Genomic DNA, 132,784 nt, shown 5'->3' on the forward strand with positions numbered 1-132,784 from the left:
CATGGAACACAAATATATATATTTTCTTTCTTTCTTCTTTGTTGGAGAAAATTGGCTTTTGGGTCTGACGGGTAATCTTAGCGCACTTTGGCCGCGTCCTTCGCAGCTTTGTAGGGGTGATTTAACCCAAACGAGCGGTACTTCAAATCACGCTTACACCATAATAACAGCCTTCAAGCGATATTACCCTTTATATGCCTGCTTTTATTGTGTAATACGGTTACTCGTGGCGGTCAATTTTATCGGGTCTTTTTTGGTGCAAATTCTGTAAAAATATACATTTTTAGTTCTATCATAAATTTTAAGTTTTTTTTGTTTTTTTTCCTGTTATTTTTTCCTTTCGGTCTCTCAACATATCTCCGTATTATGTTGGCTCAAAGACATTTTTACTAAACGATTTGCTGCTTGCACACAGGTGACCACACAACTTTAAGAAACTACATTTAGCAAGTCTTTGCCTGTCCTCCTTGTTTTTTTTTTTTTTGCTATTTTAAATAATAATTTCCCATTTAAAAAAAAACCTCTCAGCGTAAACTCTCAGTATTTTATTAAAGCAGAGAATTCTGGATGTCAGCAGTGCTTCCAGAAAGCCTCCTGCTATACGTTCCTTCCGCCTGCCATCTGTTTGAGTTCACATTTAGCACACATGGAAGCTTTTTGGGAATCCGCTTCCCACTAACCCCCCCCCCCACCCCCCCCCCCATCTATAATCCCAAGAAGGAGGAGAATGTCAAGAATTCAGCCATCATTGTCTGGAGAGCAGATCAAAGCGCTCCTCGAATCAACTCCAGAAGAGGAGAATTTAGTCCAAGACACACCTGGTCCTCTAATTGTCCCAGAAAGCAGTAGGAATCTAGATTCTAGAAGCCATCTGTTCAAGGGGCAAGTTAAGAACATTCATAATACTTGGAAATACCCCCAATTACTAGGATGGAGGTAAAGATTATCCTCTAGAGGTACTCGATGGCTGTATGATCCCGTAACATTCTATTTTAACTGTCCAAACATTCTACGGCCTCGTTACTAGATGATACATGTTAGCGTTTGTGTTAAACGTATCAGATGACCGACTGTCCTCATCTTCATTGTGTTGGGGCTTGTGTGACGTTTTAGGACTCGAGGTTCCTTGCTGTCTCTGTGTTCTTCGGTTCATCATTCTTTCGCTTGCTTTTGCCGCATGGATTCTGGAGAGAGTGTTTCATTTGAGAACTCCGGTTTTCTTTTTGGTCTGTAAAGTATATTTTCTATCTGGAGCTTCGTATGCTGTATGGATAGGATTTTTTTAGAGGGACCATATGCTCGGTTGGATGTTCTCCAAGAAACGGGCTGCTGATCTGAAGACTGAGGGGGATTGAGCCAGGGTTAAAGCCTAGCTTGGCTGAGCCACCAGGGCCCAGAACCGTCATTAGATCAGAACCATGAGTGGGTCTCTAGGACATGGACAAGGACCTGTCGCTCTAGAGCCAGTTTGTGATGAGTGTGGGCTCCAGAATGCAGGGCTGGGTCTGGTTTGTCTTCATATGTCCAACAATATAGTGTCACAATGTGAGATTTATAACCCCGGCGGATAATGCCTGCCTCCCCTCTGGGGCGTCCGCATGGCCCGCCGTTACCTGCATGCTTCATGCCTCCTTTATGGGGCGTCAGTGTTTGCTGCTGTTTATAAATAATATAAATAATGAATGTGTGATGTGCTCACGTGGAACGTATGTTCATATGGTACATGTGCCTGTGTTCCGTGCATGTATACACTACATATATATATATATTCCCTATGGAGCAGGGCTCTCTTCTCCATCAGTACCCGTACAGTATATCTTAATGTGTGTTCATTGTATCATTTATTGTCACTTTCAATGTTACTATTATTTTATACATGTATCGGGAATTGCTGGATGTTTATGAGGGGCCGTTAGGGACATTATTTATTTTTGTTTTTTATTTCACATATATCATAACATAATGTCCCTAACGGTCCCTCATAGGTACTGGGGTTTGTATATGTGTGTGTGTATTTATATATATAGGCAAATATTAGATGTGTATGTGTATATGGTATATAGGATGGGAATGGTGTTGTTTATGTATATAGGCAGATACTGGGTTTATATGTGGTATATACTGTATATAGGGTGGTACTGGGGTTGTATGTGTATATAGGCAGACATTAGAGGTATTTATGGTATATACAGGCAGTTACTTGGGTTGTATATGGTATGTATAGGCAGATACTGGGTTTATATATGGTATATACTGTATATAGGATGGCCCTGGGGTTGTATGTGTATATAGGCAGGCTCTGGGGGTGTTTGTGGTATATAGAGACAGGCACGGGGGGGGGGGGTATGTGGTAATTCTATATGTTCACTGGATAAGCAAAGCTCTGAGTGTGAGGATCTGCTGAGACTGGGAGTCTGAGTCTCCTTACTGGTGTAACTGGTGCCGGCCAGCCCCCGGTAGAAGCTTTTAGGGGGCATTTTATAAACCCAGGAAATAGCGAATGTGCTGAGGACTGCAGCAGAACTCCTGGCATCTCCGCGGGAGCCGGATATTTACCAGAATCGCCCGCAAAAAAAAAACCACTTAAATGTCCAATATTTAATGGGCTCTGCTGTCAGTACAAAGGGAAGAAAATGACTCAAGTGCTCGCAGACGAGCTTTATATCCCATTCCTTCTGGAACAGAACCAGTAACAGAGAGACTAACGGATAACATTAACCCCTCGTAAACCTCCGCCCGGCCCCGTCCAATGGTTAAACCTGAGTAGCCGGTTCCCTTAAAATGATAAATATTCTTTAAATTAGCATCATATAGGGTTTTTCATTGGACTTCATGTTTTGTACGCAGAACGCAACTATACGGTGACGGCAGATTTTAACCCTTAAATGGCCAGAGAGGGTGTTAAACTCTTTCTCTGTAACCCAATTTTAGTTTTTACGTATCGAGCAGCACCTGAATTACAACTCTCATTACTTTCAGCCAGATTTCTCCACTGCTAATTTGCTGGAATTTGCTGCGAATTGAATGATCTTTGCCGGCACAGACCTCATCACCGCTGTATGCCTTTGAGCAGGAAAGGGTTAACCGTTTTCCCTAATGGAGTATTCCTGTCCTGTATTACATTATGGCAGCCTGCGAGACGAGTTCTACGGAGATGATAAATGATCTGTTTTATCTAAACTATTAGTTCCGCTATTACTTACAGAAGGGATGAAACCAAAGGATATTTATTTGTCTGCCGATAATTTCTATCTGCCGGGAGCTCTCAGGCGCCGCTAGCGTCAGACATCCGAAAAGACAAACGCAGAATATCGTAAGGACTTTGAACGAAGCGCCATTGCATATAACCCAGTTTTATCTTATTTTGCCCCAATAAACTCCCTTTATCTGCAGACCTGGATGCGCCATTGTGATATTTTGGGGGACTTTTCCGGCTCAAACACCACACTGAGATGATGCTTTATGGCAATGCTAATGAAGTCCGTTCCTCCATAGACTTTTAATAGTCAGAAAGTCCAGCTGGGTTATTAAGACTGAGCCATTCTATTGTTCCCCTCATACAGTATGATAAGGAGTCGGGGTGTTTAGTAGATTGGGGCTCAGATAACAGAGCCAGAACTTCTACAAACGGCTAATATGCAGCTGCCTGAAAACATTATATTATAGAAAAAAACGGTTTAAAATAACACTCGGATTTTAATTTATTTAAAAAAAAAAAAGCATTATTGCATTTTTTGTTCTATATGCCAAAAAATGAAAACCTTAATATTTCCTTATATGGTTACATGTTTAAAATGTAAATATCCGGGATACTGCCATCTGTAGATGAATATGAATTTTCAAAACATGCATAAATCCCCAAAATCCCGGATATTCTGCGCATCCCATAACCACAAGTTGTATTAACCCTTTGTGTACCAGATGGGAGAGGGTGCACCGTGCTGTCCAAAGGACGTATTCACTAACCTGCGAGCTTGTAGTTTTTTTGGGGTGGGGGAATTGAAACATTCCTTGTCACATTTTGTATTAACCTTTTATGTGCCAAAGGGGGATGCTCCATACAGACTAAAGATCATAGTTCATTTTCTGGGAATTCTTTGGCAGCTTGTTACGGGAATTGCCCTAAACAGTTAAAAATCAAGAATACGGCAGCAGATTTTTTTCTATATATTAATACAGATTAAACGATAAACACATCAGAGTTGAAACGAATAAAAGCAAGTTACTTTAATGTTCATTGGGTTTATTCTGTAGATTACAACGCAATGTCTGGAAAACAAACACAGATCGGGTAAACATTTACAAACAAACTGTACTTTTTGTATAAAAATAAAAAAGATAAAGTGCATCAAAATAATCAGTATTTATGTTAAATGACTATTTTCCATTTTGATAGGCGATGTTATGTATGTGTACAGTACGCTGGGTGGCACTTGGGACAGATGATTCCCTGGGCTCGGAAGATATTCATGTTTTGGGTCACTATGGAGGCTTTAGAGGAAGATGCTGACAGAATGTTTCAAATGTTTCATTTCTCCTCGTTTGAACTTTCAAATGTTACAACAAGAGGCCATAAGCTAAGACCAGAGGGTCAGAGGCTTACATCCTGTACTGAGAGGTTGGAAGATACATGGAACAGCCTCCCAGCAGAAGTGGTAGAGGTTAATACAGTGAGTGGTTTTAAACATGCATGGGATCGGCCTATGGCTCCTGAATCTAAGATAAATGGGCGACTAGATGGGGGCCGAATGGGGCCAATCTACCGGCAAATTCTTTGTTTCTATTAGGTATAATTTTACGCCGGATCCCCCAGATTAGGTTCATCCTCGGGTTACTTATTTTCTTTCTGCCCTCACATTATTGCCATGTATGGAGGAAATGAAATAGGTGAGATTTCCAGCTCTGGCCACATGCAGTGAATAATGAGTTAGTTTATTGCTTGGCATGTAGCCCAGAGTGAATCACTTGCCAACAAGTGCCCCAGTCCAAAAAACCCCAACCCCCAATGTAACACTCTTATCAGACCAAGTTGCATTACAATGTTAAGTGTGCAGCATCAACACACATTGTGGACCAAAAGAAACAGTAATACTTTAGCAAGTCATAATGTTTGAATAACGAACGCATTGACCTCAGAATATCTGTTCTTAGACTACAGCTGAGAGCCATAGGGGTTCTAGACCTAAATCATCCTATAGGGTCAATAAGTGCAATCAGGGATCTACAGGATGATCCTAAATTGTTGCGCTCATCATAGAAAACAATGGGATGTTTGAGCTGCTTGCTCCATTTAATTAACCCTTGGTGCTTCTGGGGCATGACCTTCTTCAGCATCCCCAGAAGAGGTTAATGTGCATCAGAGGCATGAAAGCTCCACGCAGGGGAGGTTTACTGTGGCTCTTGTAGGGACAGATCTGAAATGTGCTTTCTATGCACTTTCCAAGAAGATTAGCTGCTGACAAGCAGATGATGGAGCTCAGAGAACAGGCATTCACTGTCTGTGTCCAGAGCAGGCTCCATAAATCACTGTTACAAGCTGCTTCTGGGTGAGGATGAGTTACTGATCTGGGCTCAGGGGTCAGCAACACTTAATTTCTAACTGTGCCCATTTATCAGGGATTTCCAGCCACCATAACCACATTCAGACAACCTCTGGCACTCCAGCTTCTGCGGACTCCGGGTCCTATCACCACTACCAGCCTCTCTGTAGGTCGGATCTGACTTATTGTCCACATCAGCTGGAGGTCCTTGACCATGGTAAGAGCTGAGAAGGTCCGATCCCTGCTTCATATAAAAACCTTGCTACTTTATATATAAATTATATTTATCGATTAACCCGTTAAGGACAAATGGCAACAACTGGGATTCCAAAGAACATGTCATGATGAGACATTGTATCAGCGAGTAGGATTTTCAGAGGTGGAATGGAGTCTGAGGTTAGTATTGGACCTTTATGGTTTCCAAGTTGTCTAATATATTTGACGGCTCCTTGGTGAATAACAAGCCATGTACTATTTTTCTAAATAATATGAGCTCACCTTTGAATTTGGGAGGAAAATTCATTTTAACATTTAATTCACAGCGTTGCAAATAAAAACAATTATTAGTGGAAGGTCATAACGTCTTAAAGCAAAAAAAATCTCATCTTAGATTCTGGATCTCGTGTATGTTTAAATTCCCTTACTGGATATTGGGCTCTACCACTTCTGCTGGAAGCACCCTCTCGGTAAAGCAAAACTTCCTTACATTGATAACTTTGATATTTGTATAAATACGATGAGCATCAAATACTAAACTACCATAACTTTCAAGATAGCCTCCCATGAGCCATTCCAACGAGCTTTGATGATAAGTCTGCCATGTTCCGGCATGAAACTCCTGACAGTTTTTAGATCAACACTGAGGAATCTTGCTTTTAACCCTTTATTGACAAAGCCCGTACATGTACGGGCTCAAAATGCATTGTTTTCAATGGGTTTAGGGACCGCCCATTGTCTTTAAGGGGTTAAAACAACATTGCCAGAGAATAATGGCATGATGGGGGTGGTATCGGAGGCCGGTGCGAACCGCATATGTATGTAAAATGAACAGACGTGTTCAGACATGTATCACCGCTGCAAAATATGTTAAAGGCTACCCCCATTAACACAGCGGTGCTGGACTCTGATTCCCATCATCCAGCCCAAAAGCCTTAAGGTTCCAGCTATGGCCCGAGCTCGGTGGATCACAATGGAAGCTGAAGTCTACAACATCTGGAACCGGTTGGCAAGACATGATGAAAATTAACCCTAAAGCAAACTTCCAACTTAAAAAAAAATATAAAAAATCCAGTGTTTTCCATAAATTTCAAAACATATCATATTTTTTTCTAGCAGTTACTATTAAATTAGCATTAAAGTTAGTATTAAGAAGCCAGACCAGCTTATTCACATGGTTGACCTATGACACATGTGCAAAATATATTAGAAATCTATTACAATGTACTTTTTCTCATAGATGCACCCACATTTAACCCTTCATCGATTCAGACCGTTCATCACACTACGCGCAAATCACTGGAAGTAAAGTCTGTGTTCTGTATCAAAATGATGGTTTGGTCACTTTAAGAGAGGTTTTTTTTTGGTCCTGAATTCAGGAATTTAAAATATATACCTTGAGTAGATATATGATGGAAAGAATATGTCTAAAAAGATCACTTATTGGAAGAATGTTCATGTGGGTAAAAAGCTAGACAGATTCCTTGCTTTTTGATCTTCTAGGATCTTAGATGATCAAAAAGTTCTAATTTAATGACATGGATGTTTTCAAGAGAGAGATTTGTTGCCCGATTAACCAATATTTAGTCATTTAACCCACAGCTTTTGTAGGGTCTAGAAAAGAGTCAGGCGTGGGCAACAAATCAGATGCAAAAATGTGAGTTCAATCCCTATCATACCAGGATAATGGGCTTTGTAGTCATACAATCACTCCGCTTGAAAAACCCCTGTTTGTTACAACATTCAGCGTTCCAGCATTCAATGTAAAACCCTAAACTGTATAAAACGGACTCAATTTTAGGTGGATTAGCTGCAAATCCTCTAGGAAGATTGGAGTATGAAAAAATAATGGGAATCATTTCAAAGGTAGAGGGAGCAGTTTAATCTAATATATGCTGCTCTTTGATGGAGAAATACTCAAGCCAGCGCCTTCTGCCAATTCTACTTCTGTAGAGAGCTCCCTGAGCAGAACACATCTTAAGTTCTTAGAGGGTTCAAAGCAGGGGTGCACAACTCTAGTCCTGAAGGGCCACAAACAGGCCATGGGTTTTGGATATCCCACTTGGATATGCCTGAGCACACGCATCTCAGTAAAAAATCAATTAAACTACATGTTTCCAGGTAAGGATAGAGAAAATTCCTGGCCTGTTTGTGGCCCTGGAGGATTGAAGTTGGGCCACCCTGGTTTAAAAGACAGACCAGCTGAATCCAGAAGAGTCTCTTATTGCGCACCAGGACAGCTCAAGACTTAAGACTCACTAAAGGTGCAATTAATTGATAGTCTGACAGTGGACCACAACCCATGGAAGATCTTCCAACTCAATTAGTACAGGGGTATAAAAGTTATATTACATTCTGGACTGGGTGTGGAACCATTGGCCAGTACTTCTTCTGATGGGGCAATCATAGCATTTAGTTTTTTTCTGGTTAATTACTCTGCTCTCTACAAGTCTATCAGCAGGCAGCCTCTACCCAGGAGTAACCCTCAGTTGTCAGTATAAATGAATGCCCTGGCCATAACCATGCTGGTCCAGCACTCCTGGCTAGACCTTCAACATTGGTCCCACCAGCTCTACATAACCTGCTTTTTTTCTCCTGAAGCTCCACAGAACCTTGCAGTGTCCCTTCCAGCTGTATTTGATAAGGTTGACCACCTTCTCAGTTGTATTTCTCTAATTTCTTTCTCTACAGCTCTTGTTGTCATATCAGTTTCCCTTCATATGTACAGATCCTAACAGTGGACATCTGGGAAGTCACAATCCAAACTTCCATTACCCTACCAATGTATTTACCTTCTTTTTCTAAATGTGTAGTACTAACCCTCTCCACCATCCATTCCCCAACCTCACTGTGGACCCACTGACCACTTCTGGGGTAGTCCTAAACTCATCTGTACCTGTCCTGGCAGCTCAGCGTGTGGCTGTACACAAGTCCAACTCTTTCCTGCAAGATTTGAGCCTCTGGCTCAGATAGGAGACCGAGCTCTTCGGCCAAGGGCTCCGATCGCAGGTACAATGCGTGTAGTTCTTTTGCAGCGCTCTGCTCCGCATTTAACTCCATCAACTTCCTGGTCACACCCCTGCGGAACATGCACACAGTGTCCAGCAACTGTTGGTTGTATTTATCCCATGTGTCCCTCAGCCGGTACCCGTGGACCAATCCAGCCTCGTTATCTAGCAGTACCAAGGTCCCATCTGGGGTGCGGTGCAAGTTATTGGTCCCCCTTAACATGACACGGGGGTCCCACTGGAGACTAAACATATTGCTCACCAGCCGGTCAAAGTTTGCAGTCAAATAGTCAAACACAATAAGGTCTCCCCACTGAGCCAGTTCCACCAGATCCTCGAGGTTTGAGTTTAATTCCCCACGCAGGGGGCGCAGGTGACCGTCCTCCGCTCGCAGGGCTGGGGGAGGTAGAACAGCACTCAGGTTTTGGACCCAGGGGGTGAGGGTAACTATAGACCCTGGAGCCCACCCTGTACTCCCCAACTCAGCTCGCACTGGAGCCCATTGCGGACTGTCCACCCGTGAAAGCACACACGGAGGAACCCCACGCACACCCAGCATGCGAGACAAGTAGAAAGACAGGACTTCTCCCAGGATCTGCTCCGAGTTGATTCCGTACCGCACGCAGACCCGACTCCCGTCAGAGAGGGTGGCCAAGCGATTAGTGCTGCGCCCGCAACCCCGCTCCAGGCTCACGATCCGCGCATTGCGGGCGCAGTCCTGCCAGTTCCACGCATCCTCCTCCGGGAAGGCACGAGGCAGCGCCCGCTCCACCACCCGGGGCCAGAAAATGCCCTGCTCCAGAGGGCTGGAGGAATCCGTCCTAGGGGGTCCCAGTCCGGGCGCGCTGAGGTTGAATTCCGCCTTCGGAGCTCCTCCGGCTGAGCGACCCTCAGCCACGGGTGGGCTTTGAGTGTTGAGTTGCCCCGGAGTGCGGGGTGTAGGGGCAGTAGGGCGCAATGCACGAGGCGATCTATGAGGAAGGTCCCCTGGATGCAGGGTGGGGTGATCTCCTCCCCACCCCCATAAAAAGCCCCCCACGAGGAGGAGAAGACCTGACGGGATCAGAGCAAGTGCAGCCCTCATCCTCCAGGAGCATGGAAAGCGCCCACTCCGCTGATCCTGCCCCGGGGGTAGTTATTTGTGTCCTGACGCTCAGTTCTGCAAATCCTCCATTGGGCTCGTAACGCGCTCCCTCTTTGTCCTGATGCTCAGTTCTACCCGATCTGCACGGGGCACACGGGGTGGATTCTTAACACCCCTCACTGGGCACATCCCAGGGGCAGAATGATCTGATGATGACCCACCTCCTGTGTTCCCCTGGGGGTATCTCTTTGGCTGCTCAGTCCTCACTGGTCAAATCCCAAGGGGTTTTTTGTGTTCTCCTAGAGACCAGTCCCCACTCCAGGGGTATCTGTAGTCCACTTGATGTCCACTTTTGCCACACAGCTGGGCACTTCTTCTCCCTGGATCTCTGTCCTCCACACCAGGGGTTAGCTTCTTGGTCACTCTCCGGGTCAGATCATTCCTAGAAAGTTGTGAGCAGCATCTTGGTATCCAGAGGAGCTTCTCATCTCTCCAGGTTCTCCAGCTCTCCACTTCCCACCCCAAACTTCTCCCTCCTCAGTGCATTTGGTGGAGATGCCTCCTTCCTTATCTCTGTTTCCTTGCAGCACTCCGATTTCTTCCCTCCCTGTCTCATTCTCCCTACCCCTCTCTCTCCCCTATCCTCTGTGAGAAGCTTTTTACATGGCATCCTCCAGATGAAGGAGAGAAAATTCCCACACCCCCCACTCATGACCCCACAGCTCCTCCTCTTAAAGAGACAGGCACAGAAATGCTATCCACACCAGCCTGATGAAAATTAGACCAGTGGCAATAACACGATCTTAGCCCCAAATGCTTTAAAATAGAATTTCCTTTCCAGAGATAATTCACTTTCATTGTGGAGCCCTTTTGGGGAGATCAGAGGCTGATCATGAAAGGGTTAATGCACTCTAGATTCAGATTAAGTGCAATGTTGTATTAATTATACATTCTGGCATCTCTATTGTTATTTAGTATCAGTTTATGCTGAAGTGATACATTTTGCACATCACTTTCTTTGTGGAAGGAAATAATTGATGTAAACTCATGTTAAACAATCCAATTTAAAGCACCGATTTATAAATAGGGTCACCATCTCAGAAAGGGTTAAAACAGAGGTCATGGAAGTCACAGCCATTTCTAAAAAGTCCCCATTCCTTGTATTTCCAAATTAAGACCCTCCTTGCATCTGACCAAAGCCCATGGATGGAGAAGAAATCAGGGCCGCCACCTACTGGCATATGCTGGAATTACAGCCCAGACATGATATGGTTCCTTTTGTTCGCAGAATGGGTCAGTGCCACCTTAAGATGGCATTTTAATTCTTAGAGTTCACCCTACACATGGAACAGGGTTAAGATTTATAGAAAAATACATAGCCACCTACAGGCAATTGATCCCTAGGTATTGAGGTAATTAAGGCTGCTATACATTAATTAGCTGGGATTCATATGATTAAAGAGGGTCTCTACTTTGCCAAAGGCTTGGGGGCATCCCATTCGATCTAAATGCATAATAATTCCTTTATAACTATAGCCCTGCAACTATTAGGTTATATTTGGTTAAAAAGGTAGATTCTAAAAAAGTATTCTAAAACAAATAATCTTTAATTAAGAAGCCATGATAGGATCAGCATCCTTCTGCCTTCAAAAGAATTCTTTATTGTAACAACATATTTTCATGACTACAAAACAGGAAATATTTTAGCATTTTGTTACAATAAAACAAAAAAGGATGAATATCATTGAGAACCTTGTCAGAGGGGTCCTGTCTTGAGGTCTGTGATGGGTCCCTAAATTTGTGATGGTGGCCCTGCATGTGATACATATGGCCAATATGGGAGCCTTATACAAAATGCTATGCTTCGGGGCTAATTCAGCCAGCTGTGTAATCCCCCCCAAAACTATTCTGTTGGGGTCTCCTTAACCCCATATTCTGTACTATTGACAGGTCACATGGTGTATGACTTGACATTAGTGTCCCCATTGCCATAGCAGCACCTGGTTTTCTAACCCCTTCCATTTTTTTTATTATAAGAAGGAAATAAAGAAAAGTTTTTCTTCATTTTCTGACTTTGACACGCTCCGGCGCCTGTATCATAATGTTTATAGGAGGCTCAGCATCTTTAATAGGCCTTTTCCTTTTAACTAATAAACCAAAATGAAATTAGTCTGAGATCTTACGAGTCCAACGTGGCACATATAATGTGATATTAAACATTATATCACTGTGCGTGCTCCACAAGCCACGTTTAACGATCATACAATGAAAGAAGATTACATTTACCCGTCCTGGGAATCCAGAATAATAACAGTACCCTAAATAACTCATTTTATCTCAAATCCGATGTAAAAATATGGAGAAATATCTAAAGTCGTGAGATCGTTGAAAAACCTAAAAACTTAGAACAGAAATAGGTGAACAAAAATGTTTTATTGCATGCTGCGAGAAATTAAATGGAAACCATCACCTTCACGGCATGGACTGGCCATCTAGGATGCTGGGCAAATGCCCGGTGGGCTGCTGACTCACTCAATCTGCTACAGTGGCAGATATAATTGATTTTTATAGCGCCATCATATTCCGCAGCGCTGTACACTGAGAAACCATAATACCCTCTCTCTAGGGTAGCCACAGGGTTATGAGGTTCTTTCAATAGGGATTGGGGCCATCTGAAGCAGAGATGCATTGTATCACTCAATTTTATCCATTTTGGGTCCCCCCATAATTTCTTTCTTTTATTTTTTTGAAAAGTGTTTATTTCTCACATTTGAGAAATTGTGTGCTGGATTTTTTTTCTTCTCATTAAGAAAAGAAGGACCTTTGATAGATCTGATTGATTTCTTTTTGAGCTTTTTCTGTAACACTGTACTGCCCCCTGGTGGTCGAAAGTGGAATTTCCACCTCTTAATAATGTTAATAACTGATGTAAAAATCACTTTTTATCATCAAAGCAAACCAAAGGTTGTTCTAGATCCACTTTTTCCCCCCTCTAGTGAGGGAGAGTACCCCGCTTATTAAAATTATGCTACAAATCCATGGCACTGATATTACTCTGTAAAATAATTAAAAAAGAAAAAATATGTTCATTATGATTAAATAAAAAAAAAAAAGGTCTGGAAGCACCAAACACACAAGGGATATACAAAATTACAAAACCATGGCTGAAAATTTAATATATTTAATATATTTTTATGACATTCCTCCAGTGGTGGGGAAGTGTAAAAATTCATAACACTGAATTATCTGGCTCAGTTTTCCATAAAATGCATTCCTTTCATTATGTTACAGAAGTGGTTCCTGGGTAAGATATTTAGCAAAGAAATCTTTAATACATTTTCTAAGTGCCTTTACGCAAGAAGAGAATCTTGAGTTTAAGATTGTGTTCAGACTGGAGAGCAGCAGAGTATTTAAGATAAATGCTCACATAATGGAGAGGGTGGTAGATAAGTGGAACTGCCTCCCAGCAGAAGTAATAGAGGCTAATACAGTGAAGGAATTTAAACATGCATGGGATAGGCATATGGCTCCTGAATCTGAGACGAGACCAACGACTGATTAAGGTTTGAGTCTTTACAGCAGGATAAATAGGCGACTAGACGGGGGCCGAATGGGGCCGATCTGCCATTAGATTCTATGTTGCCACGTTGCTATCTCACAGTAAATATTGCCATATGTCATCATCATCATGGGGGGGACAGATAATGGTTCATCTCATAGGAGAACCTTAGGGTTTGGTCCATAGCGTTTATTGGCTTCAGCTTGAATAATACACACAATGAGTGGCCATTGAAACAATGTTTAACCCCTTAAGGACAATGGACGGTCCCTAAACCCATTGAAAACAATGCATTTTGAGCCCGTACATGTAGCTCAAAGTATCGAGGAGGTGAAGAGTCCGTGCATCTTCATTAGCTCTGAATCCTTATGATACTTTTTAAACTCAATTTGTTTTTGTTACGTTGAAGGGCTCAGCGGACCCTGCATCGCTGGACAAGGGATTTATCATTTTCAGAGACAGAATTTGGGTGAATCTTTTGAAAATGATTAAATTGCATCATCATCTAAGGCACCTTTAGCCACAATAATAACACTAAAGACCATTGTGTGGGGGGGGGGCATAAGCAGGCAAGCAGTGGATGGTGGATGGCACTGGCTGGGACATTGGTGACGGATCTGGGGTAGAAAGGGTTAATATTCATGCAGGTTGACTTACTTTTTGCTGCATTAAATATAGCAGCTCCTGAAACTTTCAGAAAAAGCAAAGATACAGCAGGTTCTCGGACCATAATTCCTTAAAAATACAAAAAGACTTCAGCTCATCCATTAGTCATGGGGTTAAACCGAAGAAGTCACGTGGCCGGCTCGACCCTTCGGCACACGCTAACACCAACTGCTTGGAACAAAGAACTGGAACGCAGAATGGCGCAATATCTGGAGGATAAACTATTTAGGCTGCCATAGTTACGGGGGGAAAACACACAAACAAAAGAAAGTCACAGTTTGGTGAAAACAAAAATCCAAAGCAAACAAAGGAGTTGGAACGTTGGAATTATTAAAACTATTTATCGACTCTCTATGTCACCGGCCGAGCCGTATGTTTCTTTAGTCAAAACAACAGCGTTAGACGACCAATCAGATCATTGGATTGCCTCATAGTAACATTCTTATACTGTTAACAATAAATTAACACTTTGGGTGCCAGGTTGAGGCTCAGCTAATGGTTAGGTCCTATAGAATTCAGTGTGATAAAGATACACAGCGTTGGGACACGGCTACTCTCTAGTCCTTCAAGCGCTCATCACTGATGACCTGATTCAAATTTCTGCAACTTCAGGATCATCTTCTAGTTAACCCATTGCATTCCCTTAGATATTATTGTGATTGTACGTCCAGGGGCAGAAATATATAGCATGAGAACCTAACATATGGAGTCTGACTGGACATCGCATTTGTCACTTTGTACATAGGTTGTGGTTCGCTGTCCGTTTGGAGGTTTGGCCAGGTTTGGGCTTCCGTCAACCCAAGGAATAAAAACTAATGGCACCCAACACTGCAAACACATTGATATAATGGTATGGAGAGGGGGGATATATGGCTATTGGGGCTGGAGCAGAGCAGTGCATTGATGGATGTATGGATAACTCCCATTGAACCCATCCTCCATTTTTGACTCCAGGATCACCCCTTGATCTTCAGGTAAGTACCACATCTTCTTATGACCCTGTTTATATCATACGTTGGTCCAGACTGGAGTGATTAAGCTCATTCAATGGCACCCAAGAGCCTTTCAACACGGACTGGTCAACTATAGGGACAGATGCTAGCCAGTGGATCTCAATGGAGATCTCGAATTTTTCAAAAACATGTTTGTTGCTTTTGCTCTGTTTACCCTTGTTGTGTTGTTTATAGACAGAAGGGTGAGAAGGATGGATTTCTTGTCCCTCAGGGTAGAAGAGATGTAATCCAGGTCCTAAAACCAGCGTCTCTGTTGTAAATACTGCCCGATGTTTACCCTTACGTCTAGGAGTCACGAGGAACCCCCCGGGGGTGATCTAGAGGAATAAGTACCCAATTCTACCATTTATTAAACTGAGTTGCCATGTGAACCCCAGAAGGGAGAGATATACCTTTCGAAGGGTTAATGGTATTGATTGCTGCATACTCTATTGCTGCCTCATTAGACAAAAACATTCCTCGCTTTCTAGGAAATCCATATCTTCCCCTTTCAAGCAGCCCCCCTGAGACCCCAAACAAGAAGAGGACCGGTATCTCCGCGATGTCACGAGACTCATTAACCAAAAAATGTGTTTGTTTGTTTTCGAGTTGTTTGCTGAGTCCTTTTGTCCCGGCGTTCCTTGCCAAAATATTTGGAAACGTCTTTGGCACAGAAGAAATGCAGCGAATGCCGGAATGCTTTAGATAAGTCAGAGGTTTAACTCTCTTTCCTCCTCCTTCATGGATCATGGAGATCCTCGTCAGTAAAGTAATATGTAAAGAAAGATAAACTGAGTCCACGTGAATGAGTGTAAGCGCGAGTGAGGAGGATCCAACTCCGGCTTAAGATAAGCTGGCCAAAGTGCTTCTGTTGACACAAGACCAAAAACTGACCATCATGGAGTCCGCTTGATACCTTCATGGAGTCCTTAACTTGGGCTCTTGGCACTGGTGGCAGGCCTGGTCTTAGGACCAGCTATGACATCATACCCGCTTCTGGAATCAAAAGGGTTCTCTGGGACGTTGGTGCCAAGTGGCTCAAGTGGGTCCCTCACCTTGAGGCTCTGGGGCCAGCAGCCTCTCTTGCCCCATGGTAGACACTTCAGACCAGGGTGAATAATTAGTAAATAGGAGCAGCTCTGTGGCATTGTGATGAATGTGGAGCCACCATCTTGGAAGCCATTGGGATATACAGTAAAATATACGACACTTGACATTCAGGCTGCAGAACTGCAAACCCCCGACGTGTCCTCCTTCCATTGTGTATGAAGACCCCCAGCATCCATCTTCCCTTCAGACCTTCAAGCATTTAGTGATCACTCGTAGGTCTCCGTAATGCTCTCCAAGTCTATATGCTGTCTCAACAGAGCAGACAGATAGGCCGAGATCACGGGATTGTGGTTTCTAGAGACCATAAATCACGCTTCCCATCATAAAAGGACCGAGGAGGCTCCAGACGTGAGAAGAAACATCAGATAAGCAATCGGACGTTCGATTCAATTCCTTTTGACCTTGAATCTTATTCCATGCATTATTGAATAGCGTAGTTTATAAACCGCTTTACCGTTTAATTTACCTGCAGCCCAGCAACGCTTACTATTTTTTTTTTTACATGTTTTCAAGCAATCAATGCTCTTTTCTTCGGAGGGGAAGTATTTCTAGCCCAGAATGCTGCATAAAGAAATTTATTTCAAAATTAAAGCGGATGTCGAATACGTCATATGGCGCAATAAAAAGAGGGCGATTTAACCTTAAGTAATGTTGATTGAAGGCACAGGCTGACATTTCATGCGGCACTCACTATGGTATTTTCAAAGAAAAGCATTTGTTGAATATTGAAACTGTATTTTTTTCCCTTTTGAGGAAAAATCCCTTTTTCCTCCCCGATCCCATTCTTTCCTCGGCTGAAGCCACTCTTACCTGCCCTGTGCCCTCTCTCATCTCCCGATGCCCCTTTTGTTCTCCCCTGATGCCCCCCCAGTCTAAGTGCTCAGAATGTTTGCTGGGTATGAGGGGATCGCAGGGTTCTACAGCCCTAAAAGCCCCGATAATGTGTATAAAAACAGCAAAAATGGGTTTAAAACATTACGTTTAAATAAAATGCATTATTCTTCTTCTAAATGCTCACTCAGTTTGATAAATAACCATCAATAAGTCACCTCCATCAAATATCATAAACTCCTAGAAAAATGGCATATCTGGGGACCACTAAGGGACAAACAGATTTTTTGCCCCATGGCAGGACTGTTCCTCTTAAACAGGGACACTTGGGAGTTATTGTAAGCAACCAAAAGCCATTAACTTGGTAGGAACATGAAGCTCCATTGGGGTTGAACATTGCATCAGGTTAAGTGATTAACCCCAAATGTGGTTCCCCCCGGCACAAACATTCAAAGATTTAAGAATAAATTATTATTATTATTATTATTTTTATCAGTTAGGTTTTTTTTAAGTATTCCGCCAGCATGCATTGGGTTAAAAATTCATAGAAACTCTGCCTAACCTCTCCAAAAAATCTTGCTCGTAATAAATGGGACAGCGGATATTCTGACAGTCCGCAGACTCCGCTGGCTGGAAAAGAGAGGGGGAAAAAAAAGAAAATTCCCGAATTTCTGGAAATTTCCCCAAATCTGGCTTGTGCGCACAGAGGGCATCGATCTTCGTTTGAATGCCCTGCTCCGTGTCTAGCGAGGCACCAATTAGCTTCTATGTGATGAGCTCCCGTGATGGCGTCACTCATGAAGAATGTATGTTATTGCAAACACATGTACCGGGCAGGGAACAGTTCATTTTTCCAGACTACATGCCAGGTCGGGACGGGGGCTGCGGAGAATATTATTCAGCGTTAGACTCCCTGCTTGCTGACTCCTTTCCTGAAAGCTCTCTGGTCTCCTTGCAAGACACCGACGGGGTCCTCCAGCCATTAAATCCCACTTATCGGTGGCTGCGAAGCCCTTGATTGTCTTTTTTTTTTGCCCCCTTGCTTCGCTTTTTGCTTCGTGAATGATCTCAGATTTTACTCCACTTTCTGGTTTCGCCCGTCAGGACAATAAACACCCTTGTTTGTTCCCTGCAGCCCAGGAGGGGTTAAGTATTTTTGGGGTGACGTAGCCTGCGTTCCTTGAAGTCGTCACGTTTGTATATAGTGGTTTGGTTTTTGAAACCGGAGACGCAGACGGAGCGAGTCTGTCCGTGCCGAGTCAAGGAGGCTGACGACCCTCCAGGCTAAATTCAAGGCCCCCCGGCAGGGTCAGGGATTAAGGAATGGCTTTCTTGCTGTGGACCGGTGTGGCTCTTCCAGTTCTGCATCTGTTACAGATCTTCGCATACCCAAGAGTACCAAGTAAGTGCCCCCATTGGGGTAATTTGGAGAACTTTCTCCCTGCGACTCCTAATAAACTAACATTCCCAGCATCAGCAAACTAAGTACCCCCCCAGCTACTATTTGGGGGTTCATTCTTCAACACCCCATCTTTGTCCAGTTAATCCTGCTGTGTATAACACTTCATTTCTGAATTTTGTCTTTTTTTTTTTTTTTTTGGCTGGGAACACCTAATTGTCACGTGGCACATAAGCAGTCACTGATAGGTTGTTGCCATAGAAACTGAAAAATGACTTTGTATGTTGTGCTTATGTAAAAAAAAAACCTACAGAGAAGACGTCCGATCTTCTAAGGCTTACTGGCGTAACATAATATAATAATAGTTTAAAGAGTGGAACAGCACCCTAAAAAACCATGGTAGAAAGTTTGTTATCTTTTGGTACGTCTTAAGGCAGAAAGAGCACATTTACTGATTTCTGTGAACCTGCATTTTTTTGGATAGCTCATAACGCCTCCATTTTTAAAGTACCCGCTTTTAATGCATACAGAGAAACGTATTCACCCGCACCCCACCTCCCACTGCCGGTGCCGGCACGATACATTCCCAATCCTCTGCATATCATTCCCACGCTTACCAGTCCCTCTTACTGGGATTCATTCTTTAGGTTATGGGCAGCATTTAACAATTAGTGGGAAAAAAACCAAAACCTTTTACTTTTTTACCGTCTTGTTTTTTGTAAATAGCAACAAAGTTACAATCCAACGAAAATATTTGTGAAGGAATTCCGAGGCAGCTTCCAACTATATATATATATATTTATAGTGTGTGTGTATACTGTATATATGTATATATATATATATAGTGTGTGTGTGTGTGTATACTGTATATGTGTATATATACCGTATATATATATAGTGTGTGTGTGTATACTGTGTGCATATATATATATATACTGTGTGTGTATACTGTATATGTATATATTATATGTATATATATTTATAGTGTGTGTGTGTGTGTGTACTGTATATGTGTATATATATATATATATATTTATATATAGTGTGTGTGTGTATACTGTATATATATATATATATATATATATAGTGTGCGTGTGTATACTGTATATATATATATATATATATATAGTGTGCGTGTGTATACTGTATATATATATATATATATATATATATATATATATAGTGTGTGTGTGTGTGTGTGTGTATATATATATATATATAGTGTGTGTGTGTATACTGTATATATATATATATATATATAGTGTGTGTGTGTGTGTATACTGTATATATATATATATATATAGTGTGTGTGTGTATACTGTATATATATATATATATATATATATATATATACAGGGCCGGCCCTATAATGGGGCAGACTGGGGCAATTGCCCCAGGCAGCACTTTAGAAGGGGCGGCACTTTGCCGCCCCAAGCGCTTTTTTTTTTTTTTTTTTTTGAAGCGGAGGAGAGAGAGAGGGGCACCGGGTGGTTTTCGCTTACCCGCTCGGCGCCCCTCTCTCTCCTCTGCGGCGAGTCTCCCTGTTCGGTCCCGGTGCCGGCTTGTAATGCAGAGCGCCGGAAGTGACGTCAATTTCCGGCGCTCAGCATTACAAGCCGGCACCGTGGCAGAGCAGGGAGACTCGCCGCAGGACTGTTTAAAGGTAAGTACCGGGGGGGGATCGTAGATTATGGCGTCGGCGAAGTTTAAAATGCCGCCCCCCCCCGGCGTCGGCGGGGGGGGGGCGGCGTTTTAAACTTCGCCCCAGGCGGCGTTAAGTCTTCGGCCGGCCCTATATATATATATATATATATATATATATATATATATATATATATATATATATATATATATATATAGTGTGTGTGCATACTGTATATGTGTGTATATATATATATATAGTGTGTGTGTGTGTATACTGTGTGTATATATATATATCTATACTGTATGAATGTACCATATAGAGTGATGTCATCATGTATTAGATTTGCCATAAAGATGATGAAATAGTTTATCAGGGAATCTTTCGAATGTTTCTTACCCGACATGCACGGAGCGCTGGTGCCATATTTCGAAAACTCTTGAAATTTTCTGGCAAATTGTTGAATATGAAGCAATCATCAAGAAAATCAATGGAACCGTCTCGCTGATTGCTTCATATCTAGAATTGTTTATTATTATTATTATTTATTATTATTATTATTATTTTATTATTATTATTATTATTATTATTTATTATTATTAATTGTTTCATATTCCGTAGAGCTGTACAATGGGTAGACCGGACATAACAAGTAATATGTAACATAACAATTAGACAAGGGGTAAGGAGGGCCCCGGTCAAAGGAGCTTACGATCTAGAGGTTCATATCCAGAACTGTTCACGTGCGGAATCGTCTTCACAGAATACTCATCGCTGTCTCGTGTTTTCTGTGCAGAGTACACGGTCATAAATGAGAACTGTCCCGGAGCCGAGTGGAACATCATGTGTCGTGATTGCTGTGAATACGATCAGATTGAATGTGTTTGTCCAGGGGGCAATTATAAGGTGGGCTACACCATCCCCTGCTGCAGGAACGAAGACAACGAGTGTGACTCATGTCTCATACACCCAGGTAATAAGACCAAGATGTTATATGAACTTAGACTGAGTTAATATAATCTTAGTAAAGTGTGTTTGGGTAGGAAATCCCATTTTTCATTAAGAAAGCTTTATATACTATATAAATATTTTATATAAACACACAATTAACATTCAGAAACTGTTAGTAACACTTGAAACACTTCTCCTGTGTAAAGCTAGAAAGAGTTGTTTTACTGAGAGGGCAGTGGATAAGTGGAGCCGCCTCCCAGCAGAAGTGGTAGAGGCTAATACAGTGAGGGTATTAAACATGCATATGGCTCCCGAATCTAAGACGAGACCAACGACTGATTAAGGTTTGAGTCTTTACAGCAGGGGAATTGGGGCCGACTGGGGCCGATCTGCGGGGAAAATTCCATGTTTCTAGGTCTCTGTCTGTCAACTGCAGGATGCACGATCTTCGAAAACTGCAAGTCGTGTAACAACGGCTCCTGGGGAGGAACGCTGGATGACTTCTATGTGAAAGGAAGCTATTGCTCCGACTGCCGGATCGGCTGGTATGGAGGGGACTGTATGAGTAAGTAGATGGGGTATTTTTATATATTATTATTATTTATTTATACATTTATATAATTCCCAATACTATCGATAACCCGGGATCGACTCCAAGAATTCCCGATCGCTCTCCAAAACTCCTCTGCCGGACTCGCAAGATCCCCGCGAGGCTCAAACCTCAACTTTTTTCAAAGTTCCATATTAATGCGGACCTTAAAGCACCAAAGATATAAATTACACGGGGGGAACATATATAAAAACAATAAACATTTATGTGTAAGCATTTCAGTGGAATGAAAACTTTTACCCGTACATCTGATCTTTCACACGGATTCTGACCGTAGCTTGGCTTTTTCTGAATCATCATAAATCGAGCGGTTCGCTTTATTCCATTATTTTTCCCAAATACGTCATCTCTCGCGCGCAAAATGTATGTTTTTCTCCATAGAGACGAATTCTCAAATTGCACGGATCGCGCTGACATCATAGAACGCTTACCTGGCAGCTATTATTCTTTCACAAGTACCCGCCGCAGTCACAAACAGCTGCTAATGATCCACAGCTCCTATCATGCGTCCGGCTACTTGCAGACTACAATATCCATCATGCGCAACCACATGGCCGAGCATGATGGGAATTGTAGTGTACAGACGATTGATCCGATCGCCAGTGGCTGGGATACATCGATTTGCCTCCCGCGTGCCCCCACTTGCTTCAGGCTTCCAGAGATACTTGGCTGAGCATGATGGGAGTTGCAGTTTATGGCAGATTGGAGAATTCCTTTCGCTATACGGAAGACAGACTGGCTCTACCTTCAGGCTTTTTATTTTTTTTTTTTTTAAAAAAGGCAATTAATTAGCTTTATTTTGCCACCCTGATGGAGCAGACGGATTTTTTTAATTGCTTACATTCTAACAGCTAATTATTCTTGATCAGGCTGCCGTTTTTCTGCGCTCGGGACGCGCTGGCACGGGACGAGACGAGGCTTTGGAAGGTTCTTTGCCGCACTGGCCGTCTGCTCACCTTGGCAAACCGCAAACCGTTCAATAAATGGATCGTAGCCGTTTAACAGATCGCACAAAAGCACAAGAGTTTTGGATGCCACGCACACTCCAAAAAGTGCGAGCTAGCTCATTCTATCCCTCCAGAGATCCTGGTGGATTCACTTCAATGCCCCCATTCTTTTTCCTTTTTATTCATACTTTTCTTGTTAAAAAAACAATTTTCATTCCAACTAATGGTTTTTTTGGCTTCCTAATTCTGACAGTTCTTCATTTATTCACGGCTGCTTCCCGTACTTTCAGTATAGAGCATTCCAAGAAAGTTCAGAATGTTGGTTTTTTTTTTAATATTAGTTAAAAAAAAAAAGGACATTAACATTTTTGTAACCTTATCACACTTTGAAAGAATATCAGGCTATTTTGACCCACGGTCATTTATACCGGAAAAAAACGGCTCCACGGACAATCTAGCAACCTACTAAAGAATGTTACTGCAATTATTGGCTTAAAAAGAATAGAATGCTTTCCTTCCAGCTCTATATTAGAATGACAGAACAGGCAACAATTTGTGGTTTCAGTCCAATCCAGTTTGAGAAGCTGCCTCATACTCTACGGAGGCGTCTGGATGACAAAACCAATAAACTATTTTGTAAAGCCAGTCTCAGGTCAGACAGAGGGCGGCCGCACGTGCTCTTTTATGAGTGCATGTGTCTTGTTTTTGTGCATTTGTATTGATTAAATTAAATTAAATAGCAAGATCTGAGCACCGTTAAAGATTCTACTATATTAGAAGTCATAAATGTTGTAGTTCGCCCAAGATGGGTGCTGGTGACGCCCATCTGGAGATCACAGGTCTTCTCTGGGCTCCTCAGGGGCGGATCCGAGTTCCTAGGTATGATAATGTTACATAATAACAATATATTATGTACAAAAAAAATGCATGTTTAAACATGGATGGGATAGGCATACGGCTCCTGAATCTAAGACGAGACCAACGACTGATTAAAGTTTGGGTCTTTACAGCAGGAAACACGGGCGAACTAGAAGGGGACGAATGGGGGCCGATCTCCTGGCAGATTCTCTGTTTCTATAAAAGAATAATGAACCTTTTTTATGTTTTTGTACAAAGTGATGACATAAAGAAGTACGGACCCCATCATCTCTGTCATCTCCAGGGGGAACGTTCGATAAACGCAAAGGGACTGTTTAGCTGCCAGAGGTCTCCAGGGGGCGATGAAGAATGCGTTTTGACGAATCTATTTCTGTGTCGCTGTTATTTATAGCAAACCTTTCATGAACAGCCCCGTTAACCTCTCCCTCCTGGTCCCCCGAGGTACTAAGAAAGATATGGAACATCATCCGCCAATCAGGCAGCTCTCCTTTTTTTTTTTTATAATGTTGCCCCTGTTTCCATGGCAACAGCCAAAAAAAAAAAAACCCCATGAAAACAGCAACATCCTCATTTAATGAGGATGTGAACAGCAGGAGATAAGAGAAGAATGCGTGTGGAAATTCTTTATCTCCTTAGAGACTGGAAAAACAGCTGATTATTATTTTTTTTTGATATTTACTTTTTTATTGATGGCAAAGACACAAAATCTAATAAAATATATGAGATTTAATGAGATGGGACATTTTTTTAATGTATAATACATATTTTTAAGAATTTGGATCCCCCCCAAAAAATTTTTTTTAACCGCCATTGGACTGATTTAGGAAAAAATTCTGGGTTTTAATCAAAAAGATTTATCCTTGATCCATACATTTTGGAGAAAGCAGCCTGAAAATCTAAATCCTGATTATATTACGTAATACATGATAGATCGTATCAGCTACCCATCTTCCGACCCGTTCAATTAAACTTGGCCTCGAAACTCTCTTGTTCAGACTGGTTGCCTAGACCGCTCTGGCAGCTACGGGGTTAAGTAAGAAATCCGTACACAGTATGAACGCTGAAGAATTGTGACACGAGGGTGATGCGGGGGACATAAAAGCCTGCCACGCGAGTCACTAAAACGTACAAACACAGTCACTGCCTCGAGTTTAATTAGCTTTTCTTTTAGATGCGATTAGCCCAGGGAGACAAACATCAAAAGCCAACACAGAATACGGAGGTAGCCGGGAGAGCCATCCGGGCGACACCGTCACTCTCTTTAGGAAAATATATTATCCACCCTTTCTTGTTCAAGTTAAAGAACAGGGAATCCTCGGGACTGAACTCCCACCATTACTGTATACAGCGCTGGGGTTATATTACTGTATACAGTGCTGGGGGTTATATTACTGTATACAGCGCTGGGGGTTATATTACTGTATACAGCGCTGGGGGTTATATTACTGTATACAGCGCTGGGGGGTTATATTACTGTATACAGCGCTGGGGGTTATATTATTGTATACAGTGCTGGGGGTTATATTACTGTATACAGCGCTGGGGGTTATATTACTGTATACAGCGCTGGGGGTTATATTACTGTATACAGCGCTGGGGGGTTATATTACTGTATACAGCTCTGGGGGTTATATTACTGTATACAGCGCTGGGGGTTATATTACTGTATACAGCGCTGGGGGGTTATATTACTGTATACAGCTCTGGGGGTTATATTACTGTATACAGCGCTGGGGGTTATATTACTGTATACAGCGCTGGGGGGTTATATTACTGTATACAGCGCTGGGGGTTATATTACTGTATACAGCGCAGGGGGTTATATTACTGTATACAGCACTGGGGGTTATATTACTGTATACAGCGCTGGGGGTTATATTACTGTATACAGCACTGGGGGTTATATTACTGTATACAGCGCTGGGGGGTTATATTACTGTATACAGCGCTGGGGGGTTATATTACTGTATACAGTGCTGGGGGGTTATATTACTGTATACAGCGCTGGGGGTTATATTACTGTATACAGCCCTGGGGGTTGTTACTGTATACAGCACTGGGTGGTTGTATTACTGTATACAGTGCTGTGGGTTATATTACTGTATACAGTGCTGGGGTTATATTACTGTATACAGTGCTGGGGTTATATTACTGTATACAGCGCTGGAGGGGGTTATATTACCGTATACAGCGCTGGGGGTTATATTACTGTATACAGCGCTGGGGGTTATATTACTGTATACAGTGCTGGGGGTTATTACTGTATACAGTGCTGGGGTTATATTACTGTATACAGCGCTGGGGGTTATATTACTGTATACAGCACTGGGTGTTATATTACTGTATACAGCTCTGGGGGTTATTACTGTATACAGCTCTGGGGGTTATTACTGTATACAGTGCTGGGGGTTATATTACTGTATACAGCGCTGGGGGTTATATTACTGTATACAGCTCTGGGGGTTATATTACTGTATACAGCGCTGGGGGGTTATATTACTGTATACAGCGCTGGGGGGTTATATTACTGTATACAGCGCTGGGGGTATATTACTGTATACAGCGCTGGGGGTTATATTACTGTATACAGTGCTGGGGGGTTATATTACTGTATACAGCTCTGGGGGTTATTACTGTATACAGTGCTGGGGGTTATATTACTGTATACAGCGCTGGGGGTTATATTACTGTATACAGCTCTGGGGGTTATATTACTGTATACAGCGCTGGGGGTTATTACTGTATTCAGCACTTGGGTTACTGCAGTATACATTGCTGGAGGGGTTGTTACTGTATACAGCGGTGGGGGTTATTACTGTATACAGCGCTGGGGGTTATTACTGTATACAGCACTAGGGTTAGTGAAGTATACATTGGTGGAGGGGTTGTTACTGTGTACAGCTCTGGCGGGTTATTTCTGTATACAGCGTTGGGGGCGATTACTGTATACAGCGGTGGGGGTTATTACTGTACAAAGTGCTAAATGTTTATTACTGTATACAGCGGCGTCCAAAAGATATTAAAAAGTAGTATTTTCCACACTGTGAAGACCCCTACTGGGAAAAAAGATCCCATGGTTGTTTATGGCGTGTATGTTGCGGGTGAGGATGACGTTGTGATGTCAGCGCGTGGAAATTGACAGTTTTCCCCACTTTCAAAGTCGCACCTACTTCTCCCGTTATAAGGAAGATCAGAATATTATCTATTATATATATAATCACTGTGACACTTTTCTATACGTTTCATTGTTTCTCTTTAGGGTGCGGTGAGGTTATTCAGTCGCCCCGCGGGGAGATCATGCTGGAGAGTTACCCGTTCAACGCACACTGCGAGTGGAGCATCCAAGTAACCCCCGGATACACAGTGGAACTTAGGTACAAAAGGACCTCATTTTAAAAGAAAGACATATTTGCCAATAGCCTTGATTTGTTTAGAAAAGTCCTGTTGTCAGCACTAATGGTAACAACAAAATAGGGAATGTACATGCGCAATATGGGCAGTAGATGGGCTTACCGTCCATATAAATCATATACCTTCTTCTCCAAAAGCTTTGCACATGTCAAATAAAATAAAACTGAGCTTTTAAGACCTCTGAGGTCCATTTTTCAGATGCGAGCACTTAATAGGAGCGCATTTCTTAAAAGGCGACCTCCATTCTGTTTTTATTGTCCAGGAAACGATGAGTTAAATCTATGCAATGTGGTACAGAAAAGGTTAAGGCAGTAAAGCCGTGTAGGAGAGAGCAGGCGGAGAGCGAGTCCCAGGTCTGATTATCCTGCCGTTCAGAACAATTACTATGATTACCCGTTCCAATTTATACAATTGTTTCTGTAAGCTTTGAAATGAAATTTGACGTCGAAGCGCGTGAGATGCCTTCACCTGCTCGACGACGGGAAGGGACCTCCCGGAAAATGTGCAGCTACAACGCGGGGAGACCTCCGCCGTCTCACCTCATTATCACCTCATTAGCCGAAGCTATTTTATTCTCATTTACTTTAAATGTTATTTCACCAACCTTCTGTAATCCAGATGCACAGCAAGATGCTAATCAGTGAAATGCGTAGGGGGGAGGGGACCCCGTTACTTTCTATAGATATTATGACACCGCAGCGTTCAGCTACTGTGTTCCCAGCAATGTAGCTACTACTAGACTCCCCTCGCTCCACCACATGTTTCGTTGATGATGATGATGTAGTGGAACATTTATATTCTCGTGCTTCCCATACATGGTCCATCTCTGTTGAGACCCTGGGTGATTACCATAGAGGCTTAGATCTTCAGGGGGTTCGGCTTTCAAAGGCTGAAGACTTAAAGGAGGACAGTCCCTGCAGTTACCCTATTGGATGAGACAAACCAATCAAGAGACTGTCTGTGAGGCAATCTGGGCGCCAGAGTTTGTTGGTGATTTTGGGCCCTTTGGTTCACATTTGAATGATATCGAGGGCAGAGTGGGTTATGCTTCAAGTATCTTAGTCCTACTGTTCACAGCTGAAAGTAAGTGTGTGTGGACACCTCAGGGGAGGGTGTTCCTAAGAGCACAACATTTCATAGGCTGCTCTTATCTGTCATAACCACACCCCCTAGGAACCTTATAGTTGCAGCCTTGCTGTTAGCAACATATATTTCTGATATAACTAAGTCTATTGATGTAGTTTCTTATAGTTATGTAGTTTGACTGACACTGCGGGAGAGGTTGGTAACATAACTGAAACCGCAGAAGAAATATATATATAGACTGCTTGGTCCAGCGTATAGTTTGATGAGAGACGTGAATAGAGTGTTTCATTTTCTGGTAGAAGGATGTATCTTGAGTCACCCTGTTCCAGACGGATTCCATTCTTTTGTTTCTGGAACAGGTTTATATGAGTCAGTTGGGTGCATTTTAAGCTTTCTGTTTCCAAAATAGCTTAAGAATATTTTTTTTTGACCTTCGTAAAACCCAATTCTCTGGAAAGTGGATTTCTCAAGACAAAATAAGCTTTTACACCATCGTTTAAATGCTTGGCCCCGTTAGCGCTTGTGGCCTGGATCTGACGAAGGGTTAATTGGTTTCAAAAAGCAGTTGTGCTTAATTAAGGAGACGGCATCTCGTCGCTGAACTTACCTTGACTGCGTCTTTCTGCTCTTAATTAAACACCTCCTAAGCGGCTCTGCGCCGTGTTAATAATGACACATATGAATTATTAAACGTCCCCGGCTCGGTACGGAGTCATCCCTTAATATGTGGTACATCGGGATCAGATTAATAACACGCAGCGCTCGCAAAGACGCCGGGAGATGAGAAATGATACAGAGAGGCCAACGAAGGATCTTCGGGTCCTTCAAGAAGCTGCCGCCGAATCTCTCTTTTATTAAAATCGCAATATTAACCCCTTAAGGACAATGGGCGGTCCCTAAATCCATTGAAAACAATGCATTTTGAGCCCGTACATGTACGGGCTTTGTCATTAAGGGGTTAAGTTTGCTGCAATTTACGCTTATCCGTTTCCGTCATCCGCAGGGGTTCAGTCCCTCATAAAGCCGGATTTTGATTTCATGCCATTCACTTAACCCTTTAAACTCCCGCTGGTTAAATGGGAACTGTCATTGTCATCAACAACAACAACAAACAGCAACATTAATTACCAGTAGCGGAGAGATTAACAAAAATGGATACTTGTGGTGGGGTTTCCAATACGCATGTTTTTTAATTTGATATATAAACACTATTACATAGGTATATTGTAGGTATAGAAATGTAAAATGTAAGCTTTTGGTGGAAAGTGACGAACGCCCCCTTTAAGAAATAAGTATTATTATTATTATTATTTATTGTTTTATATAGCGTCATCAAATTCCGTAATATAGCGCACTTAGATGGACTTTAGATACAAGTCAACTGAAATGTCAGGAATTGGTGACAGCCTTTAACCCCAGTTCACCCATGTCAAGCTCACGTTAATTTCAGCAGAGACACGGTAGTTCAATTGAACATTATAGTTCAATTGAACGTGTGGAATGTGCATGATCTGAGTTGTTGAATTTTGTAATTCTACCTAAATTTTGGTGAAAAATTGAATGTTTCACCATTTGCTGCCTTCGAGGTTCGAGAGTTTGGTCTTAATGAAGACCAGTAGGTAGATATGGGTGACTCAATGGTTGTCTTTGGCTTATGCTGTTCAACTTCAAGACATATGGAAGGCAATTATATTCTGTAATTAAACAGTCTTGTAGACAGTCAGCTTTTGTAGAAAGTCAATGTGACTTAATTGAAACAATCTCACTAATGCATTTGCCGCTTTGATTTGGGACAGGTTTGCGATGCTGAGCATAGAGTTTGACTACATGTGTCAGTACGATTACTTGGAGGTCCGTGATGGGGATAACGTGGACGCCAAGGTGATCAAACGTTTCTGCGGAAATGAGAGACCTCTGCCTGTCCGCGGTTCTGGGAACGCTTTACATCTCCTCTTCCGATCGGATGGATCAAAGAACTTTGATGGATTCTATGCCACTTTTGAAGAACTCACAGGTGCCTCTGACCAAATGTCTCAAGGTATTAAGTAGCGAATACATTCTGGGGTATGTCATCCTGACTTCGAACACATGAATAGCAGAATCACAAATCCCAGAATGGTAAAGGAATGGGATCTTCTTCAATAAATTAGCGGAATAACGTTCCTTCTCAGACAACTGCATTCTTTGATCTGAAATGGAATTCATAATTAGGATTCCAATATTAACCAAAGTTGATGAAATGGGGATTCCGTCCATCTGAACATAGCACGATCCTTGTGGTTTTCTGGTGTCAGTAAATGTACTCTACATGATTTCTGATGCGTGAGCATTGGAAAACCAACTGGTTGGCTAACACGTGATTAGTAAATAGCGGTTAGTGGCTTAGTAAATATAGCACTATGGGAAATTATCTGGTTCCTGGGGTTCTAAAGCCTTGTGCTTCTGGCTGGATTGTGAAAATATAAGTTTGACTGTTTTGTGTGTTGCAGTGTGCTCGTCCTCTCCGTGTTATCATGACGGTACATGTATTATTGAGAAGGCTGGCTCCTATAAGTGCGCCTGTCTGGCTGGCTATACGGGAAAACACTGTGAAAATGGTGAGTTTCATACTCAATATATTGAGGTCACCCTATTATACCATGTGCTAGGTGATAGAAAAGCCATTTGTTCAGTTTGGCAGCCAATATTGGTGTCCAAACCATGAAAGATATACCAAGGACAGCTACACCTGTCCTCAACCCATTATTGACTCCTACAATGCTAGGATGAGGACAAATTCCAACTGGAGTGCTACAAAGTAACCTTTCCTTCCCTACCTGTTCCAAACTCAAACTCATCCATTTGAGTTTAATGAGCTGCATTCTCTCGATGAACAGGTTAATGAAAAACTTATTTCGTCGTAAACTGTAGGACTTTCCGCATATCAAACGATCCAAAAGGCCACATCTTGGAGACAAATGCAGTGTTCCAGCCATGTCCGCCATTACTAATGTAAATTCACAGCCCCTTATTGACTTTTTCATCTGTAACGTCCTGAGATTTACGTGTTGGGATTTGTGTTGTGTTGAGATGAAGGGACTGGGTCAGGTTTATTTTACCCGCTGATGGAATATCGGGACACAGTAATAATACAGCTGCCATCTCATGAGTTAACATCAGTAAACACGAAGGTATCCTTGACTGTACTGAAAGGTCAGATGAAGCATATCAGTCAAACGCGGTGAGCATCTGCATCCAGACAGATAGCAAGGTCTTCTCTTCCCCGCAGCTCAGGTCCCCGTAGGGCAGCCGAGCAACTTGTTTACACATCACAGGTGATTGACGGCAATAAAAACCCAGTGGTCTCCCCCAAATGAGACTGCGGAGGCTTTATAGTCAATGGGAGCGAGGAAGATAAGATACACGTCTATGGTGGGACGTCGGAGGGACGGGATAATAAAAAAAAATTAAAATGTATATTTGGAATTTATTTTATCTAAGGAAAGTAAAGAACTGTGTCTAGATTAGTATTCACAAAAATGATAACTTTTAATTGCAGGTATTTGATACCCAATCGTCCAATTGCTAGAATATTGCAAAAAATTGCTAATTTTCACACCTAGAATGTTTTTTGTTTCTCTTAGTACATATCCTGTGAATATCTCCATCCGCAGCCAGCAGAAGGCATTCGTTGCAATTTATTAGGACATTAAGAAACGTGTGTTTCATTATTAATGATCCGCGCACATAAACGTTTCACAGACATAATATTCATTCATTCTAAAATCCAGATGTTTTCTGTCACTCTCTTCCTTTTCTTGAAATAATTGAATTTTGGTTTCTTTTTTAACCCATTTGTGTGCTTTTTTCCCCCAACCCATAATTTATGGATTGCTTCGCTTAAGCCAATAGCTTTTTAATATTACCCGGTTCCTGCGGTTTGTAGACTCAAACCATCATTCATGAGCATACCATAGAATATTATTCATTCATTGACTTTGCATGGTATATGATGCAGAGCAATGTACAGGAGCTGAGAATGTTTGCTGGGTATGAGGGTCATCTGGCGCGGACTGGCCATATGGCACATCGGGCAAATGCCTGGTGGGCAAGGCCAGACCGGTGATCACAAGGAGGCCCTGGCACTTTAAGGACGACAGCTGGATATCCGCGGCCACGCGCTATATTTTTATGCTCATGTAGCATTATCAGCCACACTCTGCAGCACTCGATCTGCTACTTGCATTATCAGGGGGCTACTGGCCTTAAAGTGGCAGGGTCACCTCTTGATCGCTAGTTGGTATTACAGATCAAAAAATTCACAATAATATGTACAAAAAAAAAGTATTTTGTCAACAAGTGTTTTGTCAATTTTGCCTCTGAACATTACTTATGTTACTTATGTTTCTCCGTGTTAGTTTTGGAGGAGAGGACCTGTAAAGATCCAGGTTCTCCACTGAATGGTTACAGAAAGCTGCCCGAAGAGGTAGATCTGAGACATGGAAACCATTTAAAGATCGGCTCCATCGTCCGTTACTTTTGTAATAATTCTTATGCACTCAGCGGAAACCAAGAAAGAACCTGTTTGGAAGGAGGAAACTGGTCTGGGAAGCAGCCGATCTGTATTAAAGGTACGCCATTGGATTGTCATATTAAGACATCTGAACATTCCGACGATGGAATCCCCCCCAATCAATGTAAAATAGCATTGTGGGTGGGGCTTGGATTGAAAGGAACAAATAGAACAATAGAATCTGGGTGGAGTTATCTACTTAGCCACACCCATTTTTCTTTTAAATATTATGTGGTTAGTTATAACACATTGATGATATATATTTGGATATTTGCTTTATCACATGTGTTTTTGGTAAAATGTAACTTTTCGAGGATATGACATGTGATTCCATGTCCTATGTCATATCCTTGGTTTTAACGCTGTCACTCGAATGACCTCATAGACAAAGATAGTACGGAGTATAGAGTACTTAGAGTATTTAGATATTGTGTAACTAGGACAAACAAATTAAAATAAGACAACACTACCGCCTCTTGGTGATACCTATTTTACCGTTTTAAGTATGAGGTTCATTAGCTTATTAACAAGTATTTTTGTTTCTTTTTTACTGTTGGTTTTAACAAAAAAGCAGCTGGATGATCGTTATGGGTTCTACCGAGGAGGGCTGCCTATGCATTTTAATTAGTACTTTATTAGGTGCTTTTAAAAAGCCATTAGTTTTTAGCTATTAGAACCAAATGTGTGGTTGCTCGGTGGAACAGAACCTATTAAAATTGGCGTTAACTGATATTTCACCCCTTTAGGGCCAGAGGAATAAAAAGGTTGAATGATGGTGTGAAAATAAATACATTGTACACATTTATTATTCAATATATTAAGGGGAAAATAATATCTTGCTTCTAAAGGAGTATTTGAGCATAGAAGGGGTTAAACAGCTGCAGGCCCCGGTTTTCCGTCGCACACACCATTATCCGGATTACACATGTCCAGCAGGGTAAATTGGAAGTGGATATTCTCAGTATAATTCCATTTTCATTTCAAGTCAAATCCAATGAATAATCAGAAGAATACGTTTAAGGCTTTGCTATCTCCCCCTCCCTCTTTCGGTGTCAGGATTAGGGACATTGGGAGCCAATCAGAATGCTCCGAACCAGCAGATGATGTTGTTTTGCCCAATCCGAAATGTGAGTTCAGGAAATAACACAATTTGTTTCATTGTTACAGCTCTTGTTACAGTACGTGGCGTTAAAGTTGCTTCTAGGGGTCATATGAAGTGTGCTGTCATTTTGTGGTTTAACCCTTGTCAAGCTCACATTAACTTTAGCAGAGACATTGTAGTTCAATTGAACATTATAGTTCAATTGAACACTATAGTTCAATTGAACATGTGAAATGTGCCAGCCTAAACTGAGTGGTCCAGCAGAGAATCAACAGAATTCTGATGTTTCAACTTCAAAATGTTTTGTAAGCCAACCCAACAATGGCAATAAAAAGTTATATGCCTGATTGGTTCGATTTGTAGCCACAACATACTTTTTAATTACTTATTTTGTAAACAGCGCCTGACTTTTCTCTTAAAACCTAAATGATCCGTTATTTGTTTTTTTTTTTAGCTTGCAAGGAACCTAAGATCTCCGACTTGGTGCGTCAGAAAGTCCTTCCATCACTTGTCCAATCGCGGTGAGATTATCCCCTACTCATTTATAGCTCAATTGCCGCTGCTCCTTGCGATCTGTTCATGAAATATGGAACACATCATTATTTTATTCTTCTAAAAGGACGGTTTTTTTTTTCTCCAGAATAATCTGCCCTAATGTCAAACCTTTATCCGTTTTCTTTTTTAAGTCCTGTTTCTGAAGACGAGCTTGGCCCACGCGGTCTGATCTCTTGCCGTCTCCAATGGAACATCGGGCATCATTTGATCCTCTAAAGAAAAAGTTTTAGAATAGGAGATCAATGTGCTTTTGGCACAAGTCTGAGCTCCTCCTTTTTTTTTTTACAATGTTTTTACCCAAAATTCAAACAAATCCTAAAACTATATAGTATTTTCTACCAACAGCCTTCTTCTTATGTATGATTAAATCGGCAAATACATAAGTTGTTGGGCAACCATCTTTCTTTTTCTAGCAGCCTACAGAGGCGTTTGTTTGAAGCTATTGGTTTACGGGGTGATGGGTAAAAACGTTCACAGAAATTCTTAAATTAGCGGTAAATGTCACAGATACTTTAGGCGAAAAAACAGTTTTCGAGCGATTTCCGCTCATGCTGTGACGTTTCTGCCATCCTTTCAGATGTCACCATGAGGTCTTCCTGAATACTCCCCCCAGGAGAAAAGTTACGCTATTCGCCCAGCTTCCATTATTAGATAGAAATACAGTTGTTACGTTCCATTAGAATGTTATCAAAGTGCTTCCTCTTGTGACGTCTTCTGTAAAGACAATATGGGAAGCCGGCGTTATTGCCGGACACTTTTTTCTTTTGTCCTTTTGAGATTTGACCAAATTTGTCCCGTTTGTTTGTGCAGGGAGACCCCGCTTCACCAGTTATACTCATCCGCGTTCACCAAGGAAAAGAAAAATGACATATACCCCACGAAAAAGCCCGCTCTCCCTCCCGGGGAGCTGCCCCAGGGGTATCATCATTTACACACGCAGCTCCAGTATGACTGCATATCTCCATTCTACCGGCGCATCGGGAGCAGCAGGAGAACCTGTCTGAAGACGGGGAAGTGGAGCGGACGAGCCCCATCCTGCATCCCTAGTATGTCCCACTTTGACCCTTCCTACAGATATGATAAGTAGGACCCATCGTCCAAAGAGTTCCATTCAGTTGTTGTTTATGAAACTGGGGCTGGGTAACCCCATAGCTCCTTAGCCCTGTTTTTTATAAAATGTAATTCTGATGTCTACCTGTACTTGGCGTTTCTTACCCTGATGTTTTCTTACATAAAACTGTCATATTGACAATTTGATTGTTAAAGGCTGTCGGAAGGGTACGGACCTGGTGTATTGTATTCTAGGCAGTCAATTGTAGGTGTAGAGAAAAGAGGACGTTACCCCCCTACCCTAGAAATTATTTCACTGAAAAATTAGGAAAGATATAGAAATACCCATATGAAGATTGCTTTTTTATATGGGATAGGGTTTGGTAGTCTTTATACCCAACAGAACGTTATGGGTTCATTCGTTCGCCGATTTGGAATCAATCAGGGCGAAAAACAAAACCTACATTTGGAATGAGGTCACTAATTTTAAAAAAATATTTCTTTGTATTATCACTTTTTTCATCTTTGTAATTTTGATCCCAAAAATCCATTTGATTTAAAAAAAAATTAAATATATATATATATATATATATATATATATATATATAAATGTCATAAATAAATTTTATATATATATATATATATATAATTAAATGGGTCTTTGGATTCAAAAATTACAAAGCGATAATACCAAGAAATGTTTTTTTTTCAATAAAATTAATAAAATAAATAATATATATATATACACATTTTTGACATGGATTAATTGGTCCTTAATTTTCTCTGCTTTCGCAGTTTGCGGAAAACTGGAAAACTTCAGCATTTCCAAGGTAGCCGAGACGAGGTGGCCGTGGCAGGCAGCTCTTTACCGAAGATCTAACGGCGTAAGAGACGTCAATTTGAGGAAAGGCTCCTGGGTTCTGGTGTGCAGCGGCGCTCTGCTGAACGAGCGCACGGTGGGAATAGCAGCTCACTGCGTGACCGATCTGGGCAAGAGTTCAGTCATCAAGGTGTCCGACCTGAAAGTTGTGCTGGGAAAATTCTACCGAGACGAGGACCGCGAAGAAAAGAGCCAGCAGCATTTACGTGTTAGTAACCATGGCAACTGGGATTATGGATGAATAAGACCTGTGTAGCAGCTACCGTTCACATAGTGAGCCGCCTTATCCTCACAACCGCGTCCGGGGAATAATAGATTTTGTTGAGAACAAGAACCGTATGGTTTAAAATCACCAGGATTATTTAGAAAAACACACAAAAAATATGATTATTTAAAAAAAAAAAAAAAAAAAAAGAAAACCTCCAAAAAATCTATACATTTTTAGCTACAATGTTGTTCATATTATTTATGGCCTCAGCCCAACCTTCTCATCATTTTATTTACGTCCGTTATATGCTATGACGGGAACTTAGAATTGGGTAGTGTTAAAAAACAAACAATAATAAAAAACGATAGCTTTAGATAAACCGGGTGTAATAATTTAATAGAGTTCCTAAACGGAAATAAATAGCAAATGTATTGTTTTTTTAATTGTATCTTCTGTTTTCCACCTGCAATTAAAAAACTTTACACTTAATCTTATATTCAGCTTTGACTGGGGCTGAGGATACCATGGCTCCCAACTGTCTCGTTTTGCGCGGAACAGTCCCAATTTTGTCACTCTAGCCCACTTTCCCGCTGAGCTCTACCTCTGTCCCGATTTCATTCTGTGGTGTGGCCCCCCGGCTGGATATGCTGGACTGCATAAAGTGCGTCCCGTCATATTGAGCCGTCTATCACGCTTACGCCAGTAGGCAGCTGCTCGGCCTGGAAGTGCCAGGGCGGCCTCATCACCTCATAGTCCGGCCTTGTAGGCCCTTAGTAGGCCTTTAGTAGATTTATTTTGGTAAATAATATGCTTATATAAACTACCCGGCTTATCAGATTATCAATTTTTCTCGAATGTTTCGAGGTTATTAGTTATATTCGTTAAAAGGAGCCTTCAAGGTGTTCTTCTCACTTGATGTGTTTTTGTTGTATATATATATTAAATTTAATATAAAAATGATTGTTATAGAAGCAATTTTAAAAAGATATTTGTCTCAAAATCAATTTCAACTCTTAAAAAAAAAAAAACAACAACAACAAATACATCCGTCAAACGTTATTATTTCAGAAAACAGGAACAAAACAATATTGTTTCTGTTCTAATACGGTGGATATATTTAGCGAAAATGTTTATTAATCTGTTTGTTTCTTTCCTTTCTTGAGTTAGAGACTCATATAAAGAAAACGCAAGGAGAGGAGGAGAAGTTGAGAATGTTGACCTTCACTGGATGCTCCTCAAGCTTTTTTTCTCTTAAAAATTAAAAAAATATTAAAATTAAATTCAAATTTAAAAATATTAGCATGTGGCCAATGGATCGGCATTAACAAAAAACGAGTGAGATTGAGTTCCGTTCCTAAATTTGTGGTATTTTTCTCAGATTTCTGCGCTGATCGTGCACCCAAACTACGACCCGATCCTGTTGGATTCCGACGTTGCTGTCATCAAGTTGCTGGACAAGGCTAGAGTGAGCGATCACGTGCAACCCGTGTGTCTCACCTCCGATCTGGGGTCACCAACAACCAACAACGAAATAGTCATCAGCGGCTGGAGGATCCTAGTTGACCCAAAGGTTCCAGGGTACAAGAACGAGACGATTCGGGCTGGGGTAGTGGAGCCCGTGGACTCCATACAATGCGAGCAGCAGTATGAGGAGAATGGCATCTCCGTAAGCGTGACAGAGAGCATGTTCTGTGCCAAGCAAGCACCAGGAACGTCTTCCAGTATCTGCCCTTCAGAGACTGGTGGGATTGCCACCATGCTGCTGCCGAGCACGACATCACCTGAAGGGACCTGGCACCTTCTAGGACTGGTCAGCTGGGGCTATGACAAGACCTGCAGTCGGGAACTATATACTGGATACACAAAAGTGGTCGCTTTTAAGGAGTGGCTTGAAAAAAATTTGAAATAAACATGTGCCGTTAAAAGGTTTGGCGGACCTAATAATGGCCTCCGTTGGACATCATAAGACAAGCCGGGCTAATCGCAGGAGTAAATTGCTTTGATTTCCAAACTTTTTAAGGACAGATACTAGCAGAAATATCATTCATCTCAACATTTATATCTAGACTTATTGAGTATCTTCTCGGATATTCTAGTTATCGCGTACCATAAGAACATAGCAAAAAAAGCCTCTTCACCTCTGGTCCCAGATATGAGAATGATGGAACGCGGCATAACCTAAAAAACCTGTTCATCGGTGAATGATGTCTATAGGATGAGATACAGAGGAATTTTGGATCATGATTCCTCAATAGGTACTTTTGTAATGGTTTATGGGCGGCATTTGGTTTAGCAGATTTATAATTGTCAGGGCTGCGCTCTACCAAGTTGATGGATATGGGTTATGGTTCCCCTATAAGCCTGTCCTCCACACCTAGGAGATAAGAGTTGAGGGATTCTTGGAATAGCCTTTCAGCAGAGGTTATTATCTGAAACACTCTTGGATAAACCAACCAATTAAGCAAGTAGGATACTGGATGCTCAAAACCATAGGGAAGGATTGTTCCGGCCAAAGACAATGCAAACGTTGTTATATCCATTGGTTTTAAAGGACCACAGAGGAACGTAGCTTGTTCATTCCAAATGTTGTTTTTTTCTTGATAGGAAGAAGCAATCCTTCTCAGGTCACATTATACCAATATAGGTTTTATATAGCGATTAGAGGCAGGGAGATATATATATATATATATATATATATATATATATATATATATATATACAGAGGGTATGACGAACTTCATTACACCAAAATAAGTCAACATTTGCCATACTATAATACACTGCATTTTGCAACAATGAGATAGTAGCTTTGATTCACTTGACGGTATGTCCTGGGGCTACGATATTTAGAAAAAAATGAGCAGAATAATGGGTTTTAACGGCAGCGAGCCTGCTCTGCCTATAGAAATCGCAATTGGTCTCTGTGGGGTATTGTATATTAGTAACGAGTGTCATAATGGGGGAAAAAGGCTTTGTTTCATGAAGGAAACATCCATTCCATTTGGAACCCTGATGACAGGTTAATAAAAGCATCTACACATGCAATACAGCATTAGAACTCCTAAAGCTACCTTATTATTGCATTGTTAGGGGTTTCGGCTATCAAACATTGTGGATCTGCTATCGTTAATAAAAAAAAACCAAAAAAACAACAACAAATATAGAGGTGGCTGGAAAAAGTGGGGCTTTTATATAAATTTGATACTGTAGGGTTCTGTTGATCATTGTTGCTTTGAATGTTAGGTCTTTATCCAAAGAGATGTCTGTATACCTTTAATATTACAAAAAAAGAGTCTTTAAATGTACTCTTTATTCCAAGAAAGAATTCAGTGGTTTATTTATGAGATGTTTGGACCGAGCACGTTATTAATCACACTGCGGCAGAATCCTTTCTTCGAGGCTACAAAATTACTTCTTAACCACAAAACAAAAGGATCTGTAAATCGAAATAGATGTAGGGATTGATGGTCTTTGACGGGATAGTAAGACACTTATGATTGAAGTGCAATTAAATAAACAATGGATTGAGAGCAAACTTAAACTGGATGGACTTGTGTCTCTTTTTTCAATCTCAGTTACGATGTTACTTTGTATGCTACTATGTTACAATTGTAGAGTTCTACAGATATAAAGGGCCACTTGGCTACGCTAGCCCTTAGGTCTTTTGAGATTTCACAAGATTCATTAGAAAATGCCTAGAGCTCCATTGAACTTCTAAATAACATGTAGATCTTCAACCAATATTTGGGATCTTTAAGATCCCCCATTATACAAAGAAAAAGTACACTTATAATATAGTGCGTCATATAGTCGACATAGCAAAGCCGCCAGTGGATCTGCATGTGCATGTTCTTCTACCCAGCATAGTCATATAATTGCAACGGGAACACGGCTTAAATTTGGTTACAAAGGAGAAAAAAAGTTTGAAACTAAAATGATCTTGGATAGAACTTTTCCTGGCCAATGCGAAGTGATTGGTAGAGAGCGACTTATATCAATTAATTTATAGTATTTTAAACCTAGCCAGGGTGGTATGCAGGAAAATGTGACCGGTTTTATCCAGGAATTATTCCTGGGAAGGGTATAAATTAGAAATTAGATATTTCTGGATCCTATGTCAGCAGCCCTTGAAGAACCTGGTAAGTATATCCATATAGAGTGAGAATGTATAGCAGACTGTGTAGAAGAACATTAGAGAGGCTTTAGCTGACAGGAGGTTAGAAAAATGAATTGAGAAATGAAATAAGGTTCAGGGCTTTCTCTTGATTAATAACTTTCATTTATTTCTATATATAGCAAAGACAACAGAATTGTTGGCACACAAATTGCAATAATATATCACTGCAAATGTTGAATTAGAGAGGTTGCATGAACATGCCACTAGGTGGCAGTAGAGGTTCAGACATCAGATGGCCAATCACATTAGCAGGATCCCTTTTAATTAATAAATAGAATTGTCTATTTTTTTATTTTTTTATTTTACATTTTTTAACTGGATAAGCAGAACCCTCACATTTCTATTATCCTTTTATTATATATTCCATGTTCTTATCCCAGAGACTTAATGATTTTCTGTATATCCAATTTGTTCCCTCTTTAGATAAACCTCTATCAGTGTATTATAGAATACAAAGCAAATATAATCATCAAATCCTTCTTTCTCTAACACAGCTCCACAGTCCTAAGCATGATTGAAATTATTGTTAAATATTCAGTGTCATTAATAATTAGGTTCTCAATTTAAATTTTAAATAGTTCAAAACCCTTAAACACCCATTAAGGCCAAGACCTGGCATTATTAACAAAGTACAGGAGGGAAGTTTATCTCAAAGGAGAAGGTGGATGGAACAAAAGGCCATAATCTAAAACAGGGTCAGAGGCTTAGATGTAATGTAAGGAAGTTTTACTTTACAAAGAGGGTGGTGGATATGCGGAACAGCCTTCCAGCAGAAGGTTTGTAGGCTAATATAGTGAGGGTATTTAAACATGCATGGGGTAGGCATATGACTCCTGAATCTAAGACGAGACCAACGACTGATTAAGGGTTGAGTCTTTACAGTAGGAAAATTGGGCAGAACAGACGGGCCGACTGGTTGGGATCGGCTGTCAAATTCTGTTTCTACTACTGTTTAAAATTATATGGAAATACATTTATTAGCATTTACACAAGCCCTTTACAAAAAGGAATTATGCAAATATGGGACAGTTGGCAAGTATGTATTTATGCATTGCGGCCCAGCAATGAACTTTCATAGATTTGGGGCAATTAGTTACCATCATTTTCCAAGAAAGGGGATAGATTGTTTTCCATATGGAAGAAATAACATAATAACATTTGCATCACCGGTTGGGTAGTTACCAATAAGAAAACATTATGACTCCCCTTCATTCTGTATAAAACCTAAACAGCAATGTTTCATAATAGAAACCCTGAATAAAAGTAACAATGTTGCAGATAATGTGACGTCATAGACTGAAAACTGTCTAATTTATTTCACTGTCTTTGCTGCAAAAGTAAAAGAAAAAGCACAGTGCTAAAAAAAAATCAATGCTTTAAAATTGAAGAATATCTATTTACTATTATTGATCCCTTTCATATCTGAGTACATCACGGAACAGAAACTGCCTGTAGCAGATAATAAATCTGATCTGACTTGGGCTTGTAACACTGGCTGAGTGTAGTTAGAGTGGCATTCCCTGAATTGTGTTTTTTAGTAGATTTATTTAGAATTTCATAAATGTAACTATGCATCAGTGCAAAACAACCAAATATTCTGTGCATGATTGGATTCAATTTCAATTGGCTGAGAGTGATATGAGTTGTTACATGCCATTATTGACCGAGGGTGATGGGTGGTGTCGTTCTCAGGTAGACTGTGCTTGGTGGGATTCAACAGTAGCAGCAAGCACTAGGATGATGCCTATGCCTGCTCAGTGGTGAAAAATAAAACGATCCGGCAATTACTTGGTTAATTCAATTGGTCTATAAAGGATTATTTCCTCCATGCTCATCATAGATTTGGGATTAAATATTTACCCCCTCCCTGCCCCCATCTATCACTATATTATAATGCCTTGCTCACCTCTCCAGCACTCAAAGGGTTATAGACCTATAAATACACAGAAATCGCAGTCTTCTGCCCCCACCAGAGGTAACCCCCTGCAGCAAACAAAGAGCCCCAGCCCCCAACAAGCTGTTTATAACCCTCCTATCATATAACACAGAAAATCAAATTGAAATTCCAAGTTGGGAACATATTTAATTTTATTATGAGATCTAAGAGTTCATTCCAAATCAAAATAATGATTTCCCCTGAATTTACATGATTTTCCTATAGTAATTATTTCTGCCATAATCAGAGATACAATGAATCTAAGCTAAAGGGTTGTGCTAATGTGAGGTCTGACAACATATCTCGTTGTTGTTGGAATGGAAAGGGTTAAATGACAGCAGAGTGCAGAGGGTATTTGTCACCTTTTAGCAGGGATCTCCAGCTCAGATCCAGAGAGCTGTCTCTCCATTCCTATGCATGCTCTTAGCAGAAGACTGGGGGATTTAAAGGTGCAGCAGCCAGTGATGTCAGCTCTGCCTAAAATAGTGAGGGATAGACTGAAAATCCACAGCTAGAAACACTGAAAGCTTCCAATCCTGCCCCAGCCTACACACAGCTCAAAGAACAGGAGAAAGCAAAGGATCAAAGGGGATCCACTTCTCTTTCTGGCATCATCTAGAGCTCAGCCTTCACCAGGGGTGGCAGTGGACTCCTCAAGTCATTTCAGGTCTGGATTTCTGGAGAGACACTGATCTAGAAGCAGGTGCACACACACCAAAACCTTGTTCCCCTGACATTTTTTTTTTTTTGGAGGAGAAAAAAACCCAGGATTATTGGAGGAATCTTATGTCATCAGCAAAGAACTTACCTGACATCATCTAAAGTGGATCAAAGCTAGGACTTTGAACCTTGGACCAACATGACATCAACAGAAGGGTGAGAAATTCTTAGTTACATCAATTTTGTTACATCTTATGGACAATGTCTTCTTCTGTGGTTTACAGGTTATGATGTGAATGGTTCCTTTGGTGATACTTGATCTATACAATTGTGGTGGACTCAGTGGTCCACATTAAAGGAGAACACTATCTGTTACAGGCTTGGGACATACTCAGAATACAGAAATGGGTTAAGAAGCGTTCTGTAGAACAGTTGTTAGATTGGGTTGTATAGCCACAAACAAAAGACACAGACCCTTGATTTCTTGGTCTGGTTACTGAGAAACCTTATTGTGCTCCTGGATGGCTGTCAACTGCATTAATTAGACCCTTCATATGAGGTTTAATGCCAGGACTACTTGGAAGGAGTACAAGGCAACCCATTCTCCATCTTAATTCTTCCTTTTGTTTACCTCCCCCCCATGCTTTGACATCTAAGGAGGAAAAGGCTATGTCTTGGCTGCATTCAAACTAGATGAGAATTCAAATAATATAAGAACCTGAGCAATGTAATTGTTCATTATCTGCAAATCCACCAACAACGTAACTCAATAAATAATTATCCAAAGTGATTATTAACACACCTGCTAGTTTCTTTCTTTCTTAGGAATTACGAATGTTTGCAAAACAAAACATTTTCTGGTGCAAGAAGAAGAGTTTTAGGGTTTTTTCCTCCCCAGTGTTCATTCATAGTACAGATCTGGGATCTTTCCAAGGGGGGATAACACACACAGATTGAATTTGGATTATTATTACATTACTATTGCAATTACAATGATTCAATTATTTCCAACTGATAGGACAGGTCTCCCGGGATCTCCCTCTAACCATGGCGCAAGGGCCACACATGATATATGTTTTAGCATTATTTGATTAGGCTATCCGCTAATACGCCAATTCATATTGCATATTTATTCAATCACATCTCATTTTCATGTGTTTCGAGTCAGTCTAAGAGGTGGCAGGGAGATAAATTTTGCTGGGAATCTCTAACGTTTAAACAATTATAGAACCTAATCAAAGAGTTTAAAAAAAAATAAAAAAATATTTCACATTATTATATCAATTAGTGCAGTTTTTGCCCCATTAAGTGGTTCATCTAGACAATAAAATTATGATTACATTATTATGTTTATAAATATATATATATATATATATATATGTATATATGTAGATAGATATTTGATTACCTTTATTATTAATTTATTATTTCATAATTTATCATTATTAAAAATATATATGTGTAAATTGTATAATTTTATATGATAAAATGATTATAATGATAACTTATAAAATAATAGAAGATGTCCATCATGTTAATATTGAACAATAGATTTTTTATAAAAAAAATAATTTACATTTTTGTAAATAAAAAAAAGCAAAGCTCACAATTTGGGTGAAATTAAGTGCAAAGCAGGTTAAGATGTATGTGTATTCTTTACAAGTGTGTGTTGATGTCTTAAACCTTTACATTCTAGGCTTCGTTCGGTTCCTATGGTTAGGATACAGCCTTTCTGCAGTTGCTATGGTAACAGTCTAATGGTACTTCCATGTTCACTATTGTTATGGTTCTATATTGTAAGGTTGTTACTCTGGGGATTTCTGCCAAATTCAGTGTTCTTGCGGAAGGGGGTGAGGGGAACAAAGCTGATATTATTTGTTAATTCTGATAAAGATCGGCGGTTTATCTATAAACACGTTTTCAGAGCCCGTAAAAATCAGAACACCTTCCGTCTGATTCAGGGTGAACTCTGATCGATAATCCACTTGAAACAGCTAATTCCTAAATTACCGAAGCTTGCAATGTATCTAATAGCTACCGAGTGACAAGAAGGACATCTGAGACATCTGGCTAAGGAGGCCAGGTTCCCCGTAGCACAGCACAGAGCTCAATGTGTGTAGCCTTATGGTACAGCTTCTCAATTTAACACCAATTTTGGCCACTTTAGTGTCCATGGTCCCCTGTCATCTACTGATGTTCCTCACTGTCTGGTCCATGTAAGGGCAACATCATAGAGATATGTGCTGGAAAAGACACAGACCTTTGTGGCATCATCCTGAAGATCCTTCCCCAGTAAGGTTGGCGGGCCAACGTTGGAAGGGCCCATTGGGGTAGGGTGATGTAAGGCATAGGGCATCATGATACATTGATTAACCACTGTACCATGGATGTAATTCAGCCCTTGGTGGATGGAGCTTCTCATAAGGTGAACATCACCTGGACCACCTCCTAGGGTTATATCTATATGTTTAGTGCCCTCATCCAGTACAGTAATAGTTAGATAAAAAGTAATCATTGTGGTCTTGCTCTGTGTATATCATCATGAAATCATAGAATCACGTTTAATCGGCTTTTTATATATTTATTTATTGCTAAAATAGCACATAGATCTGCACCACGTTCTAGAAAATGTTACATTCCCCATCCCCCATTTTTTTCCACCTGCTCCACCTTAATAAATCACCCTCTGTTTATTTCCCTGGCAGGAATAAATTCATAGAATTCCGAGCTGTGCTTTAGCAGGTAGAATTCACAGGTATCTAATTTTAGTATGTCGGCCGTTGACAAGGCGCGCCACCGTTTCTTACCGCATATTATCCTTCCTCTTGGTTGATTTTGTGTTAATTAGAAGAAAAAAAAGTCAACCCTCTGACATGATGACAGCGGTGCCTAGTCCGACAAACCTACGATGGGGAGAAAGGGGATAGGGAATGGAATCTTATCCGCTGGAATAGAATGGGAATTAAACTCAGAATTTCCTTTATCTATAATTCAGCAAAACCAAAGAAGCCCATGTCAGGAGAGCTCCGTTCCTTACAGAGATCTGTGATATCTGAAAAGTTCCCGTAAATTAGAAACGTCATTTGGAAGCTCTATAGATATCGAGATATCCTGCGGACTTGTTATTTGCATTTCACACTACTGACTTTCCCTCCAGGCAGGAATGATGAATTGTAGCACCAGCCCATTTTGCATAAAAATATATCCATTGATAAAAAAAAAAACAGTCAAAAAAAGATGTATACGGTTAATGAGGAACCCTACAGAGAAACTGAGCCAAACCTATACACAAAAATAGACTTCTATTATCCATAACTAAATGTCTCCTTTATGTAAATTCAGATATTTTAAATGGCATTGACAGAAAATCTGGGGGAACTTAATTCTTCCTGCGATCTGTAGACTAGACAGGAAGAGTGCGATAAATTAATGTTTTTATTCAACAAAAAAGGCACTGTTCTGCTTCAGCTTACTTGAGATGAGCAACTCGTGTTAAGATCTCAGTGAGGTTCTTCCAACACAAGACACTAAATTGAGTTTTTTCTACTCGGAGGGTCATGTTGGACCTTCGCAGCGCATGATTAAGTTAGCAAGATGGAATTTTCTTGTATGTAAAATTTACGCCTCATTAAATCTGTGAGCAGCTGATGGAACCTTCATTGTTGATGTGGAGATAATGAAAACCGTAACGCTTGGACATTCTTCAGACATTTAGATGCCTCTTGCCGATGTGTTTGATGCCTGCGTTGGATTATTGTCCAAAATGGGTCCTAATTTGGCATAATGGCAGTACCTGGCTAATAGGGTAATGCTTGGGTTACTGTAAGACATTAATGGTCCGGGAATGGAATTAATGACAGGTATTGGATACAATCGTCTAGATTGTAAGCTCCTTTGAGCAGGGCCCTCCTCACCTGTTGTTTCTGTAAGTCAAATTATGTTATATACTACTTGTTATGTCCTGTCCACCCATTGTACAGCGCTACGGAATATGATGGAGCTATTTAAAACAATAAATAACAATTACAATAATAATAACATGGTTGCACGCCACACTCTTACACTTTACTGGAAGCCTCATTTCTGGTCTATCCAAAGGCACCGGGGGTCCACAATTTGAGCATAAAAGAAAAAGCACGGAATCCCAGACTAACCAATACATAAAGATTTTGTAACATTTACATGGGATTCATTACTTTTCTCCTTTTCCATGCTGTTTACCAATGATAACAATGAAGCCGAGTGGGGCAACCGCTCCAGGCAGCCCTTTTTTTTTTTTTAAAGCCGAGAAGAGAGAGAGAGAGGGGCGCCGAGTGGTTTTATCTTACCAAGTTGTCAGTACCCTCTTGGCGCCCCTCTCTCTCTCCTCTGCGAGCCCTCTAGCTCGGTCTCGGTGCCGGCTTGTAATGTTGAGCGCCGGAAGATGACGTCATTTCCGGCGCTCAGCATTACAAACCGGCACCGAGACTGAGCAGGGAGACTCACCGCAGGACTGCTGAAAGGTAAGTACGGGGGGGGGAGAGGAAGGGTAGATAATGGGGGACGGCAGGGAGAGGAAGGGTAGGTAATGGGGGGGGCATTTTAAACTTCGCCCCAGGCGGCATTTAGTCTTGGGCCGGCCCTGATAACCAGCTCCACAAATGATAGTCGACCTCATGTTGTAACTGTTTTCAAATATTCAGAGTTGCCCTCTGATGGTTCAAATACTTTCCAAGGAAGGAAAGATGCGCCATACATTGAGATGTGACTACGGTATTTAATATATGGATACAATGAGCGAATATAATTACAACGAGGCCAGCTGTGAGTCTGACAATGTCCGAGGTGAAGGGCACAATACATTAATAGGCGAAGCCAACGATCCCCCTAGTGTGAGGGCTAATGGGATGTTGTTTCTTCATGGGATAGGGTCATATATCACTTGGCTCAGAGATACGCTCATTTAGATCACTAGCCAACAAATGATGACCTTAGGGAGGGAAGCCGTGACCTAATAACTGTATCCCATCTCCTCTTCTGGAATGGCACTGCTTTTGTAATCAGTGTCTGTTGTTTCTCTCTCCATGTCATCCTCTTGTCCATATGTCTCCATTTGACTTTTCAGTTTCTGGGGTCAGTGGCCACTGGCCAGCTCCCTGGTGATGCTCGTGTATCGCCGATCATTAAGTATCTCTTGTTACATAGCCTCTTTGTGTCTACTGCGCATGTGTGTGGGAGAGAGCGCAGTATAAAACTCATTCACATGCATAATTAATGCCAGTCTTTATCAAATGCCTCCCCTATTGTAAAAGCAGATGGGATTAAACAACCAGCAAGGTGGTATCAACAATGGAAACATGGAGTACATCAAAGTAAAACTAAAATGCGAAGATGTCGTTGATTGCAGCCTTGAGTTCACAGAGTAACCGTAGACAAAATGACCGCGATATGAGGACAACCGTCTTCTAATGTCTTTGCAGATCTCCATGATAGATAAGTATCGTAGTGTTGGAGGTAGAATGTACATCTTCACCCAAGCCACCTTTAATTAATTCTAGCGTTTCAACCACCACCTTGGTGTGTTTCCCAACCCTATCCTTTTGAGACTTGTGCCAATGTCTTCGGGGTCAACAGCAGGCTGGTAGCAGAATTGGTAATTTTGTTGATGCCTAGAAATAACTTGACAAAACTCTGAACTGTGTTTATTCTCTGGTTATGTCAGCTCCTGTCTTACGTCACTGCCTTTCCAGACTGAGCCCCCGTCTGTACGTTCCCTTCTGCCGTGGTCTCTTGAGCTTTTTAACCTTCTGTCTGTGCTTGAGCCTTGTGGGTTCCAGTGACCGCCTTCTGTTACTCCTGTCTGTGATCTCTACAGTCTGCTTTCCTCCTATCTAGACATTCTAGATATATTATTCAGAATAAATAAGTATCGGTATCTCTCTCACTGGCTACTAACCAAAGAGATGGAGAGCCTCTTGGGGAGACTTGGGCTTCATTTTGAGTTGGGAGAAGATTGGTGTATTGTGAATAGACATGATGGCCATGAATATTTGGTTTGGACAGAACAGCTCCTGATGGCCAGTTTCAGATACCGGGGGCTTGTCAGGCTATGTAATTGACTTTATATTAATTTATACTGTCAGAGAGTCTTCACAAAGACACATCAGGGTCTGCAAGAGCAATGGCTCCAAGGGATTGACTCCCAGGGGGAGCAATGGAAAGACATCTCTGTCCGTCTAGACCTTGACCAATGTTTCACCATTACTAGGCGCATGCCTAGTGTTTCCAATGTACTCATTGCCCACTCCATGATGGAGACACAACTGGAATTGTTTGCTTGGGTAACCCTGCTCCAGAACATAGCCCTTCTCAAACTAACGTGAAGTTTATTGATGGCAGACCCCAGCAGGTAAACGCTAGTGGGTAATGTGGCGATTCCTAATAACCTGCCCTTCCTCTACTTCTGTAGTCCTATATTTGCTGAGGGTGGGGGAGTTATTGGCCTAAAGTCCCGGTCCTGAGGATCACACAGGACCCCCACCACACTTGTCATTCACGTGGCTCTAAAATGCATAATCCATTCAAAAAAATGAGAAACGCCCTCCAGGGGGCGCCATATGCTAATGTTTTTAACCTTGCCAATTGCCAGGTTCTGAAGCTTTTTCATTTTTCTCTTCTCTGACCATTCTGTTAAAAGGTTAATTATTTAAAAAATGGCTTTTTTATACCGATAAGAGCTATCATGCTCTTAGAACCCCATAGACAAGACACCGTATCTAAAAAAAAAACAAAAAAAACAATATTTGCTTGGTGTGATTTGTAACTTTGTTGCTGCTTTTACCTCTAGAATAAATGTAATCTTATTTTTGTAGCACTGCAATCACAACAGGGGTCTTAAAGATGAAATCTTTGCCTACAGGTATCAATAACCCTTCTATGGTAAATGCCCCATGGAAGTCTACATTCTATTCGATTGTTTAAAAATACCCTCTTACCCTAGGTTCACCCCACCTACACCATCTGCCCCCGCTTACATTCTGCTGGGTAATAACGGAAAAATATATTTATTATTTTTCCAATACATTTGTTAGATTTTTTTTATGACACTCCATATAGATGATGGTGTTTTATAATTTTTTTTTTCATAAAAATATTGTTTTATTTTATTTGTTTAACAGAAAGCTGCTTTCCACATTTTTTAGAAAATTGGCCTCTTGGAAGTTCTTTGAAAAGACAGAAATATACATTCAAAAAAGTAATGAATTTTAGGTTTTGAGAACTTTGAAATTTGAGAATTTTGGTATTTATAATATATTATGGTATTAATATATATATATATATATATATATATCAATAGATGTATTTATTATTGACATTTAGAAGGGTTAACATATGTAATTAACCAACATAGAAGGCGTACAACACCACAACCCATAAGGAACAAGGCTTTGTTCTGGGTTAAATTCCAAATGCTGCGCATGTCAGAGAGATTCATTTTTCAACTTTTTCTGTTAAAAAAAAAAAAACCCTTTTAATAAGCTGTAGAAGATGACAGAGACATGACAGCGCGGCAGTAACAAGACATTAGTCATGTACGCCGGAGCGGTCCCAGACGCGTTTCACTAACTCAGCAGATTTCAGGCAGTTTTTCAGGGATGATCTCCTCCGTGGACATGTCGAGAAGTGACACTTGGTTTCCATACAGCTGTGAGGACCAAACACATTTTGGATTTTTAACCATGGAATGGAATTCCTTAAAACGACCCTTCAGATAATAACACACTTTATAAATATTCCATAAATTTGGACCCTAATCCAGGGAAGCTATTAACATTTTTTTCCTAGAGAAAACTGAAATATTAATATTTCTTGTGATGTAATTACCCCGGTTACCTGGGTAACCAATTTCCAGCAATTGGAGCCTGGGGTGGATTTGTCTTTGATAAAGGAGAGCCCAGCCGTTAATAATTTGTTCTCACAGATAAATGTGTTTGGCCAAATAGACCTTTAGATTGCTTCTTTAACCTGATGACCTCGGAGATGCGATGGCTTTATTTTGAACGACAGAAGGGTCATAATTCACAGGAGGCTCCTACAGGAGAGTCGACGTTCTTGTTCGATATCTTAATCAGGACAATAAGTGGAGCTACAGTGGACGTTGCTAATGAATGTTGAGATCGACCAGGTGTCCGTTCAATGTTGATTGGGTTAGCCGACCGTTCCCACAGCTCTACTTCTTGCCTTGTCTTCGTTCTCCTGTCTTTCCAGTAGGCCTGGGACCTCTCTGTGCCAGTGCGGCCCTCCAAGTAAGCTGCTGTCACTACATAACATGACTATCAAGGATTTGGGTCACGTAATTTTGGTCCAAGTTCTGGAGAAATGTCCAGCCGTTGTGGACTAAAACTCCCATCTTGTTTCTGACCATTAGCAAGAAGGATGCAACCTTGAGTTAGGAAGATGCTCACAATCCCCCCCCCCATCATTTTGTCTTCCCCAATTATGTTAAATACAAAGAATTCCATGCAGAATTCCAATGGCTTTTCCTGATGGTCTACTGAGAAAAAAGATATTTTCATGACACGGACCCGTCCCTTGGTGGTTCTATGTATAACAACAACATAGGGCCACTACTTAGCAACACATCAGAGCCACTCAACAGAAATGTGAAATTATAGAAATCCAGCTAGAAAAGCAATGATTATCCATAAACAAGGGGGGGATGGTGTTAGGTGGTCCAGAATGTGTTATAAATATAATATGGAGTCACTAGTCACATACACATACATACTATCACCCTTCTGCCTTGCACCTTTTAGTAAGGAACTGTAAAAAAAAAATCTATATTAAATGGAAAGAAATATATAAAAAATATAGATATATATTGCAAAGAAACCTCAGGTTAGTTCCGCTGTAGAACTAAAAGACAAAAAGCAAAAAAAAAAAAAGCATTTTTGCCATTCCTGAGAAAAAAAATGATTGTAACGGGGTTAGGATATCACATATTTCCCATAGTAGGCTTCATTGTTCGGGTTGATTAGCAGCTTCAGGTGTATAATTCTCAGTTTAGCAAATAATTAATAGCCTGCGGTGAAAGATTAAGGGAAATCGGTTGCCAATAAATAAGTATATTTTCCACAGGGACGTTGATCAATCGATCCAGCTCAGCTGGGCTGTTCGCTCTGATGAGTTTGGAGACATTTTGATATCCACCCCGGGAGATAATTTACTTTACGATTACCCCTTAGTTGTTGTCTGTCTCCTGTTTATACTTTTTATTAAAGCAATTTAATTTTATTGAATTTTTTTTTATTTTTTTTTATTGAAACTATATTTTTTTGCGCTCTCACATTTTTTGAATTTTAGAAGGAAGTCACATCCCATAGAACATAAAAAATGTATTAATATATAACAACCACTTTTGGTGTTATTTTCTTCTTTTTTCTCAAAAAAAAAACCATCATGCTGTGGACCAAGCTGATTCGGCCATTAGTTTACTTTTTAAGTTGACCGTATTTTTTGAAGTGAAGTCCAATTTCCAATAGTTTTATTTTATTTTTTTGTCATTTTTTTGATGGCCCATGAGAGACGGTCAACAAAGAGAGCGAGCGTCTCAATGGGTTGGTGACAGAGTTTCGGTCGCAGTGAATATGAGTGATGGTTCCTGTATGATTAAATCTCCAAAGCCGCGGATTTATTTCCCTGCTATATGCAGAAAGATACACCATATATGTTGGGTTTTATTATTTGTGTGACAGCCGCCTAAACGCTTGCGTATAAATCTCAGACTCAGATCCACTAAATAGTATTCTTCGTTTCTGTATTAATGCGGAATGTCATTTTCTTAAAGGGACACAGTTACTGTATCCTCATCTTACAAACGCGCTGTTTAATATCCGGCAGTCTAAAATATTTTATTTCTGTCATTTCTACTTTTTGCTATAATTTCAGAAATCTACAGGTGATACCTACAGGTAATGGAGGATGCCAAAAAACAAGCTTTAATATATATATATATATATATATATATATTTATTATTATTATTATTTTATTATTATTATTTTTTTATTTTATATAAAGGTGTTAAAATATTAAAATATGAAATTGAGAATTACTACATAGAATCTTCATGATGGGCTCTTAAAGGGTTAAGGGTAGGTCATTTAGAAAGTTCTCAAGTATGCTAATATGGCCATGGGGGTCTATATGATTATTCCTCCTTAATTAAAGAACATTAAGTTATCTCTGTTGTAAAACTGCTGATTGTTGTTGATTGGCTGAAGAAAGCCATCGGGAGGAAGGGAGAACGGAGAGAACCTCGAAATCAAAAATTAGTATGATATAAAAGAACAGATCTGCTAACAGGTAAAATAGCTGTAGGTAAGGTTAATTAATTATAGGCACTATGTTTATCCATTGGCAGGAGATAATTAAGAATAAAAATGTTACCAAAAAACCTTTAACCCTTGAAGGAAAAAAGAAAATATTTTTTTTTAAAGATGAATAAAAGGGGAAATGTTTAAATCTGGAATTTGCTTAAGAGATCCATCTGGGTGACAATAATTTGGGCACCAAAAAAGCAAATATGGCAAACCCATAGGAAGTTTTAGAGTATATAAAAACATATGTAATGTTGCTGATCTGAACAGAACTGTGTTTTGCTGGTCAAGAAGTGTTTTTTTCAGTTTTGTAAAGGGTTAAAAGCCACAAGCAGAGATCTTCACATTTAGAAACCTTGGTGCAATTCAATGAACTTTTATTGTCCCCGTCCTAAAATGGCCAATTGTTCTTAAGCAGTGTTACGGATTCCGAGCACGTCCTTCTCGGGCTTTGGTCGCGCATGGATTTCCTGTTCTTTATTCTAATCCCATATGTAGATGTCTTTAAGGAATTCCTTCTTCAACAAGGAAGCCGGCCTCTCTGGGAGTACAAGGCGTTCTGGGCAGGGGCATAACCACGGGGCCATGGTGCAAAAAATTTCCCCAGACCCCCCAACTTCAACAACTGGTCTGTGCCGTCTTTGCCCTTTGCCTCCCCCTTCCAACATACAGCATATGTAAACACACACAAATTACACACAGTTACTCATACTCACTAACACACACTCCATCTCACCCCACTTACACATCCATGCTGACACATACACAACTATACATCCATGCTCTCACATACACACGTACACATTCATGCTCTCACACACACAGGTACACATTCATGCTCATACACACATATTCATTCTATACACCCCACATATTGCTCCGTACTATATTACACTATTTTTGTTTTTTCCCTTATGTATTTGCGCCCCATGTGGAGGAGTATAAATTATTTATGTAACTTTAATTTATAAAATACAGATCATTGGGGCATTTTGGGCTGTAGAATGTACAGAATGGAGGTATGCAGAATGTACAGTACTTGAGAGGAATTAGGTTGTCATCCTAGTGTGGCCTTGGTAAAAGCCATCAGTGGTCTTGGACATTTTTCGGGTTTATTCACTAAAGCATTGGATAAAAATTAGTTACCCAGAGAAGCCCTTCTCAGTGGCCCTGCATAAAGCATAATTCAATGCTTGCGGCAAATTGGTGGAATCTCTTGAAATGTAACTACGCCTTGTGGAGTAGAAAGTCTGCTTGGGTGGACCTTCATCATGCATAGTTAAATCAGTGAGATTAAATGTTTCAACTCGTGGTTTAGCTCCGTTGAGCGTTGATACAGTTAAATCCCTGAAGCCAAGCCTTTATTTCTCAGAGTATCAGATTCACATCCTAGTGATTAGGACAGCGGCCAAAATGCCGCAGGCTGGCGAGGATCGCTTCCCCTGCACTCACGTTAACTCTGGAGATATTCACTCGAGGCAGCTCGGATCACCCACCGCAGTCTGCTGGAGGTGAGGACAGACCTTGAACGTTCCTCAAGTTTTGAGTTTATTGGCAAAAGAACCTTACAATACAAAAAAATACTCCTTCTCCATTCTATTCCATGTACAAAGTGATTTAGATATAAAACTGGGACTTGTCCTACCTTATATTGTGTGTCGGGTGATTTATATGCATTTATCACAAACAAAACAGAGCTCCGTGGAGACAGAGTCTTGCTCACAATCACATATATTTTCTTTACCCTCGTAGATTATATTATATTACATTCATCGGCAACATTTCATATGGCGGTTGCCAAATCTATACAGTGTGTGTGTGTGTCTGTGTATGTGTGCGTGTGTGTATATGTACAGTATGTTTGTATGTGTATATATGTATCTCTATATATATATCTATACTGTATATATAAATATATATATTTATATATTATTTATATATTAAAAGGTGTCAGATGAAGCATGCCAGGTATAAGCGATTCGACAATTCCTACCCAACGAAACAGTAAATACATTTGCAACCTCTTGCTTTCTGGTGTGGCGGGATGCCAGGATTTGTGTATCGTACACTATGTTATTATTAAATCAAGAAACATGAGAATGTTCTGATACACCCACAAAAATGTGCCTGAACATCAGGTAGAAGCAAATTCCCCGAGGGAGCAATTATAGTTGCCGAGTATTGACTTCTCCCAAATGAAGAGAACATTCTCCAGGGAGCAAGAAAAAAAAAAAAGAGATTAGAAAACAAGAGTGTGTTTGAGCAGCTGCTCTACCGTCATCTCCGTCATCTTTTGCCGAAAAGGTGTAGGTCGCCGAGTTCCGACCCAACGTTGAGATTGGTGGAGAGGAGGAGAAACACGTCTCTGATGAAATCCTAGGCAGGAATTCTGATTCATGGAGCTGATGCAAGGTTAAGCCATGGCTTGAAATAATACCTTGATGTTTTTATTTTTTTTTTTTGCCATAACACCTGTCGTTGGGATCATGAGGGAGAGCCAGGTCTACAGACCCAGGTCAGTAACGCTGGTAATGTCGTTCTGGAACAGCTTAGCTGCTATTGGAAGCTCCAATCCAATGGTTTTTACTAAAAGTTCTAAAGGAATTTTGAAGTTCTGTCCTGTTTGATACACGACCAGAGCAGGAATTCTATTATAGAACGTTTGAAACCAACTGCAGAATTGGTCTACTGGTCAAGGACCATAAATCAATAGCATTGATTGTTACCCGAGATACTAACTGTTAATAAATTGATTTTTTGAGCTTTTTTTTTCTGGATAGCATCCAAGAACAAGCCATTTTATCACAATTCCGTTTTAACCCTTTACTTGTCCGTTTTGTGGGTGAAGATACCTTGTGTTCAGGCAGAAATAAATATACGTCCCCTTTTAAATTAAACTTTAGGTTAACGTTTTTCTCATCCTGTGGCCGATTTCAGAAAATGTCAGCAATGTCTGTTACGCTTTAGATTGTATTGAAACATTCAATTTCCTGTAAAAGGGAACTGCTCTCCAAGGAGTCTTTTTTTTTATCTCTTACCTATTAAGTACTTGTTACTGGAATCTTCGTGTTCTATCCCAAACCGATTGCAATCTTTAAGTGAAAGCCAATTTTGATAGTGAGCCATGTTTGTATTATCAGTTACTGTTTTATTTTTTGTTTTATATAGCGCCATCATATTCCACAACGCTGTATAATTAACCGCTCAGTCTAAGACAACCGCTCTGAGCAACTTGGCCTGGGATGAACAGGGATTTCAGTCCCCCTGGTAAAGCGCAGGGCAAGGTACACCTCAGAGCAACTTGGGAGACCAATGGCTTCGGCGTCAGGAGTTAAAGGTCTGTAAGAGCGACTCTATTGGTCGCCAGCAGGGGGCTCCTCTGGCATCCACCAATGAGGAGCAGCTGCCCTTCATTGGTTGATGCCAGAGGAACCTCCTCTTCCTGCAACCAAAAGTCGCTCTTACGGACCTTTAACTGTTGATGCCAAAGCTGCTGCTAACTGTTACAGCGTTAACCCCGTATTAACCCCTGCTAGAAAACAGGCATAAAACGAAAAGAAAAACCGAACACGGAGAATGTATCCGAATATTCACCCGAAACGAACACGGGAACGGGCGAATATTCGTGGAATACAAACACGAAGACTAGTCTAGTCTTTAGGTTTATGGGGCGATTACATTTTCAAATGAGTAATATAGGTTTTGATGAACTCTTTACATTCAGTAAATGAAATCATAATTTAAAAGCTGCGTTTTGTGTTTATTCACATTGTCTTATATTAAATGTGACAAATAAGCAACAATAGAAGAAATCTGGAAGGGGGCAAATACATTTTCACAGGGCTGTGTTCTCTGCACCCAAATCCCTTCACTCAGCCCAGAGATCTGTTTTTTGTAGCTGGCCTTTCCTTCTGCCCCCTGAGATGGATGGCTCTTTCTGTGGCTGATCCTGACTCGTATATCCTTCGTTTTAATGCATTCCTCTAGCGACATTTGTGTGTTCGTTATTTTGCATTGGGAACTAGGCGAATGAATAAAAAACAACAGATTTACAGCTTCTTAGACACAAAAAGAATGTGTCCCATAAACTAACTTCAAAATAGTTGTGCCCCAGCTAGATCGCACTATGTGTTCCGTTGTGTAGCGTTATTGGAAGTATGTCACGTGCCAATGGTGCTAACCAAGACGGCCTTGTCATTCTGTCAAGTTCAAGGAGAATCACAAAAATTAATAAATGTGGACCATGGATGGACGTGCTTTTGGACCCTTTCACTAGAGATTTTCTTTGGTTGCCCCAGGATTGATCTAAAAACTCAACCTTGAGTGGGGAAAATGGAATCTCTTGAATTCCTTGATGTCAAACGTTCTCCTTACTGAGCCCTGATGTGGAACCGGTTTCTGGGGGGGCCCTTCGTTGCCCAAACTTTTCAGAATGAGTCCAAAGTCTTGTTCGTTTCCCGTATTTTATATCACCGACGGTCCAGTGGCAAGGATTCTAGGGCTGGTGTGCTTCATGACGAGGAGCTCTCCTCTTCTTCTTATGGTGGTTCTCTAGGTGTCTTCATTAATGGTGGCAAGACACGATGCCACATGCTAGCTCCTAGGAGTAGCTAGGAATCCATGGGATAGAAATATTAGTTTCTTTTCCAATGACAAGAAGAAAACGAATCAGTCTTTATGCCGTTCTTACTTTATCTGTCATGCCTTCTGTGTCTCTGCTGGGTGGACATCAAAGGTGCCGTTCCACCTACTCTGATGAATTTAACACGTTTTGTAACTAAATTATCATTAGACACATTATTCATAGTTCTGCTGAATGTCCAATCTTTTTTTTCAGCAATTATTCTTTAACCACTGAATTTTTTGTATTATTTTTTTTTTTTGCCAGGAATGGTAAATTGTCACATGACACTAATGCAGCCACTGATAGGCTGTTGCCATAAAAAGTGAAAAAGCGCCTTTCGTTTCTTTTTTTTTTTTTTTTCTGTGATTGGATCATTAATGGAAATGCTAAAATTCCAGATCTGCTAAAGTTTAATTCATACTAGAGAATGCAGTTAATATTTTGTGTAAACGGTACAGCACAAAAATGGTTAAAAGTGTTTATTGAAGATATTAAAAAAAAAAAAAAAAAGTAAAATTAAGCAAAAATAAGAAGTGACTATGAGATTCCACTTCAGACCTCCTGTATTGCCTGTCGTGTAAATTCCTGCGTTCGGCCATTTCATTGTACATCGCTACGGAATATGATGGCGCTATATAAAACGATAAATAATAATAAATCATTTCAGAGCGTTATGCTTTGTTGTGCTTTACTACATCGAGCTCTGGGATTAAGAGAGGGAATAATTAATCCCGCTAAACAAACACCACATCCGTATAACAGCACATCCCGCAAATGTTCCTGCATATTGTGGGTTACCGGGCCGTATCCCATAACAGATGGCGTGGATCCTGTGCCATGCTGCACGCAGAAGTCAGGAGCAGCTGTGACCACGAATAAAAGGCACACGCTAAGCCTTCAGACGCAATAAACCCTCTCCTGACAAGGAAAAGTACTCTTAAAGGTGCCGTTCCACCTACTCTGCTGAATTTTTATTTATTCTTTAAAAAAAAAATGGAACCGAAACGCAGCATCAGAAATATCAGTTTTGGCTCCGACGAATGTCCAGAAAAAAATTTAAAATTTCGCCTCATTTATATTTTATTTTTGCTGGGAACACTTATTTATCATGTGATTCAAAAGCTTGCCCTGGTTGGTTGTTGCCGTAGTAACTGAGAAGGCGGAAAAGTTTTTTTTTTTTTTTTAAGTGATTTCAGAAGAAAGAACAACATGACAAATCTTCTAAGATTTATTTGATTAACTTGCGCAATTAATGTCTGGTCTCATCTTAGATTCAGGAGCCGTATGCCTGTCCCATGCATGTTTAAATCCCCTCGCTGTATTACCCTCTACCACTTCTGCCAGGAGGCTGTTCCACTTATCTACCACCCTCTCAGCACTAAAACGGATTGTCTTATTATATAAAACTGTAAATGAACAGGGCTGGTATATGAAAAAATACATCAATGGCAACGCCAATCAAAATGGGACTTCTCATTAATTAATGGGTGGAATCCAGCGTTCACTCACTGAGCCGTAATGCCAGTAGGTAGGACTAGCAGGGGGACCCCTAATAAAAATTGGGCTGATCTGCTGGCAAGTTCTATGTTTCTATGATAAACTTGCTGGTCCATGAAGGTGACCTTGATACAGACGTGTGCTTCGCTTGTTTAACACGTCTAAATAATACTGGAGCTGCCCCCCCCCCACGAGCGTCAGCTCTGCTCGCGATTTCCCAGGGAAGTCTCTTTTATTTGTTAATAAAGTCCATGACCCTCTATTAGTCTCCGTTGGCTGGTAATTCATAATAGCTGAGATCTGCTTCCCATTCATACCCAGGAGACAGAAGTGAATTTAATACATTCTTGCAGGAGAAGACTTGGCGAGGAATTCTGTTCAGGCCGACGCGGTCAATCACAGCGCGTGGAAACGAGCAAAATTAACTGCCGTATTTACCAGAATGGATTTTTAGAGATAAAAATTATAAATAATAATATCATAAATATCACAAGGCCTTTAAAATAAACACCATGGGTTCGTTTCCTTCTCGGTTTTCAAGTGTCCAACGAGGACTTCCACAAAAAGTTTAATTGTGTATAGGAAGGTCTTGCAAACTTGAAAGCGCTATGGAATATGATGGAGCTATATATATATATACAGACATAACATATAAAAAAACTCAACCGAGAATAGCTTAATAGCCCTATGTTATGTCTCTGGGAACATCTCAAGTCTTGGTGGACAGTCCCGCTGATGATGATGGACAGTCCTGCTGATGATGATGGACAGTCCGGATGATGATGATGGACAGTCCCGCTGATGTCGGTGGATGGTCCCACTGAAAGCTACTTGTTTTTGGAGTGGAAGTGGGTGGGGCGTTCCCCTACCTGGAGTTTCTCCATGGTGAAGTGGAGCTTCACCTCGAGTTCTCTCATCAGTAGGGTGCAGCTGGTATCCTCTAGGCCGAAGGGAACAAGGAGGTCCACGTCTAGACTCTCCTTTGCCCTTAGAGCGGACCCCAACTGTAAAGGTGAGTCCTCATGCGGACCTCCGCGCTCACTTGTGCCCAGAAGGGTTAACAACCGCACCCTACTGACCAAAAGGTTGTTGGGAAATTGTCTTCCTATCAGACTGATTCCTCTGTTATGGCGCAATGTTGGAAATTGTGGACGTAGAATTTGGTGGCAGATAAGAACCTTTTGGCCTATCAAGTCCCCCTGTTTTCCTGATGTAAAAAACCATAAAGACCATATGCATTTTTCTCAGTGAGGTAGCAGAGAACTTTATTTTTAAAGTGTTAAGTGTTGCTAAAATATTTTGACTGTAATATGTAGAATAGAGGTGCACCCCGTATTTATATTGGTGTACCGCACCCCTGGATCATTGATACCGTGTGTACGCAGACACTGTCTCATTAACCGCTGCCATAACATTCCTCATTTTTATTTATTTTATATTATATTATAGTTTGGGGTCACTGAGCTGTTTTCATGATAAACAAGGAGATTTCTGGCTGTTACATAATTACAAAAAAGGGTTCTCTAACCATCAATTAGCCTTTTAATCTTGGATCAGCGAACACAACGTGCCATTGGAACACAGGAGTGATGGGAGTGATAAAGGGCCATTGGAACACAGGAGCGATGGGAGGGATGAAGGGCCATTGGAACACAGGAGTGATGGGAGTGATAAAGGGCCATTGGAACACAGGAGTGATGGGAGTGATAAAGGGCCATTGGAACACAGGAGCGATGGGAGGGATGAAGGGCCATTGGAACACAGGAGTGATGGGAGTGATAAAGGGCCATTGGAACACAGGAGTGATGGGAGTGATAAAGGGCTATTGGAACACAGGAGTGATGGGAGTGATAAAGGGCCTCTGTATGGCTATAAAAAGATTACATTAAAAATCAGATGTTTCCAGCTACAATAGTCATTTTCAACATTAACCCCATCTGCGCTGAGCAAAATGTGCTTTTCTTTAAAAAACAAGGAAACGTCTAAGTGGCCACAAACATTTAAACAGTGTACATATATATATATATATATATATATATATATATATATATATATATATATATATATATTTGGGGTTTTTTACTTATTGGCTTTTTTAACAATATATACAAATTCTAAATCTTTTGGAAAAGTACAACTTTTTTTTAAACCTTTTAAACACAACATTTAGGTTCGTATACAGTGCCGTAACTGGATGAAAAACTCTTATATGATAAAATAATTAAAAATAATGCATTTTTGCTGCTTTTTTAAGACTATATATATAATTTTTTATTAATTGGGCGCAGCTGTTTCTTTCATTCTCTTTTGTGGCGTTTAATGAGCTGATATGTTTTCGTAAATGCAGATTTTGTCACAGATGTACAACTTCGCTTCTGTGACACATTTAGACATCTCACCCCCTGCCACGTCGATTATTTTTGTTCTGAAATTAGCAATCGCCTGCAAGTATGTTGTCGAAAAGCTGACAATCGCTGTATTCTCTATAAATAGAATGAATGACAGTAGCTATAAACGTCCTGGCTTAATTTTGCGTTTCCATGGTAATCGCTGAAATGTGTGACAGATGTTCTGTGCATACAAAGTAAATTAAGCAAAATAACTCAAACTGCTTTTTACTGGCAAACACGCGGGCCTCGCGCTTACAGATCAGCTGCGTCCTGGCATTTCCTCTTAAACATCAAATAACCCTCAAATATAATGAGTATTTTTTGTAAATAAACAGTTTTTTATATTTTTCCCACAAAAATATTACATTACTTTTAAAGACTGTTTGCATTTGCATCCTTCAATGCATTATAAGAGAAAACTATTTTTTGTCAATTAAATTGAAGGAATGGAATTTGTATCATGCCGTATTCTGCTACATGAAATACATTGTACTAAATATCACATAATTTGTGCACTTTAGAAAAAATATATATCTGTCGTTAACACAGCCATTTAAAAGTTTGGGGTCACTGAGCTGTTTTTGTGGGAAAACAAGGAAATTTCTGGCTGTAACGTAATTATAAAGGGGTTTCTAACCATCAATTACCTTTTAAACTTAAACTTGGATCAGCGAGCACAACGTGCCATTGGAACACAGGAGTGATGGGAGTGATAAAGGGCCATTGGATCACAGGAGTGATGGGAGTGATAAAGGGCCATTGGAACACAGGAGTGATGGGAGGGATAAAGGGTCATTGGAACACAGGAGTGATGGGAGTGATAAAGGGCCATTGGAACACAGGAGTGATGGGAGTGATAAAGGGCCATTGGAAAAGAGGAGTGATGGGGGTGATAAAGGCCCATTGGAACACAGGAGTGATGGGAGTGATAAAGGGCCACTGGAACACAGGAGTGATGGGAGTGATAAAGGGCCATTGGAACACAGGAATGATGGGAGTGATAAAGGGCCAGTGGAACCCAGGAGTGATGGGAGTGATAAAGAGCCATTGGAGCACAGGAGTGATGGGAGTGATAAAGGGCCATTGGAACACAGGAGTGATGGGAGTGATAAAGGGCCTCTGTATGCCTATAAAGAGATTCCATTAAAAATCAGCCGTTTCAGCTACAATAGTCATTTACAACATTAACCCCGTCTGCGCTGGATTTCTCTTTCATTTCATGTTACTTTTAAAAATTTTAAATGATAGTGTATAAAATGGTCCTAGAATGGAATAAAAACAAAAATATAAAGTGTCATGTGTATTATGCCTTTTATACATGTGTTTCCTTTTACTCGTAGTGCCAACAACACACCCAAGCAAGTGGAGGTGCGCATGCACGAGAGCCATTTGACGACGGAGGAAGTTCGCCCCAGATCTCCTTGCCTAAAAATATGCAGAAAACTCAGAGGAAACCTCCTACTGACACTCACAGTTTTGGGTACGTTTTGGGCAAAATGTCGACCTAAAATAGTTCATATTAAAACTTTTAACTGTTTAAAATTTCTTGACCCAGACAGATTTAAATCCAAGATGCCCCAAAAATATTATTTCCAAGGTTGTTCAAATCAGGCTATGCCAATTTATAACACACGGTTCATTTTCCTTAAACTTCCACAAAAATTAAAAGAAAGTTAGAGTAACATTTTTAAAAGGTCATTTTGATAATATGAAGAAAATGTTTAAATGCTGCGCTCGACTCTTGGCAGAAAGAGTCCCCGATCTGCTGTGAAAGGGTAACGTTACAATGTGATCATCGACGGAGACGTATTAATAGAATGTTGTAAATTTTTAATGTCCCACTTGACAATTGGCAGAGACATTTTACTAGTAGTTTGTAAAAGTTGCACTTTGCATTTGGCAAGACAAACCTTGGGTAAAAAGTCTATGAAATTTGTACCATACTGGAAATCTTTTACATTTCTAATGCACCTATGAAATATTAACTAACTATATATATATATACCGAGTCCACATGACCACTGGGTCTTTATAATGGTGATCAGATGAATACCAGACGTTCTCCGACTGACTGTTTTTGTTCAATATAAGCATTATGATTATTCTTATTGACTTTTTTTACGGAATATTAGAAGGTATGATGTCTCAAGCCATTCCCCCAGCATACAGAAGACAACTTGTACCTTCCATGTTCTAGTTGGGTCATCTCTCTTGACTCTCTTGTCTATATAGTTATATGGCTGACCGTGTATTCGCCTTACAGGCGTTATTCTAGGAGCGGGGTCTATATAGTTATATGGCTGATCGTGTATTCCCCTTACAGGCGTTATTCTTGGAGCGGGGTCTTTATAGTTATATGGCTGACCGTGTATTCCCCTTACAGGCGTTATTCTAGGAGCGGGGTCTTTATAGTTATATGGCTGACCGTGTATTCCCCTTACAGGCGTTATTCTAGGAGCGGTGTTTGGTGGGGTGCTCCGACTTGCATCTCCAATCCACCCCGACATTATCATGGTGATAGCCTTTCCGGGGGACATACTGATGAGAATGCTAAAGATGTTGATCTTGCCTTTAATCATTTCCAGTTTAATCACAGGTAAGACAGAATGTTGACAATATCTGGTGATTTGTCGGGAGCCAGGCATTTGCCGAGCCAAGTTGCTTGGTGGGTAATAATTCCAAATGATGTATAGATAATGACACCACCGGGAATTGTAAATCTACATATCGATGTTCCCTTGATCCAGAGTATTCTCCTATGCTTTGCAGATGGAGGGAGAGAAAAAAGAAGTCCATAAAAAGAGTCCTTTGTAGGCTCCTTATTTGTAAAAGAGCCGTGTGTGCAACGATATGGAGAGAAGCACATTTCATATATATTCATAGATATTTCATGTTCTTGTTTTTTTCCACCAATCTGCCAAACCTCCGTCTGTCCCCTCCCTGGCCTAAAGGATTGGCATTATCTATGGTGTTGGCTCTATACAGTAGACTTATTATCAAAAGACTTCCTGGTCTTGTGCTTCCTTGCAGAAGAATATAGATAATTCCCGGGATCATTTTTTAAATAATTACACCATTTATATTTCATTTTTACTTTTCTTTGAGTCACTGAAAGTCACTCGAACGATATAATGAAGCAGATGTCTGCTTCCCCTTAGTCTGCTTTCAGAAGCTTGGGCGCTGTGGCTCCCACTTAGCAAAATTGAAACAAGGGAACATCTGCCTTTCTCCCACGCAGGCCACTAATCACGACGACCACGAGTGAATCTGACGCTCGGCAGCAATTAAAAATGAGCACGTGAAACAGATAAAACATCTGTACGCTCGGTGCTACAACTCACCATCAATTCCTTTGCAACAGCTGGAATTAAAAGAAAGATGGAGATTCTAGAACCCTTGCTTTAGAACGTAAATAAACCTCCAGGTTCCAGAAGCCCATGCGGGCTCATGCTCCTTGTCCTCAAGAACATCCAATCCATAAAAATGATTTAATGGGCCTCAATGCATGTAATCAAAAGAATATTTATGCATAACTTGAGTTCCTACTGTTTATAACATTGAATAAGAGGTCCTTGGATATATGCTTATGTTGTAGCACCACTTCTGAATGAGGGTATAAAAAGGTTGTGTTTGGGAAAGTGGTGGTCCCTTAATAGCATGGTTGGTAGAATTAATGAGTGCAGTGTCTAGAAATGTTACATTGAACACATCTCAGGTGCTCTGGAAGGTTGTCATCACTTTGTCTTTCTTCTTCGTAGGACTGGCTGGGCTAGATGCCAAGTCTAGTGGCCGTCTTGGGACTAGAGCCATGGTGTATTATATGGTTACCACTATTATTGCTGCCATTTTGGGGGTCATATTGGTTTTGGCCATTCATCCAGGTGACCCCAAACTAAAGAAACAACTTGGAAAGGGTCAGGAAAACGATGACGTCTCTAGCTTAGATGCTTTTCTGGATCTTATTCGGAATCTCTTCCCAGAAAACCTTGTACAGGCATGTTTCCAACAGGTAAGAAGGATCCATACATAAAAAACCCTATAGTTAACATAAATGTATGCAAATTAAATTGCTGGGAGTAATGGACCTATGACTTAGGACAGAAAATGGTTGTCGAAGCCAGTGGTGGAGGAGGAACTTGTTGGTGGAACAGATGAGGAAGCCATTGACTAAGCTAGAAGAATACATTAATGGTAGAGCTAAAAGTGAGTGGCGTGTGCTACTGGTCACGATTAAAATTATATTCAATTATTATTGAATCTTTCAAACACCTGAATGAGAATAGTCATTTATTGGTCAAGTAAAATTACAATGGAGTACATTCTAAATATAACCTAACAAGACAAAGAGGGGCTTGAGATAAGAAGATTGCGTCTTCAGGAGAAGACAACCTTAAGTAGCTTAATCCGGAGAAATACACTAGTCCCTGCTATAAGAGACGTATAATAAATATAGAAAATGGAGGCGCTTTATTATTCTGAAGTCAGCTTGAAGTTAAGAGGTTTGGACACATTTAGGACCAGAAAAAAGTGGTAGCAGGGCAAATTACTTTACAAACGTGAAAATTAAATAAAGAAAGGTGGAAAAGGCTTGTTTAGTTTAGTAGATGCAATGGTTAAGACCGAGAAAGTCAGTAGAAAACTAAGGTGTGAGCCAGTAGGGGGCAGCGTCATACAGGTCAGTCATTTTAAAACTTTTTAAAACCATAGAGCTCTTTGACAAGAAACATTTCCCCATCCTTCGTCATTTTTTTTAGGCTAAAAACATGTATTTCCTAAAGAAAAGGTATAATTATTGGTTTATCTTAAAAACAAAGTTAGAATTCTTAAAAGTAATTGCTGCTACCTCTGCTAGTCCCAGGACCACAGTTTAAAAAGTTCACAGAGGAGAGAATTATATCGGTCTTGCCAAAAACAGGAAAAGGAAAATGTAGAAACACCCCCACCCCAAAAGTGTGAAGATTGGTTGAGAAATGCACTAAATCTTGCATTATTCAAGCATGTAATTTGTTGAACACTCTTTACTTTAGATTGTAAGCTCTTGCAGGCAGGCTGTACCATCCGTCTTAGGACAACCTGTTGTCCTAGACCAGTTCTTCTCCCATTCTGACACCCATCTACACCCTGTCCACTTGGTAAAATTTCTCTAAACCACTGCCTTCCAAGTTCCATCCAAGAATCTCTCCCTTCTTTCCTCTGCATTCTGAATACCGACATCTGTCCTGAGGTTTTTTCAATGTTTGGTGCTCACATCCGTCGCTTGGTGATCTGTACCGACGCCTCATACAATCCCCCTCATTTCTCTAGATTCAAACAGTTACTAAGAAGGTTACAGTTGAAACTCCCTTTGAGGAACCGTCAAATACGACCGATTCTGTCTTTTCCCTCATGAACGACACTGTAATGGTAACAAAGGAAGAAATCAAAAAGAAGTTGGAGTTCAAAGATGGCATGAATGTCTTGGGTAAGACTTTCATCATTCATATGCCAATTTCTTCTGTCATCTCCAAGAGCTTGGTCTTTTGCCTCTTCAATTTTCTCCTTGAGGTCTTACTTTTGTGCTTAAATGTCCACAGGGCTGATTGGCTTCTTCATCGCCTTTGGGATTGCCATGGGGAAGATGGGGGAACAGGCTAGGCTGATGGTTGACTTCTTCAACATCCTGAACGAGATAGTTATGAAGCTTGTGATCATGATAATGTGGTAAGTTGATGTTCTCTGACGTCTTGGGTCGTATTTAATGGTCATCTTTTAAAATCACAGCAGAGCCACCAACGTAATTATGGAGTTGCATCAAGGCAAATTGTGAACAGTTCTTCTTTGTTACATAATTTTCTATTTCCTTCTTGTTTTGGTAAATTGAAATCTACAAATGTTGCTAAATAGGAGTTCCTCAGCGGATCATTAGGTTTCCTAGGTAGACCAAGCCATGGACATCTCCATTTCCGCTGTAGTGATGGTTGATAAGATAACAAAGGTTCTCCACGTGACTGTGGAATGTAAGGTGGAATTCCAAACCACAAGTAAGATATCTTTGTGACTTAACTCCTTGGCAATGTATAGACGTGGATCAAAGAGTAAGTTAAACAAAAATCTCCTTCATTCATGTAATAGGCCACCACCTTTGTAAATCCGATACCAAGTATAATACATTTTAGACAACATAATAAAAAGGTTTAAAAGTCAGCATTCATCTTATAGTTCTAAGTGATCGTTTACAAGAAAGAACAGTTTTAGCTTGACAGGTGTGTAATTTCCTGTTTTATTCTTGCAGTGTTTATTTTTTGGGTGTTTTTTTATTTTTTTGCGTTGATGTGAAAACCACAAACCTATTTCCAGGCAGACGATGAGCAGTTAGTGGAATTCTGGAGTATTTCCCATTGGGTTTCAGCTATGATCTCAAAACAAGCATGAAAAAAGGACTTAAATCTTTATAGAGGGGCATTAAATGAGGAGAGACCTTGGAGCTCTCCAATTTTTGCCCGGTGCTCTGAACTTCGGAGGAGATGAAAAAGATAAAAGAGCCACCTCATGTCTAGGATCCTGCCAACTCTCACCCTTTTCAAGTTGCTCAAAGGCTAGCCTTTCAATTTCTGTGATATTTATGTTACATTTACTTTGTAAACTAATTTTATTTAGAAAAATGTTCTACCCGTAGTTACATCGTTAATTAAGTTGAAAAAAAGACATTTAGTCCATACTAACCATTCCGCAAACCCATAGTAGTTGATCCAGAAGAAGGCAAAACAATCTAGCTGAGACAGTAAAGTCCCCTCAAAGGGGGAAAAAAATCCTTCTTGTTCTATTAATTAACAGTTTTTACCCTTTTGAAGAACATCTGGCTCTTTGTTCTCAAATGTTTTGTTTCTCTCTGATGTTATTATTCATTCATTCGCACAAGCCTCGCTACTATGCATCCAAACCTCTTTTAAGTAAGCTGAGAGATAAACTGAACCGAATTTTGTGTTCCGCCTCGCAAAAATGGAGCGGCAAAAAAATAATAAAAATTAGATTGAGTTCTATAAATGAAAGCAGAGGCAGGGATTTTATTTCATTCCTTTTTTTTTCCTTCTTTTCTTTATAACTGAAAACAGAAACTAGTGTCTGGAGTCTAGAGATTTCCTGGTTCTCTTTGGTTCTCGCAGCTTCTAAAAGCAATTGGGAAATTCTGTAGTAGTTAGTAAGTCCATGGCTTTACTGAGGCTTCCTATACTAGAACACTCCTAATACTTTTTGTGAAGAAAGGAATGTTTTGGTAAAATTTAAAAAAACGGAACATTAAGAACATTTTTATTAAAAATATATATTCATATTTGTTCAGAAAGGTGGTTTTAAGCTACTACTACTACTATAGTGATCATAATACTGGTAGTAAATGACTTAACTTAATTAAATTATGAAATTTCCCAATTCTGGCACCAGTTCCTGATCTTGATGTCCCAGTTTAATTACTAGGACAAACATCAGAAAGAATATTTCTGGCGTCTTCTCTAGATTACATATTTGGCCCTTGAATCTGTAAAGAAGACAAGTTGTGGTAAAATTCTATATATATATATATTTTTTAATGTTTATTCTATTTATGCATATATTTATATATATATATATATATATATATACTTATGATGTCACTGTTGATGTTGATGTGAGTGTATGCTACAGTGTTTTTTGTCTAATAAATGAAGTTAACTTCGCGTTTGTTATCTGTAGGTATTCTCCCTTTGGTATCGCTTGTCTCATCTGCGGGAAAATCATCGCCATTAAAGACCTGGAACAGGTCGCGAGGCAACTGGGCATGTACATGATCACCGTCATCGTAGGCTTGATCATCCATGGAGCCATAATCCTGCCATCGCTTTACTTCGCAATAACTAGAAAAAGCCCGTTTCCCTTTTTGGCTGGGATTTTTCAGGCTTGGATCACCGCTTTGGGCACGGCTTCCAGGTATCGCTTCCAACACTCTGTATTTACTGTCCTCGTCCGTCCAAACATCTTCTGGTGCCACCAAAAACACCTCTTTAGTCGTCCCAGCCATATGTACAGCTATTACATTTCAACACAGACCACAGGCTACAAATACACAGCTTCCGGTCTGGAGAGAGCCAGGCCCGTTGTACAGTGCTGCGGAATATGATGGTATTGGCGCTATAGAAAACAAAATAATAATAATTTAGGTTCCATAATAACATCTTTAGTGGAATTGGGGGAAATTAAACACAGATTTTTTTACCTATCCAATATATTTCTAACCGAAATGATATAGATGAAAGAAAATATAAAAGAAAGATAAATAAGGGACCCTTTTAACACTTAATTCACACCATAGTAGACAGCAGCGACCCTTTTTAGATGAAATGTAACTGTATAGAAAAAAAAGAAATAGTATGTAAAGATGTATGATGATGGAATAATTTCATGATGATATAATGTTCTTTGGATACAAGACCATAAAGACAAACATCAATTAAATCATAACGGAACCGTAGGGCAATAAAAAAACGGATTTTGTGTATATATGAAGTCAGATGTATTGCATACTATACAATAAATAGAACATTAGTCTGTACATATAGATTCCATACAGACATGCAACTAGGGTATGGACCATGGCTGGAGTGGTTAGTAAAGTTCCTTCTAGACACATTGATATCGGCCATGTTGTCAGTAGCCATGACTACCCTTATATATATATATATATATATATATATATATATATATATATATAAATATAATGAAAAAGGAATCCTTGAGCTAAGAAAATGTGCATTACCCATTACTGATTATGGTATGGTCCAACTGTCCCTCAATGTTCTTCTTTGATCTGTCATATCACTTTCACGGCTAATATAGAATGTTACTCTACCCCTCGAATGATATTAATCCTTCGTGTTCCCCAAATGAGAAATAAAAAAATGTACCACATGACATACGTGACCTAAGGAAGAATTATAACCTTATATTTCCACATACCCTGTTTAGGTTCAACTGTTGCTCTGTATGGTTTAAGAGACTGTTCTGACTTGGGATATGTTGCAGCTGTCTAGTACGGAGAGCTCCATCAGAAGCTTCATGTTAACCGGTGTTTATTTTATTTGGCACGAGAGCGGCTTGGGAGCTTTCCACCGCCTGCCTTCCCGCCGCACAATAGTGGAATGGTGTTTCTGTGTCCTTTCCATGAATATATCCATTGGTGACGCCTTCTGATGGGAATATAGCTTTTGGTTTTCAACGACATTATTCAATCTTTTATATATGAATATATTACACTTTTACTTTGCCTTTTATTCTTTGTATTGACATCAGAGCTTGGGTATGATGAGGATGGTACACTCATTAATCCCCAGTCTTTGCAGCAGATACACTATTATGTGTTTATTTATATATTATTTATATATATATATTTTTTTTTTTTCAGTGCTGGAACTCTCCCTGTGACGTTCCGATGCCTGGAGGAGAACCTGGGTATTGACAAGAGGGTGACAAGGTTTGTGCTCCCGGTCGGAGCCACGATTAACATGGACGGCACAGCTTTGTACGAGGCAGTGGCTGCCATCTTCATTGCTCAGATGAACGGTGTGGTGTTGGATGCGGGGCAGATAATGACAGTGAGGTGAGGTCGTAAAACATGTCTCTAAAGAGTGATTGCGTTCTGTAGCTGGAGGGTAGCTTCTGTATTATAACCAGAATGGGCTGAACCCAACAAAATGTACCTCCAAGAGCAGAGATCTTGGTCTGTTGCTCACTGACCTGGTTTTGTTTGGATTCTCTTATGCAAACGGAATGTATTTATCACCTGATGTTACTCCGTTGCCTTTCCCCGTCATTAAGTTACCTCCAGCTGGGGAAGCTGACCGCGACATCCATCGCCACCTGAGGCTTGTACGCATGGGCTTCTCCAAATGGTGGCGCAAAGTCCACCAGCAGATCGAGGATCACGTTGTCCTTGCAGTAAAAGAACATGTGATGTAACACAATAAAGCACTCAATATTGACATAACACCTTATTATGACATTAAATCCATATTTAATGACTACAGCCTTTGAGAATGGCCTATCTATTGAGGGTAAGATGAGTGGATTGCACCCCTAAGCACAGCTCACATGGATAAATATTGCTTCGAAGCGATGACCTCGAGAGATTAAGAAATGTTATAGATCTGAGTAAATAGAAATGCTTCAGGGGGATTTCTGTTCTCTTAACTGTGTCCTGCATTATTTTTAAGTCTGACGGCCACATTGGCCAGCGTAGGAGCCGCCAGCATCCCCAGCGCCGGCCTGGTCACCATGCTTCTCGTCCTGACGGCGGTGGGACTGCCCACACAGGACATCAGCCTGCTGATTGCGGTGGACTGGCTTCTGTAAGTACCACACGGGGGGGTATATAAAAAAAAGATTTACTAAAATGACACACACGCTCTTGAATAACGTCCAACATATCAGAGCAAAGGTAACCAGCTTAAGACTCTGTTTTGTGTACCAAGATATAAAGGATAATATCTACACCCCATGGCCTCCTAATACTCTGACCTGCTAAAAATACTAATACAATAAACTATACACTATACTATAACTAAAATAACATTTTGCAGTGGTTTTGGAATCCACAATTTGCTTTATTGACTTTGCTGCCTGTAATCTTGGCTGCCGCCATCACCAACGCTTGCTTTTACTCGCGGTATACCCATGGTCTGTAGTCCTTTTTCGATAACTGCCTATCATGAATGTTCAACTTGACCAAGTAACCACTTTCGTCTCCTTTCCCCCCGAAGGGATCGGATGAGGACGTCGGTCAACGTGGTCGGTGATTCGTTCGGAGCCGGAATCGTCTACCATCTGTCCAAAGCTGAACTCGACAGCCTGGATAAACAGCACGCGCAGCAGGGTATCGAAATGACCAAGACTCAGTCCGTTTACGATGACATGAAGAACCACAGGGAGAATAACTCCAACCAGTGCATTTATGCAGCCCACAATTCCGTGGTGGTAGATGACTGCAAGGTACCCTTCACCTTTATGGATATCGAGACGTGTATATAGACTGCATGCACGTTCCTTGCATCCCTCTGCATGTACTGTACTTTTTTTTTTTCTGTTGTATCTTTGTAGTGGTTTTTACAAGTACAACAGCCAGTGTCGCCCCCAATATACCGACCATATAGGTCTATGAAGGTTAGAACTTCGTCCAGCCATGTTCTCAATGTCAAAGTGCTACAGTGTATCATGGAATTGTATCACGCGAGGTCGTTTGGTTCAAAGCGTCCTTGGTTCGCTGCATCTTGGAATCGGTTGCCCTAATCAATATTAACATGAAAATCCTCCAAGAATGCCAAGCGCTTCAACCTATTATATCATTTTTAGAACTTTTTTTTTTTCATATTATATAGAATTTATGACATTTGCAAGAAATCTGTTTTTTTTTTTCCCAAAAAAATATCTTTGTAATGTTCTTTTTAGAGAAAAAAATATTCTATACAACGGATGTTGGATAGATTTGGAGAGCAGCTGCCAAAGGGTGAGAATGTTTGGGTTCTGTATAATTCCGAACAGGAGGTTGACCTTTTCAGATTGGCATCGTGTATGTGCTGTTGGATCGCCGCCTTCTGTCAGATTGTCTCTTCCTAAAACACGACTTCCCCGCCAAAAAAAATGAATAAAACGATCGGATTTTAGTTCTGATGAAATGCTAAATATTAAAACATCCCTTAATTAATATTCCATAAAAAAAAACCTCAAAAAAATCTTCCACCAAGCTCCATACCCAAGCCCCAGACTTGCCTACGAAGAATATACATTTTTAGCTCAACGGTTACAAACTCAAGGTTCAGACATGGCTCCGTTAGTGATGCTTAGTAAAATAACTCATTAACTCATTCGTTAGTACTAAAAACTAGCTCGTTATTGGAGTTTTAATCATTAAAACGTACGTTGGAAGCCAACGCTCAGGAGGGAACTTTTCCATGATACTCCGTAGAACTTTGATCTCTCCAGGATGACAGCTATAAGCATTTCTTGGCGCTTGGATATGAGTAGATGTGTAAAATATCTCTATAAATGTTGTGCCTTTTTTTGCTGGCAGAGGGATTTGCAGTAATTTGTGGTGCCATGTAACGCGGTCCTCTCCAACAGCAAATGGGTAAACCCTGTGAGCTTAAAGAGGGGTGGAAAATTAAATTAAAAGCTACCCCTTACGAAAAAATTACTGCAGTTTTTCTGAAGTAATACTGCAGTTTTTTGGACATGAAAAAACTGCAATACTGCACATTTACTGCAGTTTTACTGCATTTGTACTTCACTGTACTGCAGTTTTACTGCAGTTATTTTTGTACGGAAGTACAAATGCAATAAAGCTGCAGTACTTTGAAGTACAACTGCAGGTTTGCAATATTAAAAAAAAAAAAGTGCGGGAAATGTGCAGTAACACTGCAGTATTACTTCAGAAAAACTGCAGTAATTTTTCGTAAGGGACCCACTACATGCCGCTTTGGAGCTCAAATGTTTTAATGGATGCTAAGCTAACTCTGTATGTATAGATATATATGTATTTACATATATATATATATATATATGTGTATGTATGTATGAATTATTTATACACATATACAAATATTATACAACGTATACATAACACCAATTGCACCAATAACATTGCAGTGTTTTGTAATATATTTGGGGTAGATTGGCTAAAATGCATGACCTTTTATTTTTTTTTTTTTTGTATATATATTTTTGTACGATCGTTTTACTTTTAAAATCCGTGTTCTGTATGTTGTAACGCATGCGTCTCCGTTCTAGTTCTCCCAAAGATAGGAATGCTAATGTGAAATGTCGGCGCGTTTTGTCATGTTTCCATGTTCCACTACTCTCACACATGCAGTCTTTCCATCGTATCGAGTACCAGTCCTGTCTCTAAGTGTTGTGTGCACGCTCCATGGACCATAACATGTAAGGTAAGAAGCAGACCTGCTGCTGTAGGTAGAAGTAGAGCACCCTAGAGTTGCGTTACCGAGGCTTTAGGTTCTCGATTCGTCTGCTTACACCCTTCTAGCGTAAAACTTTAGGTTTTCAACCTTGTTTTTATCCATTGACCCCCAAAATTAATTATCTACTTTTGAATATCACTAAAAAGAACTCGGCTACAACTCATTCGCCAAGCGGGCTCTTTGGCTAGGTTGGATACTGTTAAGTTCAAAGCAATGGCATCTCCAAAGTATTTGGGACTAGCTATGACTGCCCTGTCCCTAGCCCAATAAGCACCTTACGTTGGCATTGGTGGCCCTCTAGGACAGCAGTATGGCAATGCCTGGTACAGAATTAAAATGAACTTTTGGTTCAAACCTTTGCTTTGTGTTTGACCAAGTTCTTAAGCTTAAAACCTGTGGCTACTGGAGCTCTGAATCACTTGGCCCATCAGGTCTTCCCATGACCAGTCTGGCTACAATGTTGGAGTTGGAGTCCCACAAACAGATGGAGAACATTGGCCCAGTCCTTGGGTATTTATTCCCTTCTGCTTTGCTTCTAGAAGTCCTATGCATGTGGTTGATATCTCTGGAAGTCACTTGCATGCTAGATGTTCGCATGAGTCATTTTGTGAATACCGTGTTTTTGTTATTGCTTTGCTATATTTTTGGCACTCATTAAATAAGGAAATGCTTAGACATCGGCGACCTCTCATGAGGAGAAGATGTTCTGTAGAATGCCAAAGTATTTTGGTTCCTGCTATTTAAATCTGGCAACCTTTTGACAAATTTAGAATGAATAATTGAAACAATCTTATTATTATTGGTTTATTTCTGAAGCACCGTCACATTACACAGTCCAGTCTAACCGAAAGGAACGCAGACTGCAAAATGGCCGTCTAGATAGAGCTTCGTTCTGTTGACATTGTCCATTGTCGAGGTTCCTTCCAGAACGAACAGGAATTTGTTAAGCACAAATAGTTTTTTTTTTAATAGAAATGAATATGTATTTCTCTCACACTGGTCGGTAACGGTAATTATTTTCAGGTAACGCTGGCAAACAATGGCAACACGGCAGACTTCAATGCTGTGGTTGAAGAGCCACTCGATGCGTGAGAACCCAACCGGCCACAGCCTGTCCTCCTGAAGAGCATACAGTATGAAATGACTTATCTCATAACCCTCATTAACACAGCACAATCATTAATGCCACATCAGAGAAAGCCTTTGGGAAGCACGTATCGCGTTATGCAAAGTAGGAAAATGATCTTGGCCGGCTTTTGGCTTGGCCTCGAGGTGCCGAGAATGTACGAGAGAGAGCTCGCATCTCCTCGTAGGGTCTCAGGTAGAACTCACACAGCATTCCGAGATGGTCTTTGTGCTCAGAACAGTGTTCAGAATATTCCGTTCAATGGCTTGTGCCGCGCGCGAAGCGTGGCTTTCACTTCAGAAGTCAGGATTTCCATACTGACCGATAACGACGACGCTAAGATCCATTACCGATAGACATATATATATATCTACTTTGTGTCCTTTGTTTATAGTAATGAGCCTTCCTCGGTTCTGGTCTTACATGAGTTGTGTCTCGTAGGGTAGATGTTATTCAAGTACTTGCCAGTCTTCCTACTTCAGACCTGGTGCAGTCTTAGTGTAGAAGAAAAAAAAAACAAGTGGATTTTTTTTGTTGTCGGCAATTAGTTTATTTCTTGGTTTTGAAAATGTTTTTCTATAACATTGGATCGTTACCCATTTTATTATCGGGTAGATGCTCATAAAAACGCGTTGGACATCAGTCTGCCAACTAGAGCACTAAGTGGCAGAAGGGTGTACACCACATTTTGTTGGAATGCGTTGGACGCCCTTCTACCACTTAAGACATTAACGGCCAACTATTATCGTTACGAAGACATTGGCTACATCAGCTCCTCGTGGTTAAGCCTGTTATTTTTATTTACATCACCGTTTACAGGATGGTTGGGGAGGCATTTACTGTTTACTCGGCTTTACGCCTCGGTACAAACGCACAACTTTAAATAAGGAACAAGGGGCCTCGGGTATTCCCAGCGTCATAGCACAAGAACCTTTCCTGCGTCGTAAGCCTCTAGGGTGAATATACCTCTGGTACGCTGGAGGCTGTTGCCATGGTAATCCGTATTTGCCCTTGACTGTACGACGGCAGCATAGGCATTAGCGCCCCTACATTTAGACCTTTAGGGTGATGTGCAATAGGTGCCCACGCATCACCATAACTCCCAATAAGCACACGAGTTCCATTTTTGCACAATTCATTTAATATATTTATATATATATATATATATATTAAGTATATATATTAAGTATATTTAATTATAGCCCTCAATACCAAAAGGTAGGGTAAAAATATCAAGTGTTCACCCTTTTTTTGGTAAAAAAGATCCGATTCTCCATTTATTGTGAGATAGAAAGGAGTAACGTTGATGCGTTTTTCCAATTTCTATCATTAGTTGTAACGGAGATATTGGGGTTTTAATATCTCCCAGTATCAGTAAAGCACAAATGTAGTGAAATAAGCACAATGGAAAGCCCCAAAAAAGCTAAATTTCTAACCGTTTCCCTGAATAATAGCGTCATCTTTCTTTTGTCTGCATTAATATGCTGACAGCTCATTCAGCTGGAACTCTTTACTCGAACGTCGTAAGCATTTTTTTAAACAGCTGCTACGAGCTAATTCATCAAATAACACAGAATAATCCAAGAGTTTACCATGGGATTGAGAATAGCCGTTTATACTTTATTCCAGCTGCCGCGAAACACAACTCCCATCGTCTTCCACCCGGTCTTGTGGGATGGGATTGTTCACCAATGTTGAGGTTCCACAAGTCAGACCCGCCAGGTATAGGGAGACTGAACGCGGTTGCCGGAATTCGGGTTTTAATAATTGGTTTAGCCACGTTCTTCCTCTAAAAAAACCATATATTCTAGAATGCAGTTACATAAAATGTCTTGTTTTTAAGGTTAAAAAGGGCCCTAGAGCAGGGGGTGACAGCAAGAAGGTCTCAAGCTGAAGGTCAGAAGATGATTGACATTCTTATCCATTGATTTTGTGATCTACTTTTTGAATGTTGAGTAAATTAACCCAACATACATCGTTATGTGTCCATTTTAAGGCAATATCCTTCTTTTTAAGTCTATTTACCAGCCTAGGAACGGGGTCCATAGGCAAAAAAATACTTCATATCTCAACACATTTGCCAATAATCTCACCGTTATACAATTGTTATTTTGTGGAGACATTTATGTTTACAAACACGTTGCTGAGAAATTGTTACATTACGATAATGTTACAAAAAAAAAGTAACAAACAGCTGACTTACAAACTGCCGCATAGTTTTAATAGACAGATTTATATTAGATCGTTTTTTTTTCCTTTAATACCAAGACGTCGGATGAATTGTGGGACCAACTACGAAATACATTCCTTCCCTGAATAACCTTACCTTAGAGAAATAAGCAGTATATTTTTTGGAGAATTACCGCTGAGTTCTACCTCTATTATTCTTCCTTCTTAGAAACTGAGGTCGTATCGTGTGTAGGATCATTGAATGACGGCAAAGCGATGTGTTAGACGTCGCCGCTCATAACGCTGCTGGTGGCCCTGCTGGGGAAAGCTGGGACATGTGTTTTATATATATATAAATATTGAATTTAGGGCAGTTCAACCTAAACTGTTGATCCAGAAGAAAGCAAAAAAAATCCCCAAAAAACAACATTGATACGGGCTCAAAATGCATTGTTTTCAATGGGTTTAGGGACCGCCTATTGTCCTTAAGGGGTTAATCCGGAGTCACCCCTTTCATTCGACACAAAGTATCGGAAATGTCTTTGTTTCTATAATAATGACACAGATTGTACCTTTTTTTTTTTTTTTCTCTTAGACCCGTGTTAAACCCAGGGTTATTCCAGTCTTTGGAGATCACAAGTGTTTTAACACAAATCCTTTTTCCTAAAACAAAGTCCTTTTCTTCATTTTGAAATCTGGAGCACCATGTGGGTTCCATGGAGTAGTCGTAACTGGCCCTTTAAATAACGCGTACAGTATGGATGGTATAGGCGAATCAGGTCTTTAAATGTTTCGAGCAACTTCCCATTCTTTAGCAAGTTAATAAAATAAGATTTTTTTTTTTTAAATGATAAAAAATATAATTTTTTTAAAATGTACACTTAGTGTCAGCTCTTATACTTTCGGTGAGCCCTGATCCCTTTGCCATCTCGGCTCCCGATGCCATTTGTCCCAGCTTTTCCTAGCGGGCCCATAGGTGGCTACAGAATATATGTTGACATATGATAAGCGCAGCTATCTTTAATAAAAGGGAAGCCACCCGAGTTCTGTCTAGTATTGGTAGCTTTGATAGTTGCATGACGTCCTTTATCGATGCAGTTTTTGACACTTGTGTGCCAGCATGCAGTTTAAGTGCCTCCTGCACTTTGTGTAGATTGTGTAGGTATAGATGTGTGATTTTTAGTAAATAATAAACTCAGTAGAGAGGTTCTAACATATATATATTTTTCCTTTTTTTAAAGAAAATGTTGCTGTTACTGAATGGTTTTGATGGTTTTGCTGCTTTGTACATTTATTTTAAATTATTACCTTAGTAGTATAAGATATATATATATATATATATATATATATATATATATATATATATATATATATATATATATATATATGTGCTACAGGCATGGTTTGAATTAAAAAAATATTTTTTTTGTCTAAATTATTCTGGACAAAAATACTTAATTATTTTTTTTCTTTCTCTTTTTCATATTTTGCTTTATACTGTCATGGCATTTTATACAATTCCTAAGAAAAAGTATGCAGTTAATCTTTTTCATTTAGTTTTTTTACGTGCAGCTAATTAAAACCCTCTGAATGGTTATATATATATATATATATATATATATATATATATATATATATATACTTAAAACTGCCATTAATGGATTTTCTCCAAGCACATTTTCGCTGGGGTGGCTTAATTCTCACCTGTTGTCATGTGACTCAATGAGAAGCCAGTGATAGGATTGAGGCCTTTGCTTCCAAAATGTCATGTCTTCTTCTAAAATATTAAAATAAAATAGATGTGCTTAGTTAATTTTTAGACGTTCTGTATAATGCCTATACATTTTGTATTATGTATGAATTATGCCCCTCCCCCGTAACACATATACGTATATATACATACATATAAGCACATATAGCTATTGGTGGTTATAAATGCAGCAATACTTGTGAATTTCTCTAATAATGACAGTGACTTCCTCCAGATTGTGGTGTGTGATGACGTTTAATGAATTCTAATATATTTCTGTATTTATTTTCGGATATAAATATAAATATAGTAGTTTTGATGTGAAATAGAAAAAGAAGTGATATGCTAGGTAGAATATGGTTACGTAGCTTAGTAAGTTACAGCAGTATATAGATATGGTTATTAAAAAAATAGCACAATATTACTAGTGGAGAGTTAAATTCCTCTGGCAAGGAATGGGTTACGTGCAGGTAACTGGGTGGCAAATGGGGCATCTCCGGCCAGGGTGCTTCCATTATATTTTTACACTGGGAATTATAAATTCTTCAACTATTCTTCTTCAGGTCTTCTTAACGATTCAGAATGCTCTATACAGATATGTTTGGGGGGAGCCCTGATCCCCTATGTTATCTGGAACCAATTAGGATCGCCCAATGGTAACCCATCTCTTGAGTCACCCAGTTCAACCCGCCCCTGCATGTTTTTTTGGGATAAAGCACAAATGCACACAATATACCCCCCCTCCCATATATAAAACTGGAAGTATCTGAACCTTTAACCAGTGTTCTAAATTGGAACACTACCCAGCCAATGGGTGCTCGGCAAAGAAAAGATCCCACTTTCCATTGGTTGATTAAGGCATGTTATAGCTAAGGCATGCTATCTATATCTCCAAGAATCCTTGTTAGTCTGCAGTATATATAAATAGCATCAAACTCTGCTGAGTTCATAGTTATTTTTCTATATAATATAATATATAGCAGGTTAGCGACCTATCTATCGTTAATATGTCAGGATATATATTGATTATTTCTTACTTCTGTGATGGGTATAACCACCTTGACCCGTATAAGAGACACTGATGATGTAATGATCAGGTGGAAACGTCAGTCTTTCTGTAATATTCATAAATTATACAAAATAATTATTTTCTGGTATAAACATGATCATTAATTATTGTATAGAAAATTATATGATAAATCATGCCTACAGTATAGAATATGATCAGGGCCACCATCGGGGGTCCAGTATACCCCATGATCCTTCCACCACCCAATCTCATGCTCACAATGGGACCACCAAGCCCCAAAGTCCAAAAAGGGGCCGCAGAGTCCAGAAAGTCCATGGAATGGAACCCAATGCCTTCGAGGTCCCTGACATGGGTAATGGGTTGCAAAGGTCCAGTCTTGGGTAGCAGGCAATGAGGGGGTCCGTACACAGGTACTGGTTGCATCCCCCCACTGATGGCGGCCATGCTTGTGGTATCAACAATGTACTCTTAAATTAACCCTCTAAGCATCAGAGGGGTAAGAGCAACCATGACCATGCTAACCACTGGGGTTTCATATATTACGTCTTACAGCCTATTCAACTTCATATAGTATAGCGGAATCACTAATCTGTTCTAAATATCACTAATAATTATGGATCATCACACATCAGCCAATCGTATTCTAGCTTCAAAATAGCTTGCGTCTGCCACCAGCAAATCATAATCCTCAAAGCCTAATCAAGTCACAATAACTAAACCGTACCTGTTCGAAATCATTTCAGTTAATGTGAAACCTACTATTTTGTCCTGTTTCTTAGATAAAAAATTGCTCTATTAGAACGTGTATGTTGGATATTAATTGAAAGTGAAAATTCCGACCCCACCCCCGTCATTCATGTCGTCCTAGGAAATCTCTTTTTTTTTTTATTTTTGTGACGTGTCCGTGAATTATCGTCTTTCTTTTGGGATCTGTAGGATGTTTCTTCAATGCTTCCTTACCGTGTTGCATTATTGTCTTATTTTTTTTCTGAATCTTATGTAATAAAACTGGAAATTCTTTATACATGACAAACAATGTGAATATAATATACTTTGCTAAGTGTCGTAATGTACATATTAATAAATGTTGGTATATAAAACTTTTGCGCCTGTTACTTCTTTTTGTTTTCTTTTTTTTTACCAATAGAGTGATTAATTCTACTGCCAAAAAAATGATATATTATAAAAATAAAAAATAAATTGACATTAAATTACGTAAAGAATAAATGTATATAAAATGTAGGTATAATTAGCATATATATAGTGTTTAGTCATCACGTCATAAGCTTGGTTAAGTAGAGTGAGACTGTCATTGAATCGCGATAACATCAGTTCTTACATTCTAGAACATACATTCTTATTTCCGCACCTTTCGCTGATGACAAATGATGACATCATTGATGACAAAAACACATGACATGCTCAATCACGTTACGATGTTTATAGAAGTATAAATGTTCTATTTTAGAATGTTCACATCCAATTATTGTGCAGCTGAACAGAGATAACCAATAAGAGGCTTCATTCTCTGATTGCACCATATTTTTCCGGTCTATGGCTTCTGGAACAATTCAACATGGCTAAAAATGTTCCGTTTTGTGAATTCTGCTGAGAAGAAGACAGGAATGTCCTCATTCCAGTAACTGGTAATATATGAGTAAGATTTTTATTAGGAAACAGTACAAAGGAGACCTAAATTGGACTGTTTCCACTCTCCGAATTCCATCCAACGTGGTTCCAAATGCAAAATGTGTTTTAATTTCAAGTTAAATGTATCCAGAGAAATTCTCACGGAAATTCACATTCGACTTTTGCCAGCTCATTATCTACTTAAATGACAACGTCTGGCTCTGGAAATAGGTGAATGTTCATTTCGTACCAAAAAAAATGTTATTTTGATCAAATTCTTGATGGGACAATAGAAATAAAAATAACGCTTTGTAGCATTCGCTGGTGGTTTAGGAGTTAACATTGTAAGTTGTTGGGATGTTAGTGGGTACTTTGTGTTTCTTTCCGCTGTGTTCACAGTTTCCAGCACAAAGTGGTTTTTCTTCTTTATTTTTCCAAAACCCCGTTTTTCATTCACAAGGTTTTCTGTCCAACTGGCGTCCGGCCTGGAGAAACCATGGTGTGCTCATTTGTTTTCAGCCTAAGATAGAATCACGGATGATGGCTCCATCTAAGGGTCTCACCTAGAAGACCTGGACTTGTCACCAAATATTTGCTTGAGACTACCAACTCATTCTCAAGTTTCGGTGGTCCCAGCAGCTAAACGTCTCATGGTCTTTCCAAAGTGTAGACCCGGACAAGAGTGTTGTTAAGCTTGGGTTAACTCTGTAGACATCTTACTGAGTCCGATGCTTCACAAAGAGTCCTTCACAAAGCTTGGTCATGCCTACTATCCGCTGGGAACCAGAATATCATAAAGTACTAAACAAAGTCGTGTTAGGCAGTTGAAAATAACCAAAAAGCTCCATAGGGTGATGTATACTGGCTTAGGCGCCCTGCAATGCCACTACTTTATGGGCTGGTTAAAAGGGAGCTCACTAATCTCCCCAACGGCCCGTTGACACTATTGAGAGCTGTGACGAATCGGCACGATCTTCCATAGTTTCCTTCCGTGCTGCGCTTTCTTTAAAAGTGTGCTGGGCTATGATGTCATATCCTGATGCCTAGCGGCATAAAGTGGGTGGCAGACCCTAAGCCTAAGGCCGAGCTGTCGATAAATACATCACCCTTTGTATATCATCAAAATTGTAAACCATTACCATGATGTATAAATTAATATAATTTGGTTTAAATCAACTTTCACTCATTTTTCACTCTTTTAGCGCTGGAGGCTAGGCATGGACGGACCTTAATCCACTACAACTTATATTTTAATTATGTCCTAATTATATCTTATTTTAACCAGCTATTGTCATAAAATAATTTGCTTCGATGGAGGACAGTATGTAGGATTCACTCGCTTCCCTTCAATGAACAGATGCATTTAATTAGCACAAACCTCCCAATAAGACACACGTCATGCGAAAGGTTATACTTCAAACTGACAGCTCACGGAAGAAGCTTATTAAGTGATGGAATCCTTTGTCATCACCTAAATAGAATCAACCTTAGAAGAAAAGCCCGCGATGCAATTAACAAAACTACATGTATCAGAAGACGGAAGCTCAATAGTAAAACAAAGTCTTCTAGACATTGTTCTTCCATTCTATGACTTCTTCCTGAGATCAAACCTTGACATCCTGAAGAACATCTCCAACCAGGGTGTAGCTTCTACATCACAAGTTACATTTTCAAAATACTTGAGGAACTATAAAAATAATATACATTTTTAATGCCTCTTTAAGAAGGTTATCTAGAAATCTTTGCCATGAGAACACCAGAAGAGTCCTGTTGACGTGGTGGAACCCAGAATGATCTACATTTCATCTCACTTTGTAGTCTCCATGTGTTTTTTACGCTGATTACAAAACATACCCACAAATGTTTTTGCCGTTGGGGACCTCGTCACCTCTGGCATTTTCCTGCGGCTCGAACTTGACATGACACAGAGATAAAAAGATTGGTGAAAGTACCTTCTCAATGTTCACGCACCTGATTTACGACCAATGGCTTTGAGAGCTGCCGAGTGAAACCTTTCTGTATCCGGTTTAGTTACAAGAATTGCACGAGGCAGATGGAGGATTTCTCAATGTTAGTAACGGGTGAACCGTTTCTGTGGTTGCTTTTCGGAAGATTGCAGAGTCAAAGCAAGTTGTGATGTGAAGCAGGAAGTGGGACTTGGTTTCATTCTCGTACCGATGACTAATTCAAAAGAATATACTTTTGATATCATCAACATAGACAAACATATACACAGAGGTGAGATTAGGGTTAGTGGCATCTGGGTGCGGTATTTCTTTACTCCCCCTAAAAAACACACGCGTACTAATATGCAAACTCTCTCTAGCACCCACTTACTCTTACACCGTGCACCATACACACTAACTCACTCTAACACCATACGCTTATACGTACACACTAACTCACTCCAATACCATACACATACACACTAACTCACTCTAACACCATACACTTATACATACACACACTAACTCACTCTAACACCATACACTTATACATACACACACACTAACTCACTCTAACACCATACACTTATACATACACACACACTAACTCACTCTAACACCATACACTTACACATACACACTAACTCACTCTAACATTATACACTTACACATACACACTGACTCATTCTAACACCACACACTTACATATACAGACTAACTCACTCTAATACCATACACACATACACACTCACTCTAACATTATACACTTACACATACATACTAACTCTAATACCATACACATACACACTCACTCACTCTAACACCATACGCTTACACATACACACTAACTCACTCCAACACCATACACTTACATATATACTAACTCACACTAATACCATACACACTAGCTCACTTATACTCATACACTTATGTCTGCATACATACATACACACACTCTCTCCTATCATCAGTGCAACTTGCCAGCTCCACCTCCCTTCTCTACCCTCTTTACCTCCTTTAGAACCCTTTCTGTACTGCATCCTTATTACCGTGGGGTTAAGTAACATATGTTATATGACATGAACTGAGACTGGGTGTCTCAGTTATCTCACTGTAAAAAAAAATACAGCAAAACACTGTGGTCAGGACCTTATTGGTACCGTAAGAATTTTTTTCCCAGCAGATTAGATCCATTCGGCCCCATCTAGCCACTGTTTCTCCTGCTATAGAGATTCAAACCTTAATCAGTCGTTGGTCTCGTCTTAGATTCGGGAGCCGTATGTCTATCCCATGCATGTTAAAATTTCCTATTGTTCTAATATTTCTCCAAAATTCCTGTTCTTGTGCAAAGCGGTTTTGTCTGTCTTGGTTTCATTTTCTGAGCGGGTGACATCATATTGTACAATATACATTTATATCAAAAAATGATAAAGATCAAACATATTGTAATAGGTCAAAAGAATAAATACATGAAATAAAGGTTTACTGCCCGTTAATGAAACAAAATCACTGTCCTTGTAAATTGTTCAAATTACTTTCAGCAGATGCAAGTCCAGAAAACAAAGAGTTAAAAAAAATCATTTTTTTTCTTTTTTTTTTCTATCTTCTCTATTTTCTTCCCTCTGATTTCTCAATTCTCTAAACTGGAAACATTATAGCTCAAAATGGGGAGTCAAACTACATCTTGTAAATATACCATTTTTTCCTTTATTATATTATTGTTCTTATATTATTAAATATATATATATATATATATCCCTTTAAAAAAATAACAGTATCGGGAATAATTCCCTGTCTAAATTTAATATACATGGAAACTGTGCGCAAATCTTTATTTCCCTACCAAGCTATTGATTTTGTTTAGACCTTTATCTTTGCCATAATATTTGGGTTTGGCAGGAAGATTTGGGATGAAATTTTCATTCATGCGCAAGGCGCGGTGTCCTCACCATCAGCTAGTGCACTGGCATTCTGTGATAAGGGAAAAGAATAAATCCATCTGCTCTCAGATGTCTTTCCCTGGCTCCAGATTCCTGGAGGAAAGCCAAGCGAAGCCTTTTCAGAGAATGATGGGCTACAGGAAAAAATTATTAATGACAGAGCCGAAAATGAAAATGCACTCATAATTACACGCGTTGGTCATAACACTTCATTCACGCACACACACAAAGAACATGTAATGATTTAATGGTTTAGGGGCAACTCAAACAGAATTTAAAGAGAGAGTAATTGTTGCATGAATGTAGCCATTTAAATGAACATTTTTTTTCACAATGCTTTTTAAAATTGAGAAAAAGAAAATATTCCTCAAATTAAAAATATATATTTTCTTTTTAAGATGTCAGAAATGTCACCTTTTAATGACCAATAAGAAAAAAAACCTGAACAATTTTGATGCATTTTTGGGCATATTGAATGCCAATATTTCTCTTTGTGTTTAGGGACCTTTCAACAAATATATAGAGTTTAGAGATTGTTTAAGCAGCCAATTAGTATCAAGAATTGTCAAATCATGGAGGAGGAGGTCAGCTGCAGGGCTGCAGCTTCAACTTAATATAAGCGATTTTATTTTTTGTTTTGTTATTGAAGAATGCATTTAAAAATACATAAGTTTAGGGTTATTTACAGAGTACTTAATACCCATTCTTCTTTAATTTAAGGTATATCTGTTAAAGAATGACTGCTCCTTTAACTCCTCGATATGCATAGCAATAAAATTAAAGGAGCGCCCTTTATGTAGCCAAGCTGTTCTTCATTAAAAATTATATTATTTTTTTTCCCCTGCACAAATATTTGGCATTCACAAAATTCTTCAAATTCCATGAATATTCATATGGTTAAAAAAAAAATGGCAAATTTTTGTCTAATGCAAATATCTATTTTAGCTTCATGGTCTGGGCAATCCCAAGTGGAGAATTAGGTGGGGTCGTGTTATTATATTTCTGCACGCACTACGCCAATGTGATGCTCAGGGCCGAATTCATCCGGGCAAAGGGCCTATTATTTTGTTTTCACCGGTAAAACCTGAGATTTTTTATTGATGGATTTATTGCAGGGTGTAAGTTATTTTTACATTCTGTTGCACACAGAATTGTAGATAAATCCTGACCACGTCAGTGGGTGGGAGTAGCTGGGGACAGTTATTGGAATAATACATTTTTGATTTATTTTTTCAAATTTAAGTGAAATAATTACCCTAAAAATATCCTAAATTTTTCTAAAAATGAGAGGGTAAAATTGTGAATTTTAACAAAAAAATTAGGCATAACAACACCGGTAAAGGCTGTGTCCATTTTAAAATTTTACTAAAATTTGGACTTTTTTTTATCAAATATAAGGTTAAATATAAAAATATTCCGAAACAATCCAGAACATTCCTCTTTTTATTCTTATCTATTGGGGAGATGCTATATCCGCCATATTCTTATGGTATGGACAAATCTGTCTGCCCGTGTTTTAGAATAAAAGAGGATACAAAAAGCTTTTTATTGCCTTTGTCACTTTTTATGTGCAATACAGAACACCGGGAAATAAATGAGGCAAATCATATTGAAGTAAAGTAATTTTTCAAAATAAATGTTTATTATTATTAGTATTATTATCAACAATATTAATAATAATATTATTTATTTATTTTGGTTTATACAGCATCATCATAGTCTGCAGCACTGTACAATGGCTCTTAAATAACAATCATATTCTTTATATTTTAGTCAACTACGGGCAGTGGTTTCATCTTTTGTTATTTTGGAAAAAAATTGTGTTATTTTGGTAAAAAAAAAAAAAAAAAAAAAAAACCTAAAAGCAGTACCATCATATAGTGCAGAAAATGTGATTCTTTATTTGGGAAAAATTTTATTTTGCATTTTTTCACAATATTGTAGTTTTTTTGGTCCATGTGTCGTCACGTACCAAATCCTGCTTTATAAATAACACGTTAAACGGAGTTTAACCCTTTCCCTGCCAGTTCAGGGTAATATGGTCTCTTTACCAGATAATTGGCTATTCCCATCACCATGAAGACAAGGCTACAATGTCAAATGGCAGCTACCTTTTTAATCCAAATTTAAAGCCCATGCCCCTATCACTTCCAGTAGCTCACTAATTATTAATTTGGTTGTTTTTTTCTTTTTTTTCTTTAAATGGAGCCCTACATTTTCAGTATTCTCTCCAGAAACGATTTATATACAACAAGAAATTAACAGACTCTGTACAAAATATTCTGCTTTCTACTTTAACCCTTTACAAGTCATGCTGTTTAACAACAACAACAACAACAACATAAATGTGTTGTGTATGCCTCTGGAACCCCTTTCTTACCAGAAGGGCCAAGGTAATATTCCTGAGGTCCCCACTGGGAGTTAGAGGGTTAACATTACATTCAAATTTGCAAACAATGGCTTTAAATATTCCAAATTTTGATATATAATTTTTTTTTGCCTTTAAGCTCTACATGTTACAGCCCAAAAAAAAAAAAGCATTGCTACGGCATCCCCGTGAATTATTATTATCATTATTATTGGATTAATGGTTTAATTACATTCAAAATGAAGGCCTTTTTTTCTCCATCCTTAACTGCGAAGGCACTCGATGCACGGAAATAAGGGTTAAGGTTTTTTTCAGAAGGAAAAAAAAAGGCAGACTAGATGGGGCAGAATGGGTCTAATCTGCCGGCAAGTTCTACGTTTCTATTTATTAATTAGAATACAGACACATTTATTAATTAATTATTCTCCTAGGCAATGCCCGGCTAATGGGCACTAAACGTTTTGGGTGTCGGAGGGCAGGGTAAGGTTCCCCGTAGCAAAGTACACCAGGAAGACGTTTTTCCGGGTGCCCACATAAAGAAGTGGGTGTGGCTAAAGGTTTCTCCCACCCATGCTTACTTATGCATCACCCACAATGCATTGGGAACAATTCTACTATACATGATCTAGTGGTGCTGAACGCTTAGTACATTCCTTTGTCACTCAAAGCTTTTCCGTGAGTGCATGGACTTTTTTTAAAAATATATATATATTTGGCTTTTTTTTTTTTTATTCCTGAGGGATTTAATATTTTTATCAAAACAAACCAGTTAATGGTTCATTGAGCTTTTTAATAATATAGCTAACCCCGTAATAGCCCCTTTCCTCCCTCTCCCCAGCAGAGATGTGCAAACTGGTCCAGACGCCTGCAAGAAAATCAAAGCTCGGCGTTCACGTGAAAAATATGTATTGAATTTACTAAAAAAAGAAAAAAAAAGAATATATGGTAATTTAGACCATGGAAATGGGGGGCAGTATCCCCCTTTTTTTAGGACAATGGAAATAACGATCTGTTGTAGTGTATGTTCTTTGCAGCTCTGGAAGAATCAAAGATGACTCTAGAAAAGCAGTGTATGTGTGTTTGTATGTGCGGGTGTGCGTGCGCGTGTGTGTGTACATATACAAAACATTCTTCTAAAGACTCTTAAGGAGGACGACATGTTAACCCCCCCCCCCGCAGAATGTAAGAAAAAGGGAAAAAAAACTCCACAGGAGCAAATCAGAGAAGCATGAAAATCACTTTGTTATCATGGTTGGCCCATCTAAAAAGGCACAGAGCGTTTATAGGCAATAAAAGTCCATATGGCGCCAACCTACGACCCCTACGTTCATTTAACTAGTATTTGCACATCACAGGAAGCTTATTTTATAATTCCCCAGCTTGTGCTTCATGCCTACAAAGCAAAGAACCCCCAAGATATAGTTTTGGTCATTTTACCACATTTTAAGCTGGATGAGATGCTGCGATCATTCATGGCCAAGCGATTTTGAAATCCCTGTCTTCCTGAGAAAGGTTTGTAAGAAACTATGCAATGCAAAATTTTGAAAAAAAGGTAACCTGCACACCATTGATTTGGGAAAATTATTCTCAAAAATGGAGGCTCTGCTAGTTTGCACATCCCTGCCCGTGGATGCCCCCCTCTGCTCCCATCACGTCACCCCTGAAACGTCTCTCCATTGGATATAAGCACTCAAAAGCCCCCCGTGTTCAAAGGAATACCGGACAATTATTTGGTTTGTTGGCCTGACATGCAAAATAACAAGTAGAAGCGACGCAGGGTCTTATCAAACAGTTCGTAGCTTTTTTTTTTTTTAAATCTCCATTTTTAGTCCTTGGTTTTCAACAGGGAGTCTCCCTCAGATTGTTTTTCAAGAGAACGATAGCTTCTAGACTCCAATTTTCATGTCCACATCCTGTCCGTTCCTTATATCTTCTTGGTCCATAACAGCCCTGGGATCTGAAGGGTCCCTGGACACCAGTTGGACCATCTCCTGGGACTTTGCCGTATCTCCATTCTGCTCTATGATGCCCCCGTCCTCTAAAGACCCCTTGCCATTTATCACCAATTTCTTCTTTTGGCCACATCTGCGGAAAGACCAACGGGAAGGCAGAGTTATTTATTTGGACAACAATGTTTGTTTATCAGTACCTATGGAATGTTGTATAGAATCTCTAGAGACTGACATGCAACTTTTTTTTGACCTATCAAAAATGGCAGTTGGATCTTTTCAAGAAAAACAAAATGTATTTGACATTAACAAAATATGTTCCTTTTAGGTAATAAAAAAAATAAATGATTGAAACCTTTTTTAAGATATCCATCTAAACAACTTTATTTGATAAGTGAATTCTTCATCTCAACTGCCCTGTATTATTATTATTATTATCATTATTATTATTGTTTTTATTATTATTGTATGAGCGTGATGCATTATTGGGAAGGGATCCTTGTGGTTAAGCATCAGCAATTTAATCCAATACATATATTATTTTTGTTCAGCTGTACCTGATAGAAATGTGAACCGGGATATTCACATTTCAAAGTATGATTAAAAAAATATATAAAATATTGTTGTGGAAAATATACTCAAAAGCCTGACGTCTTTGTCAAGACCTGGTGGCAACATGAGAAAGGGTACTGCATTTTAAAAAAAAAACCTTATTAAAAGCAATTATCCTTCCGATAAATGACATATAATGCCGGTCCAGAAATTGGAGCTTAGTGACTCATTCTGGTGCTTCAAAGGAAACCCGAGTAGGAAAATATTTACTAAAAGTCATAACAGGTTTTCTTTGTCTTCTAATTAGCAGATGTACCATGGGGCAACGGGAAAACTGAAAAAAACTCAAATTCATGATTCTGATGGAGTGAGAATGGGGGCTGGAACTAGCATTGTTTGTAACTCCTGTCTCAGACGTAGAAGCAGCTTGTCTTTGGGTTCTCGGATCACGTGCAAATGGAAGCCAGATGTTTAACTTTGCAGGATCTTTGTCTGAATGCCATGTAATACCAGAAGTTTTTTTTTCCTGATTTTGCCTCTCTAAAATTGCCTCCCCCATAACCCTTTCAGCACCAGACGGGGCGGCGCACCAAACGTCAGCCACTGAAAAGGCTCTCGCTAATGCGTCCTTCAATCTGGATGTTGGGTAATTTTTTTATGATAAATTATCATTAATTATAATTAACAATTATCATGATAAAGAGGACATAAGTCAACAAGATCAAACAGGTCATGAATTCATTGAATCCCTTAGTTCCACATATGAAGGTCCATAGTGATGGCAACATCTTCATGCGTCTACCTGTACAAGCTCTTGGTTTTTGGTAAACTACTAGATAGTATTCTCCAAGACAATATCACCCAGAGCCAAATGGCATACGTGTGGCTGCTCCTTACATTTTTATAAGCGTCAGGTGCCTTTGGCCAGTGGCCCAAGAGCTATTGGCCGGTATGGCAGCTGTCCAGCCCAACCTTGTCTCTTCCTCTTCCTATCACTACTGATGCATCGACTATTTTGGTTGTCTTCTTCTGCGTGTTTCGTATATCTCAGCTGCTCTGTTTCTCAGTTTATGTCACGGAATTGTAAAGAGTTATGGAACTTTCTGAATTCCTGACAATTCGGCAGCAGAGCTGGCAGCCTCGGCGAGGAATAATCACCCCCGGTCTGATTACAGGCACAGAGGAGGCCTCGCTCCGACCGCCAGCCCAGGCTAGAGAACCTTCTTTGTGCTTTCAGGAGGGGGATATGTTTCCAATCAGAAGCATGAAATGTACGCCGTACGGATTCCAGATGTGGTTTGAGCCTTGGTTCCTTTTCAGAGAAGTAGTAAAATGGCGAGGGGGGTCCAGCTGCGCAAGTTAAATAATTATGTGGGGCAAAAGGGCAGATCTAAAATGTGACCTTTGTTTATGGCTTGGATGTGCAATTATTTGGAGAATATAGGCATTTACAAAGAACGTGGAACAGCATGTTTGCTCTAAATGGTGAGAAACATTTCCACCAATATCACATGGCTGTTGTCTTGTAGGCCATGCTCTTCCATTGGCTAAGAGTTATTGACAGGTAGCCATTGAGAGCATGTATAGTATCTATTAAATAACCAATCACATGACACCTTCATAACAGGGTGTAATTAAATTATAAAATTTAAAAAAAAATTGTCCTTACAGCCTACGAGTGTTGAGTGCGATGCAGACGGAGAATATCAGACCCAAGGATACCAGCGCCACGACCACAATCAACCAATCTGAAAAAAAATAAAGAAATATATAGAATAAAATTAAATACAGTTTCTCAGAATGTCAGTGGGGGTTCCACATCCCATAGCTAACCACAAAAATAAAGATTCCAGAGGAGGAGGACAGGACTGTTCAACAATGTATTAGACAAGCAGAGACTCTCCTATACTTTCTTTGCGTTCTTTATTTCATCTTTCTGCCTTAAATTCATTTTTTTCCATTATTCACTCCATAATTTTATTTTCCCAATGGTTCATTCTGTTCATTTCAGACTTTCCAGCTTCTTAAACTCCTCTCCTTTTATGACCTACCCCAAAAAACCCAATCATCTAAAAAATTCCCAACCATCCCCATTATGTTTCCATTGATGTGAAATTCCAAACATCTTTTGATCCTAAAGAACCCCAGCATGTAGAGTGTCCTGATCTTTTACATTTTCCCAGATAACGAAGACGTTTTATGGGTGGTAATAAAGTATCATGCGTTCCTCTTCAAACGTGCTTTGAATAAGGAGCGTGTTATCCTCATTCCAGGAAGAGAAGGTTTGTTCTGTTACCAGGTTCCATCGCATTGTCTTAGATCATAGAAATGAGATCATTTTTCAGTTCGCTTTGTACTGTTGTGGAACGAAGCGTTTAGATTGTTGACTTGGTACTAATTAGACAGTCTGTGATTTCTCAAACTTGTACAAGCCTGGATGTGATTTGGAAATGTTAATGCTTTGTAATAATCTTATTCAGTACCTCCTGTTGCCCCCGGGGACTGGATGTTTCATACCTTAAAGGGGCAATAACCCCCTTGCATAGAATAACTAATTCCTTTACTTTAAATGCACATGCGCAGAGTCCACGCACAGAGCACTGAAATGCAGAAAACGTTACATTTAAGCGTCCTTTTACCTATGCGTTTAATTGCAGATGTATAGATTTTTTTTAGACAGGTGCAAGTTAATCCAACACCAAGAAAATTAAAAAAACTCACCTGGCACCCTCGCGCCTCTTCTTTGTTTAGGCTGAGGGGTGGTGGGCTGTGAATCAGAAGATTCCACGTTGGAAGGGTTAACACGTCGTCCTCCTTTCTTCGTATCGCTGTCTCCCTGAGATGCGTCACCTGCAGAATGATCACCCATAGAAACAATTTATATACATGAATACTGCAATGAAGCAATGTTTAATGTGTCAAGATGGTACTCATTTGGGGGGGGGAACAAACACAATCACCAATGGAATCGGGTCTATTCACTAAGGAGATGAGCTGTCTTAAGGCTTAACTCAACTGACCAGATTCAACTTAACTTGCATGCCCTCGCCTGTAACACTTGTTAGTCCCTATGACTTTGAATATTTATAGTAACAGATGAGGGCATGCAAGTTTTTTTTTGTTTTTACTTTTTTTTTTTCGAGCATTAGTGCACGACGGTCTAGCGAATTTGACAGTTGGACTTCTATCCCACCCGTGTATTTTTTGCACACTTACAATTTAGTAAATGGACCTGACAAACTATGCTTCTCAGTGGGCGAGGGGTCATGTTACCCTATCCCCTTTGCCAGGATATAAGCAGAAGAGCCCCGTCTCCCTGCTCCTTGATTATAACACCAGGGATAACATCCTTCACTTCTGAGAAACAAAGTAACTGGAAGTGGGCAGAACTCATAATCAACATAATCCTCAAAACATTTAAAACACAGGGATTCTCTGCCTGATCCTAGTCTTCCTTCTATTCCATAATCAGGAATATTCATAAAACACCCTCTGAATTTGGAAACCTGTCAAAATTGGCAGACTTGGTGGCCAGAAGTGGCCGCATTCTATGAATGTGTTACAGAAAAATGAGGCGTCCCTCTGAATGTCTCGCCACCCCTTCCTAAGCTCAGCCTGTTTTCCCAACAGATGTTATAACTGGTAAAGTCTTTAGGATTGTTCTGTAAATCCTCATGGGACATGCATACCAAAACAACCCCCCCCCTTCTCTTAAATCTTTAACATGCTTTCAGCCTGGGAATTTCCCCCGTCTGCCGGGCTATCCTGAGAACGGTAAGAGGAGACTTCCACGTAAATGCTGCTTACAGTTTGAATGTAACCCATAAAAAAAAAACATTTCATAAAAGCAAAGCCAAGAAAGTCAAAACAATACTTTTAAAATTAAAATAAAATGTTCATCCTTATCTAAGGCCCTTGGGTTGGCCTTTAAGTTGGATCAGAGTCTCCTATGAACCTTCTTCTATTATTTTATACATATTTTACAACCCTTACTGGCAAATAGTTCTAACCCACTGGCATTATTTTGTCTGATAAATTAGGTACCCTCTGAGACTGGAGATAACTTATACATCTAGTGTTGGTTCCCCTGGTGTTATCAACAGAATTAATGTAGTCCCAAAAAATAGTGATAATATCCTACCAGATTCATTAGGATCATGGTGTGTTCCATGATCATGGTGTGTTCCATGATCATGGTCATGTTCCTCATTAATGGTGGAATCTGTAGCCTTTGGAATGTGATCTTCTGGATCCCTATAATCATAATCGGTTTGGACTTTGTTTTCATCATCGTTGTCGTGTGGGTTAATGTCATTATCAGTAGTATCTTTGTGATTTTGGTCATGATGCCCATGGTGATCATGATGTCCATGGCCACCATGATATCCATCGCCACTATGTGGACTCTCTGTGGTTTTTAGGCTTAAAAGGTCATCTAAAGGTGAGACTGTCTCATCTACAACATCAAAGCCTTGGTTGGGTATATGATCTCCATGGGGTGTTTGACTTTCATGGTCTCCAGACTGGTAACTGGGATATTCATCGGGTTGTTCCGTTGACAAAGAATACCCATCATGATCAGTAGCATCTTGTGTGTCAGTGGTCTCTTCCAAATAATTGTCACCAGTTGGGTTTTGGGGGAGAGGAAAATGCATGGCATCCCATGGCTCAGTTGGAGTCGTTTCCTCTGCTCCGTCATCAGGATTCATGGTAACTGGAGAATAGAATATAAACATATTTAAACATTTATGCAGGTAAGATTTATTCATTTATTTTGAGTTTTTTTTTCCATTCTTCTGAACCAATGGGAATGAAGTTCTGGCTGTACTAAACAGTAAATAATAAATAAAATAAAGTTCTGGAATCATTTGCTCCTCTGTTCATTAGAAAGTCTGTTCATTAGGTATTATAGAAAAATTAAAAAAATGCAGCCTAAAAATTTAAATTATATTATTTAAAATTAAATGGCAAAGAAATATAATAAAGCTAATTTCTTCTAAAATATTAGTACCTGGAAGCCACAGAGGGTATTCACTAATATTACATATGTCTAGAAACGCAAAACTGTACTAAGGAAAGAGTTAATGACTGTCAGGTTGATTAATGCGTACCATTGTGTGATATACCTCTACCGCCTTCTAGATTGTAAGCTCCTTTGGGCAGGGGCCTCATCACCTACTAGACTGGCATGTGATACACGACTAGTCACATGCACTCTTTGTACTACTCTGCAGAATATGATAGCGCTATGTAATAAATAACAATCGTTACTAATATCGGCGCACACTCGTCACTAATATCCTCTATAACGAACCTAGTAAGGTGGGGTCATAGGAGGGGAAAACGACGTCATTCGGAAGGTGAACAGGGTCACAGTCCTTGTCTCTTGTTTCTGCATAAAGAATAAGAATTTAAGCATAAACATTAGCGTGCGGATTAAATTACAGATAGTGATGTCAGAACCTTAAAAAACATGCCTCTATATTTGATTGCATATGTATGATGTCATAGGCAGACAAGAATATGTTAAGAATATTGCACATTAGTGGTATTAAAACATTTATTTTGTAATTGATGAATGTCTTAATGTATTCATCTTCTGTTTTGACCCCCAATTGTCCATTTTTATAACCTCCGCACTTAACGTGCCCCCGGTCCCCAGTACAAGTCTGATGTCATAACTAGGTGATATCTATGTATTTATTCCGTGTTGACATCAGAAAGAGCAACAGATTCTAAAACAGCTGATTGGTTGTCCAGTTCAGGTTCTAATGGATGATTGGTTCTCCTCTCCCCCCCCCCCCGACCCTGATTTTAGTCAAGAACATTATGGTCTACTAAGCCCTAGGATGCTCTGTTATCCAGTTGGCCTGCCATGGCCGTGACCCGGAGAACATCTCGTTCACATGTGAGTTAAGTAATAGTCTGTTCCAAAACAATTAAAAGCTAAGTAGGCGTGAAAAACAGTAGGAAGCCACAGAACAAAGCACCGGGCTCACGTGCACCTTCTCCATGACGGGCTGAATTATTTCGAGCTTCCGTCTGGCACAGAGGATACAGCTCTGTATAGTGGTACTGAGTGCCTCTAAAAGACATCTGAGATAAAATCAACGGCCGACGCTGCGTTATTATTTTTCATGATTTGTTTTTATGTTATTGAGATGCTTACGTTCCAGGTCCCGTAGAGGCGCATGGGCCCCTCTGTAAAGTTATTAGGACATACAGTAGATGGCTATATAAAGCATGTGATATAGCCGCCAGATCATGTATATGATTCATATGTTGGATATATGATTACTCGGAATATTCTGGAATGCGACCTCCCCCCCACCTTTTAAAGATGGCTGCGTTTCTCACTCACCGGTGGCATTGTAGCAGTAGGCATCGTACGTCGTGGAGATGTTGGACGTGAGGATATACACGCCCGTGTAGTTGGCTGCGCAGATAGGGTTTGGAGTGATTCTGGGAATCACAACGTGTTCCTCTACGTAGCCGTACCTGTAACAACAAAACACCGCGTTCAAACGGGGCGGCATGAGATGTATTTATTAAAGGGACACATCGAAGAAGTCTTACGTTGAATACCAGGGTTTAGCCACCAACAGTTAACCTGAGAAGCTACACAGGGACACAATTATTATATATATATTTATAGTTTTATATAGCGCCGTCATATTCCGCAGAGCTGTACAATGAAATTATCCAAAGCCTGTCACAATGTTACATCGCTCTACACTTAAACATATTACGGCATTGTGTATTCCATGATCCGAGTTTGTATATAATTGAATTTCTTGTCTTTAGAAGAGGCCAGTGCCTAAAATTTTTCTTAGAGGGCATGCGGCTCCTTGCAGTGACGCAGCGCCCAATGGGTTAATACCTTTACGTGCGCGTTTCACGCATCACAGTTAATCGTAGCGTGGATTCAACTGAAATAACTCTTCCACTTTCATGTTATGGAGATTAAAGGGAAGCTTGGCCCGCGTGCTTCCCCCATTCACAGGGAGACGCTAATGGAAACCCGTCGGGAAACTTTTCACAGAAACGGTAAGATGACGGGAGACGAGAACAATCGCCTAACGTATGGAACATCAGTCAGGACTACGCCGAGGATCTTACCCCGTCACTGCTGGCGATAAAGGAGGACGTTTTACAAAGAATCATCTGGGTTCTTATAGAACGTGATGCTACACGAAGACGACTTCAAAAACAAACCTTTTCACCACCGCTTTTCTTATTATAAAGGATGGGAAGGTAATAGAGCCGTCTGTTAAATATCAGAATTCTGGTAAAGTAAGGGCTTTTTTCCCGAAATTTGGGATTTAAAGTAGGAATTCAGTAGTAATGGAATTCTAGTCCAACTTCAAACAGATAATGTTACATTCAAAGGGACGATATCCATGTTCTACAGAGATATCGCCATCATGAATGGACCCATCCCATGGATGCATTTAGTGAGTGATGGGCTACGTATGGCCCTTTGGGGTAGAGAGTTTCCTCTTGCCCTTCATCTCAAAATCCAGTGTCCACTTGCGTGATAATATATAGTGGGGACCCCATCCGCCTCCTTATAGGCCCAAATCTTTGGTCAACTGCGATGTTCTGGGCTACTTTGGGCCGGGACAGGACAGATGCGTAACCTTGTTTTTGCCCATAATATACTCTATTATCTATATATACTCATTATACACTTGTATAATTTAGAACTATGCCAATCTGAGCTTAGTTACACACCTAAAAATTTACTCATTGACCGGGTTTACCCCACCAGGACTATCTGCTCAAATTGTTGAGGGCCTCCTAGTTCTAAAGGTTGAAAAAAAAAGTCATAAAGGAAAGAAATGTTGAGTTCTGTATATAAAAAAAAAAGATTTATTGTGTTTTTGTAAAAATAAATTCACCTGCAGGTTTCAAAGCCGACGCCGTGAGCGATGCTCAGTTGCTCAAAGTTGGCCAAGGTGCTGTTGAGGAAAACGCAGAGTTCCGTGGCCTCTTCACGACTGAGCATGTATCGACCTTCTTTTTCGGCGTGGAAAACTCCTTTGAAGCGGCAGCTGATCGCTGAAATCAACGGGAAATCCATAAATTAAAAAATTGTCGGAGGGTTAGACAGTTCTTCATAAACCTGGGCAAGTCGAAGAGGGTCATCGAGGGGGCCTAGGGGCTTCTATACGTTTTAGCATAATATATAAACATACTACTGGGCATTTGCCTGATGTTCCCAATGGCCCAGTCCAGACTTGCCCCGGCCACCAGAATGAAACATTTTCTTTACAAATCTGGCAATTTTTTTCACAAACCAGGCAAATTTGGTACCTAGAACTATGAGTTTGGAGAAAAAACTCCCTGTATATTACTATAGAGAAGTCAGTAAACCGATAAAACGCGTCACCACCCTGTGCCATAAAAGGTTAACACAGGAAGCAAAAAAAATATATAATACATTTTTTTATTGAAGAATAAAATTGAGCGAAGAAATTGAGCGTAAAAGTTCTATATTCAAGCAAAACTCTTGACCTGACTCTAACCCACATATAACCGATACCCTGGGTGAGTTATATCTAAAAACCACCACGATGAGTATATGACATGCTTATATGTGATGATGTCATTCTATACTGCGAGATACGTGAGAAAGCTCTGATTCCTTTCACCATCGCTTTATTTTTTATCTACACTCTATTGTTCAAAGGTTTGGGGATTTTTCATGGAAAACAAGAACATTTCTAGCTGTAACAATAATAATGAAAGAAATATTTATAAAATATAAAATTAAATAATACAATAATAATTAAATAAATATTGATGGAATATAAATAAAAAATATTGAATATAAATGTAAATAATACAATAATAATAATATAATTAAATAATAATACCGTATTGGCTCGGATATAGGCCGCCCCCGTATATAGGCCGCACCCTAAAAGTTTGGTGCTTTTTTAAAGAAAAAGTTTTTTTTCTTTAAAAAAGCACCAAAAAAAACATGCTGCCACTGTCCTCCCCCCCCCCGAGATATGCTGCCACTGTCCTCCCTCCCCGAGATATGCTACCACTGTCCTCCCTCCCCGAGATATACTGCCACTGTCCTCCCCCCCGAGATACGCTGCCGCTGTCCTCCCTCCCCGCGATACGCTGCCGCTGTCCTCCCTCCCCGCGATACGCTGCCGCTGCGCTCCCTCCCCGCGATCCGCTGCCCTCCCTCCCCGCGATCCGCTGCCCTCCCTCCCCGAGATCCGCTGCCCTCCCTCCCCGAGATCCGCTGCCCTCCCTCCCCGAGATCCGCTGCCCTCCCTCCCCGAGATCCGCTGCCGCTGTCCTCCTCTGCCCCCCCTCCTCGACTTACCGGAGCAGACTCCCGGGTGTCTTCAGGGCCGGCGAGGGACATCTACGCAATACGCGTATGCAACTTCCGGTACCGTTACCGGAAGTTGCATTTGCGTATTGCGTAAATGTCTCCCGCCGGCCCCGCAAGACACCCGGGAGTCTGCTCCGGTAAGTCGGGGGCGGGCAGAGGTAAAACGCTTAGATAACCTCCCGTGCCGGCACCCCCCCCACCGTGGGAAGTGCTGGCAGGGGAGGCTGTCTGAGCGTATCGGGGAGAAGGATGCAGGTCCCCTGCACCGCTGCGGGGGATCTGTATCTTAACCCCGCTGCCTGCCCGGCGCCCGGGACTGCATGTCCCGGGCGTCGGGCGCTAGACCCCGAATATAGGCCGCACCCCCACTTTAAAAACTTAAAGTGGGGGAAAAAAGTGCGGCCTATATTCGAGCCAATACGGTAATTAAAAGGGTTTTCTAACAATAAATTAGACTTAAACCTGCATTCAAACTTAAACCTGGATCAGTGGATATAATGTGCCATTGGAACCCAGGAGTGATGGGAGTGATAAAGGGCCATTGGAACACAGGAGTGATGAGAGTGATAAAGGGCCATTGGAACACAGGAGTGATGAGAGTGATAAAGGGCCATTGGAACACAGGAGTGATGGGAGTGATAAATGGCCATTGGAACACAGGAGTGATGAGAGTGATAAAGGGCCATTGGAACACAGGAGTGATGGGAGTGATAAAGGGCCATTGGAACACAGGAGTGATGGGAGTGATAAAGGGTCATTGCAACACAGGAGTGATGGGAGTGATAAAGGACCATTGCAACACAGGAGTGATGGGAGTGATAAAGGGCCATTGCAACACAGGAGTGATGGGAGTGATAAAGGGCCATCGGAACACAGGAGTGATGGGAGTGATAAAGGGCCATCGGAACACAGGAGTGATGGGAGTGATAAAGGGCCATTGGAACACAGGAGTGATGGGAGTGATAAAGGACCATTGGAACACAGGAGTGATGGGAGTGATAAAGGGCCATTGGAACACAGGAGTGATGAGAGTGATAAAGGGCCATTGGAACACAGGAGTGATGGGAGTAATAAAGGGCCATTGGAACACAGGAGTGATGAGAATGATAAAGGGCCATTGGAACACAGGAGTGATGAGAGTGATAAAGGGCCATTGGAACACAGGAGTGATGGGAGTAATAAAGGGCCATTGGAACACAGGAGTGATGGGAATGATAAAGGGAAATTGGAACACAGGAGTGATGGGAGTGATAAAGGGTCATTGCAACACAGGAGTGATGGGAGTGATAAAGGGCCATTGCAACACAGGAGTGATGGGAGTGATAAAGGGCCATTGCAACACAGGAGTGATGGGAGTGATAAAGGGTCATTGCAATTGCAACACAGGAGTGATGGGAGTGATAAAGGGCCATTGGAACACAGGAGTGATGGGAGTGATAAAGGGCCATTGGAACCCAGGAGTGATGGGAGTGATAAATGGCCTCTGTACGCCTATGAAGATATTCTATAAGAAAACAGCCATTTACAGCTACAATAGAAACAACATTAACCCCGTCTGCGCTGGATTTCTGATCTATTTCATGTTATTTTAATGGACAAAATTTGCTTTTGGGGTTGTGACCCCAAACGTTTGAATGGCTGTGTTTATCAAAGAATTTAAATCTGATTGAATGAGTTATCTATCGACGTCACGTAAACATAAACTGTTTGATAACTTTTGCTGATTAAGAGGCAAAGCAATTAAATAACCAGTTTTACGCGTCTCGTTATGCAAAAATATTCTGGATTGTGAAATTAATTAGTATCGGTAAAATGTAATGCGGATTACTTATTAATCTATAATAACGCACGCACCGTGAGAACCGCAAGCAGTGGCATTCTAGATTGTTATCAATGTTCTACACGATACTCTATATCTAGATATTACATTGTTACATTTTATTTACAGATCACCAGGACAATCTAGAAATGTGCTTTTTGGAAATGCAAAATAGTTTAAACAGAATTCCATTCCAAAGCTTTATTTATTTGATCCGTATAAATTTTAATGAAGTCCCCCCACTGCATGATTTTGCAAAATAATTGTTGATAAGTGGAATAGCCTTCCAGCAGAAGTGGTAGAGGCTAACACTGTGAAGGATAAAAACATGCATGAGATAGACATATGGCTCCCGAGTCGAAGACGAGACCAACCAAGGTTTGAGTCTTTACAGCAGGAGAAACGGGCGACTAGACGGGGGCCGAAGGGGGCCGATCTGCCGGCAGGTTCCCTGTTTCTACATTAAAATGTTGGTATGGGATAAAATCTTATTGTAGCAACAGATCTGCCATGTTTATCGTTTGCCTTCTACGTACGGGAAGCCAGCAAAAGATCCCATCAACAGATCAGCAGCAGCCAGAGCCGCCAACCGCGGGGTACTTAGACATGTGTGCTCGTGGGAGGATCATAAGGCGGGGTGATGGGCGGGACATGGGCGGAGCAATGGGATGGTATGGGGCCGGCTGGTGGGAGGAGCATGGGGGTCTAGTTCTTAAGTCGGGACTGGGTCGCAGATTTCAGCAGCTACATCCTCTGATTGGCCGCCTGTTCCGATTTATCGGATGTTTTTGCCGTTGCTCTATTTTTCCTGTATTTCGGCTTAAAACCTGATATCTGCGCCTTTTGGTCATTTCGATGAAATCCGCATCTCGAGATCTCTTCTTCGGCCCCATCTGCTTGGAGACGGTTGCTATGCTTCCTACCCCGAGACACAGCACAGTGTCAGGCCATTAATTGCGGGTTATGCGCTGCTCTCTGGAAGCTTTTGTAATGATGCCCACGGGGGGGCCAGCATGGGCTATAGTGGGCCTTGACTGTTGTGCGGAGGAGGGGTAGGCTTTTTGGCGGGAATTTTGGGGGTGGAGTTGGGGGTAGATTATATAAGTGGTTGCTTTCCCGGGCTCAGGAACCATTTTTTGTGGTTAGCTTACCTGGTTGCGTGTCCCACCCTCCCTCCCTTTTTTCTTTTGTTTGTAGGTTTGTGTCGTTTGTCACAGTCTGTGGGGCGGCAGCTTGCCAGGTATCCAGGGGGTTAATGTGGTGGTAAGTGAATGGTTGGTAACATCTGGTGGGAGGTTCTTGGCTGTCAGTGCTGGAACCTCAGGTCAGGGTGGGGGCATCTCGGTATGTCCCTTCCTTAAGTGGCATTTGGTTATGGTACCTGGATTGCTTGGCAAGCTTGGGTGTTTATTGTATATATTTACATGTTGGTGTTTGAGTCATTGTCCTTGTTAACGCACCTATGTTTATTGTTTCAGGTTTTGGCGTGACAATGACTCTAATAAATAAAATTGGCTGTGGCCTTTTCTCATCCATATTTTTGGTGTGGTGTCTTTATTGGGGGGTTTGAATGGGGAGTTAAGCCTAGCCCGGAGAATCGAAGCTACAACAGTCAATGAAATGTTATTTTTATCTGTGTGAGTCCCAGAAGAATAAAACAAACATCAAACTCTTCCTGGGCCTCGGACCAGATGTCTTGGCTGCAGCCGACGAGGCGATGAGATAAACCGAGAACTTCAGATTCTGATCGAGATGAACGAGGAATGAAAAAACTGTGGAGTTAGAATTACATCCTGAAACTACCCAGACCAGAACTGCAGGGGTTAAGGGGCAACATGTACCAGAGGGTATAGCGGGTCTTAAATCCCCCTGGCTCCATTAAAGGGGCAGTTTAATGTCACGGGGAGCTCTTCCAAAGAATAAGGCATATTAACCCCTTAATGACAACGAGGTGTCCTTAAACCCATTAACGACAATGCATTGTGAGCACGTAACATGTCGTGAAGGGGTTAAAATACTTTCAGAGTACTTAAAATTAATTATTGAACAAGTTTAAAAAAAAATAAAATCACTTAGCTTGGGTAGAAGCTTCAGCTTCATTCCTGCTTCGTGATCTGACAATTCACACCTCTGATTGGCTGCTCGAAGCAGCCAATCAGTGACTGGGAAGGGCTCCCATTAACATCAGTGTAAGCACTTTCCACATGTGCAGCAGGACTCATCGGGCCAGTGCTGGAGTTGACTGCTGGAAAGTTTCCCAGGAGATCGGTTTGGTCCGAACCCATCTCCTGCATGGCATATAGCATAGGGTGGGCAAAGGGGCAAATATATATGGGGGGCATCACGAGGATCTAAAATGACCTGATAGCTGTCATATGCATTAAAGTGCATGTGATAGCTTTTGTGACCTTTTAACTATTCATTATGCAGGGCCAGCAGGAGACACTCACCGGGGCCAGCCCTTCATAATGGATTGTGACAACAAGGACTTAAAATGTCCATCTCTCCTGCAAACTCACATTTTAGTGAATAAGCCAGAGCTGTCAAACGTTGACTTCCATTCTGGCTATTTTCTCTATTAACCCTTCGGCGCACCTATAGAAAGGTAGATCTCCTGGAAAGTTCCGCCGTGTCCTACAGCATTAGAGCCGCATCTCGCGGCGCAGAGCGTGACTTCAGCTCGGTTCACAAACAGGTGTGTGCCGTGTCTCCTGATTTCTGGCACACGCACATGCATTTCGCCACGAACCTCTGCCTTGCACAATCCCGCGGCCCGCCACACCTGCGTGAGAATCCAACAGCGTTTCTCAGCCAAGCCCACGAAATCATTACCGCTTATCCTACGATGCGTATCCATTGTGCCGATTCATAAACAGGAAAAAACACCTGGTTTACTAAAACTGAATGCAAAATGTATCAATGCATTCACACTCTTTGCCCAAACGTCCTAGGAATAATATTTATATGATATATATATTACATGGACGTTTTACTTTAAAGAGAGGGTAGTGGATAAGTGGAACAGCCTCCCAGAAGAAGTGGTAGAGGATAAGACAGTGAGGGGATGATTTAATCATACATGGGATAGGCATATGGCTCCGGAGTCTTTACAGCAGGAGAAAGGGGCGACTAGACGGGGGCCGAATGTTCTGTTCTGCGTTTCTATATGTGTTAGAACAGATAATCATTATGATTTAAAGATTGGCAAGCAGCCGATCGTGATTCAGGATTACCCATAACCACACGGTAGGATTCTTGTAACCAAACTTTGCCGCCTCTGAGGGGGCCGTTTCAAGTGGCAGCCCCAGCCAGAAGGATGAGCGTATGGTGACCCCCAAAGGGAATTTACATGCAACTTGGAGACGCATACAAAGGTGTCAGCAAAGACCCCCATTAAACAGCTGGAAGTTTGCCACAGAAGCTCATATATCTGTTACCCCATTCAATGATATAAGGGCTACAGCTGCTGCATAACCTCTTGGACCCCTGTGCTCTTAATAACCCCAGTGCTAATATATATATATATACACACAGAGAGAGAGAGAGAGAGTGTGTGAGTGCGTGTGTGTGTATGCGAAGGAGCAAGCTATCAGAAATAAATAAGGTTGATAAGCGGTTACCAGCAGCCACTTACAAAAGTCCACGAAGGGTTAAAAGGTGAACCATCAATGCACGTATAATACAGCTTCCAAAAAAAAAAGCTTATAGAATTTAATATTTAAACTAATCTTTGCGTTTTATTCTTCTTTGTATAGTGTAACTGGAAAAAAATAATAGAGAGAAAAGAGAAACGCATAGAGCTTGTAAATATATACATTTTATAGAAATATAGGATAAAAAAAATGGGTGAAAATTATTAATAAATCTCCCATAAAGTCAGATCAGATATATATATATATGCTAATTTAATGTATTCTGTACGAGAATCTCCGTATATTTTGAGTGTAAATCGGGGGGGGGCGCTGATATGCCCCCTATTAGGGTAAATCAGAGAGACGCCTGCCCTCTCGCTCTGATATTACTGGCGCATTTAAATAAAAACCAGAGCTCTGTATTGGAAAAAGAGACTGTTGTGAGCGCCTGAAATAGGACTCTCCGGCAGAGGTAACGGTTATAAGAGCTGCCAGCCACATACCACAAAGCGGAACTTAACCCCTAGCAAGCCGAGCCGCACCAGGCTTTAACTTCCTCTACTTGAATTTTTTTTTTTACAGTCTATTAAATATTACAGAGAGGGTAGAATGTACCCCACGCTCTTCAACAATATGAAAAAAAACAAGCCAAAAACATCTAATAAATATATTAAGCCACATAATTAGAATTTCAAAACGGAAAAAAAAAAACACCGCTTTTTCTAACAACGTAATAATAAAAATATTGTATTGTTTCAATTTGTACCCCAGAAACTTTGTTTGGAAGTTCTGAGGTCATGTGATGTCAATTTAAAATGGATTTAAAGGACGCTGTCTTATTTTATTCTCCGTCCACCAGCTCAGTAGATAACTGGTTTGGGGAGAGCATCTCGTACATCTGAAAGTACCCAAAATTAGCTAAATTATGGAACATTCTAAATTTTCACGTGCCATTTTTATTTATTTTTTGGTGCTAAACCTGGATTTAAAGTAGGATTTAACATTTCATCGATGAAATTATTCCCAATACATTCCTGACGCATGCCTGATCGTCATGAAGGGCCGAGCTAGCCCCGGATTAGTTAATTGTATTAAAGCCTATTGAAATATGGTGTCTGCAACCAAGTCCTGAGTTCCAGGAGCCATGGTTGCTACCATATCCTACATTATTGACATTATTGATTGTCCCGTGTCTCCTGACCTCCTTCCATTCTGGGTTTTAACCCCTTAATGACAAAGTCCGTACATGTACGGGCTCAAAATGCATTGTTTTCAATGGGTTTAGGGACCGCCCATTGTCCTTAAGGGGTTAAGAAGAAACATCAATATCCTTCTTCAAAAACATTTTATTCATGACATTGTCCCTTTAAGACGGAATTAACTTAACGTTTCTAAACTTGCCCCCTGTGTAGATCCTAATACCCCGGCTATTTTCCTAGAAGTTACCGCAGATTTTTCCCACCTGTTACTTGATAAAACTTTTTTTATGGATACACAATTTAACCCATGAGCACCCACCTTAAAACAAAAATAACCAGGGAGCTACAGATCTATTATTTCATACATTCGGATTTGTGGACTGATCAAACAGAAGGACGGAAGGAAGGAAGCGCCACTTCTCATTAGTCTAAAAGGCTTAACAGAGAAGCTTAACATTAAAACGCAGGGTGTGGCGTAAAGACAGGAGTCTGCAATTAATTCCAGATGCTGCCACCGGCGCGGCCTACGAGCCGTGTTATTAAATGTCGATTTTTACAAGGAAACCACTCCAGATCAAGTGGGAGAGTCCTCCTGGGGGGGGGGCATACATGGTATGACCCAAGCTAGAAGATGACCTACAGTAAACAAAACAGAAAAAAACTTTTTGGAGACACAGTGTTACAAACTTCAGAACGCTAACAAATGTTGAAATCTTTCCATTCCACCAACGGATCCCCTAACGATCGCAAAACAGGAAATTATTTTGCCAATTGATAAAATTTAAATTTTTATCACAAAGAGAACTTCGGGTGATGAAGACATTATTACTTCAAAATACCTTGGAGACCAGGAAGCCCCTGTTACCTAAATATTCGGTGGTCTAGTGGGTAGGGGGCATATAGACTCTTGATTGTCTCATGTCTCTTAGTCCCCTTCCAGTCGGTAATGAAGAGAGATGGGTTATGACATCATTATAACCTTCTCCCCCCCAAAACGACATAAAACACTCGTTTATGACTGCGTTCCTTTATGGCGGGATTAGCTATTCTCTAAACTTGTAAATTGTGTTTTATTGTGCCTCACGCGTTACCTGCCTTTTCTTCTCTCTTTACAAGAATTGGGAGGCTTTTATGGCAGAAAATCAGATTAGATTTTGAGTCACATGTTCCCGGGGAAAGGCCAAAATCCCATGACTGGGTGTTTTCTCTCTGGTCTTCATATTTAAATAGTTTTATCGTCAGAGAGGTCGTTTATGTTGAAATAAAATTGTTTCATCAAAGGGACAGCATGCTTTTATTAATAACCAAATGTCTCTGAATGTCTGTGGAGGATACAGAGAAGACAACGTGCCCAAGAGAGAGGCCAGCAAGGTTGGCTTGGCAATCAGGACCCGTGCTAGACCCAATAACGCCCAGGCAAGAAGCTTTTAGATGGCCAATGTAGCAATAGATATGTTCTCCATGCGTTGGGGGCAGTTTTTATAACCTTTGGCACCCCCCCATGGCCTATGCACCCCTGACTCGCCATAGAGGAACATCTCAATCTGATCTTATCGTGGCTCTCAAATTTCCTCAAGAGGGATCTAGATCTAGATTAAAGCTGATCAAGATGTTCTTCGTTGAGAGATGTAAAGATTGAGTGGTCCACTGGGGTTAACAGAAGAAAATTCCTATATAATAAACATCCAGAGCTGGCCACCCGGAATCCAAAGGCATCTGAGCAAAACCTAATGGTTCAGTGCAATCTCTAGACCACAATCATATAAATTATCTGGGCTTCCAGCTCAAAGAATGCGGTTAACAGACAAACGCAAAGACATCTGTCGGTGAATAATCTCTTAGAATGGTGAAAACATGGTATATTGCTGTATTACAGCGTAATCAAGTGTAATAGGAAGGATTTATCATTGTTATCCAAGTTAAGACTGCTGTAAAGACTTAAACCTTGACCAGTCGTTGGTCTCGTCTTAGATTCAGGAGCCGTATGCCTATCCCATGCGTGTTTAAACCCCCTCGCTGTATAAGTCTCTACCACTTCTGCTGGGAGGCTGTTCCACTTAGCCACTACCCTCTTAGTAAAGTAAAACTTCCTCAAATTGCATCTAAGCCTCTGACCCTCTAGTTTTAGCTTATGACCTCTTGTTTTATTAACATAAAAAAACCCCAATGCAAAAGTAGGGTTCAGGACTAGAACTGTTGTTCCTATCCAAGGCAGACAGGACTACCCAGTGGCCATTGACTGGAGACAGTTAGATTGTGTGGTCTACGTGGCTTGTGTATGAGGTGCACCACTGGACCATACCATTGCGGGATAATGGGTGAGAAAACCAGACATGGAATGAGCAGTTTCCTCTATGTCTATAAAGGGATTTATTCACTCTTGACCATTGAGCTAAACCATAATGTCTACATGGCTTGTGTATGAGGTGCACCACTGGACCATACCATTGCGGTATAATGGGTGAGAAACCCAGACATGGAATGATCAGTTTCCTGTATGGCTATAAAGGGATTTATTCACTATTGGCTGGAGACAGTTAAATTGTGTGGTCTACATGGCTTGCGTATGAGGTGCACCACTGGACCATACCATCTTGGGAAAATGGGTGTGAAAACCACAAGTGGACTGTATGTCTATGTAGGGATTTATTCTCCAAACAGTAAGTTTTGGTAAAATTAAAATATTAATTATAATTGCTTAATCAACTATGCATTGGAAGGAGCCAACACTGGGGCGTTTTTTAGGGGTTTTTTTTTTTAGAAATGCTAGTTATGCTGTCAATAGGGAATCCTTTAAATCTCTTTTAAGTTAAAATGTGACTTTATTTAGCTACCCCCTCTGTTGTATAAAGCATGTTAAACCGGCAGGGCGGTGTAGGGTGTCAGGCAGGTTTGCGATTGCCCGTCTCTGAGTGATTCACACCCTGCCACTCCAAGTGGTTTTTACCACCACCTGACTACAAGTATTGGTGGTAAACCTTAAAAAAAACAAGTCAAGGTCAGAAACTCCTAAACCAGATACCCAGCCAACCGAAGGCGACTGGGATTCACTGGGAGATGCTTAGGCTTCCACCGGAGTATTCAATATTTTGAATAGAGCCCTGAAGAATATGCCTTCCAAAAGCGGCCCCCTACTCAAAGGAGAAACATGATCACTCTATAATAGAATGCAGGGTTGCATCCCTCATGCTTGGCTCTGATAGGATTGAAAATGGCTGGGCGTGATGGGAGTTGGAGGCCACAGAAGCCATGGTTCCAAAGGTTGCCTCTCTGTGGAATGTTGCGGGATTTATTTTCCAAGGAATTGATACAAGGAAACGCCGGGGGTGAGGCCGCTATAATTGATTCCTGAAACGCACCTCAAGGCATCCAGCTTTACAATGGGGCATTGTTCCTGCCCACCCCGGCCCCCATAGTCAGAAAACACGTGTGCGGCGCACAATATACAGGGGCTGCGTGTGTAAACAGGAAAGAACCATTTTATTTTAACCCATGCCCTGCCGGAGCTTGTGACAAGTCTCTTGCGACGATATGTTTAAAAAGGTCCTTATGTTTTTACTTAACGTTTAACCCCTTGATTCCCTATGATATATGGGACCTGAACAGCCCTTTTAATGCTGGAAGGGTTAAATGTAAAATTGTAAAAAAAAATAAAATAAAAAGAGTAAAGTAATTCTAGATTTTATTACAAAGAAAAAAAATAGTAAAATAGTTTTTCTACCGCACCTAAAGTATTATATTTCACACAAGCAAAATAAGTATATTTTGCAATTAATTTAAATAATTTGCCTTTTTTCCCCCTAAAACAGGGCAGTTTAGTATAAGTGATGGCATCGTGCTCTGCAAGGGGGACGGAGGCATCACAGAGCAGGGTGTGGCACAGGAGGGGCAGAATATGGATAGAAGAGGGGTACGTGGGGGTCCCTTTGGCCCTCAGCAATGTATAATGTACTGTACAAAGACCCATGGTGTGTGTAGCAGAACATGACATGTCGCAGTATGTAGGGGCTTCTACCACCCCTCATCCTCGTACTCATACCCACCAGTCCCTTTTATTCAAATATTAGAGCCACTGCCCCAATTCTGCAACCATACATCCAGCGAAAGAATACCCCGCTCTTATAAATGCCACTTGGAGATGGGAATATATGAACAGAAATTTGATGCCGGGTGTTAACTAAATAAACATCATAATATCCTAACTGCAGGATTATCTCATATCTCGTATCTCCTGATTAATAGTTTTTAATATACACAACGTCTGCTGTAAGCCCATTCCATGCATCCACTCCTTTTTCAAAAACCAAGTAACTCTTCATTGTATTTCACAGCCCCCCCCCCAACACAGGGTCTTTTAGTTAAAGGATTCTATTCCAAGAATTTTCCCTTTTTCACTTTTTTTTCCCTCGATACAAAGAGTTAAAGCACCTTGGAGAACAGACTGAGGGGATTATGTAAAAAAGAGCAATTCTTGTGAAAAGTGGTATAGATTATGCAATCGCCATGGCAACCATTGGAGTGTTGTCTCTGTTACACTTTTACTACTGTAGACCACATTTGCTCATTACTTTTATCTTCCTACGTTCCCCACTCACCAGTATTATTATATTATAATGTCTCATGCGCTGATCTACGGCTTAAAGCTCAGTTTCTACAATGTGATCCAATCTGCGAAGACCGCAGATGCTCTGCACTCTTATACAACGCAGCATGCGAGCTTTCACAAACACGTGCCGAGAGCGAGTGTTCCCTGCCATGTAACCCCCCCCAAAAAAAACCTGCACACTCTTCTCCAGCAGCCAAAGGGTCAACAATTACCCAAGTCCAAAGACAAAGCGTTACAAATCCAATAAGAACTGGCTAAGAAAATCCCCAAAAAAGGAATGGAATTGAGAATTTTGTTTTTTTAAATTGCAAACCGGGGGGCACTGAGCGGGACGTTCATTCTGTCTGGCAGATGATGGGTTTGAGCTGATCCTAAAGTGATCGGCCAAAAGATGAGAAATATAAGATATAATGATCTAATTCTTTAACAAAAGAGCTTTTAAACTACAAAAGAGCTTCTTCATCAATGAGAATATGAAGTCTGGTCTTCATGCCGTGTAAAAGCTCTATTCTGCAAATACCACAATGCTTAAAAGAATGGGATCTGGAAATGTATCCGTCTCAAAATGCAACTTTGTATCAAGAAATCTAAAACAAACAAACAAACAACATTCTATTATCGTTAAGCGTTTCCTTGCGGTGATTCTGAATAGTGGATTTAATTCTCCCCAGGAAACTAACATATGTTCTTGAATCATATATATATTTATATATATATATTTTTAATTTGCCCCATCTTCTATTTTCTTACCTATTTTTGCCTGGCTGAAGCCGATGAAGCTACATAGTCCGATTGTAAAAATCCACAGCATCTTGGCCATCTTCTGGTCAAACGTCTTGGTTTTCAAAATCCAAAAGGGGAGGCAGAGAGAGACTGAAGAAAGTAAAAAACCAGTGAGTACAGCAGACAAGGAGGCTTGGGACTTTTACTGGACTTAATATTACGAATCAAAGGAGCTGAAGTTTTGTCATAACTGGGAGGGAATAAAAAGTCACACCCAGAGAGGGAGAGGAAAAAAAAAAAGCAGGCTTGGAGGAAGAACCCAAACTTGTGGCATGTGAGCAGCACAGAGGCTGAGTTTTGGTGAAGGGGAGTCCCTTTAGTGTAAACTTGGAGGAGTTTCACGCGGGGTAATCTGACACAGGAAGCCACCGACAATCCGCTCCATCAATGAGATGTACCATGAATTTTTTTAACCCCTGTGACCCTTTGTGTGCCAGCGAAGAAGAAAAAAAAAAAAGCTACTCTGCGCAGGCAGCTGCAAAAGGGGTTAACTAACGAGTGACATTTAAAGGGCAGCCGGATTCCCTTTAACACCTGGCGGAACCGACGCGGAAAGGTTTCTCGATCAGTAGCAGGATCTAGCTGGCAAGATGACTTCAGCTCCATTGTACTTGGATCGCCGCTAATTATCGTTTGGGACAATACGACAAAAAAAATCACATGTTAAGTGAGGAGCTTTTTAACCAAAGCTTGATAAATAAAGTAAATGGAAGATAAATGAATAAAGCGACCGGGATTTATAAAGTGATTCGGGGGGGGGGGGTTAGTGACCAAAACCTATTTATTGTAGGGACAGCGAAAATAAGCTAAGGGGTAACGTACCAAAAGAAGTGATAAAAGGGGTGAAATCGCCATAGCAACCGATGGAATGTTCCTGCCAATTGTTGCAATGATCATATCCAACTGCCTATCTGTTTAACCAAATAACCCCCCCCTCCCCAAATTAAAGTACCCTTAATAGTACCTATTTTTTATATAATTTAATAATTTTGGGAAATAGGTGAGGTGTGAAATATTCTTGGCCCCTTCATGAGTACCCCATAGGGTACAAGTAACATGGGCCCCGTGGATCAGAAATCAGTATAACGAGGGAGGTTCTCAGGGCCTTAAATCCATCAGAAACCCCAAAATCCAGAACACGGGGAGCTGCACTACTAGGTAACATGACAACAGCTGACAACTGTCCCGAGGTTCCAAGAATGACAGTTGATTTAATTGTAAGAAGCGCCAATTCAACTGAACTAATTGTTTTTAGGCATTTTTGCTGTGGATAATGAGTCGACTCACGCCGTGATGAATACCGCCATCAGGCTCTAAACGCCCCTCATGTAGAACGTAAAGGAGAAACTGCCCTGCTTTCTACCAGCATGTGAGCATTTCTGTAATTATAGATTATGTAACGTATATCGAGGGCGTCAGGAATATTAAAAGGCGTTAGCCGTGAGTAATATAACGTTCCTTGCTATGAATGGTGCTTTGCCTCTTGGGTAAGAGCGCATTCTATATCATTAACAACGTATAGCATCCTCCCTTCTGATTCCAAGGGAAAAAGCAACTTCGTAAGGGAGGTTATATATGGCGTCCATAACAAAAAGGGGGAAATATTCAAAGCCCCTCGATCCCAGTGCTGCAAACCGCTGAAAATTATTTTCATGGACTGCGTTATAAAATAATAATATATTATTATTATTATTATTATTATCATTATTACTGTTATTATTATTATTATTATTATTACTGTTATTATTATTATTACTATTATTATTATTACTATTATTATTATTATTATTATTACTGTTATTATTATTATTATCATTATTGTTATTATTACTATTATTATTATTATTAGTACTGTTATTATTATTATTATTACTGTTATTATTATTATTTTTATTATTATTGTTATTATCAGGTTTAATGGAACAAAATCCAGAATGTTTATCAACTCCCAACTTGTACGGATAAGATAAGTTGCTTCTATTAAAATAAGCATTAATATTCTAAATCTGAACTATAATTTTACCGAAGATCAAAATTATTTCCCTTATATGTCAAAAATGTATTTGTTTTACTGCCAGAAACGCATTAGAAGCTGTTCTCCATGACATTAAGTTACATTAATGCCAGGCAATGGCATATCCCAGCCCAGGCCAACTAGACCTAGAGGTAAGGCAGCAGGTCCATGGGGGCAAATCCAGGGGGCAGATGGTCCTCTTGGGTGATCAGGCCGCCCGGTGCGCTGCTGTTCAGTAAGCCGGTTATAGGAGAGATCTCTCATCTCCCCAACCAGCCCGTTTACACATTTACATAGACGTGTACGCCGAAGACACGGAGTGCTGGTATATGACATCATACCCCGGCTCGCTGTAGTAAAGATGGTGGCCGGAGAAAGGGTGGCTGGCAGTGCTGCCCCAGGTCAGGGGTAGGGCTGCATCAACGTTAAAAACACCACCGGTGCCAGCGGATACTATAGCGCTGTTACTATAGGGGTTAGTAAATGGATTTAACAAAGAAAATATAAAATTGACAATAAATGTAAAACATATTGGTGCACAAGGAGAGGGTCCTGCTCTTAAGAGCTTACAATCTATTGCACATCCCGTCAATGGATAGTACTGGTATTCTCCTAACTCTGAACACTGTGAGGTTTGCAGAAAGCCCTTGCAATCGTAGGCTACTGTCGTGTTGGCCAAAAAGAGTCATTTTCATCATTGACAGATATATGTGTTTATCAAAACTAGACATTTCAATCCGTTTCTACGGTGATTACTTCAAACCTGGACATTTTCCCCAGGATCCCTCCTTGGCCCAAGTTATCATGTTAGATTTTGATGGTTGACACTGCTTTTGATGAGTGACGCGCATTCGTTTTAATGACATGCATTATATTGGCGATGGAAGAAAGGAGACAGTCTTAGCTGTCAACCATTCTCTTGGTTTGGCTTTGAATTTTTGTAAAAAAAATGTTTTTCATGAGTATTTTGGTTGCATGACTGTATGGATATGGTAGCACTCCGAGGTTGAAAGCTCTCAGTGTCTGCGCGAGGTCCTACAAGCTACGACCATCGGACGTTCACACAATCCTAGCAGTGTTTTTGGGGGTTTAATTGAGGACGCAGATTGACAAATAGATCTTTGTGCCACCAGCGAATCCCGTTACTTAACGGACAGATCAATCCATTGCTTCTAGTCTTGGCTGGCGTTAAATGGATAAGCAAAATCTTAGCTATGGGAACCGATATCACAGACGTCCAACGTGGGTTGAGGTGCATTCGAGGAGATTTAATTCAATTAGATATCCACAAGGGCGGCTATTATGTGTTATACTCATAACAAGGAATACAATGTAACAATATCGAGATGAAACATTCTAAAATACTGTGATCTCACACTTTTGTAATTAGGAAGGCATCTCAAGGATCGATAACGGATCATTACAGAGGCACCGAGTCGTTTGCCAGACTCGCTATTCATATATCTCATTCTGTTAACGTTATTGCGTCCATTAATTCTATTATTGATGCTGATTACATCGCAACAAAGTAAAAAAAAAACAAACTGTTTTTTAAAATAGATCTCTAATGAAAAAAAAGTAAAAAAAATCTCCAGATATAATCCATATAACCCTCTGTTATAATAACCTACAAATTTGCATTAGAAACATACATTTTGTGCGCCCCAGCGAGAGCAGCCATGTGGATAGAATCTTTATGGTTAATCCTTCCCATTAATTGCCCCTCCCCCATTGTGTTTAAAGTTTGCACCATTTGCAAATTAATTAACTATAGTGAATTTGCATGCGGTGCCGCATTTAGGTGATTTAACGTGGCAAATGCCATATACGTGTAGCTAATTAGCCAGGTCAATCTCTTCTAAATAAAGCATCTATAATTACAGACACTCCTTTTCTCCACCTGTCCGGTTTCTATAATAGAATTCCTTTTGTGTAAACGAGCTTTTGCGGCTATTTTTGGGTAAACCCTAAATTGGGAGGAAAGTCATCTGAGCACGTGCTGCATCAGCTCGATGGTCTAATATTACCGAGACCCACCGTCCAGCAACATCCCAACCAAGAAAAGGGGGCTACATGGAATAATTATTGGGAATCCCTTAATGTACATCCTAAATCAATTGTTTATAAATGTATACATTGTGTCAAGATCTCCCAAAGTACAAAAAATATAGCAACTAGAACTAACCATTGCCCATTGGGGCTATAAAGCCCCATATTCTCCACTCGTTTTGGAAGATGTTGAGGGTCTACTTAATAAACTCTTTTAGTTTACCTTTTTGAGTTCTTGATCTCCTGATACACTTCAGGCCGTACTATGTTCTATAGAACTCTAGAAACCAAAAACCTGCAGATTTACCTAAACCGGGGCAGACAGTAGTGGACCTTCTACTGAACTTTGAAGGCTTCCAAAAAATGGCTTTGAAGATAAACCTCGTAGGAACATCAAAGCCACTCTGTGACGAACTCTGACATTCTAAGTAGGCATTCTAAAGAATTTAGGAAGGTTCCAGATGTTGACAAATCCCACCAAGTTACACGTAGGATTTATTAATTACCCAATGTAATAACAGTCAAATGGTAACTCAGATATCTCCTCGGGTGTGAATTGGGTTAATTTATGGATCACCTTAAAGTTTGACATAGTTCATGACGATAATGCCGATTTTAAACAGTGTACAAATGTCTAATGTATTCCTGATGGAATCAAACTATCCAGAAACATACTAATTCATTAGGTATCACAGCCCTAGACTCATCACTCCCTACAAGAGACCTTTCCTTTTAGATATATTTATTATATCATTATATAATGATAATAACACCAGTCTGAATATACCATATCAGTAACTCACTCAGTGTTCTAAGACTTCCTTTTTTTTGCATTATTATCCAGTTTATTATCCCGTTATAATTTGCGTCTCATTTTTTTCCCTGGTAGCACACTGGTAAATAAATAGTTTATAATTGTCATATTTTTTGAAGCATTAGATTTTTACCATTCCGCCCCGCGTCAGAGCGTTCTCGTTGCCCCATGAATGAATGAATCCCCAGCTGTCGTGTGAATGTGATTTGAATGCCGTGTGGCTTCCATCGAAGAGTGAAATCAAATTGTCAGCTGGGACCCTTTTCTTTCAACAATGAGCTCTCCCGAGACCTAAATATGCTGAATGGGGAGGAACAGCTATCATATTTGTATTTAAGGACAAGAGGAAAGGAAGCCGAGGAAATTTAGGAAAAAGAAGAAAATACTAATTTCAAGATATAACACAAGGAAACTTTGTAATAGCAGATAATGCATCACACACTACTTATAACAAGACGAACAAAGAGTATATATACTATAATGATACATTTACTTCTAAGTTATGACAGTGTCGACAAAAGACACTTGTAACTTTTCAGTCTTCGACAGTTGTTCTGTTGTCCCAAATAGTAATTTGTTTGCATAAACCCTTGGTTTATCCAGTACTGTATTTACTTTTGGGGCTGCCCATAGTCAGAGTCTCTCATACAACAAAATATGAAGAATATGATGTCATATCCCGCCACATTGTCTTTTTAAAGGCCTTTTAGTGGAGTTTATGCAGGCTGTGCTGAGCCGGCAAAGTGTAAATAGACCAGTTGGGGAGATCAAAGGTATGCCTTGTAACCAGCCCGTTGTGTTCCACAGTCCTTCCATTAATCTTCATAAGTGGCTGTATAAGATGACAAAACCCTTGTTGGCCTTCCAAGCACCAGGGAACACACCTGCTGGCGTATGTATTGTGTAAGACTCAGGAGGCTTGGGTATTTCATAAGCTGGCATCGTGACCATTTTCCTACCAGTGGCAGAACAAGTGAGCTAAGGTTCCTGGTGAAAGAAAACATTCACCTAGCACAGAATTAAAGAGAATTTCAATGGGCGTGCAGGAGAATTGCAGAATTGAGGCCAAGATAGCAGAGTAGGAATAACTGCTGGATGAGATATTTTATTTTCCCAGCTCAGCCTCAGTTTTTAAATTCTCACAGATTCTCTGCTTCTTTAATAGCCCCTGTATCCCCCCAGCCTCCGTAATGTACCCCTAGCCGCAGTAATGTACACCTCAGCCCATGATATGTATGGCCCAGCGCCTCTATTATGATTATCCCCACCACCCTCAGTAATGCCCCAGCCCCTGTATTGTTCGTTGATAGCTGACTACCCACCTTTTTAGGGAGACGGCAGCACGGTGTGTCCCAGGTGTGTCATGCAGTTCTTTAGAGCTCATGCTATTTGGGTGCCATCCATTCCTCTGATCAACTCATTACTTTTATGAGTACATTTTATTTAATATTAATCATAACATAAAAGCTGGATAGTCCAACTAATTGGGCCTCAGAGCTGACCATGGCAACAGCTACCTCGTGGGTGCTAAAGAGTTAACCTTTAGCACCCAAGAGAGAAAAAACCCTGTGGGGGGAAGCCTCTGGGAAGGATTGAAGGATTGCCCTTAACTGTGTATTTATTTTATATGAAGGCCTTCTTCATATAGCATTTATAAATAAGATTTATATAGGTTTATATAGATTTATATAGGTACAGAATATGTATTTGTCTTAAGAAAGCATTCAGGGTCACTGCCACTTGACATTATATACAGTAGAATGAACAACTTGTTTCTGTGTTTTTCTTTATCAAACATGACACACAATATGTGTTTTTAGCTTTTTATTGAATATTTCCAGTCTTTCTGTTAATTTAAGAAACTGGACACAAGATTGCTATTCAGCACAAAAAAATCCCTACAAACCTCTGGCATAAACCCAAAATCAAGCCTGTACATCTGTCATAGTAACATAGTAACTATATCAAACACGTATGGTACATAGTAACATGTTAGTGGGGGGTCCTACTTTTGTGGTGGTCTCTAGGCTAATCTAGCACTGGAAGAAGCAGCTGGGAATAGATAGCTGACCCTGTACAGAGCGATGTCTGTATGAAGCGATATTTCCCTGGGAGACCCCAAAGCCCCGATGATTTCCTTGCAGAGTTTAATATCCTGATCATATAACTGTCTGACACAAGGCTGAGTGATAATAAGCTGTATACACACCCAGCAACAGATTCAATGTGTCAGCATCCCTGCTTAAATTATGATGTCATGTGTAACTTTTAGGAAACTCAGCACAACTTTGAAGCAACAAAGTCTGTCGGAGGGCTTGGTCATCGTGGGGATATTAGAGCAACACTTCAGTTATTATATACAGAGAGAGTTACAGGGCAGCCCATTCTTACCAGCCATGTTTAAATCCCATATGAAAAACTTGCCGGCCCATGTAGTCACCCATAGTAAAGACTCAAACCTTAATCAGTCCTTCATCTCGTCTTAGATTCAGGAGCCATATTCCCGATACATGTTTATATTGCCTCACTGTATTGTCCTCTACCATCTCTGCTGGTCAGCTTATCTACAACCTCTGATCAGGGGCGTAACGGGAACCACACACCACCCTGATGTGAAAATTGCCCTGGGGCCCCCAACAGCTCGTCTTTGCCATTATTGCCCCCAAACAACTTGTCTGTGCCCCTTGTCCCCTTCCAACATACACTCTGGCACACATATGTAAACACACACTTACTCATACTCATTAACACACACGTACACATTCATTCATTCTAACACATACTCCTTCTCACTCACACACACTAATTACACCATTACACATCTATGCTCACACACGCAATTACACATCCATGGTCACACACACACACACATTTACACATCCATGCTCACACATACACACAATTATACAACCATGCTCACATTCATACATACAGAGTATTATTGCTATAGAGTTTTGCTATTTTCCAATCAAGATTTTAAATGTTTTAAAAAATGTTACTTTAACTTTTTTTATATATATATATTTTACCCTATTCATAGCATGCCAAGTACATGGTTGGATCTTGACCAAAGAGCTTGTAGTCTAGGTGCAGTGTGTGTGCACGAGATAAACCGCTGATATACGTTGATACATTTCTCAAGACATAATTACAGGAGGCGACTAGAAGAGAAAAATAACAGCTTTTAGAGCACAAATTATAGCTTCCAGACTGCGCCTCTCGTCACATGGTCGGGGTCAGCTGAGAAGCGTTCTACAACTGCAGAAAGCCGGCATTTAATGTGATAGATGGGAGTAATTAGTGGTATTGGGTAATTGGGAAGAGAAGCGCTGATTGCTACAGATACCGTCTGCTGCCATGGATCGAGTCCCCAGCCCGCTCGTTTATCCGAATCAAACACCGCAGAACAGACACAAACACATGTAATTGTAATTCAGTCCCCGGCTGAGCGCACTCGATACAGTGTCTGTGACAATCTGCTGTCGGAATTGTGCTTTTTGTGCAGCAGAATAACGTCTGCGGAAGCAAATAACTACAAAACCACATGTGATTTAATAGATGTATTAAGATCGTACAAATTGATACGTTTGTTCCATTGAGTAGCAATACTGTAGATGCCAAGGTTCCTTCTTCCAGATGCCACCGTTGGCCTCGTGCCTTAGACCTCCCTACTGGACTTCTCGGGTCTACAGACCATAGATTTAGGAACTGGGCCATTGGAGCGTCTTGATACATGTATTCCAGGTACAGATCTGGCCATGTGCTTGTGTAAGGGTCCAAGTTGCATGATCCATCAAACCGGCGTAGGCATAGGTCCACTGAGGTCTCATACATGCTGGACCTGGGGCACGCTGGTAGCAAAACTAGATCTTATCTAAAGATATTGATATCCTGGAACTGTACTACCGGTATTATTGGTTTACCAGAGAGAGAGATACCAAAGACGCACCTTGGACAGTGTGGCCCATAGGGGCTTGGGACCAGGAGCTTACTTTCTAATTGGTCCTGCACGATGCACAAGCACAGATCCCTGCTTTCCGCCAGCAAAAAATGTTGCCCCCCCTTCTGCGAAAGGGACCAACATAGGAAGGATCCTCATCCATCTCCCATTTCCTAAGGCCGTAACTTGTAACTGTGTATCCAGCTGCCCCAGCCCTCTATAATATATATGATATATATAATGATATAATGTAATTATTGAAATATATATATATACATGTTGAGCCCCGCAAATGTATGCCACAAATGAAAATGTGCAGCTCCATTCAGGAATCGTTCTTTGTTTATAGTCAATGTCCTGGCAAGAGCTAAAAATACGGTAATAACAAAAAAAGTTTAATAAAGTCCAGATCCAAATTTCATGTCTTTTAAACCAATATAAAAGCAAGTCTTGTGGGTACTCGGAACATTCGCGCTCGCGGCTGCCAGGTCCCTGCATGCATCTCAGGCCAAAATAATAATAAGAGATATATTAAGAGATGTTGGAGATCTGCCAGACTTTGGGGGATTTCTGGGGGGGGGGGTGCCAGTTCTGTGCTGAGAAATATAATGAAATCATAGCCATTGATCTTTTAACAATTCAATCGCCGGTAGCTGCCATGTGTCTGTACTCGGCGGACGAGGATATTTATGTATTTCCTTTGACTGTTTGTATCTTTTACTATAACAAGAGACATAAATTAACACTTTTAGAACTAAATGCAGCAGTGGAAATATCACCCCCCCCCCGAAATCCCAAGACATTCCAAAGAAAATAATCTTTAATCACGCAAAATTTGGTCTAATAAGTCATTTTTTTCCAGGTGATACCGAATTGTCATGTGACACAAAAGCAAGCACTAATAGGTTGTTGCCATATAAACTAAAGATAAAGATTTTAGTCTCGTCTCAGATTCAGGAGCCATTTGGCTATCCCATGCTGTTTTTGCCTCTGCCTTCTGCTGGGAGGCTGCTCCACTCATCTACTACCCTCTCATTATAGTAACACTCTAGTTTTAGATCAAGCCATCTCGTCTCTCCTCCTCTGAAATGAATTCAACGATCCGTGATTCAGAAGGGTTTTCAGGGCGTCCCGCAATCCAGTCATTTCTCTAAACCCTCCCTGTACTTGCGTTGCTCGTTACTCTTAAGGAGTTACGACGCTGTTTGAAGGTCAGAATTGAGTAGGAATGACTAAGTGTTAAGCCTTACCGTTCCACCCCAATAACTGCCCGTTTCTGCCACTCATCATCATGTTATAAACCAATGAAAGCTTCCTATGGCATGTGACGAAATATTTCCACCAATATAATCACCCATTGCTTTGAATTAAAACGGGCGAAGGTCAGAATGGACGAAGAGGAAGGGCTCTTCTATAAAGAAAGCCATGAGTGGCGTCTGTTGGCAAGGCTAGAATTTGACCCCAAACCATCATCTGTAACCTAGTCCCACTTTCTCCTCCGCTTCTTCTTGACACAACCACCCTCACCCCCCCTCCGGCTTTTCTCGTGCCCCATTTTCCATTCCGCTAATCTTCTACATATCACCCCCCCCCCGTCCAGTCTTTTACCCATTTCTCTCTCAAGGCTCTTGCCCCCAGTTTCTTCCCTTCTACGTTTTTTTCCACCTTAGACCACCGTTCATTCGTTTACCCCATTCTTCCCCGAGCCATTCATTCTTTCACAGAGCCGAACTCGCATTAACCCACAAGCATTCGGCCGTCTCTGTTCACTTGCGATGAATTATTACCTAACAACGAGTGACGACGCTAGTAGACGTCATACTCTAGAATTTTCCCAAACTAGAGATATTTATAAGAAGGGGAAGCTGAAATTCTGCTAAACTTTTCCCCTAACGGTGGAAAACGTTATTATTGTTGCGACAACAAAAACACTGCGAGAAGCACAAATATTCTTACGTCTCCAACCAACTTCCCTAGTTACGGAAGAGTCGTGTTGATGGTTTGGTTTACAAATAAGAATTTTTGGTCCAGATGTAACGCAACGATACAGAGGGTGAGAAAAATATTTTTAACGTTCTGTTCCTTTTTCTAGAGTAAAAAAAAACACGTACAATGTTCTGTTCCAATAAAACACAAAAGTATGCTACTTCCACATTTAGATGAAAGATTGCACCATTTCATGAATAAGGACCTTTGAGCCAATAGGATAAGCCTGATTGGTTAAAAGAATGATTTGCAACCCAATAAAACATTAATCAACAGATCGTAAAGATTGTTTATATATTTTATATAGTTTAGCTAATATTGCATTAGATTATTTTTTTTTACTTTTCAATATTAAATCTTTATTATATTTTAAAAACCTTAAATGGCATCAAAAGGTAACATGAAAAATATGTAAAAAAAAAAAACTAAAATGTGTAAAGAGGTGGGCATAGGACGTGTTTAAAACAAGGTGGACTTTTAGAACCATTGCAAGCTAAAAAATATAAAATAATACATCGAGCTATGGTGGTCAAGGTAGTCTTCTGGAACCACTGATGATCCATGGATTGAAGTGACCTCGGCTTGAGATATTAATTCTGGACCATGTTTGTTCTCTTTATGTGTAATGACATGAAGCTCTCAATCCACCCGGAAGAACTTAGTGTTTGAGATCTTGCGTTCTGTCCACAAAAGAGTCATCCTTTAGGTCAAGCTTCAGGATGGAATAAGTTGATGATCTAGCCTTCCTACACACCTGCTTAAAACCTACTGCATTCCTACACAACTGCTTAAAACCTACTGCATTCCTACACAACTGCTTAAAACCTACTGCATTCCTACACAACTGCTTGAAACCACACTTGATCATGATACGTTAAAGTTTTTTAACAGTTTAAAAACCATAACACATCGAAACGTTCTATGATTTATGGGTTACTGGGGCTACGTGATGTTGGATGATTAAGGTCATTATTCTCAACTCACCAGGCTTTCATAGTACGTATAACCCCTCTCAGCCATAAATGACCTATTAAATTACCCACAGGTCATCTGCTTCACGTTTCTCCTGTTGCATTACTCTAAAACATCTGATATTTGGTATGCCGAAGGTCCTTCTTGCAGGTAAAACCTCAGAGTGGCTCCTTCGAAAAGCATAGAGAGTGTTTTCTAGACTTGTGCATTCGGGTTAATGCGAATTTTAATTAAACACATTTTTCCTAATTTGTGCATTGGTACAAATCTCGGAAAACAGGAGAGGGACCGCCAACAAAATAAACAAAAACCAATGAGAAACCTCAGAATATTCGTTAGACGTTCATTGACTGTTTATAGAGAAGAGGCAGAAGGAGAGAGACTGACTGACCAAATTTTGTTTTCAAATGAAAAAAAAAACCACTGAAATCAAAGAAATTTGCTCAAAACAATCGGTCGGATCTAGAATTTTCATCTAGCCGCAACACAGCCTGTGACTTTCTGTTTAGTGAATAAACCCAACTGTGTTGGTAAAACGGGTAAAAATAGCCCCAATAAAGATGCAGGCTTAGCCTCTTGGTGTTTTATTTAACAACTGGAAATCGACTTTTGTGGCCACCCAAGAACCGCGGGTCCCTGGAAGGAATCTTTCGTCGCTCCGTGATTCATTAATCACATTGACTTGCTGTGTATGGGAGAGATGAGAGATAGATGTCCAGACGGTTCTCTTTACTTGAGACAGTTGGTAACTTCTATTTATTTGTACTCCAATAACGCTTTATTTATGGCATTGGGCAACAGGGTCACCGGGTCACAGATCTCAGGAAAAGGTGCAATAACTTTTTATTTCCCATGAACGAACACAAGGGAATTAATATATTTATGAGTTGGCTTTACAGAATCCATGCATTTATTCCTGAAATGCTGCCTCCCAAATGGTCCATGCAAACATATACAAAGCAAAAACAAGCTTATAACTCATGGTGTAAAGCATAAATATTGTATTGTAGATTGTAAGCTCTTTGAGCAAGGCCTTGCCCACCTTCTGTTTCTGTAAATCCAAATGACTATGTAATACCCTGCTTGTTATGTCCTATTATTCAGTGTACAGCGCTGCGGAATATGTTGGTGCTATCTTAATCAATAAATTATAATCACTTATTAAACATAGACCAATAAAATCCACACCGAGGGAGAGAAAATCCAGTACAGTGCCAGCTTCTAAACAGAACTGTATCAAGTAAATTGTTATTTTTAAAAATCAGAAAAGATTCATAAATTGCCATTAAACGATATGGCCTGTAAATTCCGGCATCAGAAGAAAGCGGTGAGATTTCCCGTAATTAAAGTAAATCATAAAGCTCTCTCTGTTATATAAACAGCCAAAACACATATTTTAAAGAACTCAACGCGTTTCGCTTTCAGTAAATTGTTACTTTAAGAAATATGGACATAGATAAAAACTTAGGGGTTCAAGAGTGTATATGGGGTTTGCAGCTCCTTTATATATATTATATATATATATATGTTACACACACAGTCTATGGATATTTACAAGCACTCTAGGTATATATACCGTATATATTAGCATTTAGCTCTTTTAAGTGTTTTCATATTATGCATGAATTATTACTATTGTAGGTAAGGCTTCCATAATTCTCAGTGTCATCTGAGGACAATAACACGGAATGTTCTTAATTCACGTTAGGCGCATGAATCATATTTTTTTTTTTTTTGTTCAGCCCGTGGTATTCCACACACCTATTTCTCGTGTTTTGTTAGAATTGTCTGCTCCGGTGGAAATGTTATTGGAGATTATTTAAAGGGAAGCATACTCTTCAAAGGAATCGCTCAGTAATTCTCACGTCATTATACTTCTGTTATGGTGTTCCTCAAAAACAGGCCGGCGGGTCACGGAAAATCCTACTTTATCTGCCAGGGAATGTAACCGAGAAGGAGGGAAAAAAGAGAAAGAATGAGAGAAAGAGAGAGATAAGCAAAGCCTGTGTCATTTCTGTATAAAACTGTAACATTTAAGGGGGAAGATGGCGAATAAGTATTGGATGGATCTAAGGACGTTCATCAGTGGCGGTCACTACCAGACACCAAAGAGAAATGCTATGTGATAGCCCACCCCTGTTTTACCACCTACCCATTTAAGATCTTTGGCTTCGATTCTAGGCCAGGACTGACCATCTGGCACACAGGGCAAACGCCCAGTGGCCAACATCACGTCATACTTGCCCGACCTGCCAGGTCCTACAATGTGCGGCCATTGGCTGGATATGCCAGTCCCGCCATGTTCAGAAGAAGGCACCTCTGAGGTCCTGACATCATTTTCATTATTTTTCTCTAATTTGGCATAATAAAAGGTGTCTCCTTTGGCGAAAGGATCTATCTTCTCTGTGACCAGTATGGCTGTGACCATTTTCCTGGGACAAGTACCCAAGTCTTGGAAGGCTTGGCTAATCGGCAATCGCTCAGTGGACAGTCCTTACCTCGTCCCGCAAGGGTAGGCTCCGGGTAGCCGGGGCCCACAAGTTCCCAGGTACGTTTATAACCCTCAACATGTTTTTATGAAACGTCAGGTGATATAGAGTGTTCTATTTTAACTTTCCCTTAACGAAAGTCCATTTTATATTAATTTAAAAAATTCAGAAAATTTACCATGGGTGTAACCCGGTATTAATCACTCGCAGACTTCTTCCTATAGACTTCCCTTTTTTGGAGTGATTTTAATCATCCACATTCTATAAAAATAGATGAGACGTTAACCGCAGTCTCCTACTTATCAACATTATTTATTTTTTATGATTCTTTAATAAAGAATATCGAAATTCACAGCAAATCAAACGATAAACCCCTTTTCTTGAGATATGGATAATTTAAAAAAAAACATACCGAATATTTCCACATTCCTCTTATAGAACCCATCCCCCTCCTCCGATAGAAGGGCAAATAACGCTACTTCTCGTCTCCATTATATGGAGTATTTCTGGGTTTCTATAACAACACAGCAAATGGCGGATTAGCTCTGGATTTCAGGAGGGGTCTGCCCCCCCCCGGCTTTATTCCTCGAAGGTGAAAACGCACGGCTTGCCCTGAAGTAAATTAACCAAAATCCCTTAAGAATAGTGGGAAATGTCAACGAAAAATGTGTAATACCGCCAGGTGTTCTTGAACTTCCATCCAGCAGAGTTATACCAACGATAAAATTACCTGTACACCCCAATAAATACTTTTTAATAAATTGTTCGGCCTTCCTATTAGTGGCCCCGAACTCCAGTGCCCAAGCTGACCCAAGGATCCAGGTTTTAGTGTCCTCTTGTTTGACCCCAATCAGGACTTCTGTGATGGAGACGTTATGAGGAAGTCTTAAGGAGGACCTTTGGCGATAGATAGATCTTTTTCATGGCTACGCTTGGTGGTTTCTTCTTAAACCCTTCTTTGCATGGTGGAGGATGACACTGCCATCTGTATAATGTCATAAATGTATGCTTTTTTGGGGTAATTACCCTAAATTTCACCTCTGATACTGTATCCATGGTTGGCAACTTTTAAACTGGTCACCAAGACAAAGCCCAATGGTCCTCAAAGGTCAGCTTACCAACGGATTGTCGTTCATCTGCTTCATTCTGTCATCTATATATATATACATAATATATATTCTAAAAATATATAAAAGCAATTCATTAGCTCCAAGCCTGCAGTCAGGACTACCATTATATTAAATATAGATTTTTTTTCCCCTTTTCCTGGTTATTTCACCTCTAGGTGACCTACAAATCAGCTGCACAATCCAATACAGCAAAATGTCAGCTGAATAATTACCAAGGTTTCTAAAGCCTTTTATTAAAAAAAAAGATCTCCTTGGTCAGTAAAAACACCACTGGAAGCCCCATCTTCAGTGATCAAAGGAATGCCTGCGTTTGTTACAAGCGAGGTGTGAGATCAGGCGTTATAGACTTAAAGCGGCCTCAAACCAGACCTTATTCTACACAAAGTATGAAAATATATCTCAATTCAAATCGATTCCACTTTTAATACAAAAAAGTTCGATTTCATTATTTTATTTGCATCAAATAACGCAGACTGAGTTAAAATAAAAGTACAAGGCAAAATATGAAAGAATGTTCAGGTTAGACACTTCTCCGAGAAGATAAGAGAGTCGCGCGTGGACTCTCCAACAGATGGTGTCTATCTAATGAGATGATGAGACACGGTAGTCTTTCACCCACCTAAAGACTCTGTTTTAACCCATAATTTCTAGGTTTACATATGGAAAGAACAACACAACCATTAAGAGAACCGGTGCCCCAATGCCATCACTTCTAATCGCATGCCTCAAATACAACCCTAATGCTTTTTTTCTTTCACGACAAGAGAGACCCCAATGGATCAAATACACCACGAGAACTGACAAGTCAACATGGCGAAGTATGTTTTTCTGCCGTACAAAGCTAAAACCAAGTGTTTTTGACATGTATTTCCCCAAACGTTGTTCTTATTATTCATTGGTTTATTGTATTTGCCGTCCGCCCTGGACTTTGCCCTAAACTGCCCGTCTACGGGTGGTCTTCACCTTCATCATACTGCTCCTGCCATAACCTCAGCTTTAATGTAAGACCCTCGGTCATCGGGTCGGTCTGATGGATGGATGTCACAATCACATGATTCAAACACAAATATAAACCTTTTTATAGCTTCTATCTATATAATATAAAGAATATAATATAAAGAAGATCATCTTTCACCTTATAGTCTAAGCAGCATCTAAAATATTCTTTGGTAACCATCAGAGGCTGCCGATCCTCATACCCCAAGCACGTCTTCTGCCTGACTTTTAGTAGGTAAAATATCTCCAATGCTTTTTTAGAAATCATGGCAGGGGCTTTGCAATATATCGCAATTTTTTTCTTTTTCTGTATTGGCATCGGTTGAAACGATCGACATCATTGCCATAAACGTCTGTGATGCATCAGCACTTGGACAACACCCAAAACGTAACTTATGAAACGCAGAGATTATTTGGTAATGGGGCCCACAGGAGAATGACTTAAATCTCTATCATCCCCCAGCGAGAGGGGAACTGCATAAACTCTATCGTCTTGCTTCACAGAGGAAATAATGTCTAAAAACCACATAATCCATTGAAATGTTTCGAAACTGGCAACTGTATCCAGGGAAGTTAAACTTTGTTGAGATACAACGAAGGCTTACGAGCTGGACTGTATGAAGACTCATGACTTGCGGGATTTCCTCCTCAGCTGGCTGCAGATGTCTGCTGTATGCGTCATATCTAAAGAAGCCATGGGGGGGGATTTTTGGAAACAGTTGGGTCTGGTGGATTTTTCTGAGGGTTCTGTGTAACTAGGCATGTTGTGATGTGCCAGTGTGTTCAATATAGGGCAAGATATCTTATTAGGGATGCTAAGCACCCTCCATGAGCATGAGCCAAGAGAGCTAGGAACTCTTGCTGGGGCCAAGATTTGAAGTGCTGTACACCGGATACAATGTAGCAGTTTCCAGTGGCATAACAATAGGGAATAAGTGTTAATGGCCCATCCACATGGCCTACTCTGCGGTTCTGTTCTCTCCAGCTGAAGGGTCAATTGGCATATATATATATATTATATATGTGTATTATTGCGCTTGGCTACAAGCTTTGGTAGAAACCAAGTGTCTCATAGGCTCTCCCAATCCTGGTCCTTTCGCCTATAGAAAAATGGACCTGTAGATCCCAAGAAGACATCTGGGCCAACACAGAACCATTTTGCTTCCTTGTTTTGCATACTTAATACATGAAACTTTGGGTAGGCAATGTGCAAATCTAATGAACCCAAGAAGCCCTGAAACGTTTTACATTACATACAGATCAACATTCCTCCCTGATATGAAATAAAGTTTATAATAAATTACTGGGGATTTGGAAGGATAATATTATGGACAAGATATCCTATAAGCAAGATTTGATTCTCAAGTGTTTTTTGCCCCCCTACCCAAAAAGCATAGACCACTGGATAAAGGTGTGGATAAGTCTACATTGTCTTTGAGGATATATCTAAAAAATTAATAAAATCGTTGTATAAAATATGGATCGCTTACAACCAGTGACATGAAGTTACTCGGGGTCGTCTGGAACGGAATGAAAAATCTGCTAATGCAAAAAAATACTTTGTGTTGGAGGCTGTAGGAAGATGGTGTCGCGTAACATGACTGTACCTGAGCAGATGCACTAATGCGTAATACCTTTTTATTGCCAGTAATTATCCACAAGGACAAATTGAGGTGGTAGAACCAGTTATTTCATGACATAAAACAAGACCCAGCCATTGTTTCAACCAAGTAGATCATAGAGTAAAAGTATCTCCAATGCTCAAGTAGCACACAAAGCAAAGCCAAAGAACGGAAATCTAAGGTTCAGTGCCATTAAAATCATTGCAGCTGCCAGAACCCTTATGACTGGTTTGATAAAAAAAAAAAAAAAAAACCCAAAAACCCCAAATTCTGATGGAAAAATACTCGTTTAATTGAATAAGATAGAACATTAAATAATGTTACCACCTGTACATTTTGAACACGGTACAGAACAAGGTATCAGGTCGCTCCCGGTAAATATTGACCATAAATGCTATAAATGCTATTTAGAACATGATTAACGCCACAAATCCAGATGACTCAACGAAGACGTTGCCATCAACAAATCATCATAAGAATAAACATACGTCTTGGAAAAGGTCGACGACTTTCTTGCGTAACTCACATAATGAGGAAGGACATGCCCCTGGGACACGAAAAGTAAGGTCCAGACAAAGTTAATTTTGACCAGTTTGACAGCAACTGCCACAGCCATTTTGACTTCTGATGGAAAAAATACCCAAAACTTTGCCAATAACATTTGCTCTTAAGTGTCCTTGTTTTAGGAGGACCAGTCCCTCTTTCCTCCCCCGATGCCCCTCTTTCCTCCCCTGATGCTCCTCTTTGCTCACCTGATGCCTCAGAATGTCTGCTGGGTACGAGGGGTCTATAGCCCTAAAATTCACAATAATTAGTATAGAAACAGCAGGAAATTATAGAAATTTAACCTAAATAGCTATCCATCGGTGAAAGTCAGGTAGGTCTGTATTTCAAATGCCAGGAGTTATGCAATTGACGGGTATTGAAAATGGTTGATGCTTTAACTAAATGGATAATATCCTGGAGTTTATTAATCTACCTATGGACTGTTCCAAGTTGGAACTGGAAAGTCAAAATGGTATGATCCATGGCTGTTCTGACCTATAATTCATCTATTCTGTATTATTTCTTCCATAACTAGACATGGCTTCGGTATGCAGCGTTTTCTTCCATTTGAGTCATGCTCTTTTTAGTAAATTATACGGCAGGAGAAAAACTAAGAGCCTTCAAGACAATTTAAAAAAATAAAAGTTCTTTTTTTTACTCAACCCGGCTGTATTGGAAAAAGATAAACAATAGGATTATACAGGTCTGAAATTTCCATTACTCACTAGAGGAAGTCTGACCGAAAAAATGCTAAACTCCTACGAATGCCACTTATTAGCCGACTGCTACCTTATAATAATAGTAAGCGTGCAGTCCCTCTGTAGCTTAAACTCATCGTTTCATCACCCACGGTGCTGATCCGGGGGCTTTTCCAGCAACCACCACACCTACTCTTACTCATACTAAGTTACTAAAGTCAGCGATACTCATCGGACTCTCGCGTTCTAAAATCCAGCTGCCGTCGCCTACAATTTCCATAAAGCTTACAGATCCAGGCTTGCACGTCTCTGAGTCAGTAGCGGCCGTGGGTAACTCTTCTGCATGCAATATCTACTGTACTTTTCATGCATTACTCCAAGGGAGTTGATTTTTGGGAGTTAAAAGGACTAACGCCCCAGGGGTTCCAAATGAAGACAACGGGACTTAAAAATACTTCAGTCCTAAAGTCCTTCATCTGCGTGATCCTCTTAATAAACCTACGTAATGGTGATTGCAAACTAAAATAAGCGTTATATCTGCAGTGGGGGGGGGGCACTTTCCAAGCAGGGAACAGACTATTAGGCTAATTCTGCCTCTTTTTGCCACAATCCAAGACTAATATTAAAAAAATTGTACGATCAAGGATTTTAGAACAAAAAGCACATTCCAAAAAGGAAGTTTTAATAGATATAACACTTAAAGTTCTCCTTTAAATGTATTTTTCTTAACGTCATCAAAGAAGAAAAGTTATAACGTTTTAAAAGCCAACCTTTATT

At 40.2% G+C, this 132,784-nt stretch overlaps 4 protein-coding genes across 5 annotated transcripts; 2 read left to right on the forward strand and 2 right to left on the reverse strand.

The window, feature by feature from the left end:
* Positions 1 to 8,191: 8,191 nt before the first annotated feature.
* On the reverse strand, positions 8,192 to 10,458 carry FJX1 (four-jointed box kinase 1). Its single transcript, XM_053449319.1, has one exon. It carries the CDS (start codon positions 9,846 to 9,848, stop codon positions 8,643 to 8,645), a length of 1,206 nt encoding a protein of 401 aa, XP_053305294.1. The 5' UTR covers positions 9,849 to 10,458; the 3' UTR covers positions 8,192 to 8,642.
* A 7,820-nt stretch (positions 10,459 to 18,278) lies between these two features.
* On the forward strand, positions 18,279 to 38,642 carry PAMR1 (peptidase domain containing associated with muscle regeneration 1). The gene is made up of 11 exons (XM_053448591.1): positions 18,279 to 18,408; positions 20,844 to 21,020; positions 21,435 to 21,563; positions 26,694 to 26,808; positions 29,728 to 29,945; positions 30,421 to 30,528; positions 32,329 to 32,541; positions 34,040 to 34,106; positions 34,951 to 35,186; positions 35,986 to 36,278; positions 37,657 to 38,642. The coding sequence occupies exons 1-11, from the start codon at positions 18,330 to 18,332 to the stop codon at positions 38,185 to 38,187; spliced, it is 2,166 nt and encodes a 721-aa protein (XP_053304566.1). The 5' UTR covers positions 18,279 to 18,329; the 3' UTR covers positions 38,188 to 38,642.
* Positions 38,643 to 42,834: 4,192 nt separating this feature from the next.
* SLC1A2 (solute carrier family 1 member 2) lies at positions 42,835 to 76,532 on the forward strand. 2 transcript variants are annotated; one of them, XM_053448595.1, is made up of 11 exons: positions 42,835 to 43,267; positions 63,259 to 63,398; positions 64,362 to 64,514; positions 65,677 to 65,927; positions 67,223 to 67,379; positions 67,492 to 67,618; positions 69,626 to 69,859; positions 71,331 to 71,525; positions 72,139 to 72,273; positions 72,685 to 72,913; positions 75,919 to 76,532. In XM_053448595.1, the coding sequence occupies exons 1-11, from the start codon at positions 43,251 to 43,253 to the stop codon at positions 75,985 to 75,987; spliced, it is 1,707 nt and encodes a 568-aa protein (XP_053304570.1). In that variant the 5' UTR covers positions 42,835 to 43,250; the 3' UTR covers positions 75,988 to 76,532. The 2 variants fall into 2 exon arrangements, with proteins under 2 accessions (XP_053304570.1, XP_053304569.1); XM_053448594.1 differs by lacking the exon at positions 42,835 to 43,267 and having other exon boundaries at positions 62,985 to 63,398.
* A 14,157-nt stretch (positions 76,533 to 90,689) lies between these two features.
* Positions 90,690 to 113,006, reverse strand: CD44 (CD44 molecule (Indian blood group)). The gene is made up of 8 exons (XM_053448599.1): positions 112,719 to 113,006; positions 99,256 to 99,415; positions 97,716 to 97,852; positions 96,669 to 96,746; positions 95,496 to 96,068; positions 94,076 to 94,204; positions 93,024 to 93,102; positions 90,690 to 90,938 (listed from the first exon to the last, which is right to left on the reverse strand). The coding sequence occupies exons 1-8, from the start codon at positions 112,786 to 112,788 to the stop codon at positions 90,740 to 90,742; spliced, it is 1,425 nt and encodes a 474-aa protein (XP_053304574.1). The 5' UTR covers positions 112,789 to 113,006; the 3' UTR covers positions 90,690 to 90,739.
* Between the last annotated feature and the right edge of the window lie 19,778 nt (positions 113,007 to 132,784).

The sequence above is a fragment of the Spea bombifrons genome, chromosome 10, assembly GCF_027358695.1.
Source record: "Spea bombifrons isolate aSpeBom1 chromosome 10, aSpeBom1.2.pri, whole genome shotgun sequence".
In the NCBI taxonomy this organism is placed as follows: domain Eukaryota; kingdom Metazoa; phylum Chordata; class Amphibia; order Anura; family Pelobatidae; genus Spea; species Spea bombifrons.

Excerpts from the sequence above, each read along its gene's own strand:
- FJX1 (XM_053449319.1), bottom strand. The coding sequence starts at position 9,848 with ATGAGGGCTGCACTTGCTCTGATCCCGTCAGGTCTTCTCCTCCTCGTG.
- PAMR1 (XM_053448591.1), top strand. The coding sequence starts at position 18,330 with ATGGCTTTCTTGCTGTGGACCGGTGTGGCTCTTCCAGTTCTGCATCTG. Across the intron at positions 29,946-30,420 it reads CACTTTTGAAGAACTCACAG|TGTGCTCGTCCTCTCCGTGT; the intron begins GTGCCTCTGACC and ends TGTGTGTTGCAG. Across the intron at positions 36,279-37,656 it reads AGAGCCAGCAGCATTTACGT|ATTTCTGCGCTGATCGTGCA; the intron begins GTTAGTAACCAT and ends TATTTTTCTCAG.
- SLC1A2 (XM_053448594.1), top strand. The coding sequence starts at position 63,215 with ATGTGTATTATGCCTTTTATACATGTGTTTCCTTTTACTCGTAGTGCC. Across the intron at positions 71,526-72,138 it reads GGGCAGATAATGACAGTGAG|TCTGACGGCCACATTGGCCA; the intron begins GTGAGGTCGTAA and ends ATTATTTTTAAG. Across the intron at positions 72,274-72,684 it reads ATTGCGGTGGACTGGCTTCT|GGATCGGATGAGGACGTCGG; the intron begins GTAAGTACCACA and ends TTCCCCCCGAAG.
- CD44 (XM_053448599.1), bottom strand. The coding sequence starts at position 112,788 with ATGGCCAAGATGCTGTGGATTTTTACAATCGGACTATGTAGCTTCATC. Across the intron at positions 97,853-99,255 it reads GTCGGCTTTGAAACCTGCAG|GTACGGCTACGTAGAGGAAC; the intron begins GTGAATTTATTT and ends TTGTTGTTACAG. Across the intron at positions 96,069-96,668 it reads CTATGACCCCACCTTACTAG|TTACCATGAATCCTGATGAC; the intron begins GTTCGTTATAGA and ends TCTATTCTCCAG.